The following is a 105,679-nucleotide window of genomic DNA, read 5'->3' as shown; positions in this document are numbered from 1 at the left end:
CCAATGAAATTTATCTTGATTTACATTTTACAAACAATACTAAATCAATTTTAGAAATGTCAATCTAACTTAAATTATTCCGCTTTTTTGTATATGCCATTCAACAGCCATAAACTAATAAAATCAAGTTTAGTGGTTATAAAATCATTGTGTGGTAAATTGCCATATGTTGACGTATTACTAATTATACTTAAAATCGGTTTATAGTAAATCTATAACATTACATAATTTTAAAAAATCAAACCTTTATATTATATCATCCTCTAGAGTTAATAAATGTAATTTTAAAGAATATAACATTGTCATGTCATTCCATAAGATACAATTAATAATTCCTAAGCTTTTAATCGTAATAAATCGTTCTAATTTCTAAAAATAAACATTGATAAAAAGTTAAAATTCAGCTTTTAGTAAACAGTAACATGTAATTCGTACAGACAGAGAAAACAAAAGATGTCTTTGTTTCAACGTTATGGAATTCCAGGCCCAAAACCGAACTTTTTCTTCGGAAATTTAATTGAATTCAATAAAGAGGTGAGAATTTTTTCTTTAAAATAAAGTCGCAATAGAGAATTTAAAATGTTAAATACAATTTGATATATTACATTTTCATGTAGAGAGATAGATGCATAGAAAAATGGATAAAACAATACGGAAAAATGTTTGGGTAATCAATTTGTTTCATTTAAACATTATCAAATTTAATAACGTTTAAATTTTACTTTACATAAAAAATCACAATTTTTATTTTTATAAAACTTATAAATAATTTACCTTATGTCTAGGTTTTATCTAGGAGCTAAACCGTATTTCGTATGCATTGACGTTGAATTTTTGAAACTCATTCAAATAAAGGACAGTTACAATTTTTGCAATAGAGATGTACGTATTCTGCTGTAATTTTCACTTATTACAAATCCCGAAAAGCTTAAAATTTATTTATTTTTTTATTCACTTATTTGGACGAAAGTCGCTGTTACCAGGTTGTGGATTTCCGCATGATCAATCTAAAAATATGCTTGCAGTATTAACCGATCAGAAATGGAAAAACTTAAGAAGTATTCTCACTTCTTGTTTCAGTACTGGTAGAGTTAAAATGGTAATGTGTTATAACTTGAGATTTTAAAAATATATATACCTTTTGAAGTTATATCAGTAGTTACACTTTAGATGAGTACTGTAATGTCTTCACCGATAAAAGTTTTTCTAACAAATGTGGAGAAGCATGAAGGTCAACCGTTTGACATTTCGGAGATGTGTAAAAAATTGGTGTTTGATATTGTCTGTACATCAGCATTCGGTGTATCCACAAATGTTCAAAATAATGAAACTAGCAAATTTGTTGAATCTGCTAACGCTGCATTTTCAGCTGATTCTGCTGATATTTTAGCTGCAATAACAAGTGATGTTGCATTTCATTTTTATTTAATATATTATCATGAGTTAAACCTGATATAATAATACATGATTGATTATTATTTTCCATATAATTTAGTTTGCTTTCCGGAAATAGAGCCAATATGTACGTTTCTTCGACATAAAATAGATGGTTTAAAGTACGTGCTGAAGCTACCTTCTCTGACTTTCATTTATGAAACCTGTCAAAAAATCGTCACCTCCAGAAAAAAATTACACGTGAGTTCAATGTCAATAGTTCAATATTACTATTTTAATATTTATATAATTTTATATTTCAGTCTCCTCCACCAGATTTACTGCAGACGTTGATAGATGCGGAAGATAAGACTCCTATAAAAATAAATAAACTTCCAGATAATTTTGTTATTGCAAATGCGATGTTGTTTATGGCGGCTGCGTAATAATATTTATAAGTTTACGTATGTTCCCTGTTAAATATAAAAAATTTAATGTGAGGATTTTGCACTTTTGTAGATATGAAGCAACAAGTTCTACAATAGGATTGTGTATTAAACATCTCGCTGGTAATCCTGAAATACAAGAGTTTATTCGTGAAGAAATAAGAAGCAACGTTTCTGAAGATGTAAAATTTAATTTTTCAGTTAAAATATATATATCTTAGAAAGATAAAATAATAATTTATCTGTTATTGTTAAAGAATAGAAATTCGATATATCATATAATTATTATATACTATATAAATTATTAATAATAATTAATAAAATTTAACATAACATAACGTTTATTGAAATAAACGTTAACGTAGTCTTGTTAACGTATTCTTTATATTCGAAGCCTTTACAGCAAAAGTTAATAATAACCACAAAGTCATATAACTACTTTTTTAAAGAAATTTTTCTAAAATTTCAGTTTGTAATGATTCAAAATAAATTGCAGGGAAAACAGAAATTTGAAAATTTTTCAAGAGAGATAAATTATAATTATTGCATTTTCATTAATTTTCAGGAGGACATCCGGTATTCTGACTTGACCAATTTTCAGTTGCTAGATCAAGTTATCTCTGAAACTCTTCGCTTTCTTCCAATCCCCTTAATGTAAAATTTATTACAAACTTATCAAGTTAAATATAAAATATNACAATTTAATATATATTCGTATATCTTCGTACACATACGCTAAATTTGTGTTGAATATAAATAAATAGGTGTATATCTACATTTTTGCTTTATTTTCTCTAATTAAGTCAGATAATAGTGTAAGTATAATACGCTACTCTACAATAATGAACTGGACACATGCGCGAGTATCATATGCGATTCTCGCGTTAACATATGATAGTTTTCTAACAAATGTATCGAATCTTCGCGATAATTCGTACAATGACAGAATTCCACCATCCTTAATACTTAATAACTTCCGTTTAAATTTTTTGAACTTTGCACAGGGTTTTTTATGTAGAGATTCGTGTTATTTAATATTAGAGGTAAAAGATCGAGAAGGTAAAAGAGTGAAAGGTAATGTATAATATTTGTAAGAATTTTCTCGTTATTATTATTTATATGTGTTTACTAACCTCTTATCTATCTTTGATATTATATGTTTTACCATTATATAGGGTGTAATTTTATCTTGAAGCAATTAAATAACATAATTGGATCCCATTATTTTGGAAAAATGTATAGACAAAACTTGTAGGGTGTCGAGGGGGACAATCAATTGGTGACCTCAGATGTTTCCCATTAGAAAAAGCTTATAATTTTAATCTTAAAACAATCTTGACTTTTCACCTAGACAATAGGGTCAAAAGTACATCCGGTTTTGAAAATTCCTGCTCTTTCCATTTCCGAGGTGAAAAATATGTTCCCATTAAAAAAAACAGACTTGACCTCCAAATGACCTTGAAGTCACATCTGAAATCATTAATTAATTGGCCCCTCGACACTCTACAACTTTTTTCTATACCTTTTCTTAAAATAAAGAGATTCAATTAAGTTATTTAATTGTCTCAAGAGAAAAAACATACCCTGTATAATAATTAATAATAGAATTTTTAAAATAAAATGTTGTAAGAGATGAATGACAAGCAATTTTAAATATTTATGCTGGGATATTCGGTGCTGATATCTATTGAGTTTGCATATTATCCATTCTTTCATAGTTCATTTGATCCGGACTTATTTATTTTTCTGGCATTTGCTTTTTCACTAGATATTTTTCCCTGTCCATAGTTTAGTATGTACTGCAGAGTAAATGATACAGTCGACTCCCCTATAATTACGGTCCCTATAATTACGATTTCTATAAAACTACGAAAAAATATACGTATTTTGGAAATGTTGAGTCGGATTAGTGTAGAATCGATTAATTTTATGGAAGAAAACCTTTCAATCAGCCGTAGTCCGTAAACTTGACACGTGTCGGGCTGTGATTGGAACGACTTGTAAGAAATCGGATTCCTAATAAATTGGAACGTATCTATATCTTATAGGGGGTCGACTGTACATCATATTTCTGGAACTCTGTAGTTGACTGTTTCCTTCTTGACAAAATACATGGCAGCCTTGATTTTTACATACGTCCCATTGTCTCAAAGGTGGCAGTTCTTCTCAATAAACCTGTTTTGTCACATTTACTACATAATATCATCAGCAGTTCCTGAGGGAATGCTCATGCACAGAACATCTGCAACTTTGCTTATTAATACCATCTCATAATACTCAGTTATTGTTTGAAAACTATAGAGGGGTCTTTGAAGTAAGCTCTAATTATATGTGAATAAAAAAACCAAATTATAACTTGATATTAACTTATGTTTCTATTTGTTCAATGCGTTTTGTGTTATATTACAATGCTACAGTAGCAATACTGTGGAATTTATTTATGATATTCGTGAAAATAATTGTAACAGGTTCATCAGCATAAAAAGTAAACATAATATGAAAAAGTAAACTTCATGTAAATGTAGAAAAAGCAAAAAAAAGCTGAGTTGGGTTGACACAGCATTTAGCAAGAAGCTATTATATTGTTTAACAATATATTTATATATTTTTGTTTGCGAAGATTTACGATTGAGATTATGTATATCGCTGTATGTTCTTAGTAAAATATTAAATTATTCATTATAAATGTTTAAACATCCCTACACACGAGGATAATGATATTTATATAATTTTTTAGTTATAGAAGTTGCGTTTATCACATCCATTAAGTCGTCACATTTCATTGTTTGACAGAAGCTTGGAATAGAATACGAAATAAAGGATGTATCTAAGTATAATGTTAATTGTTTATGTTTTCATCTGTATTGTTATGTTATGGATAAGGTAAGTGAAGTTACTTTCGATTGTAATGAAATTATTTACAATATTTATATTATAACTATATAATTAAGAATTAGTAATAAAAGACTAAAATTATCAATCCACAAATACATTGAATTTTTTAAAATTGGATTTTCAAGTAAGAATATTTATTTTATTTGCATTAGAAGAATAAGGACTTTTGCATTATAAATTAATTATTTTTATTATTATACGCATTCTATGCATTACACAAAATAAAGTACTGTACATAAAATTCGATTGTTTATAGTTAGCTTACGTAACGAGCTGTATTCAGTTACTTAAATTAACATTGACTTATTATATGTAAATATTTTTGTAAGTAAATTAGCATAAATGATAGTAAAACTACTTTAGTTGAACTAAGTCAACAAATGTCACAAAATAAACCATTGGTGGAATGTGCCCTATATACTCCAGGTTATTCTGTTATTCGATAACTTTTGGTAGTTTTATTTATAAATATTTCCTGTTCAGTGTGAAATCCGGATCAATTACAATATATAGAACACAATATTATTGTTTCGATACACAACTTAAAGACATTTTAGAAGTACTTCATATTGTGAAATGACCTGTACTTTATCTAAACTATATCATTGTTACTCTATTTCAATTTTGAATTATTTTCTATAATACATGTTTCAAATGTATTCTGCCTATACTTAGTATAAGAGTTTACAATTTTTCGAATTTGATTGAGTTTACAGGATAAGATAACCCATGAGATGAGCTATCTGCCAAATATAAGTGAACTTTTATAAAAACTGGCACTTATTTAGGCATCAGACACGTATGACACTACGAAAATCCCCACGTAACCAATCGTAAGAAAATAATAATGTGGTATAAATTTAAATTTTTTTATTCCTGAGTCATTTATCATCTTCTTTAGGTTCGTCTGAATATAAAAAAATAAGATGATAAAGACAATAAACATTGGGTTATTTAAACGATGGATTATTATCACTTGAAATTTATTACAATTTAATATATATTCGTATATCTTCGTACACATACGCTAAATTTGTGTTGAATATAAATAAATAGGTGTATATCTCCATTTTTGCTTTATTTTCTCTAATTAAGTCAGATAATAGTGTAAGTATAATACGCTACTCTACAATAATGAACTGGACACATGTCAAGTTCGGTGGTGGTGGTGTTCTTGTTTGGGGGTGTTTTTCATGGTATGGCCTGGGACCTTTGCATGCTGTTCCTGGTAAATTGAATACCTACGCATACATGAACGTTTTGGACAATGAGGTTCACTTCTTACGCTTTGGTAATTTTATGGAATGGATGAATGTTACTTTCAAGAAGACAATGCTTCATGTCATGTTGCAGCTTCTGTCAAGCAGTGGTATCAAGATACGGATGTCAATTATCTTCCCCGGATTGTTCAGAGACCCGATCTAAACCAATAGAACATTTTTGGGACGAGTTAGAGCAACGCTTAAGGACCAGGGAACCACGTCCAAAATCTACAACTGAGCTAGCGACATTATTGAGGAGGGAATGGACACAAATGCCCATAGCTGTTTATCAAAACCTTGTTGAAAATATTCCCAGAAGGGTTGCTAATATAATTGCAGCACGTAGGGGCCTCCATCTATTAAAGCATGTATTCTTTACCCTATGCCATCACTTTTTGCTGTCCGGTCCATTGTTGTAGAGAAGTGTATAATATCTACGAATAGTTAGAAAATCTATAACATTGCAATTAATGGGACATTACTTGCAATGTTCAATACAAATCTATAACATTGCAAGATGGTTACTGGCTAGGTTTTTATCTTGCCAATAACACTTTTTGGCTAATTAATTAATGAATACTTTCGGCAGGTTTATTTAGCAACTTTACAACCCAAACGCTCTTTACCTCTTGCAATTGGCTATGTAAGATACTGAATAACCTTTTGGAAAATCCAATGAAATTTATCTTGATTTACATTTTACAAACAATACTAAATCAATTTTAGAAATGTCAATCTAACTTAAATTATTCCGCTTTTTTGTATATGCCATTCAACAGCCATAAACTAATAAAATCAAGTTTAGTGGTTATAAAATCATTGTGTGGTAAATTGCCATATGTTGACGTATTACTAATTATACTTAAAATCGGTTTATAGTAAATCTATAACATTACATAATTTTAAAAAATCAAACCTTTATATTATATCATCCTCTAGAGTTAATAAATGTAATTTTAAAGAATATAACATTGTCATGTCATTCCATAAGATACAATTAATAATTCCTAAGCTTTTAATCGTAATAAATCGTTCTAATTTCTAAAAATAAACATTGATAAAAAGTTAAAATTCAGCTTTTAGTAAACAGTAACATGTAATTCGTACAGACAGAGAAAACAAAAGATGTCTTTGTTTCAACGTTATGGAATTCCAGGCCCAAAACCGAACTTTTTCTTCGGAAATTTAATTGAATTCAATAAAGAGGTGAGAATTTTTTCTTTAAAATAAAGTCGCAATAGAGAATTTAAAATGTTAAATACAATTTGATATATTACATTTTCATGTAGAGAGATAGATGCATAGAAAAATGGATAAAACAATACGGAAAAATGTTTGGGTAATCAATTTGTTTCATTTAAACATTATTAAATTTAATAAATATCACTTTACATAAAAAATGTTTATTTGTAATTTTATAAAACTTATAAATAATTTAACTTATGTCTAGGTTTTATCTAGGAGCTAAACCGTATTTCGTATGCATTGACGTTGAATTTTTGAAACTCATTCAAATAAAGGACTGCTACAATTTTTGCAATAGAGATGTACGTATTCTGCTGTCATTTTCACTTATCACAAATCCCGAAAAGCTTAAAATTTATTTATTTTTTTATTCACTTATTTCGACGAAAGTCGCTGTTACCAGGTTGTGGATTTCCGCACGATCAATCTAAAAATATGCTTGCAGTATTAACCGATCAGAAATGGAAAAACCTAAGACGTATTCTCACTTCTTGTTTCAGTACGGGTAGAGTTAAAATGGTAATGTGTTATAAATTGAGATTTTAAAAATATATATATTTTTTTGAAGTTATATCAGTAGTTACACTTTAGATGAGTACTGTAATGTCTTTACCGATAAAAGTCTTTCTTACAAACGTCGAGAAGCATGGAGATCAACCGTTTGATATTTCGAAGATGTGTAAAAAATTGGTGTTTGATATTGTCTGTACTTCAGCATTCGGTGTATCCACAAATGTTCAAAATAATGAAACTAGCAAATTTGTTGAATCCGCTAACGCTGCATTTTCAGCTGATTCTACTGATATTTTAGCCGCAATAACAAGTGATGTTGCAATTCATTTTCATTTAATATATTATCATGTGTTAAACCTGATATAATGGTACGTAATCGTGTTTCATTTTCTATATAATTTAGTTTGTTTCCCGGAAATAGAGCCAATATGTACGTTTATTCGACATAAAATAGATGGTTTAAAGTACATGCTGAAGCTACCTTCTATGACGTTCATTTATGAAACCTGTCAAAAAATCGTCACCTCCAGAAAGAAATTACACGTGAGTTCATTGTCAATAGTCCAATATGAAATATTTTAATATTTATATAATCTTATATTTTAGTCTCCTCCACCAGATTTACTGCAGACGTTGATAGATGCGGAAGATGGGACTCTTGTAGAAATAAATAAACTTCCAGATAGTTTTGTTATTGCAAATGCGATGTTGTTTATGGCGGCTGCGTAATAATATTTATAAGTTTTAGTATGTTCCCTATGAAATAACAAAAATTTAATTTGGGAATTTTGCCTTTTTGTAGATATGAAGCAACAAGTTATACAATAGGATTGTGTATTAAACATATCGCTGGTTATTCTGAAATACAAGAGTTTATCCGTGAAGAAATAAGAAGCAACGTTTCTGAAGATGTAAAATTTAATTTTTCAGTTAAAATATGCATATATCTTAGAAATATAAAATATTAATTTAGCTCTTATTGTTAAAGAATGGAAATTCGATATATTATATAATTATTAAATACTATATAAATTATTAATAATAATTAATAAAATTTAACATAACATAACGTTTATTGAAATAAACATTAACGCATTCTTTATATTCGTAGTCTCTACAGCAAAAGTTAATAATAACCACAAAGTCATATAACTACTTTTTTAAAGAAATTTTTCTAAAATTTCAGTTTGTAATGATTCAAAATAAATTGCAGCGAAAACAGAAATTTGAAAATTTTTCAAGAGAGATAAATTATAATTATTGCATTTTCATTAATTTTCAGGAGGACATCCGGTATTCTGACTTGACCAATTTTCAGTTGCTAGATCAAGTTATCTCTGAAACTCTTCGCTTTCTTCCAATCCCCTTAATGTAAAATTTATCACAAACTTATCAAGTTAAATATAAAATATTATAAATATATTATTTATAAATATTTTTTATACGTAGAAGTGTAAATCGCATATGCGCGGAAGATTATTGTTATAAAGACATCACTATTCCTAAAGGTAGTATTGTAACGATTCCAACACAACTTTTGCAAAATGATCCAGCTTATTGGAGTGAACCTGATAAGTTCAATCCTTACAGGTAAATAAATGATAATTATAGTTTAATTATGTTTACATCTGTTTTATTACGAAGTTTTCAAATTGCTATTATTGAAAATTATTCGTGGATTCAGGTTTTCATTTCAGGATAAGCAAAAAATTGATTCTATCACTTACCAGCCATTCGGAGTAGGGCAAAGAATATGTATCGGACAGAAGTTAGGAAAAACTATCATAAAATTAGTACTGGCAAATCTCATACGATCATTTAAATTAGAAGAATATGGAGATGATGTAAGCAATACCAACATTTCTATTGTATACTGTATATATATAGGCTATATTGCTGGAAATACCTTACATTTAAATATAACGTTTTTTTTTGTTTCATCGAATACTTTTACTTTTGTAAGTAAAAATTCGATGAAATTAAATATGTGAATGTTTTCGTGAATTATAGTTGCAATATTTTTTATTTGTATATTGTTTGCAGCAGTGACATTGATTTTATTTACAGGAAAATGAAAGAGTAATCTCCTTATATTCGAGTAATCCTAAGAATAAAATAATGGTGAAAGCAACACTATTAACTTCGTAATTGGTGACAATGCTTCATGTTTTCAATGCTAAACAAGAATAATTATTAACGTATTATATGAATTCAATTGTATTTTATTTAAACAACTGCTGGCTATTAAATTTGCTACAGCAGAAAAGAAAGAAAATAGAAGAATCGTTATTATTGTATACATACAGTGTAACAAAATGGAGACGTAATTTAATTGCCAGGTAATCTTCAGGGACAGTGCACTCAGCATGTTGTACGGGTTTAATGCAGGTTTCGCGTTTGTTGAGTACCTCCTTAATGGTGTAGCAGTTTTAATAGCAAGCAGTGTACATTGCTTAAAAAGTTATTTTTTGTTAGTGATGCTTAACTTGAACAATAAAGATTGATGTTAAGAAGAATTGAATGGTTCGTCGTGTATAAGTTGTGTTCAATTATAGATTAAGATTAGAATATTTTCAGCATACCCTTGGATTTTATAGGTGTTCTGCTGATTGCTATTGTTTAAGTCGTGCAAGCTGTTGTGTACGATGTTCTACATCTCCGGGCCTGAGTGGGAACTCTGAGAACATCTCCTGTGTATATTTTAAGTGATGCTGTTGGTATTGTAAACAAAAGTAGTCGTCCTATATTTGAGGTAGTTTTTAGTAATTATGTAAAGGATTTTTGGACACTAATTAATTTCTAATTGCCTTAATAGAGCTGGCCACCATAGGATATTGAATGCGTTTTTGAAGTTAATCGATATCATAAAGAGATGTTGTTTATTTTTACAGGATTTTCAATGTAATTAATGACTACATGTATATTGTGATAGGTTAATTTTCCGCTAGTAAAGCAAGCCGTTTTTCTTGTTTAAATGGTGGTTGATCTTAGCTATCAGTAGCCCATCAAGAACTATGCTTGGCACTGAAAGAAGGCTGATAGGTCTTAGCTGATCAGCTTTAGTAAGAATAGATACACCTGCTTTTGAAATAAATTTGATCTCAGGTTTTTTCCATTTGGTAGGAAATTTGCCTGTTTCAAGCACTTGTTGTATATGTATATTATGTATACCAGAGCGATAGGGACAGCTTTGAAGGTATGTTTTAACATTTTGGGAATAATCCCGTCTAATCCGGGAGCTTTGGTGTTTTTGAAAGATTTATTTGACTTAGAAACTTCAATGAAAGAAAATGAGTATCGTTTTTTGTTTTTGGGTTGTTACCAACCTGATTACGAATATTTTGTTGCTGTTTAGTGTAGGTGTTAGAGTCGTCTTTGGGGAAATGAATGCGTTTCCGTTAGTGATTTCAATGTATCTTCTAGGAGTTAGTATTCTCTATTTTTATTTTGAATGGTAACGGGTATTATAATTCTTTTCCTGGGTTTACCATTGATATGATAGGAATCTGTCCATGCTAACATTTTACCAATTTTTTATGCAATATTCTGTCTACTTCAAGGTCCTGGTCTTGTTAATTTCGGTCTTGTAATTATTCAGCTGCCTTACATATTGTATTATTATGATGTTTTTAATCTCTGGATCATTCTTTCTTAAATTTCTTTAGGACTGTCCTTACTTTTCTCTGTGTGATAACCAAATTTTCAGTCCACCAGGCTGCATGTTTTCTCTGTATGGTAATAGTGTTTGTGGCAAGATTATGAGCAGTTTAATGGTATTAGTTAAAATGTCTACCAGGTCATCAGGTTCCTCTTCATTATAAGGATTTGCTTGCACCCTTATTTAGCTGAATTTTTCCTCGAAAATAGTATAATCTGTAATCTTATTTTGATTGTCTGAATCGGGTTTAGTGTTTGTGTTGTTAAGCATCCAGAAAATGTACCTACGGTCACGTGTGCTAACCTGTTCTGAATTGGCGCAATAGGAAACAAGATGATGGGCATAGTTGTCGAATATGCACAGGTCAATCCACCTAACACCATGATATGTAAAGAAGGTGGTAAGTTGCAGGAGAATAAGTTATTCTTCTGTAGAAATTCGTCCATTTCATATCCTCTTGGGTCATCTAGGGGCTATGCCAAATATGATTTTTTGCGTTGAGTTCTCTGCCCACGATCCATGGAGTGTAACCTATATTCCTTTTGATGTTTTCCAATTTTCTGATAATGTTTTGTAGATTCTCATCTGGTGTACTGTATACTGAAGATCGGAGTTGATAGTTGGAGTATTGGAGATTTTAGTCGTATTTGAAACATAGTAACAGAGTTTGAATTGTATTGAGGAAGAAACTGAATATTTATTTTATCGTTGCAGATTAGAATTCCTGTTTTAATTGTCGAAGTAAACTTAGAATAAAGAAAGATTCTCCATCTCCCAAATCGGACGCTGCCATCATTAATGGCATATGGTTCTTGAATTAACAAAATGTCGGTTTGCTTATCCTCAGCAGTCTTCTGTAGAAGTGAAGATGCAGCCTAGCTTTTCTGGGCATTCAGTTGTAAGATATTTATGGAGCCAGTGTACGATTGAGTAGGTTTATCCTGAATATTGGAGTTAATAGAGTGGTTGAAAGTATGCTGGTGGTTAAATGCCATAATTTGTTTGTTCAATTGTTGGGCTTTTCAGCCACTGAGTTATGGTGCATATTTTACTGAAGGCATTGTGTCCTGATTGTACCTGCTTACTTGTTGGTTGCTGCTTGTTATATTCTTGACAATTAGTTCATATAGGCGAATTGTGTCGTGTTTTTCAATCTTTGTAGCTGTGTTGTCTGAAGAAGTGGCTGCGCTTTAGGTGTTTAGTTTACTCACAAGCATAATGTCCATATCCGCAACACTTGAAACATCTAGTGAGCAGTATGAAGTCATTTACCCTAACTTTGTGCCAGTTAAGGGAAAGGTATTTTGTTGTTATTGCTATGTTGCATATATTGGCTGAAACTGTTAATACTATGTGATTGCAGTTTTCTTTCACTTCTCTTTTTTAATTATTAAGGATTCTTTACAATATTTCATTGTCCTCTGCCAATGGGTTTTCAAATACTATTTTGTTTATATATGGCTTCGGTAATGTCTTCCTATTTAACGGAGTTTGGGGCATTAAAGATAATAATACGAGGCTTTTTATGTTCTGATATAGTTCCCTGTTAATTCTGGAATATCGCGTATTGCATTGGTAAGGATGTCTCAATTTCTCTTGTCTGCCATCTTCCACACAAACACACATTCCATTTCCTTTCACTGTTTGCATTGATTTCATATTAATTTTCAATTTATGTGGTTTTATGTTCTGGAGGATAGTACTAGCAACTTTTTTCATGTCAACAGTTGTTCTTTCCTTCATTGTCTTGGGATTAACTAAAACAGTATAACTGTCTCCATGTACCTTTATGTCAATTTGCTGATTCAAAGAATTGTTAATGGATATTGTAGTTTCGCTAGGTTTGACATTTGATTTTAAAGGTTATGAGTAAGCCATTTTTGTGTTTCATTGGGAAAATATATTGAATGTGACATTTCTTTTTTGGCTCTTACTTAACATATAATGCCTATAATTTGATTGATAAAAACAAAATGACCTACCAGTGGCCAAGCGGTCTTTATACTCTGAACACTGGGAGTATGGTTGTGGGTTCACACCTCGCTTGGACAGGCTGGTCAGGTGAAGTTTCTCAGGTTTTCTCTACATTTGAAATGCCTAAATAGGGGCCAGTTTCCCTTAAAAAGACCTCCCGGAAGCCTCCCCCTAGGCAGATTGCCCAGGTGTTGCATTGCCATAACTTAACAAACAGAACCAGATACAACCAAAAAGTTTGGTAGCTCTGTCTCTGGCTTCCATCCTATCTTATTTGTTAATTATTAATAGTAGTTTGGTAGCTCTGTCTCTGGCTTCCACCCTATCTTATTTGTTAATTATTAATAGTGAAATTGCATGACTCTGGAAGAAGATCAAGAATCTTCCGAAGATGAAGGCCAGCTTCCTGCATGATAAGATCCTCCGGGGAACCAAGAACAAAGAAAGATTGTGATAATGCATTATCCTGGGACAGAGCTAGCAGATTATCAGGAAGTGCCATAATAAACGTGAACACAGCACACTGAGAAAGCGTATCAGGAAAAAAATAACCAAACTATGGACAGGGGTAAAGTGGTGAGACAGGCTTACAACTTTCCTGTTCACTACCTCTTTAAAATAACTGTAATAAAGCCCAAAACTCTTGTAAACCGGAAGAATAAAGAGAAATAACTCAGAAATGATATAATATAAAATACCAATAATACAAATTTAATAGTTAGTTATAAATTATCCCCCTTACAATGAGAGATGATTTACAATCAGACGTTCTGCAAGTCTTGGAGAACTTGTGTCCCCCGAAATTTAATGATGGGAACCGCCATGCCTATGGTTGGGACAAATTTTCCATTCGAACCTGCTGTCATTCCTTTGGTTCCAAATTCGACTGGCACCATTTCTTTGAGATGATTAGCAACTTCATTAGACACTGACATGTCACTAAGCTTTGGATCTATGGCAAACTTGACTGGGATGTTATTAATGTAGCATAGAACTAATTGGTTACACCTTGTTCGAGTTGTCATAGTCCAAATGGCCCCTTTCCATGTCTTCTCATCATCGGAGGAGGAATCCAGCTTGTTGTTGTCTATGTGCTGGATATGCACGGGTGGCCTATTTTATTGTTGGCAAGGGTAGGAAGTCCGATGATAATCGCTTCTTCTATAAAGCTAGTCTTTTGTATAAGAGAGGACAACTTGCTTCATTATTTATCCAATGAAGTTCGAAGTTCTTCAAAAGCGGCGGTTAATGTTTTTCACTCATCAGATGACTTTTTTGTATCAGGTTTGACTTCTCTTATGGGTTCGATAGTAGTACATGAGTGTGCTGTAAGACTGTATAGTTTCTTCACTTATGGCTACTTTGACCACATTATTGAACGTTGCTGGCTCTCGTGACATAACTCGCTGTCTGATCTAAATATCAATTCCATTTAGAAATTGAGCTTTCAGGTGTTCATCTAACTCTTTTGTTTCTATATGCTTGATCATTGTGATTTTTGCTGCATCTGCTCCCTCTTGAGGAATTTTAATTTTAGTGGCAAGGGCTTGCAAGCACACAGCGTATGTTTGGACATCCTCATCTGGGCCCTGTATGCAAGCATAGAATCTATTTAATTGAATGGGGAAAAGCACTTGTTCGAATTGCTCTATCATGANTAACTTTTGGTAGTTTTATTTATAAATATTTCCTGTTCAGTGTGAAATCCGGATCAATTACGATATATAGAACACAATATTATTGTTTCGATACACAACTTAAAGACATTTTAGAAGTGCTTCATATTGTGAAATGACCTGTACTTTATCTAAACTATATCATTGTTACTCTATTTCAATTTTGAATTATTTTCTATAATACATGTTTCAAATGTATTCTGCCTATACTTAGTATAAGAGTTTACAATTTTTCGAATTTGATTGAGTTTACAGGATAAGATAACCCATGAGATGAGCTATCTGCCAAATATAAGTGAACTTTTATAAAAACTGGCACTTATTTAGGCATCAGACACGTATGACACTACGAAAATCCCCACGTAACCAATCGTAAGAAAATAATAATGTGGTATAAATTTAAATTTTTTTATTCCTGAGTCATTTATCATCTTCTTTAGGTTCGTCTGAATATAAAAAAATAAGATGATAAAGACAATAAACATTGGGTTATTTAAACGATGGATTATTATCACTTGAAATTTATTACAATTTAATATATATTCGTATATCTTCGTACACATACGCTAAATTTGTGTTGAATATAAATAAATAGGTGTATATCTCCATTTTTGCTTTATTTTCTCTAATTAAGTCAGATAATAGTGTAAGTATAATACGCTACTCTACAATAATGAACTGGACACATGTCAAGTTCGGTGGTGGTGGTGTTCTTGTTTGGGGGTGTTTTTCATGGTATGGCCTGGGACCTTTGCATGCTGTTCCTGGTAAATTGAATACCTACGCATACATGAACGTTTTGGACAATGAGGTTCACTTCTTACGCTTTGGTAATTTTATGGAATGGATGAATGTTACTTTCAAGAAGACAATGCTTCATGTCATGTTGCAGCTTCTGTCAAGCAGTGGTATCAAGATACGGATGTCAATTATCTTCCCCGGATTGTTCAGAGACCCGATCTAAACCAATAGAACATTTTTGGGACGAGTTTAGAGCAACGCTTAAGGACCAGGGAACCACGTCCAAAATCTACAACTGAGCTAGCGACATTATTGAGGAGGGAATGGACACAAATGCCCATAGCTGTTTATCAAAACCTTGTTGAAAATATTCCCAGAAGGGTTGCTAATATAATTGCAGCACGTAGGGGCCTCCATCTATTAAAGCATGTATTCTTTACCCTATGCCATCACTTTTTGCTGTCCGGTCCATTGTTGTAGAGAAGTGTATAATATCTACGAATAGTTAGAAAATCTATAACATTGCAATTAATGGGACATTACTTGCAATGTTCAATAGAAATCTGTAACATTGCAAGAGGGTTTCTGGCAAGGTTTTTATCTTGCCAATAACACTTTTTGGCTAATTAATAAATACTTTCGGNTTCTTTACTTTATGCCATCACTTTTTGCTGTCCGGTCCATTGTTGTAGAGAAGTGTATAATATCTACGAATAGTTAGAAAATCTATAACATTGCAATTAATGGGACATTACTTGCAATGTTCAATACAAATCTATAACATTGCAAGATGGTTACTGGCTAGGTTTTTATCTTGCCAATAACACTTTTTGGCTAATTAATTAATGAATACTTTCGGCAGGTTTATTTAGCAACTTTACAACCCAAACGCTCTTTACCTCTTGCAATTGGCTATGTAAGATACTGAATAACCTTTTGGAAAATCCAATGAAATTTATCTTGATTTACATTTTACAAACAATACTAAATCAATTTTAGAAATGTCAATCTAACTTAAATTATTCCGCTTTTTTGTATATGCCATTCAACAGCCATAAACTAATAAAATCAAGTTTAGTGGTTATAAAATCATTGTGTGGTAAATTGCCATATGTTGACGTATTACTAATTATACTTAAAATCGGTTTATAGTAAATCTATAACATTACATAATTTTAAAAAATCAAACCTTTATATTATATCATCCTCTAGAGTTAATAAATGTAATTTTAAAGAATATAACATTGTCATGTCATTCCATAAGATACAATTAATAATTCCTAAGCTTTTAATCGTAATAAATCGTTCTAATTTCTAAAAATAAACATTGATAAAAAGTTAAAATTCAGCTTTTAGTAAACAGTAACATGTAATTCGTACAGACAGAGAAAACAAAAGATGTCTTTGTTTCAACGTTATGGAATTCCAGGCCCAAAACCGAACTTTTTCTTCGGAAATTTAATTGAATTCAATAAAGAGGTGAGAATTTTTTCTTTAAAATAAAGTCGCAATAGAGAATTTAAAATGTTAAATACAATTTGATATATTACATTTTCATGTAGAGAGATAGATGCATAGAAAAATGGATAAAACAATACGGAAAAATGTTTGGGTAATCAATTTGTTTCATTTAAACATTATTAAATTTAATAAATATCACTTTACATAAAAAATGTTTATTTGTAATTTTATAAAACTTATAAATAATTTAACTTATGTCTAGGTTTTATCTAGGAGCTAAACCGTATTTCGTATGCATTGACGTTGAATTTTTGAAACTCATTCAAATAAAGGACTGCTACAATTTTTGCAATAGAGATGTACGTATTCTGCTGTCATTTTCACTTATCACAAATCCCGAAAAGCTTAAAATTTATTTATTTTTTTATTCACTTATTTCGACGAAAGTCGCTGTTACCAGGTTGTGGATTTCCGCACGATCAATCTAAAAATATGCTTGCAGTATTAACCGATCAGAAATGGAAAAACCTAAGACGTATTCTCACTTCTTGTTTCAGTACGGGTAGAGTTAAAATGGTAATGTGTTATAAATTGAGATTTTAAAAATATATATATTTTTTTGAAGTTATATCAGTAGTTACACTTTAGATGAGTACTGTAATGTCTTTACCGATAAAAGTCTTTCTTACAAACGTCGAGAAGCATGGAGATCAACCGTTTGATATTTCGAAGATGTGTAAAAAATTGGTGTTTGATATTGTCTGTACTTCAGCATTCGGTGTATCCACAAATGTTCAAAATAATGAAACTAGCAAATTTGTTGAATCCGCTAACGCTGCATTTTCAGCTGATTCTACTGATATTTTAGCCGCAATAACAAGTGATGTTGCAATTCATTTTCATTTAATATATTATCATGTGTTAAACCTGATATAATGGTACGTAATCGTGTTTCATTTTCTATATAATTTAGTTTGTTTCCCGGAAATAGAGCCAATATGTACGTTTATTCGACATAAAATAGATGGTTTAAAGTACATGCTGAAGCTACCTTCTATGACGTTCATTTATGAAACCTGTCAAAAAATCGTCACCTCCAGAAAGAAATTACACGTGAGTTCATTGTCAATAGTCCAATATGAAATATTTTAATATTTATATAATCTTATATTTTAGTCTCCTCCACCAGATTTACTGCAGACGTTGATAGATGCGGAAGATGGGACTCTTGTAGAAATAAATAAACTTCCAGATAGTTTTGTTATTGCAAATGCGATGTTGTTTATGGCGGCTGCGTAATAATATTTATAAGTTTTAGTATGTTCCCTATGAAATAACAAAAATTTAATTTGGGAATTTTGCCTTTTTGTAGATATGAAGCAACAAGTTATACAATAGGATTGTGTATTAAACATATCGCTGGTTATTCTGAAATACAAGAGTTTATCCGTGAAGAAATAAGAAGCAACGTTTCTGAAGATGTAAAATTTAATTTTTCAGTTAAAATATGCATATATCTTAGAAATATAAAATATTAATTTAGCTCTTATTGTTAAAGAATGGAAATTCGATATATTATATAATTATTAAATACTATATAAATTATTAATAATAATTAATAAAATTTAACATAACATAACGTTTATTGAAATAAACATTAACGCATTCTTTATATTCGTAGTCTCTACAGCAAAAGTTAATAATAACCACAAAGTCATATAACTACTTTTTTAAAGAAATTTTTCTAAAATTTCAGTTTGTAATGATTCAAAATAAATTGCAGCGAAAACAGAAATTTGAAAATTTTTCAAGAGAGATAAATTATAATTATTGCATTTTCATTAATTTTCAGGAGGACATCCGGTATTCTGACTTGACCAATTTTCAGTTGCTAGATCAAGTTATCTCTGAAACTCTTCGCTTTCTTCCAATCCCCTTAATGTAAAATTTATCACAAACTTATCAAGTTAAATATAAAATATTATAAATATATTATTTATAAATATTTTTATACGTAGAAGTGTAAATCGCATATGCGCGGAAGATTATTGTTATAAAGACATCACTATTCCTAAAGGTAGTATTGTAACGATTCCAACACAACTTTTGCAAAATGATCCAGCTTATTGGAGTGAACCTGATAAGTTCAATCCTTACAGGTAAATAAATGATAATTATAGTTTAATTATATTTACATCTGTTTTATTACGAAGTTTTCAAATTGCTATTATTGAAAATTATTCGTGGTTTCAGATTTTCATTTCAGGATAGGCAAAAAATTAATTCTATCGTTTACCAGCCATTCGGAGTAGGGCAAAGAATATGTATCGGACAGAAGTTAGGAAAAACTATCATAAAATTAGTACTGGCAAATCTCATACGATCATTTAAATTAGAAGAATATGGAGATGATGTAAGCAATACCAACATTTCTATTGTATACTGTATATATATAGGCTATATTGCTGGAAATACCTTACATTTAAATATAACGTTTTTTTTTGTTTCATCGAATACTTTTACTTTTGTAAGTAAAAATTCGATGAAATTAAATATGTGAATGTTTTCGTGAATTCTAGTTGCAATATTTTTTATTTGTATATTGTTTGCTACAGTGACTTAATTTTATTTACAGGAAAATGAAAGAGTAATCTCTCTATATTCGAGTAATCCGAAGAATGAAATAATGGTGAAAGCAACACTATTAACTTCGTAATTGGTGACAATGCTTCATGTTTTCAATGCTAAACAAGAATAATTATTAACGTATTATATGAATTCAATTGTATTTTATTTAAACAACTGCTGGCTATTAAATTTGCTACAGCAGAAAAGAAAGAAAATAGAAGAATCGTTATTATTGTATACATACAGTGTAACAAAATGGAGACGTAATTTAATTGCCAGGTAATCTTCAGGGACAGTGCACTCAGCATGTTGTACGGGTTTAATGCAGGTTTCGCGTTTGTTGAGTACCTCCTTAATGGTGTAGCAGTTTTAATAGCAAGCAGTGTACATTGCTTAAAAAGTTATTTTTTGTTAGTGATGCTTAACTTGAACAATAAAGATTGATGTTAAGAAGAATTGAATGGTTCGTCGTGTATAAGTTGTGTTCAATTATAGATTAAGATTAGAATATTTTCAGCATACCCTTGGATTTTATAGGTGTTCTGCTGATTGCTATTGTTTAAGTCGTGCAAGCTGTTGTGTACGATGTTCTACATCTCTGGGCCTGAGTGGGAACTCTGAGAACATCTCCTGTGTATATTTTAAGTGTTGCTGTTGGTATTGTAAACACAAGTAGTCGTCCTATATTTGAGGTAGTTTTTAGTAATTATGTAAGGGATTTTTGGACACTAATTAATTTCTAATTGCCTTAATAGAGCTGGCCACCAAAGGATATTGAATGCGTTTTTGAAGTTAATCGATATCATAAAGAGATGTTGTTCCTTTTTCCAGGATTTTCAATGTAATTAATGACTACATGTATATTGTGACAGGTTAATTTTCCGCTAGTAAAGCAAACCGTTTTTCTTGTTTAAAGGTGGTTGATCTTAGCTATCAGTAGCCCATCAAGAACTATGCTTGGCACTGAAAGAAGGCTGATAGGTCTTAGCTGATCAGCTTTAGTAAGAATAGATACACCTGCTTTTGAAATAAATTTGATCTCAGGTTTTTTCCATTTGGTAGGAAATTTGCCTGTTTCAAGCACTTGTTGTATATGTATATTATGTATACCAGAGCGATAGGGACAGCTTTGAAGGTATGTTTTAACATTTTGGGAATAATCCCGTCTAATCCGGGAGCTTTGGTGTTTTTGAAAGATTTATTTGACTTAGAAACTTCAATGAAAGAAAATGAGTATCGTTTTTTGTTTTTGGGTTGTTACCAACCTGATTACGAATATTTTGTTGCTGTTTAGTGTAGGTGTTAGAGTCGTCTTTGGGGAAATGAATGCGTTTCCGTTAGTGATTTCAATGTATCTTCTAGGAGTTAGTATTCTCTATTTTTATTTTGAATGGTAACGGGTATTATATTTCTTTTCCTGGGTTTACCATTGATATGATAGGAATCTGTCCATGCTAACATTTTACCAATTTTTTAATTATTAACTGGTCTTGTTAATTCCGGTCTTGTAATTATTCAGCTGCCTTACATATTGTATTATTATTATTTTTTTTAATCTCTGGATCATTCTTTCTTAAATTTCTTTAGGACTGTCCTTACTTTTCTCTGTGTGATAACCAAATTTTCAGTCCACCAGGCAGCATGTTTTCTCTGTATGGTAATAGTGTTTGTGGCAAGATTATGAGCAGTTTAATGGTATTAGTTAAAATGTCTACCAGGTCATCAGGTTCCTCTTCATTATAAGGATTTGCTTGCACCCTTATTTAGCTGAATTTTTCCTCGAAAATAGTATAATCTGTAATCTTATTTTGATTGTCTGAATCGGGTTTAGTGTTTGTGTTGTTAAGTATCCAGAAAATGTACCTATGGTCACGTGTGCTAACCTGTTCTGAATTGGCGCAATAGGAAACAAGATGATGGGCATAGTTGTCGACTATGCACAGGTCAATCCACCTAACACCATGATATGTAAAGAAGGTGGTAAGTTGCAGGAGAATAAGTTATTCTTCTGTAGAAATTCGTCCATTTCATATCCTCTTGGGTCATCTAGGGGCTATGCCAAATATGATTTTTTGCGTTGAGTTCTCTGCCCACGATCCATGGAGTGTAACCTATATTCCTTTTGATGTTTTCCAATTTTCTGATAATGTTTTGTAGATTCTCATCTGGTGTACTGTATACTGAAGATCGGAGTTGATAGTTGGAGTATTGGAGATTTTAGTCGTATTTGAAACATAGTAACAGAGTTTGAATTGTATTGAGGAAGAAACTGAATATTTATTTTATCGTTGCAGATTAGAATTCCTGTTTTAATTGTCGAAGTAAACTTAGAATAAAGAAAGATTCTCCATCTCCCAAATCGGACGCTGCCATCATTAATGGCATATGGTTCTTGAATTAACAAAATGTCGGTTTGCTTATCCTCAGCAGTCTTCTGTAGAAGTGAAGATGCAGCCTAGCTTTTCTGGGCATTCAGTTGTAAGATATTTATGGAGCCAGTGTACGATTGAGTAGGTTTATCCTGAATATTGGAGTTAATAGAGTGGTTGAAAGTATGCTGGTGGTTAAATGCCATAATTTGTTTGTTCAATTGTTGGGCTTTTCAGCCACTGAGTTATGGTGCATATTTTACTGAAGGCATTGTGTCCTGATTGTACCTGCTTACTTGTTGGTTGCTGCTTGTTATATTCTTGACAATTAGTTCATATAGGCGAATTGTGTCGTGTTTTTCAATCTTTGTAGCTGTGTTGTCTGAAGAAGTGGCTGCGCTTTAGGTGTTTAGTTTACTCACAAGCATAATGTCCATATCCGCAACACTTGAAACATCTAGTGAGCAGTATGAAGTCATTTACCCTAACTTTGTGCCAGTTAAGGGAAAGGTATTTTGTTGTTATTGCTATGTTGCATATATTGGCTGAAACTGTTAATACTATGTGATTGCAGTTTTCTTTCACTTCTCTTTTTTAATTATTAAGGATTCTTTACAATATTTCATTGTCCTCTGCCAATGGGTTTTCAAATACTATTTTGTTTATATATGGCTTCGGTAATGTCTTCCTATTTAACGGAGTTTGGGGCATTAAAGATAATAATACGAGGCTTTTTATATTCTGATATAGTTCCCTGTTAATTCTGGAATATCGCGTATTGCATTGGTAAGGATGTCTCAATTTCTCTTGTCTGCCATCTTCCACACAAACACACATTCCATTTCCTTTCACTGTTTGCATTGATTTCATATTAATTTTCAATTTATGTGGTTTTATGTTCTGGAGGATAGTACTAGCAACTTTTTTCATGTCAACAGTTGTTCTTTCCTTCATTGTCTTGGGATTAACTAAAACAGTATAACTGTCTCCATGTACCTTTATGTCAATTTGCTGATTCAAAGAATTGTTAATGGATATTGTAGTTTCGCTAGGTTTGACATTTGATTTTAAAGGTTATGAGTAAGCCATTTTTGTGTTTCATTGGGAAAATATATTGAATGTGACATTTCTTTTTTGGCTCTTACTTAACATATAATGCCTATAATTTGATTGATAAAAACAAAATGACCTACCAGTAGCCAAGCGGTCTTTATACTCTGAACACTGGGAGTATGGTTGTGGGTTCACACCTCGCTTGGACAGGCTGGTCAGGTGAAGTTTCTCAGGTTTTCTCTACATTTGAAATGCCTAAATAGGGGCCAGTTTCCCTTAAAAAGACCTCCCGGAAGCCTCCCCCTAGGCAGATTGCCCAGGTGTTGCATTGCCATAACTTAACAAACAGAACCAGATACAACCAAAAAGTTTGGTAGCTCTGTCTCTGGCTTCCATCCTATCTTATTTGTTAATTATTAATAGTAGTTTGGTAGCTCTGTCTCTGGCTTCCACCCTATCTTATTTGTTAATTATTAATAGTGAAATTGCATGACTCTGGAAGAAGATCAAGAATCTTCCGAAGATGAAGGCCAGCTTCCTGCATGATAAGATCCTCCGGGGAACCAAGAACAAAGAAAGATTGTGATAATGCATTATCCTGGGACAGAGCTAGCAGATTATCAGGAAGTGCCATAATAAACGTGAACACAGCACACTGAGAAAGCGTATCAGGAAAAAAATAACCAAACTATGGACAGGGGTAAAATGGTGAGACAGGCTTACAACTTTCCTGTTCACTACCTCTTTAAAATAACTGTAATAAAGCCCAAAACTCTTGTAAACCGGAAGAATAAAGAGAAATAACTCAGAAATGATATAATATAAAATACCAATAATACAAATTTAATAGTTAGTTATAAATTATCCCCCTTACAATGAGAGATGATTTACAATCAGACGTTCTGCAAGTCTTGGAGAACTTGTGTCCCCCGAAATTTAATGATGGGAACCGCCATGCCTATGGTTGGGACAAATTTTCCATTCGAACCTGCTGTCATTCCTTTGGTTCCAAATTCGACTGGCACCATTTCTTTGAGATGATTAGCAACTTCATTAGACACTGACATGTCACTAAGCTTTGGATCTATGGCAAACTTGACTGGGATGTTATTAATGTAGCATAGAACTAATTGGTTACACCTTGTTCGAGTTGTCATAGTCCAAATGGCCCCTTTCCATGTCTTCTCATCATCGGAGGAGGAATCCAGCTTGTTGTTGTCTATGTGCTGGATATGCACGGGTGGCCTATTTTATTGTTGGCAAGGGTAGGAAGTCCGATGATAATCGCTTCTTCTATAAAGCTAGTCTTTTGTATAAGAGAGGACAACTTGCTTCATTATTTATCCAATGAAGTTCGAAGTTCTTCAAAAGCGGCGGTTAATGTTTTTCACTCATCAGATGACTTTTTTGTATCAGGTTTGACTTCTCTTATGGGTTCGATAGTAGTACATGAGTGTGCTGTAAGACTGTATAGTTTCTTCACTTATGGCTACTTTGACCACATTATTGAACGTTGCTGGCTCTCGTGACATAACTCGCTGTCTGATCTAAATATCAATTCCATTTAGAAATTGAGCTTTCAGGTGTTCATCTAACTCTTTTGTTTCTATATGCTTGATCATTGTGATTTTTGCTGCATCTGCTCCCTCTTGAGGAATTTTAATTTTAGTGGCAAGGGCTTGCAAGCACACAGCGTATGTTTGGACATCCTCATCTGGGCCCTGTATGCAAGCATAGAATCTATTTAATTGAATGGGGAAAAGCACTTGTTCGAATTGCTCTATCAAGATTCACTTGAACTCATCATAATCTTCCACTTGCTTGATCGGCTGGTCCTTTAAAACAAATTCTCGAGCTATACTTGTAAGTTTCATCTAGGCTACCACCAATATTTGCACTTTTGCCCATGTCACAGCTTTGCTGTCTCCCAGCAAGTTGAAAAATTCGGATTTTCTAAGTCCTGCTGCATCACCAGAAAATGCAGTTAAAAGCAGATCTATGTTACCTAATACTGCCCTAGGGTTTTCTTCTTCCATGCTTATGCTAATATATGATAGAATCGCCTAAATTTGTCTCCTCAGAAAAAACCTGTCTTTGGCAGACAAACTTGTTGCTGATGGACACTGTCTATAAAGGACTAAACTGTCAAAACCATGAATGATGGCTTCCCCCAACTTGACAACAGATTGTGAGATACCATGGCCAAGAATTAATTGCTACTGACCAGTTACTCAGCAACAGTTTGCAAAGATCACCCACGTTATTTTGGATGGGTTTTTATTGCGAGGAAGATGAGGAAGTCAACATGCGTCCTTTGATAAACAGTAGACAGGTTAACCCGTCGGCACACGCCTAGTGCCGATTAGGCACTAATCGATTTTTAATTAGTTCGTGTAAAAATTCTTATTGTGTGAAAAATCTGAAAAAATTATTACCTGTCTAATTTTTCTTCAATTTTACGATGCGCAATTTAGTTTTTGCTTAAAGCGTCTCATTATTTTTATTTAATTACTGGTGCCGAATCGGCACTATGGCGCGCGTAATCTCGGATTTCAATTTTCAAATTTCCTGCCAGTCGCTGTTACTAAAAATAGCTGCAGCTACTGCGCGCGCTTCTTCGCTTATAATCGCGTTATTATAAAGCGAATAACTTCTAAAAAACTTTGACCGAAATTAATTTAATTTCTTTCATTGGTATTTTTTAATCATTTTATAAAGTTTTATGACACCATCACATTTCCCTGAGTGGAAGTAACCAATTTGTTAGCCATTTGACCCTCGGCTGACAGAGAAGGAAGTTTTTGAAAACAAAGTAANAACTTGCTTCATTATTTATCCAATGAAGTTCGAAGTTCTTCAAAAGCGGCGGTTAATGTTTTTCACTCATCAGATGAATTTTCTGTATCAGGTTTGACTTCTCTTATGGGTTCGATAGTAGTACATGGGTGTGCTGTAAGACTGTATAGTTTCTTCACTTATGGCTACTTTGACCACATTATTGAACGTTGCTGGCTCTCGTGACATAACTCGCTGTCTGATCTAAATATCAATTCCATTTAGAAATTGAGCTTTCAGGTGTTCATCTAACTCTTTTGTTTCTATATGCTTGATCATTGTGATTTTTGCTGCATCTGCTCCCTCTTGAGGAATTTTAATTTCAGTGGCAAGGGATTGCAAGCACACAGCGTATGTTTGGACATCCTCATCTGGGCCCTGTATGCAAGCATAGAATCTATTTAATTGAATGGGGAAAAGCACTTGTTCGAATTGCTCTATCATGATTCACTTGAACTCATCATAATCTTCCACTTGCTTGATCGGCTGGTCCTTTAAAACAAATTCTTGAGCTATACTTGCAAGTTTCATCTTGGCTACCACCAATATTTGCACTTTTGCCCATGCCACAGCTTTGCTGTCTCCCAGCAAGTTGAAAAATTCGGATTCTCTAAGTCCTGCTGCATCACCAGAAAATGCAGTTAAAAGCAGATCTAGTTACCTAATACTGCCCTAGAGTTTTCTTCTTCCATGCTTATGCTAATATATGATAGAATCGCCTAAATTTGTCTTTTCAGAAAGAACCTGTCTTTGGCAGACAAACTTGTTTCTGATGGACACTGTCTATAAAGGACTAAACTGTCAAAACCATGAATGATGGCTTCTCCCACTCTTGACACCAGATTGTGAGATACCATGGCCAAGAATTAATTGCTACTGACCAATTACTCAGCAACAGTTTGCAAAGATCACCCACGTTATTTTGGATGGGTTTTTATTGCGAGGAAGGTGAGGAAGTCAACATGCGTCCTTTGATAAACAGTAAACAGGTTAAACAAATAACAAATTTTAATTCTTGAAGTTAAAGATTTTTATTTCCTATTTACAAAAATAGGAAGATCCTATTTACAAAAATATATTAACATTTTCGAGTCTATCATTAAATCCTTTTACACAAACCACAGAAGACACAGTTACATTGGTTAGAAGATAAAACTTCTTTAAAAGACAAATAATAAAAGGTAAAAATTCACAATTAAAAATGATCAAACTCCAGCCTTTTATTGTAGGATCTGACGTTTTTTTAACATTAAAAACATAAGAATCTTCTCACCAACTGTCAAGTCCTTTTCCAAATTTTATAACTGGTTCATCCCTCTAGTGGTAGTTACGAGTCTATCATTTTTATTTGCATAAGTTCACAATGTTCAATGTTGACTCAGGACATTCTTCAATATTTTAATTCTTGAAGTTAGACTATTTACAAAAATATATTAACATTTTCGAGTCCNTGCCCTGAGCTTCCTGGGGGCTCGAGCTTTTATTCGTTTGTAGTGGGAAAGAAGTGACATGATTGTCAAATGTTGACAATAACTGTGCATTCTTGACACCTATGTTTTTCAACTTTTGCATATAATTGTTATCAAAAACAGTGAACCTCTGATCTAATTCTCATAAGGAGCATTTTTCTATCAGAGTTGTTTACTTTATTGTTTTTTACAACTGCGTTAAATTCTCGGATTTCACACTTTTTTGTAAATAACTATTTCTCTAAATGTAATATTCTGTAATATTTTATAAAAATTAACCTCCTCAGTCTGCAGATCTCACATTACTCCCTTATCTTCAAAAATCACATCTGAATTAAAGAAGGTGTAATTTTTTTAACCTTAAATAAATGATAAACTGAAATATGCTCAAATCAGTTGAAATAGGACAAATAGTTGATAAATGATGAATTGTTTTCTATGTTTACAATGTCACTTCTTGAATTTCCATCCATACATTGTTCATGTAGCATTCCACAAAATCCATTTTTTTCCCTAAAATTGTAAACTTATTGGCTTTGCTTCAAAAATTATTATTACATCTTTGTTTTGTTTATTTTCTCTACTTTTAAACAGTGTAAATATTTTTATATTGACACAAATGCTTTATTTGCAACAAATTTAATGTAATTTGATAATGCAATGCAAAAAAATTAAAAAAAATAAATATATCAAATTTCAACTCTCTGTAATTTATGTTGTGTTTCACCCATTGCCATTGGGTTTGTTTGTAAATGGGAAAGATATATGACACTTTCAAGTGAAATGAGTAAAATTTTTGAATTAATGGGAGGAAATTTGTCAACAGACCTTGCATTACCCCCTATGGTGAAACTCAATAACTGTTAATTGTTTTCTGACTCTATTCGAAACACTTATTTCTGAGTTGTAAATCGACTAATTGACAAAGTTTTTACTTCATTTTACTCATAAGAATTTTTTTAAAGATTTAACAGATAGCTTTTTTAGATCTGTGCAAATTAATTTTATTTTTAATTTTTTATGTGATATAGTCGTGTATTAGGCTTAAATTGATCACCTAATATAAAATTAACATCGTTCAAAATATTATAGAAACCATCAACATTTTTTGCTGATATTTCAGATATAAATGTTTTATGTGCATAAAATGAAGAAATAAAAAAATATTAGGAGGATCATAAAAAATTTGGTAATTTACCACATGATGTCAAACGTGTAATATTTTTATTTATAACTTAAAATATTTTTTTGAAATTTCATTTAAAAAATTTATTTGCAACAATATACCTAAATGAAATTGTTATGCAAGAAGCAAAAATTATACAATTAGCGCAATTAGTATTAGCATAATTCATTTTGAAAATTTTTGTCGCTGTTATTTCGCGCATGGACAAACGCAATTTCTTGCAGAGTATATAGACTTTGCTGAGTGTAATAATAAATTGCGATATCTCACTTCAAAATCGAGCTAAAATCGAATTTTTTTGAAATAAAAGAAAAATTATTGGGAGTAAAGAATTGATAGCGAAAAAGATGATCGTAATGGTAAGGACAATAGCGATTATCGCGAAAATGTTTTTTAATTCAAATTTCTCCTGCCTGAATGCTGACAAGGAGTTTGTGAGATGCCTGCACTTTTTCAATTTATTTTTGTGAGTAAACTTGGCTTGCACTAAAAACGTTTTTTATTGCATTTTTTTAGCTTGAAAAAATTATAGAAGTTAAAGTTTTTTAAATTTTTTAAAAAATCTTGAAAAGAATGCTGCTTAAAAAACTGCCACCAAGCGTCTCACACATGCCTCGTGATCAGGGAAGGGATATATGTCTATATATAGTTTCGTCTCTTTATAATAAGACATAATAATTAAACTTATTAAACTAATTAATTAATGATAATAATACATTGTGATTTCCTTACATTATTAACAAATTCGAATTATACTCGCTTCCTTAAAAATTTCAGATGAACTACAAAAACATAATCTAACGGTATACATTAATTATATAAGTAGAGCGTCGTTTATCCGAAAGTCGGTTATCCGAAACGTCAGTTATTTGAAATAATTCCAGTTGGCAAATTTAAATTTTAACTAGTGATGTGGCGCTGCAATCTTTGGCTATATCTTTGGCTACTCAAATCTTTTACGGTTTTGATACTAAATTAACTTCTGAAGTATAATTTTTTATTGTTTTTATATTTTTCAATATATTTATTTTGTTTGTAGAAAATAAAGAAATAATTTTTAACGATACAATATCCACAATTATTATTTTAAAACGTTTACTTTACGCTTAACATCGATGAAAATTCAATGCAAAGCGACATGCAACAGAGAGAAATTTCAGGATGGGATAGGTTAATATATTTTTTCGTACATAATCGGTTATCCGAAAAATAAGTTATCTGAACAACCCAGTTACCAATTGATTCAGATTAACGATGCTCTACTGTATTTTTGTTGTGATCTCTTCTAGATGAGATCACAATAAAATTGAACAAAATTATACTTAAATTTGATTAAATAATTTCAATTAATAACAAATTTTACAATAGGTAAATCAGGAAAAAATTACAATTTGTTTGTCTTCTTTCTTTTGTGCGATAAACTTCTTTATGTCTTCTAGTTGTTAACCTAATTTTTTTTTTCAATGGTGAATTTGTACAGTACATTGTATGAAAAGTTCTAAAAACACATCGATGCCTTTTCTTTTATATACACTTCAAAGATTAATATGTTAAATGGATTAAAATGTTTATATATTCTTCTTGAAAATAAATTAGATATTTCTTTTTCTCTTGACACATCAAAGTTCATATGAGGTCATTGGCATCAAGTTAGTATTACAATGTTTATAATTAAATTTAACTACTCTCTGCTTTCTTAAATTTAATCTACAATAACTAATGATAAAAATATACAAATATAAATTAGTTATAGAGAGAAATACTTGTAGTTCAAGATGGTATATTTATTCCAATAGAATATAAGCTATTTCCTATTGCTAAATTTTGTTATCTAAAGTTCTATACTAAATTAGGTTAGTTAGTTAATATATAGGAAGTATAAATGACAAGTAAAATTGCAAATACAGTAGAACCTCGATTATCCGGACTAATTGGGAATGAAGGTAGTCCGGATAAGGAAAAATCCGGATAATCGAAACAAATACTTTAATTTGTCTTGTAATAATAATACACGTTTTCTTTTCGATGACATATCGATAATATTAATAGTAAATACTGTATTTAAATCGTGTTCAAATTTTCAAGAAACAAACGTTCGTATTGAATTTGGACTACTACTGACCAACGCTGACAGACTACCTATTGTTTAAAAGGCCCTCTGGTTGCACAAGAAGACGGATTTTATAAAATAAAAAGCAGTTGAAACTGCATTTTTATGAATAAAAATTTGACAAACTATTTATCATTTTATGACGAGTAAAATTTTTTGTCGCGTTCACGGCTTTTAAGTAATGCATGAACCTTCGAGGCGCGAGGACCTTCGGACCGCGAGGCATAGGTGGTGGCCCACGTCGTCCATACCTTACGCCGCTCTTGGTCATAGAAATGATGTAAATTGAATATAAATTATTTATTAATACGTATGTCAAGTTATATTATTATTACTACGTAAAATATATTTAAGAGTTTACGACCACTGTGCTGGGTGAGACCTTGTTGAAACAAAAAAAGTTATGCATTCCATCATGTACATAAACAGTGTCGTAATTCGCCAAGTGCAAATCAGCAAATTCGTAAAATTTTTGTTTATTTTGAACAATCCGGATAATCGAAAATCCGGATAATGGAGGTTCTACTGTATATGGATTTTTCTAATATCAAACTGATTACACTTGTGAGCCCGAGGGTTTACAAGGCGTAAATTTTTGAGTTTAACATATTTTTACATTAGAGGATGAAAAAAATTTATCACACGTTATAACGGAAATAGATCGGATGGCGAATCTTACACATCGTCCGTTTGTTAATTAGTCAACGTGCGCGTGATAATTAGTCAACATAACGAGTGAACAACCGGTTGGCTCAGTGCCAACGACGATCGTATAAAAACAATCGTTACGGGAAGTTCCGAGAGATCGTCCCCTCAGTGCGACCGTCCCTCCGCGAGATAATCAGGAAGGTCTGAGTACAGTGTTTCCCGTCCCGATCCTGTCCAAGGAGAAGCCGGTAGAAGGTATAAGCCTGTGACAGACAGCTTGCTTCCATAGTCCAGGATGATCGTCACATACCATCCTCCAACATCAGGTATAATTGACCGCCAATATAACTCTCTCACTCTAGAGCCTTTGTAAACTCTCTCACGAGACATAGTGAATAGTTAGAGCAATTATAGATATATTTGTATTTCCGCATCTAGGCAATAATCAGTAACTTGTATACTCCTGTAAATTACTTTAGTTATAGAATAAACATTTATTTTGTTATTTGTTAAACCTGTCTCCTGTCTATCCGAGGAAACCTGTCGACTTATAGACGCACTCCCCACTCGATTTGCCCTCCTAGCCATCCGAACGACTCCGAGATCGGGCTTTACCAGCCTGTGCAGATTAAGTGGTCAGTACCCTGACCCACCGCGTATCTCACACACTAATACTTTAACTTTATCGATGCCTTATTCTATTCCGTTAAATTAGACTCAATAACAAAATTACAAATGCGGATTATGCACTTCAATTATTCTTAATTAAAATTATCAATTAAATTCACATACTGTAGACTCCCCTATAACACGGTAGCTACATTTTGTTTTATATGAATTCCTTGTTTTACGAGTCACTTAATTAAATACATGAGCCAATCACAGCCCGGCACGTATGCAGTTTAGGGGCTACAACTGCTTGAAAGGTTTTCTTCCATAAAATTAAACGATTCTAGAATAATTTGACTCAACATTTCCAAAACACGTATAATTTTTTGGGAATAATCCATATAAGCTATGCGATAAACAAACCGAGTGTGCACTGTTCGACGACGCCATTGCTTAAGCTTGTTTTTGTTATGGAGCGGCACATCGAACGGCAGGTGCGTGTTTCCTGATAAGTTATTTTTTTGCGAAAAGTTTGCCGAACTTTGGAAACATCATTAATATAAATATAATTTTTATGGCCATTAAATAATAAATGGTTTTTAGTAAGTCCGCTGCTCATTTAAACTCACGCTTTGTTCAATATCCGTTATTGGTGTATATTCGACCAATCCTGTCACGATACGAGTCGGCGATGACGTTTTACCGTATTACACGAATAGCGTGTTTATACGAATACGATCGCAATTTTTGCCGTCTTATACGAATCCGTATTATGGGAGTCTACTGTATATGTTTATATAACAATAATCGATCAATGCGATACAACATCGAAAATAAACCTAAATATCCTACTTTCCTTTCAAGATGATAAGTTCAATCGGCCAATCGTTGAAATTGCGTTGGACTTATCGGTTATTTGTAATTGCTAAATAAAAGTGATAAAATTCGTAGTTAAATAGATGCATACGAGTCATGATTTATTCCCTCATTAATCTATATATCTTGACACAGTTTTCTTTAGAATTTACTATAATTTCACAAATTTAGACTGTTTGTAGGCTTCAATCTAGTCAGCATATGATTGTCTACTTCCAACATATATGAGGTTGTTATACTCCGCTCAAGAGCAACTTCCTTTATGACGACTTCCTTTCAGTCTGGAAGTAAGTTCCGGTTTTATCATATAGCGTTATCTCTTATATCAATATTTCTCTTTTCTTTCAGTTAGTATTTTCTTGCATGTTTACTTTATTTATTTTATTACTACTACTTTATCAACTTCTCCTCTTCTCTATAACAGCGCATTTTGCCGATTCTCTAAGTTTGTCGGGTTTCATTATCAGATAATTTGCATGTCTCTCCTCAATAGACACAGGTATGTGACTTTGTTTTAATTCGGTACTAGATTCTATTTTCTCATGAGTGGCTTTCCCATATACCGCTTGTTAAATTGTACAAAAATAATTCTAAGGATAAACATCAGCAAACTTGTGAACTTTTAAAAATTAACTATGTTCTTAGCGCAGTTTGTTTCTAAGTTTTTTTCATTCTCAGTTCCTTCTTTTTCTATTTTATGTCTTAAGTTAGCAATGTCTATTGGGTCATCTACTTTCTGTTCTGCATAGGCTTATCGGAAAGCTTCTTTTTCTTATGTTCTTTTCCTTGTTTCATGGTGCACTTTATTTTCGTATCCTTAGCTAATTTGTCTTCTTTCTTTTTATGTGTATAACTTTTCGATTTAGTTTTTTTATCGTCTTCTATATGCACATTCTGTCTATGGCGTCTGCTGTGAGGAGACACTGGGACGCTTCTAATAATGTTTTTTTCTGAATACTGTCGGCCATTTTCTCTATTGTTTTGACTATTTCTCTTCCCTATTTTTATGTGGGACAAACAGAAATGAACTTTTTTTCAATTTGCAAGATTATCCGGTTATTTTGAGTATGTATGTATTTCTATGTTTTCTCTTTCTAATATATCTCGACCATTTATTCCCCTACAAGGGCCTGTTAATTCTGATTGTACTATCTGACAATTATTCGTGAAATTGTGCTCCCGTAGCTTAAATATCGTTGCAGCAACACCTATCGCTCGTAGAACCTATGCTGGAAAAATCCCTAATTCAGATTTTTCTCCAAATATTATGGGTGTCTTCTCCCCTAATCACTCTGATAACGCTTTTGATATGACTGTGGTTTCATCATCCCAGTCGAATTTCAACTTTGTAGGGATACTAGCAGACCCCGCTACGCCTTGTTGTGGCTCAAAATGTATCTATTATAAATGTATAACACTTCCCCCCTGGAAGAAAATTTTTCGAAAAATTTCTTCTTAGTGTACATTCTCTTGACGTACCCTATTAAAACGCAATCAAAACGCAAAAACCCGCATCTAAAATAGTATAATAGAAGCCAAGTTTTTCATAGTAAGCCTTAATCCTGTCCCTCTCCCCGCGGGGGAAATATCGAAAAATCCCTTCTTACTGTACATTCTGTTGACGTACTCTATTAAAACGCAATCAAAAACGCAAAAACCCGCATCTAAAATTTTATAATAGAAGACAAGCTTTTCAAGGTAAGCCTTAATCCTGTTCCTCTCCCCCGCAGGGGGAATATCGAAAAATCCCTTTTTAGTGTACATTCTGTTGACATACTCTATTAAAACGCAATCAAAAACGCAAAAACCCGCATCTAAAATAGTATAATAGAAGCCAAGTTTTTCACAGTAAGCCTTAATCCTGTCNAGCTCCATCTGTGGGACATAAAAGCCTTAACCTAGATTATATATTTTAATTTATATGAATGTTTAACGGAATAATATACAGCCTATGTCCACCCTGAAGTTCCATTCTAAATATTGGTGAAAGAATTTTTGAAATCGGATGAGTAGTTTTGGAGATTACTTGCTGCATACAAACTTACATACAAACATTACCTCTTTATTATATTAGTATAGATTATTCAAATAAATTAATATGTAGGGATCCTTTCTAGACTTAACGGCGGACAATTTCCCGTTCCACCAGTCACATTCTCCGATTTGATACTTCCTTGTGTCTTGGCGTGGATGGATATGTTTATCTCTACACTGATCTCGCTTCTCTTTGCCATAACGTAAGTGCGAAGTTTTATATCTATTATTTTGCTCTTTTTTTAGTATTTTCTATAGTTTCTTTTCTTTTTGAAAATTGTAGCTTTTCCTCCAATTTCTCTAATTGTTTTTGTAACTCTTGCAATTCATCTATACTTATATTCTTTCCCTGTAAGGAGTTTTTGTATTTCTCCCCTATACCTCATATTATTCCACCTCGCCCTGTAGCAAGAATTCCAACGTCTTTTTCGGATATGGTGATCTGTAAGGCCTTATCAAACGTCAGGGGTTCGCTTTTCATCACCTTCTGACTGATCCTTATATCTATACCGCTCAAGAACTGGACCTTAAGCCTCTCGTTTAATTCTTTTGCTTTCACCTGGTGAATAACAGTCACTTCTGCTTCATTGGCACCTTCATGCTCTATTTCTATCTTAGCTGCAAGAGATTGTAATCTAACCGAATAAGCTTGGACATCTTCGTCTCGGGCTTGTACACAGGCATAAAATTTTTGTACCAATAATTTAATTAAGGGGGGAACTCTCTCAAATCTTTCTATTAAATGTTCCTTAAATTCTTCGTAACTGTCAACATCTTTAATTTTTCTATCTCTCCTTGCAAATTGCCGCGCGATCCCTGTCAGCTTTAATCTAGTTATCGCTAATTGTTGTGCCTTTTTCCAGGCTGCCAGCTTCCTACACCCTCTAAGTATTCAAAAAAATCTCCAATGCTGAAGTCTTATCTCGCCTGAAAACATTGAAAGCAATGGCACTAGGCTTCCTACACTGCCTAAAACAGCCTATGGATTTTCTTTGGCCATTATTATTAAACTTATCTCTATCCTATTTTAACTTAAAATTAAAATCTAACATGAAGTATATAACTATCTAAATCAACGATCTCTATCGATACCAAAACCAAGAATCACAGATCCCTATACAATTCGAATTACAATTTCTGTGACTCAAATCCAGCCTTATCTTCTCCAGAACTAAACACCAATAGTGAGATTGGGAACTTTTCAGAAATCTAAACTTCCAATCCTGCTACACCATTTTGTGAGGCTTTGGGAGGTTGAAGTAAATCAAACCCCACTTCATAGACACCATTTGTGAGAAGCTAGCCGAGGGTAGAGAGTCTGGGTAAGTCTCTCTGCCACTAATCCGGCGACTCAATTGGCTGGACTGTCCGCAGAGTCGAAGAATGGCTTGCTAAGACTGAAAATAAAATACAGAAGTTCGAGAGAAACCCCTGAAAGTTTGTTTTTCCTGAAACTGGCCTAGATATAGCATTAGACACGCTCGTAACCTTTTTGAAAGAATATCGAGTTGGAGGGTCGCGAGTAAGTGGACTTATCTCGCGTTTTTAGTGGAGAGAGAGTTTACAATAACACTATCTTTCTACTACCTTACGGAGTGATCTTTATTGAAAGTTCAGAGAGGCGTCGAATAACTCTTTCTTCTAACGCAGTGGTTCCCAATTAATTTTTCCTGCGTTAATTTTTTTAATTTTTCAATTAATTTTTCAAGAAAGAGCTCAAACTCGCGTACCCTTTATAGCAGAAATTTATATTAATCCATACTAATATTATAAATTCGAAGGTAATTCTGTCTGTCTGTCACCTTTTTACGTCTAAACCGCTGAACAGGTTTTAATAAAATTTAGCACAGAGATAGTGTACATGTTGGAGATGGACATAGGCTACATTTTACTGCGAGAAAATATCTTACTTCCTCGAGAAAATTCATTATATAATGCGGGCAAAGCTGTGGGTAGATAGCAAGTGATAAATAAAATAAGTTGTTTTTACATTTATTACCTTTAAAATACAATTCTAATAATAATGAAAATAACATTAGGTTATTTAATTTTAATGTGACAAATGTGCACGATTTTCTTTGCACAGTTTTGTAAAATCTGGTTGGTTTTTGGTCAGCTTCAGTCTCGCGTCATCTTCGAGTTGAATTCGGTGACGATGTTTAGTTTTCGTGTTTGTCATGGCCGAAAATCCGCTCTCGCAGAGTTACGTTGTGCAAAATGGTAGAAAATATTTTATTGTTCGCTGACACGACGATAATGATAATTGTATAATTAACACAAATTGTGTTAATTATACAATTTTTGTTTCTTGCCCAAGAATTTCATTTAGGTATTGTCACAAATGCATTTTTTAAATAAATTTCGAAAATATTTTTAGTTATAAATAAACGAATTTTTGCATTCCATATCGTGTTGTAAATTACCGAATTTTTGATGGTCCACCCATTACTTTTCTATTGCTTCATCTCGTTCATTTAAATTTTAAATAGACCGATTTTAAATTACCGCGCGTACCCCTTCATGCAATTTCGCGTACTCCCAGGGATATGCGTAACAATAATTGGGAACCATTGTACTAACGTACAAGTTAAATTACTTAGTCGAGTTTTCTACATACGGCTTATTCTCTTCTGGGCCGTCGGAGATCTATGTTATGGAGTCGAATTATACTTTTGGGTTATCTGTGTCGAACTCCTTGTCTTCTATATGGAGGACCACTGTAGACCCTTTTCTATGTGGATCTGGTGGAGAACTCCTCGATCTCAGGATGTGCTTTGCAATATTAAATGTTACTCAACCAATCGAAATATTAGGTTTTCTGTTGTCAACGGGATGTTTGAAAAGGAATGAAGGGGATAAACATGCAGATGGTTGTCTAACTTTCAAATTAAGGGTTTGTCAAAAAAGTTTATTTCCTCTTTCTTCAAAAATTACTATGTTACGTTTATTTTGTGAATAATTATTTATCTAAATGTAATATTTCGTAATATTTTATAAAAAATTAAAGGTGGTGATAGAATGGCAACAATATGACGAATTCTGCCTGTAAACTATGCACGTATTCCTCGTGAGAATGTTTATATTAAGACATAAAATTCCCACGGACTCTATATTTCGATTTTGTAGGGACGGAATAAATTTGTTTTAAAAATTAACTAAATTTGGAACCTTACAACAGCAGTAGTATGCACCACACAATAGTAGTTAAAGGTTATAGTATGTTATTGAAGTAAAAGCATTATATTTTTATTTTGTTAATTTTTCAAATTTCATTTTTTTTGGACCTTTATTACTGGTGTCATCAGAGTAACACGTCAAGCACCATCTCTAGTTATGGCAGTAATTTTAAATATTTTTAAAACAGGTACCGTAACTGGTATCATCTCATGTTTATAACACATACTGGTACTTTTAATAGCATAGCAAAAAATGTGATACTTTTTCAGGTTAATGTAACATCTTGAAATGTCTTCTGGCCAATTACATGTCAGCAATTCGACACAATAATTGCAAAAAATGATTGCGAACCAAACAAAAACAGTTAAATTTTTATAAACATAAAAATTGATAACATTTTATGTAACTAGCTTAAAATATAATAGATTTTTATATATTATTTTAATATATGTTTACCAGTGATTCATACACAGAGTTGTAGTAAGTAAATCGTTTACGTACTACACAATATGTAAAACTTTAAATTGTTTATATTTAATTGACGGTAGTTATTTTCTTGTCGTAAATTAAATACAAAATCAGAAAATAAATCAAAATTGATAGGAAAGTAAAGCTGTAAATTGATTAGTTAATCGATCGAAAGCGAAGGACAAACACTCGAAGATGTTTTAGTCTACCGTAAACCAGATAAGTAATATGTTTATAACTTATTTTTCTCTTACAGATAAGTTCTAATTAATAACGTAAAATAGTTTACATAAATTTATTTTCTATTCATATTCTTTTCAAACACATTAAAAAGATTTGAAACTGTGGTAAGTGAATATTTATTTATTTATTTATTTATTTATTTATTGTAAACTCCATACATAAAATTAATTTTTAGGAGGAGGGGTAACATTAATAACTTTCGTCAATAAATTATATTTATACCATATAGACTATACTGAGTCGTTGATAGAGAATAATCCATGAATTCTGTCTTCCGGATTTTTGCAAACAACATTATTAGTACAAAAAACATTGTTAGAAAGTGTTGATAAACGCAAATATTCAAAATCCTTACAGTCAAACATGTAGTGATTTAAAGTCGCATATCCTTTCTTACAAAATGGACACCTTTCCGGTGAACGTAGATCAATACACAAGTGTTTGCATGTTAAACGAAACTTGTTTAGACGAATCTGTATTATCGTTTTTTTAACAATAAACGGTAGTTGCTGATAACAACCGGTGTTTTTTTTTTTTTGTAAAAACACCGGTTGTTGTCTAATATTTCTGGGTACCATAAATGGTACTTAGCCTTAAGAATCCTGTCCCCTTCTTCTCTCAAAAAAAGATTATCAAACTCTTGTAAAATTGTATCTGCGTAATATTTCAAAACATCTGGAGAGGAATCTATCAAAGAGAGTGAGATACCTATTCCATTAAATAGATTTTCTAGTTTAGTAAACTAACAGAATTTGAGCGATCTTTTTGATGAAAACTTCTTCAAAGTAGAAAAAGCCTCACTGTAGCTGAGAGGGGTTAGTTAAAGTTAGCGGGCTCATCTAGTGGACTTTTTTTTATGGATAACTTTTATCTATACCTCTAACCACGATTTCAGAATTCTAGCAGTGTCATAAACCCGATTAAATAACTTGGCCAAGTAAGGAACCAAACTTTCCTTAAGGTAAACAATTAAAGACAGTGAAACATTATTCACCCTGGGAGAAGAACGAATTCGCATATTTTGAAGTGCTGTATTCACCTAGGTATCAAAGATAGGAATATCTAAAATAGGATCAACAACAAAAGAAGCCATCGGTAGTGACAGAATCGGGGGTAAGTTCGATGTATTTAAAGTAAATAAATGTTGATAATAAATAAACCAGTCAGTGAAGGAAATCTCTTGGTCTGCAAGAGATTTCCTTGAACCAAACTGTTCCGGGCAAGATAAAGTTGAAAGTCCCTCCAAACCGACTCTCCTGCGGGGAGGAAAATTCAAAATAAAAAAAAAACAGGCACCTCTATTAAGCGATGGCCCGAGATAGAATACGTGAATCTCTTGTCATCTATATATAATACGTTATCTCGCAAAAAAACACGACGACCAGCTTCCCGGTATTCTTTTAAAAAAGTAACCAGGTTTTTACGGCGAACACGGGAATTAAACGACAGATCCGGTGCCAACCTCAATTTCACTGATTTTTCCCTGCCCTCTTGTCGAGTTTTCGTCCGAAATTTTTGCAATAAATAATTTCGACATTTCCAGGACGACAACTGGATGCTATAGAATTCCCGAACTTTACCTCTCAAACGGGAAACACCAAAAATATTATGCCCCGACAGATCAGTCACATCCAATTCCTTAGAAAATAAGTTAACAATATAACCCCGCAAATCTAACTCGAGGATAATACTATGATTAAACAACATTAAATTGCTTCTGTTGAAGCATTAATTTGTCTATCGTAGGCAAAGGAGTGTAAGTCACCAATGCGGTCCAAAGGTAACTGGTGTTGCTGTTCCAATTTCCTTACCGAGGACAAGGTTGACTGGTTGGCCATTTCCAAATTGGCGAGCTTATCTTCGACATCAACTGCATCATTACTGCATTTGGTTAAAGTCCAGATACGTATACCGTCATTGCGGCTCATCTCTGATTCCAGCAAATGTGGGGACGCACGTTCTAACCTAACCTAACCTAACCTATTCTAATAATTTGGTTGGTAATAATTATGGTAATTAATTACAATAGGTTAGGTTAGGTTAGAACGTGCGTCCCCACTGTTTCCTTTCTTTTGTTTGCTGGAATCAGAGATGAGTCGCAATGACGGTACACGCATCTGGACTTTAACCCTGCATTTAATGTCGTCTCAAAATATTGCCGTAACAATTCTTATCTATCCGAGTCTGGAAGAGATTTCCTCTTAAAATAATGTTCTAACTTTAGATATTTTACACCCGGATCACTCGGTAAACGATAACGTTTAGTTCTTTTCCGTTCTTCTTGGGTTTGCTTTAACACTTCTGGAGGAGTACGTGGGAACATTTCCAAAAAAAAATAATGACGCAGAATAACACAATTCAGCATAAAAACGCACCAACTTAGGTAGCAAATAAATAAAAGAATCAGTAATTTACAATAAAAAAAGTGTTACTCACCAAGAGCCCAGATCACTCAACAGCTGCCCCCTGTGGTAAGTGAATATTTATTGGCTATTTTTTAAAATTCTGTAACAGTACAACTGTAGAAGAAATTGATGAAACTTCAATTAATGCCATTAATTCTATCTTATTAAACTACTAGCAGATAAACCCGGCGTTGCTCTGGCAAAAAGTAACGAAAGCGAAGATTAAGATTATTACATTACAGCCAATTTTACCGGTTTTCACAGAATGCAAGAATTAGGTTCCCTTGTTTGTAGAATAATTAAAAAATTTTAGATGCGTCTAAAAATATGTTTGATTTTGCGCAAAAACGCATCTGCGCCTGTAAATCTTGCAGGTCGCTTTCTCTTCACATTTTCATTTTTAACACTTTTATTGTTACTTAACACATCCATTGTTTGTACAGTACTTCCATTCTTAGAATAAAAGTATATTTAAAGTTTTTAATGTAATGCTAATATTCTGCGAATAGAAATTTAAGGGTTTGTGATGTATTTAATCTTTGAGTTCATAAAGTTATAATATAGATTTTTGTGAATATTTTTTGGTTTCGTAAACTTCGAATGAAATAATGTGAAGACCTTGATCTAATTTCAACATTCGATTTATCTATATAAATTTAAAAACTTATAATGACTTTTTGACTTTAAATCATCTTTTGATCAGTTGTTTATTCGTCATAACTCAGTGCATTATCAATCGTCTTCAATTATCATTTTCGCTCATCTAACCTTGTTCGCTATACCCAGCTATTTTTACGTTCCTCGCTATATATGACAAGGGTTAGCATAACAATTTGGTATTTTTCGCCCCCGGATTCCTTCAAATGTCGAGAAATTAAAAAAAAAAGTAAAGTTTTTTCTTTTTATTGATGTTACTGTGTGTTGGATTGTATTTCGCTTAATGTCTCAGAATAGGGTGAAGATTACGTAACGAAATTTGGCACTGTGGCTGCTGTATGAGGGGCGTTGATCCTCTTAAATTTTAGTGGTGAAAAATCGAGAGAATGAGAAATAGAGAATGGTCATACATCTCGAGAGAAGTAGGAGTTAATAAAGTGTTTACTCATTGTTAACATTTATTATTCTGTTATAAAACGTATATCATCTCTGAAAAGTTACGTCCACAAGGAAATTTTGATTGTCCGTGGAGAAAATTGGACATTGATGAACTCAAGGTTACGCGAAGTATTACGAAGGAAATGACTGTTATCAATAAATAATAATGTCAAAAGGTCAATAAATAATGTTGTAAGTGCGAATGTCGTCTTTCGTGGAAAAGAGCCAACAACTTATTTCAAACAAGCAGCAACAAAACTTCATACTAATTTGTTATAAGGAAACAAGTCAAATTCTTATCTATATCTATATCTATATATATAAATGGACATGTATGTCCCTATATTTCATTTTTCCGCAAAAACTACACATCGCACGTGAATGGTGTTTGTATGTTGTGGTAGCCCCAAGTCTCCGTTCGTGCATAGGGGTGGTTGCGTCTCGATAGCTATAAGGGTGCGGGAGATATGGGCTTGAAAGTGGTTGAAAGTGGCTTTCTATTTGGAATGTTTTGTTCGAATTTGTTCGAATATTGGTTCGTTTATAGAACGATTGTAAACGTTCCAGAAACGTTGAAAATAGTTCGTTTGACTAAACGTAAAAATTCTCTAGTCTGGAAACGGGGACCTAATTCTTGCATTCTGTGAAAACGGGTAAGAATTGCTATAATGTAATTATCATAATATAATATAATAAATATCAGAATATATATATAATATATATATAATATAATCGGAGATGGGTTGATAATAATAATAAGAAGAAGAACAGTGTTCAAACGGTTAGGAATTGAAAATTGATATTTGCTACACAGTTAGTGTACACCACGAAAATGTACATCAAGAAGGGATTTTTCGAAATCGTCTCCAGCGGGAGAGGGGAGGGTTAAGTATCATCCTGAAGAACACGGCTCCTACTGTACTATTTTAAATGCGTTTTTTTTGCGTTTTGAGATAAATCAAACATAGACTCATCTAAAAATACTCTAATTAGCCTCGGAAGAAAGGGGGTGCATACTTCTTGCACCCAGTGAAAACGGGTAAGATAACGTGTGTAGTTATATAAACCAAATTCTATAATATAATAGAATAAAAGGGTGAAAATTACGAAATTATCTAATCTTAATGTTTGTTCTTATCTTTTGTCCAAGACAACGTCTGGCTTATCTGCTTGTTAATTTAAAAAATAAAATGAAACGTATTTTATCACCATTATATAGATGTTTGAATGATTTAAAAAAAAATTCATAATAGTGAGTTTCAGCATTGAAAATTGTGAGTTTAGTGGTCCGTGATGTCAAAAATATTGGCGATATCTGTCATAACAGATGGCTTCATACCCAATTTTAAATGTTTCTGCCGGAAAAGATATACAACTCGGTAATGGATTTTTGCTTATATCTATTAAATTTGCTTGCTATCCATTATTTCATCTTATCCCGATTTATTTTTCTCTTTTCAATATATTGCATAATAATAAATTTATATATTTTTATTAATTATATATTTTTTCAAACTGATTAAAATAATGTTTTATTATATTTTCTTACGAAACTATTAAATCATACATTATCAATGATTATACACTTACAAAATAGTGATGTTTTATATTGTTTTGCTTTTTATAAGTTCTTTAACGTGCATTTATCGCATTGCGTTGTTTAATACGTCAGGCTTTTTTCTTGTTTTTTACAGATACTTGGACTAGAATATTAAATAAGCATTGCACAACTACAATGAATATAAGTACAGCCATTGTTCTTTCCGTTGTCGTTTGCATCATTTTATTATAGATAAGGTGAGTGACTTATTTTTCAATGTAATAAAATTATTTATAATATTAAATTGTAACTCCACAACTGTATTATGGTTAACTGATACTGAAATGCTATTATTTCTACAATGTTATATATGCTAGAGCTTATGTAACTTGCTATAGTTAAGAGTTATCAACAGAGTTAAAAGCATGTTACACATGCTCTAGCAGAAAGTCTGTATAAACGAATATGATTCATATTGTGTACTCAAAATAGTACTCAAATCCGATCCGACCGGAGTATAAGCACTTATTCTAATAGAATAAAATAGCGAATTAAAATTTGTCTTTTTAACTGAACTGTGTTTATTGGTTAAAAAACAATTGATTATAAATAAAACTCAGGTAAACCGTTTAATAAACTGAATTCGAGTCACAAATAGGTTTCCTGTATTTGTAATATAAAGTTTGGCTTACACATTTAGTTTGTAAATCGTCGATTATATATAAAATTCTATACAGACGAAGATATTACAGAAGTTGCGGCCGAAGTTTTCATCTTTAAAACGTGAACGTCAAACGTCGAGCGCCACTATCTTGAAAGCAGCGCTGGACGTTCGACGTTCACGTTTTAAAGATGAAATCTTCGGCCGCAACCTCTCTGTTACTTATATATAATGCATGTAATTATTTTAACAAATGTTTTATAGTAATAAATAAGCATAAGAATTTAAAATTGGTCTTATAGTAAACATTACAATAATATTCTTACAGATGTAGAAAACAAAGAATGTCTTTGTTTCAAAGTTACGGAATTCCAGGCCCGAAACCAAACTTTTTCTTTGGAAATTTAATTGAGTACAATAAAGACGTAAGTATTTTCAGTTTCAGATGCAACTGCAAAGAAGAATTTACAAAATAATATACAATTTTCAACTATTCGTGCAGAGAGACAAATGCATAGAAAGATGGCTACAACAGTACGGAAAAATGTTTGGGTAATTAATTTTTTTTTATCTTTAAAACTTGATGTATATTCAATGATTGTCATTTTATTTATAAACTTATAATTCCAATTTAATATAAATTAAAAATTACATCTTATTCAAAGTATCTTCAGTTTTTATCTAGGAGGAAAGCCTTTTTTAGTATGCAGCGATGTCGAATTTTTGAAACTCTCTCTAATAAAAGAATCTTATAATTTTTACAATAGAGATGTACGTATCATGAAGTAATTATCAAAACTTATAAATTCAGTCATAAAATTTTTTGATGTAACAATTTATTTTTTCGAAAGGTGGTGCTGCCTGATGCTGGAATTCCTCACGATTCTGTTAAACATACGCTAGGAGTGCAAGCAGATGAAAAATATAAAAATCTACGAAGTATTCTCAGTACTTGTTTCAGTACAGGAAAAATTAAAATGGTATATTGATGTTACTTGATTTGAAAAATATCCCTCTTAAAATATAATAGGAAATTAAATTTTAGACGACTACTCTAATGTCTTCACCGATAAAAGTCTTTCTAAGAAATGTCAAGAAGCAAGGAGATAAACCGTTTGATATTTCAACGTTGTGTAAAAAATTGGTGTTTGATATCGTTTGTACATCAGCATTTGGTGTAACCACAAATGTTCAGAATAATGAAACCAGTAAATTTGTTGAATCGGTTGATGTCGCTTTTTCAGTTGATTCTTCCGATATTTTAGCTGCAGTAACAAGTGATGTTTCAGTTCATTATCATTTAATATTTTATTATGAGCTAAAAGTAAAGTGATAATGCATAATTTTGTATAACTTTCTATATAATTTAGTCTGCTTTCCGGAAATAGCGCCAATATATACGTTTCTTCGACATAAAATAGATACGTTAAAGTACATGCTGAATCTACCTTCTGTGACATTGATTTATGAAACCTGTCAGAAAATTGTCACCTCCAGAAGGAATTTAGATGTGAGTTCATTGTTAGTATGTCAATATGAATGAAATGCGATGTTTCATTGTTTATTTCTATTATCTTTTCTTTTAGACTGTTCCACAAGATATGCTGCAGACACTCATAGATGCAGAAGATGACTCTGTTGTAGAAATGAAGAAACTTCCAGACAATTTTGTTATTGCAAATGCGATGATGTTTATGGTTACTGCGTAATAATCTTTATAAAATTGTTTATGTTCTGTAGAAAACACAAAAATTAATTGGTTTAATATAGAATTTTTAATAACTTTCGCAGAAATGACACAACAAGTGTTACAATGAGCTGGTGTATTAAACATCTTGCTGGTAATCCTGAAATTCAAGAGAAAGTTCGTGAAGAAATAAGAAACAATGTTTCTGAAAATGTAAGTTCTCATTTTTAATTCAAAATGTGGGTATATCATAAACACACAGGACACTAATTTATCTATTATAGTTAAAGTGAACAAATCGGATATTTTATATAATTATTAATTAATGAGTAATTATTTAACGTATGAAATAACTAAACGAATTAATAAAAGTATATAACTGTTACGTGTTTTCACAAGAATTAGGAAATATAGCAAATACCTAAATGTATCATTAATTAAATTAGTAACATTTTACTGTTAAAACGGGAAATAATTAAACAGTGTGTTATTTTTAATGTTTTAATGTAACAAACATAAATTTGAACCAAATATGAATTAAAGATTATATATAATTATAACTTGTTTTGATTTTATTTAAAAATGTTCTTACGAGCGATTATTTTATTCTGGCATCTTCATAATGCCGGGCTACAATTTTTAACCATATTTTTAATGTATTACATTCAAAATTTATGCCCCACCTCAAATCAGTAGTAGCTTGTCCCTGTACATCATACGTTTCCTGTTAGCAATAAATTAGTGTCTATCATCTATCTAACTCTATTCTCAAGTCTAAGGACTGGCAGGTGGTTGACGGTCGGAATTTATAGGTTTACAATTTTTTAAATTGCAGCCCAATAACTAAGTAACACTTACTGCTAACTACATTTCATCAGGCCCTGCAGTAGAAACATGCTTTTAATGAATATTTATTACAACATTGTTTACATTTTCGCAGTATGCTATTGTTTATTACTACACAATATTTTGTAAGAAAAATTCAATTTTCATTTACTTTCGGTACTTTCAACTTTGACAGCACATCTTATAGCAATTGCATACTATAAATATTATCGAGCGTAAATACGAAGTGTTTCCCTACAGATGGTTCTTAAGATCTACTGTAAAACTAGTTTGCGATTCCACTTTTATCCCTACCTAACCAATAAAACCATCTAACTGTGTTTGCCATCACAAATCCGAATAAGATCTAGCATCTACTTTCTTCAGTTTATATTTGATACTGGAATTCACACTGTCATTTTAATGTCGATCTACTTCTGAGGGATGTTCTTCACACGTTATAAAACTCCTGTAGCCAGAGTCTAAGATAATGTAATAAAAAAACGAATTATTACTTAACTATAATTCCAGTTTGAAATGAACTGATGCAAATAATTAAGAATATGCCTTTTCCATTAATGTGTAAACAATTACAGTGAAAATACATACTGTATTTGAAATGTTTTTATAATTAATAAAATTACAATTTCAGAATTTTCATTAATTTTTAGGTGGATATACAGTACTCTGACTTGAGCAATTTTCAGTTCCTAGATCAAGTTATCTCAGAAACTCTTCGCTTCTGGCCATTTACCCCAATGTAAATTCCAGTATTAACTTATGAAGTTAAATATAAAATATAATAAATATATTTTCTGTAAATATTTTTATACGTAGAGGTGTAAATCGCATATGCTCAGAAGTTTATCGTTATAAAGACATCAACATACCAAAAGGTTGTACGATAACGATTCCAATACAGATTTTGCAAAATGATCCAGCTTATTGGAGAGAACCGGATAAGTTTAATCCCTATAGGTGATATGCTAATCATAATTAAATTATGTTTACATCTGGTTTATTAACAAGTTTTAAAAGAGTAATTATTAAAAATTTTGCATGGTTTAAGATTTTCATCTGAAGAAATGCAGAAAATTGATTCTATCATTTACCAACCATTCGGAGCAGGGCATAGAATCTGTATGGGACAGAGGTTAGCAAGAACTGTAATAAAGTTAATACTGGCAAATCTGATTCGATCGTTCAAGTTGGAAAAATATGGAGACGATGTAAGCAATAGCAATCTTTGTTTTTATATACTCGTATATTACATTAAATAAATAAATTTATATTTCATATATGTTACTGTGAAAACCGAAATTAGAAAATGTTAATATTCTCCGGTGAATGTTGACACATACGTCGGTGAAAGACCAAATATCGCTGAGAGAAGCAGCTGAAAATAATTCGAAAAATGCAGGGAAAGGCTATAATAGCTGTCATTGTAAAAAGAACTGTTCTACAAACAAATGCAGCTGTAAACAAACGGACTCTTGTGCAATTCAGTGCCATAACAGTTTAAGTTTTTGCAATAAATAAGTTTGTACAACTTTAATCACGTAATTTATGTGTAAATTTATTATTGTATGAGTTTTTATGATTTAGACTGTACTGTTTGTTTTAGGTTCAATAGCTTATTTACATGTGCTTTTACCTAAGCTTATTCCTATTTTGACATATTAAAAAGTTGCATTTTTGTCTTATATATTTTTATTCGACATTTGCCGGTGTAAGTGAGAAATAATGATATTTAGCAAATATTTCGTACATATACGAAACGACTGTGTGAATGCTGACATTCATTAGAGAATGTTGACAATCGCCAGATATCGTTCATTCACAGTAACGTATGTATTCTAACTTATGATTGAACAAAATCTCATATCTAAAAATTCGATAAAATATAATTACAGGCATACCTCGACTTACGTCGTTTCGAGTTACGTCGTTCCCGATTATACCTTTTCTTTTAGACTGTTCCACAAGATATGCTGCAGACACTCATAGATGCGGAAGATGAAACAATTGTAGAAATGAAAAAACTTCCAGACAATTTTGTTATTGCAAATGCGATGATGTTTATGGTTACTGCGTAATAATCTTTATAAAATTGTTTATGTTCTGTAGAAAACACAAAAATTAATTGGTTTAATATAGAATTTTTAATAACTTTCGCAGAAATGACACAACAAGTGTTACAATGAGCTGGTGTATTAAACATCTTGCTGGTAATCCTGAAATTCAAGAGAAAGTTCGTGAAGAAATAAGAAACAATGTTTCTGAAAATGTAAGTTCTCATTTTTAATTCAAAATGTGGGTATATCATAAACACACAGGACACTAATTTATCTATTATAGTTAAAGTGAACAAATCGGATATTTTATATAATTATTAATTAATGAGTAATTATTTAACGTATGAAATAACTAAACGAATTAATAAAAGTATATAACTGTTTTCACAAGAATTAGGAAATATAGCAAATACCTAAATGTATCATTAATTAAATTAGTAACATTTTACTGTTAAAACGGGAAATAATTAAACAGTGTGTTATTTTTAATGTTTTAATGTAACAANAGCTTAAAATAGAGTTTTATTAACCATATATTATTAAAAATGCATTAATAAATAAAATACAGAACAGGGAATAATAATTTATGGTTTAGCCTAGTGACAAGTAGATTCGGAGACAAGTAAATTCGACTTACGTCGTTTTCCTGGAACCAATTAACGACGTAAGGCGAGGTATACCTGTAGTAAATAATTTTGAGAAGATCAGTTGCAATATTTCTCTTTAATAATGTAATTTCAATTTAATTTAATTTAATATTGATTTTTATTGGTATGTTGTTTACTTCAGTGGATTGAATTTTTTTTACAGGAAAACGAGAGAGAATACCACCTATTCTACTATTTTCCTAAGAATGGTATAAACGTGAAAGCAACTCCATTATCTTCATCATTTTAAACATAAATAATCATCAATTAACACGTTTCTGAAATTAATTGCATTCGATGTAATACAATCTTTGAAAACTTATTTGTATTCATTGCTGTTTCAAATTGAATAATAAAGAATAATGTTAAAAATAACTGATGGATTCTTAAGTAAATAGTGTTCAATGATATTTCTAATTTCAAATATTTGTTATAGTAGCTGTTTATAAGTTCGTACATATAAATATCTCTTTAATCTGAAAAATCACAAGAATTCCGATAGACTGGGCGTATATCATTTTAAATTACAATTCTAAACATTTTACAGGATTCCTAAATAATGTAAAAAAATCCAGAAATGTCATATTAGTGTGGCAGAAGGATTTGTAAAAAAACTGTAAAAAACCTTCTTTATGTATACCATTGAGAAGGGTTTTTAAACTCTCTTTAGTGCTATACAAAAAGGTTTTCCACAATTTTCCACGAAAAAATAAGCCCGAAATGCATATGTAACCTGTATCTTCAATAAAGGATGTTTCTGATTTAAAGGCTGTAAGATAGTCTGCTGGAATTCTTGTGATTTTTTCGGATTAAAGAAACATATATGTATGAATATTTCTAATTGTTTCTTCGTTTTGAATTATTTAATAATGGTGAGTTTATAAAGTAAACATTTAATAGAATAATTTTAAAATTGTTGACAAAGTATCCTTTATTTGTTGAAATTATGTTTCAAATTATTTGCAAGAGCAAAATATGGAAAATCTTAAGAAATCTTTCCTTATAGCATTCTCTTTATTAGTCAGTTATGTCCCTTTATCTTTGTATGTGAAATTTTCAGTTTGACCCTAATTGAACAATTAAATTAATTAATGTTGTAAGAGTAAGATATTAGCCCCTTTTTTTCTTCATGAAATTACAAAACACTAAATGAAATATATTTATGGGCGGTTGTAATGTATATTCTCGTAATTTTTGCAATAGAATTCTTATGCGCGAAAATATTTCTTCTGTTTGAGTAGCATGCATTCCACAGTAAACTATTGCACTTAACATTGTATGTTGCATTGCAATTCAACGTTGTAAAATAGATAAGTTCTGTCTATTATTCCTTAATGAAAAATAGTTATGTAGGCGAAGAAAAATGTCTTGATAAAGTTTATAAATTCGAAAATAAGTGTATTACTCTCAGAAATTGCTTCACCTTTATCATTATTTTGTCATCATTATGTTGCTACTGAAGACAGAACAGTTGCGTAAGTTAAAGTTAATACATTCATGATGCCATTTTTATTATTGGAATTTAATTACATTGTTTCAGATTTATGACACTTCTCTCTCTTTACAAAAATATTTCTGTAATCCATGACGTTGACACATAAGATAAAAGCATAGCATCGTACTTATACATTTTACTTTATTTTAATTGTTATTTTAACTCGAATTTATTCAAATATTTATATGAAATTAACAGCCTGATAGAGTCTCTCTTACACACGAGTCTCTATTATATATGTAATAAGTTAACATTAATATGTAACTAGACGACTAACACTTCTCTACATGTCAATGACACTTCTGTAATGGCAATGTGATAAAGATCTGTAATAAAGACGATTCTGAAGTGATAGAATGGGTATTATGATAAAAATTGATGACCGCGCAATTCAGAATCAAGCTGAAAGTAAATCAAAAGTATAGTGTTTAGATGATAATACAAATTAAAAGACTAAAAAATTAATACCATTTATGCTTTTATTTAAAAAAATTGTAAAAAAAATTACACACTGATAACTTTTTAAAAACAATTTTCTGTAAAAAAAATACAAAATTTTGATTATTATGTAAATTTATACCAATAGTATAGTGAAATAAAAGATCTAGCAACAATTTGCATAACTTTCTTCGCTGTTAAAGAATTTTATTTAAAAAATAATTTTTATGTTATTAATGATACTAGTAAAAAGTAAAAATGTGTGTGGCGCCATCTGTTATAAATAGATTATATGATAAAATCTTATATTATTAATTATTATATACTGATAAAACTTTTCATTTGGAGGGTAAAAATGAGTTTTATAACAAAAAAAAAAAATGAAAATGTTAACCAACAAAAATTTTTATTAATTAAGTCCAATTTTGCTCCAGATATGAAAGATGACCACCTCTACCCCAGTCTTTCCACCGATATCCATTAAAAGTTACTAGCATTAATATCCCTTACACTCAAGCTACTATTTTAAATTTCGTTACTTAATCATAACACCATCCTGAAATATTAAACGAAATTGACGCCAAAACACATTCCACAAACACACGGAAATCTTTTCGTTTTTTGACTTTTTTGGGTTTATAAAATCTAAAAATACGGTAATTTACAAAAAACAGATCAGATTTGACAATATTCCAAAACTTCACATTGTTATGTATAGATAACATCTGAGAAAGTAAAATTTGATAAACAACAGATATACATATCACAATTTCATAGAAAATACAAATAGCTTCAGCCTATAAATCTGACACATATTTAAGTGAATGTATTGCCGAACATATAAGCAGACAATATATCTTTTTTCTGCTCCCGGGTTTGGTTGAAAAATCCCTCTTCTCCGGAGTGGTCTCTCGCGTATATATCTGGTTCTTCATCACCTGTCCATTCTATTGTGGACATAGATGGAAATTGAAACAAAGCACTTTTAGTATCAAATGGAGGAAAAGTTAAGAAAAAGAAAATCTACCCAAACGAGTCAAATAACCCCAGAAATTTTTTTCGGGAGTACACCAGACGCGTGTAACATTCACACCCTGAATAACACATAACGGGGTTTACTAAAATGTCCCTGTTAGTGCGCCTAGAGCAAATCGCAAAGAAAAAAAAATAGCACTGTATTTACTAGATAATTGGTTTCTGTGTTCATTGCTATTCAGGTTTACTTTACAAGTCTCTATTTATAATTATATTGATACAAAATAAGAAGTATATGTACAGACAAAGATAAATCGAAACTATTGCAATTTTTTCACTACAAGAACAATAACGATATACGATAGTAAACAATATATATGTTTTATTTCGGCTATGTTTAGTAACTTAACTCACAGAAAGAATTTTCATTGATATCGGCTTTATTGTTGTACTATAAACAGGTGGGGAAGGAGGATTAAAAGGAAATTCCAATAGACTTTATTTGTATTTGAAGTAATAATTGCAATTATAAAATAGTAATTGCCAGTGGTTTCAATGCCATATTTTGAAATAGTGGTTACCACATCACTCTGATATTAACATTCGTTTCAATTCATTTTTTTTTTAATGTTATCTTAAAAATTTTTAATTTCCTTTTAACCATACTTTTTTTGAGAAGTTTAACAACATTTCTAATTCTAATACAGTAGAACCTCGAAAACTCAGCCTAATGTGGACCGAAGGGTGGCCGAGTTTGTGAAAATGCCGGGTTATAGGGAATGGGGTTAAAAAAATAAGTACGAGTGTTTCCTCAGAAAATACTGTACTGTACTTGTATGTATTGTTTACTTGAGAATATAACAGAGAATAAACTGCCCAAATACCCTTAAACAAAGGAAAAGTACGTCCTTTATGAAGGCATAGAACCTTTATACATGAAAATAAAAATTAATGAATACACTGTGTACAGTAATTTACCTGATAAGTCGGACCTCAGAAAAATACTTTATGAGAGCTTTTATACTTTTATAAAGCTGTCTATAATTAAAATTAACTAAGAATTTTTTTGCCCTGCCAGGGTGTGGCCGAGTTATCCGGAATGCCGGGTTATCGAGAGCCGAGTTTTCGAGGTTCTACTGTATATGGCAATTGCTGAATTGACATAATTATATTTTATCTAGTGCAAATGTACGTTTTGTTTTAATTTTTAGTGTTCTTCCAGTCTCACACGTATGTATTGATATTTTGGTTGGTAATTGCAGGAAATTCTATTATAACGTTATTTTCTTGCATCATATCAGTTTTTGATTAATACTTTCTTTAATTTTTAACAAATTTTAATATTATTAAAAACTAGAGCATCGATAACATTGTATTGTGTTAATAACTTTTTAACTGTTTCAAAAACTACGGGTCATTTTACCATGTAATTTATTTTTCTGTGTGTTTTTTTAATTATTATTGCTTAGCCATTGTTCTATTACTTTATTTCGATAATTATTTCATTAAAAATTCTATAAATATGTTCAGTTTCCTTATTTTGCTGAAGATGACTACTTGTTTATAGAATTTTACGATAAATAACGCATATTTTTCATTTCGTAGTATGAGTGTAATATAATCAAATATTCGAAATTTTCAAGCAAACCAACGTTTGTTTTCAAAATATGATATAGCGGTGTCTAGTGTATAAGCTATGTCAAATTAATTACAGTTTTAAAAAAGTGGCTGTATCTTGTACACGGTTTGCAACCAAAAGTTGAAATTAGACAGAAATTCCTAAAACAATAAGTAAAAATGTTCAGCGACAGATATTATTCTGTTTTCCCTCGTTTGTACAAGTCTCTGGATAGCTATATTGCTGCGGTAAATAATTTTCCTTTCGATATTCCCGATAATTTTCCTATTAGTTTGCGTTACTTTATAAAGTTAACGGAGAAATATGAAAAGAAGATAAAAATTCGGTTATGTAATTGTTGATGAGAATGGAAGAATTAAAAATAATCGTGATGAAAGTCAAATAAGTTGTTTCGGGTGCCAAGCTTTTGCAGGCAAATGTAATCGTTTTTATGGATGCGTATAAAAAAGCTATAGAAAAGGAATTTGTTTATTTGTTATTGGATTTTCATCCTAAAACAAACAAGAGACTTTTAGTGAAGGATTCGTGTTTTCCGGATGAACGAGGTATTTTTTGGATACGTGAGCCGTTCACAGCCCGACACACGTATTTGTAAAATTTAAGTAACCCGTACAACATGGAATTCATATAAAACGGAATAATCAACAGTGTTATAGGGGGGACGACTGTAATTACCGATAAAATGAAGAACGTAAAGAAAAATTTTCATATGTTGGCGATTTTAGCTGAGAATACTCCGCTTCAACGAAGAGCAATATTGGAAGAAACTGCTCCCTATCAAGTTAAAAAAAAAAATTTGGTTAATCAATCTGGTGGAATTCTACTTCTACTGGCGCCGTTATTGTCTATGGCAAAAAGATTAATTAAAAAAGTAATAGGAAAAACAATCTAATGGCGAAACGACTCTGGTCGCTTACGAATTGCTATCGGCATATCAAAAACCTGAAATAAGAATTAGTAATAATATCGAAGAATTACTCGAGAACACCGATTTATCCATATTATTAAGTTTCAAAGAGTGCTTTCAGCCTTTATAACTAAGTTTTATCTGATATTGTCACGGCTGTTAATACTCTTACTGGAATTAAAATTCTAATATTATTATCGGAATTGATTAATGTATTGCCAAATAAGGAATAAATATACTTTTCTGCTGGAAACTGGTTAGATACTGGGAAGTTAAAAAACAAGATGGGTCTGATTGTGGTCTATCGCACATATGTCGGTTTCTTCAACATAAATCTGCATTATTACAGGCTTCACGAACTTGCGATGGAGGAAAAAAGGGTCTAGAAGGCAAACGAAAAAAAATTATATAAAGAAAAACCGAAAGGAAAGAACATAGAAATTCTTACGGAGAGTGGATCGTTAGGATATGCCACTTACCACACGAATAATGGGGTTTCCTAAAATGTTCTTTTAAGTGTGCCTAGATCGGACAGCAAGAGAAAAATACTACACTGTACTAAATAATTTAGTTTTATCTTCGTTGCTATTCACATTTAAATTACAAGACTGTACTTAGGATTATGTTAATATAAAATAATAAAGTTATTCAAAGACGACGATAAATTGGGACTATTGCAATATTTTTATTATAAGAAATAATATAATCTTATTGAAATATACAAATACAAGCTTAAACAAACATTTAAATCGTAAACAAATTTATAAACTTTATCTTTATTTCTTTTTTAAGCGTAAAAATAAAAGATTATAATAAATCACGAAGCTAATGGAGTTGTTTTAATCATTATTCCATTTTTAGGATGACTCAAAAATAGGGTATACACCATTTCATCCTGCAAGAATAATAAATATGTACAAGTTAACAATAGTAAACTAAACAATACAAGTTTTACTATGAATAGCAACTGAATTTCTCGAATATAAGCAATTTAATATTTCTTTATTTTTGAATAATGTGGCTAATCCTTAGAAACTGAATTTATTCTGTCTAAACGTTCGAAAAATTTCAGTTGCTTTAATAATGTAATATTTTATTACTTACATCATCTCCATATTTTTCTAATTTGAATGATCTCAGGATATTTGCCAACACTAATTTTATTACTGTTTTTGCTAGCCTCTGTCCAATACATATTCTATGCCCTGCTCCAAATGGTTGGTATATGATCGAGTCAATTTCTCTTCGTTCCTCAGACGAAAATCTGAAAACACACAATATCCAATAATTACGTTAATAACATATATGTAAACATAATTTAGTTATAATTAGTATATCACCTGTAAGGATTAAACTTCTCAGGTTCAGTCCAATAAGCTGGATCACTTTGCAGCACTTGTACTGGAACCGTTATAATACTACCTTTAGGAATGGTTATACCTTTATAAGTGTAATCTTCTGAACATATTCTATTGACTGCACTATGTAAAAAAAATATATTATCGTAAATTTATTACGTTTAACATTTAAGGTAAGTTTACACAGAAACTTACAGTAAAGAAAAAGGCCAGAAGCGTAGTGTTTCTGAAATAACCTGATCCAGCAGCTGAAAATTCGTCAAGTCAGAATATTGGATATCCATCTATAAATTAACATAAGTGCTATATTTGTAATGTATTATAATTGAATATATATATGTATGTATTTAAAACGCAATTCCATTAAACACAACTATGTTTTTTTGAAAAAACAGATGTGGAGAAACTCGAGTTTTGTAAAATGTTCATAATGTTTTTAAGTGGGTTAATCATCGTTAATATTCAGCGGTTCATGACAGAAAAATATTAATTTAGAAAAGAATATCTTCAGTGTTTGCCACACATATGATTAGAGTTTTCCCGTAAACGGCGATTCCGATACCAGTATCGATTCTTTACTTCGTTACAGACGTTGAGTTTTTCGGGTTTACTCCACATCTGTAACGCTAAAACAGAGGCCAGTTACCCTTAAAATTCCACCCAGAAGACATCCCCAAATCGCCGAAGTGTTGCGTTGCCGTATTTCATATATAGTATTATTATTCGCGGTGTCAACTAACAGGTCTGTACAACTGGGACTTCTTTTCTGTACGTATAACTTTCTACGCAAATTTTTTATATAGCGTTTATTTTTATGCGATTTTTTACAGAGATAGGTGTACCTTCTAGGCAGCAAAAACAACGGGAAAGACACATTAAGGACTGAATAACGTCATCTGGCGAGATATCTACTGTTCATATCCAATACCGATACGGGGCAATATCGATACTTTTGTGGTATGGGAATATCCCAACATCTGATAAAATATTTAAACCTAAAAAACCACGTGAAACGTAAAAACTTGCGCCAAGTATAATATTAAAACAAAGAAGTTTTTTTTTTTGTGTGTTTCTTTGGTAAAGATAATGATGGCATTCGAAGCGTCAAGCTCATCTTTACCAAAGGAAATCTTATAATAAAAAAAATTTGAATGTAATAATGTTTAACATGGCGTAATTATTTACATTTCAGATGTTTTTGTTTACATTCACATTTGAAATTAGAAATAAAATTTTACATCTTCAGAAACGTTGCTTCTTATTTCTTCACGGACTTTCTCTTGTATTTCAGGATTACTAGCGAGATGTTTAATACACCAACCTATTGTAGCACTTGTTGTGTCATATCTGCAATCATAATTAAAAATTTTACATTAAACTAATTTATTCTGTTGTTTTATATAGAACATAAACAAATTTAGAGATGTTATTACGCAGCAGCCATAAACATCATTGCATTTGCAATAACAAAGTTGTCTGGAAGTTTTTTCATTTCTACAATTGTTTCATCTTCCGCATCTATGAGTGTCTGCAGCATATCATGTGGAACAGTCTAAAATAGGAAATTATAGAAATAAATAATAAACGTTTGCATGTAATTAATATTGATGTACGAACGATAACCTCACATCTAATTTCTTCCTGGAGGTGACGATTTTTTGACAAGTTTCATAAATCAACGTCAAAGAAGGTAGATTCAACATGTACTTTAACGTATCTATTTTATGTCGAAGAAACGTACACATTGGCTCTACTTCCGGAAAGCAAACTAAATTATTTAAAAAATTTAACACAAATTATTTATTAATACTTCTGGTTTAACTCATAATAAGATATTAAATAAAAATGAATTTAAATTTTACTTGTTATTGCGGCTAAAATATCAGCAGAATCAGCTGAAAATGCAGCGTGAGCCGATTCAACAAATTTACTAGTTTCATTGTTTTGAACATTTGTAGTTACGCCAAAAACTGAAGTACAGACGATATCAAACACCAATTTTTTACACAACTTTGAAATATCAAACGGCTGATCTCCTTGCTTCTCGACGTTTGTTAGAAACACTTTTATCGGCGAAGACATTAGAGTAGTCGTCTAAATTATAAAATGTTATGTAATTCCAAGAGATAATTTAAGTAGTTATTTGTAAATGTAGTAATGTAAGTAGTAATGTTTGAAAATCTAAGTAGTAATTTATTACCATTTTAATTTTTCCGGTAGTAAAACAAGTACTAATAATACTTCTTAGTATTTTCCATTTCCTATCGGTTAGTATTCCAACTATATTTTTAGATTCATCGTGAGGAAATCCACTATCTGGCAGCACCCACTTTAATTTAAACAAAAGAAGTAAATACATAAATAAATTTTAAGCTTTTAAGAATTTATAGTTTCTGAAAATTACCTACATCTTTATTGTAAAAATTATAATTGTCCTTTATTTGACAAAGTTTTAAAAATTCGACATCGCTGCATACTAAGTAAGGTTTTGCACCTAGATAAAACCTAAACATACGTTGAATCAATTTTAAGTTATACTTTGTATTAAATTTAAATTATAATTTGTACTTAAAACATATTTATCAATTTAAATACAGTTTAAATGGAAAGAAATTCATTACCCAAACATTTTTCCATATTGCTGTAGCCATTTTTCTATGCATTTGTCCCTCTACACACGAAAAGTTGGAAATTTTATTTCACATTATAAATTCTTTACAGATTTATCTCAGACTGAAAGTACTTACCCCTTTAATGAATTCAATTAAATTTCCGTAGAAGAAATTTGGTTTTGGGCCTGGAATTCCGTAACGTTGAAACAATGTCATTCTTTGTTTTCTTCTTCTATATAAATCACATGTATAAGCTTAAATTGCATTCTTATAAGATTATTGTTTATTCTCTCTCGAAGTATAAAGAAAATATGTTAATATAATTACTTTTAAAATGAGTTCAATTATTTTTATTGTTTTTATAAAACATGTTTCCATAATATAAAAATATTATTTATGATTTTTTCTTAGTATACAAAAGAAGAAATTTTTACTATGTAACACTACATATCATTTCTCGCTTCAGATATGTGCGAGACTGAAAAGACAGGTAACACCTAAAGACATCATGTACAGATGAAATGTCTGTCATCTGTACATGTCTATCTCAAGTAACCCTGGTTATTCGATACTGAATAGATATGAACGCATTCTTTACTCAATTTCAGCCAGTTTATAAAACATTTTCCATTATGTACTTCAGTTTTTTTCTCTATGCAGTAGTCTTTACGGTTACTTTATCTTATGATATAGTTAACCAAGATTATTAGAGAAGCAATAGAAAATTTAGGTTATAAGTGAAAAGTTGTATTATACATTTGATAAATGTGCTCAATTTATGAAAGACATTTAGGTGAAAAAGGTGGTAATATTCAAGGAAATGTGTTCTTTATCAACGGTATACTATTCGCTTATAATTTATTTATATATCTAAGAAATTGGTTCTGAATTTTTTAGAGGGGTGTTCTCTAATATTAACTTACTGTACAAACAGTTTACAAGATACAACCCCCTCATTTATACTCTTTATATTGCTTATAATTACGTACTACACGTAACATAACATTCATAGAATCCTGAAAATAAATACCTGATTTTCTGTCATTTTTTCAACGTTTTCGGAACTATCGAATTATATTTTGTTTTATGGTCAAAATAGTATATTCCAGTTTGTATTATTTGTTTAAAATCTCGAGAAGACATCACTTTTGTATATTGACTTTACTAATTTTTTATATAATTTTGTCATATATGTTCATCATCATTGCTTAAATATTTTCTCCAGTTTGTGTATTTAAACGCGTTGATTATTTAGTTACATAAACTATAAAAATATCCAATTTTTGTGCGAAAAGTCATTCAAAATTTACTAAACTTTCCAAAAATAAGAACAAATACAAATAAAAAATGAAATCCTCAAAAATCATGTAACTAATTTCATTGTAAACGTCCCAACATTACGCTGTTTGCTATATGATAGAGTATTGTCTTACACTCACGTAAACTGCTCCGCAAGTGTCTAAAGTTAAATACGTTTACAAATTCTAAAAAAAGTATGGTTGACGAGCCTGCCACGATGTTGTGAATACCGTATTGAATTTCGAAGTGTTCGGTAAGTATTCTATAATAACACATCTTTTACAATGGGTATTGGTAAGCACTTTTCATCCATTCTTCATACCCAACTGCTCTATGTATCTTTCTCATCAAATACGTTTATTTGTAAAAGCTTAAATGCTGCTATGTATTACTCTGTGTCTAACACAGAGTAATACATAGCAAAGTTCCTGCCATTATAAAAGTTTCTATATTTTGTACACGATCTGCTAGCGAAAGTTGAAATTAAACAGCAATCTCCCAAACAATAAGTAAAAATGTAAAATAAAATTCTGTATTGGTACAAACAAAACGCAGGCATAAACAAACAAAATCTTGTTTTGTTAATACTAATTATATGTGTACAGAATCAAAATAGTTTCCCTGTAACATTAAAATTAAATGAATTTAATTACAATAAATTAATAATAACCTCACTCACCTTATCCATAATAAAATGATGCACACTAAAACAGAAACAAGTATCGTTGTAATTATGTACATTATACTTAAATGTATTGTTGATTTGATTTTTCCAAATTTAATATAATCCAAGCCTATATGAAAGTATGTACGAGACTGGAATCCTTACGATAAGCAATACGATGACTGTTATATCTGCAAATGTATAAAAATAGAAAAATAAATTTTAATATAACTACGGCATGTTACAATTTATATACTTATATAATATATTTAATGATTTGATAATAATTGTAATGAGAGATTTAATATTTGACAAGTAGATAAAACCCTTAAACGTTAGTCAAGAGTTCATGCCTGAAAAACAGTTTTAGATTCAATTGTATTGTTCGTGTATCAATGACCTAAATAGAGGTTGCCCGTTGGTAGATTGCTGAAGTATTGTGTTGCCTTGTTGCAGTAACAATTATGAGATGATCGTATAGAGAAATGTCTTCTCATACAAAGATTGTAGGTTTGATTTAGTGTTATTCGTACACAGCACTATGATCTGCCAAATTAAAAAGTCATCCCGGAGGTGTTTTATAGAATATTGGTCCCGGTTTATGTGTTATTAAAGTGAAGAAAACCCGGAAAACGTTACATGGCCAAGACATTGGCCTGGTCGAACCCACGATCAACTCAGTGTTCATTAGTTTTATTCAATGGGGCATGGGTAGACTACATATTATATAGAAATAAGTACATTGTAATGTATTTAACTGATCTTGTACAAAACCGGAAACACTGCATTTAAGATATAATTATATTAATGCTAATTAAGCGTAAAATCTCAAGTTATAATAATAATAATAATTTGATGTTTTATACCTGTAAGTAATTTCGATATATATTTTACGACATTAATTTGAACTTATTTAAATATTGATTTTATAAATCGTATAAATGTAAATCACTCATATGCCACAACGTGCAAGCCTAGAATTATATATTTGTTATAAAATTACACAGTATTTAACAGAGGGAACGTATAGCGATCGATCAAAAGATAACCCCAAAATTTTTACGTTTTTGGAATTGGTAGACTTTCAAACATCGAAACATGCGAAAAAAAATTATTTTTTCCTGTATGTATTGTTAGTAAGTGTGTTGGGACAAGCGAATTTATTAACCCATTTTAAAGTTTAATAATTCCTGTATTGTCGAAAACTTCTATAATTTTATAAAATACGTGTATTAGGAATTATATAGGAAGTATATAGCCAGCTTCATATATTTAATACTACTACAAATTAAATAAATATAACAGGGTGGAGGAAGTTCTTTTCACTAATAGAAACATGCAGGCATGTATTAAATACTAATCTTAATAAAAAACTAAACTGACAAGTAGATCAGCAGTTTGTCCTTCACTTACGAAACCTTTACTTTCGTTTGAATTTTGATATATTTATTCGTGTTTCCAGTTTTAAATACATTTAAATGCGCATTAGTAATACCGGCTGAAAAGTTACGTAATTGACTTAATTAAATGTATTGAAATTACACTTTAAATTTAAAAAAAACATAATTAAGTTTAATTACCATTCAGACAATGGCATAGACTCTAATAATATACACGAAGTAATTGAAGAATAATTTCGAAATTGATGTAAAATACTAATAGTGATTCAAATAAAAGCTTTATATTTCCTTTATAAGTTGTTTTTGCTTTGTAAGAAATAAGAGAAGCGGAGTCCTCATGCCTTTCATATGATTTTCCAAGTAATCAACAAGGTCAGATGAAGAATATTGCCTGAATATGCCTTTAGAAAACCTTCTAGATTTGCTAGTAGTTGTTAGCAGGATCGAACTTAGGGAAGCGCAGGGCATATCAGCACCTCTTTTAAGATTTTTCATGAATAAAGCCAAGTATTTCATATAATAAAGGTTTGTTTACACGTATTGTTTTCTTAATGCCTCCTCTAAAGACTTCTGGATACGTAACGGTTAGTAGAAGTGCAAATAAACATACTGAGGTGTTTCTTTTCTGCACTAGCTTATACAGTACATTATACACTCATTTTAATTTCAGAAATAATGTATGAAATATGACAATTTAATTTTTTTACTTGTTATATCTTTTAAATTGAAAAAATTAAATGCTGTAATTATAAGTCGTTCTACATATTTAATTCTGTAATTCTAAAATATCGGTTTACAGTAGAATGTAAAGTAACTTTATTTCTAATTGTGTTATAAAAATTTGATTATTGAACTAAAAAACTTATTTTTTTATGTTAAAACAATCACATTATATTATTATGCGTGTACAACACAGGTTAACTGCATACGTATAAGCAAATTTAACAATTAAATAACACATATACACGTACATGTTCGGTGAAAGACAAAAGCTTCTCAATATAAAAAATTAAAGTTCAGTCTATAAAATCCAACCTCGATTTTTAAAGTGAACGATCATTGCCTGTATCTGAACTTATATTTTATACAAAACTCTCTTCATGAACTTTTTTTATTGTCAGTACTTTATGTGTAAAATATTCGGTTATTATATGAGTAACAAAAACTTGTACTCACCTTTATATTAATGAATTGTTCCTCAATTTAATGCGTTGTCAAAGTGCGTGTGTTTGTCGTGCAAGCTTGTAGTTTCCCTACAAAGATAATATATATAAAAAAACCTTATTTTAAAACTAAACTTATGAATCAATAATTCTACTTGAGCAACTCTTTCTTATCAAATATATGTAGCTAACCTTTAATAAGGTCAATTCAAATAACCTGTTTACTAATTCGACAAACTAAAAAACAGGTTACGTTCTGTTAAAAATATATTTGATAAAATTGTATTAATAAAATATAGTTAATTAACTTTTTTCTATAAAAAAATCTTATTCGATATATAGTTATTATAAGTATGGTATAATATATAACCATAAGATGTGTCACTAACCTTAAGAATTACTGTTTGAACTAGTGTAAATCTTGCTTGTGACTTAGTAAATCTGCCGAAAACAACCGAAAGTTATTTATGTCGGATTACTGGATGAGAACGGCCGAATTACCGAGAATATACTTTAATTCTAGTTAAAATACTTACATTGTACTTACCTCAAATACATTCTGTATTTACTCACTTCTACACTCGCTGATTTGAAGCTAGTTACAACACTACATTCTGTCGCAATCACTTCGATTTATCTGCCGTAGCCAACGACATATCTGTTAGATATTTAATATTAGATTAAAAACCTTATGACTCGCAGATTTTTTAATCTAATATTAAACTAAATAATAAACTGATCATTACCATTGTGAGGAGCTAACTGGGGATACGGAGTAGTTTTTACTCGTGTACCACTTATTCGGCGTCTAGTTGTTAAACTAGTCTTCTGGTTGTCAAAAAGAATGACTATTCTGTCTGAAGAAATTGAGGGTGGAGGGCTTTAACTACAGGTTAATTCACAGTGGAATTACATGATCGTGTAATCACCCTCTTCCTTCTGTCAGGACTCCTGACACAAGCTAATCAGATTTATATTTAGCAGATTAACATGCGTATTCATTCGTGAAGGAGGCGGTGAAATACGTTTGATTCAGATGACGTAAGAGACATTTCTTTAACAATAAAAATAAACATTTAATAAAACAAAAATAAACAAAATTATACAAAATTGAATCTTCGTATAAAGCTATTTCGAGAGAGAAAGCTCACAATTTCGAACAAAAATCATACTACCTCAGACATTTCTATATTCGTCTTCTTGTATCTTTGGTTCTGGAGAAATGTTCTTCTCTTTATCAATTCTTCATTAGCACATTAATAAACATTTACTTCAATGTATTTACCGACTTAATAATTCATTTAGAAGACTTCGGGAATCGGTTATGGGCGTTGGCTTATGGAGATGATGTGGAATACGTCTGTCCGCTTTTGGGTCTTCTGGCGTACTCCCCGAATGATACAAAATTCTTTCTGTTTCTAACAAATTTTCACCAATCAGCATCTCGTAATTTTCCACGTGAACAGGAGAAAAGGAATTTTACTGAGGAGTTGCCAGTTTCCAAGGTAACTAAAATTTTAAAAGATAAGAGAAACCAAAAAGGATGTTCAACTTCCGTTGAAAAAAGTGACTTTTACCAGATTCCTTCGTTTTACAAAGTATAATTTTCCCACCAAAATCATAGAATAATTTTGTCTAAAATTTTACTATTTCAATTAAATTTCTAATTACAGGTTGTTCGCCTCTCACACCATAATACGGTAGCATTACAATCTGTCGTAAACGTAATCACATTGAAAATTATGGGCTTCCTTGTGGCCCCTCATTGAGTTCTGAGAAAGTCCACCAAAAATCCAAATGAGTTTTCAAGACAGCAAAATAAAAATATGTATTGATTGCGACGTCATTTACAATTACATTAGGTTAGGATTTAACCTTTTAATTTAACAAAACATTTACAATTTCGTAATGAAAATGTTTTTAGAAAGAAACCCATGACGCATAAGAAAAACAAGTTACAGTTTCGTGCTTTTGTGATAATATGTAAAGTATGAATAACACCATTATTTGTGCATCATATATGTTGAAACTGCCCATGTATAACTGAAACTTTTTTATATAATTTTGTCGGAAAATTTTAAGCTTTATGTTCATCATTATTGCTAAAATATTTTCTCCAGTTTGTGGATTAAAATACGTTGATTCCTCAGTTACATAAACTATAAAAATATCCAATTTTTGTGCGAAAAGTCATTCAAAATTTACTAAACTTTCCAAAAATAAGAACAAATACAAATAAAAAATGAAATCCTCAGAAATCATGTAACTAATTTCATTGTAAATGACCAAACATTACGCTGTTTGCTATATGATAGAGTACTGTCTTACACTCACGTAAACTGCTCCGCAAGTGTCTAAAGTTAAATACGTATACAAATTCTAAAAAAAGTATGGTTGACGAGCCTGCCACGATGTTGTGAATACTGTATCGAATTTCGAGGTGTTCGGTACGTATTCTATAATAACACATCTTTTACAATGGGTATTGGTAAGCACTTTTCGTCCAATCTTCATCTATACCCAACTGCTCTATGTATCTTTCTCATCAAATACAGTAGAACCTCCATTATCCGGATTTTCGATTATCCGGATTGTTCAAAATAAACAAAAATTTTACGAATTTGCTGATTTGCACTTGGCGAATCACGACACTGTTTATGTACGTGATGGGATGCATAACTTTTTTTGTTTCAACAACGGCTCACCCGGCACAGTGGTCGTAAACTCTTAAATATATTTTACGTAGTAATAAAAATATAACTTGACATACGTATTTATAAATAATTTATATTCAAATTACATCATTTCTATGACCAAGGGCGGCGTAAGGCATGGNTGTTTTTTTAATTATTATTGCTTAGCCATTGTTCTATTACTTTATTTCGATAATTATTTCATTAAAAATTCTATAAATATGTTCAGTTTCCTTATTTTGCTGAAGATGACTACTTGTTTATAGAATTTTACGATAAATAACGCATATTTTTCATTTCGTAGTATGAGTGTAATATAATCAAATATTCGAAATTTTCAAGCAAACCAACGTTTGTTTTCAAAATATGATATAGCGGTGTCTAGTGTATAAGCTATGTCAAATTAATTACAGTTTTAAAAAAGTGGCTGTATCTTGTACACGGTTTGCAACCAAAAGTTGAAATTAGACAGAAATTCCTAAAACAATAAGTAAAAATGTTCAGCGACAGATATTATTCTGTTTTCCCTCGTTTGTACAAGTCTCTGGATAGCTATATTGCTGCGGTAAATAATTTTCCTTTCGATATTCCCGATAATTTTCCTATTAGTTTGCGTTACTTTATAAAGTTAACGGAGAAATATGAAAAGAAGATAAAAATTCGGTTATGTAATTGTTGATGAGAATGGAAGAATTAAAAATAATCGTGATGAAAGTCAAATAAGTTGTTTCGGGTGCCAAGCTTTTGCAGGCAAATGTAATCGTTTTTATGGATGCGTATAAAAAAGCTATAGAAAAGGAATTTGTTTATTTGTTATTGGATTTTCATCCTAAAACAAACAAGAGACTTTTAGTGAAGGATTCGTGTTTTCCAAATGAACGAGGTATTTTTTGGATACGTGAGCCGTTCACAGCCCGACACACGTATTTGTAAAATTTAAGTAACCCGTACAACATGGAATTCATATAAAACGGAATAATCAACAGTGTTATAGGGGGGACGACTGTAATTACCGATAAAATGAAGAACGTAAAGAAAAATTTTCATATGTTGGCGATTTTAGCTGAGAATACTCCGCTTCAACGAAGAGCAATATTAGAAGAAACTGCTCCCTATCAAGTTAAAAAAAAAATTTGGTTAATCAATCTGGTGGAATTCTACTTCTACTGGCGCCGTTATTGTCTATGGCAAAAAGATTAATTAAAAAAGTAATAGGAAAAACAATCTAATGGCGAAACGACTCTGGTCGCTTACGAATTGCTATCGGCATATCAAAAACCTGAAATAAGAATTAGTAATAATATCGAAGAATTACTCGAGAACACCGATTTATCCATATTATTAAGTTTCAAAGAGTGCTTTCAGCCTTTATAACTAAGTTTTATCTGATATTGTCACGGCTGTTAATACTCTTACTGGAATTAAAATTCTAATATTATTATCGGAATTGATTAATGTATTGCCAAATAAGGAATAAATATACTTTTCTGCTGGAAACTGGTTAGATACTGGGAAGTTAAAAAACGAGATGGGTCTGATTGTGGTCTATCGCACATATGTCGGTTTCTTCAACATAAATCTGCATTATTACAGGCTTCACGAACTTGCGATGGAGGAAAAAAGGGTCTAGAAGGCAAACGAAAAAAAATTATATAAAGAAAAACCGAAAGGAAAGAACATAGAAATTCTTACGGAGAGTGGATCGTTAGGATATGCCACTTACCACACGAATAATGGGGTTTCCTAAAATGTTCTTTTAAGTGTGCCTAGATCGGACAGCAAGAGAAAAATACTACACTGTACTAAATAATTTAGTTTTATCTTCGTTGCTATTCACATTTAAATTACAAGACTGTACTTAGGATTATGTTAATATAAAATAATAAAGTTATTCAAAGACGACGATAAATTGGGACTATTGCAATATTTTTATTATAAGAAATAATATAATCTTATTGAAATATACAAATACAAGCTTAAACAAACATTTAAATCGTAAACAAATTTATAAACTTTATCTTTATTTCTTTTTTAAGCGTAAAAATAAAAGATTATAATAAATCACGAAGCTAATGGAGTTGTTTTAATCATTATTCCATTTTTAGGATGACTCAAAAATAGGGTATACACCATTTCATCCTGCAAGAATAATAAATATGTACAAGTTAACAATAGTAAACTAAACAATACAAGTTTTACTATGAATAGCAACTGAATTTCTCGAATATAAGCAATTTAATATTTCTTTATTATTGAATAATGTGGCTAATCCTTAGAAACTGAATTTATTCTGTCTAAACGTTCGAAAAATTTCAGTTGCTTTAATAATGTAATATTTTATTACTTACATCATCTCCATATTTTTCTAATTTGAATGATCTCAGGATATTTGCCAACACTAATTTTATTACTGTTTTTGCTAGCCTCTGTCCAATACATATTCTATGCCCTGCTCCAAATGGTTGGTATATGATCGAGTCAATTTCTCTTCGTTCCTCAGACGAAAATCTGATAGTTATTATAAGTAAGATATAATATATAACCATAAGATGTGTCACTAACCTTAAGAATTACCGTTTGAACTAGTGTAAATCTTGCCTGTGACTTAGCAAACGTGCCGAAAATACCCAAAAGTGACTTGTGTTGGTTTACTGGATGCGAACGGCCGAACTACCGAGACTATACTTTAATTCTAGTTAATATACTTCTATTCTACTTACCTTTGACCACATTCTATCTTAACTCACTTCTACACTCGCTGATGATTGGTCAGTCACTGCACTACATTCTGTCGCAATCATTTCGATTTATGTCATAGCCTACTACATACCGTGTTTCCCCCGAAAATAAGACATCCTTTGAAAATAAGACTTAGCAGAGGTTTTGCTCAATTGCTAAATATAAGGCCTCCCCCGAAAGTAAGACCTAGCAAAGTGCTTTTTACTCGTAACGGTATGTTCAACTTCCGTTGAAAAAAGTGACTTTTACCAGATTCCTTCGTTTTACAAAATATAATTTTCCCACCAAAATCATAGAATATTTTTGTCTAAAATTTTACTATTTCAATTAAATTTCTAATTACAGGTTGTTCGCCTCTCACACCATAATACGGTAGCATTACAATCTGTCGTAAACGTAATCACATTGAAAATTATGGGCTTCCTTGTGGCCCCTCATTGAGTTCTGAGAACGTCCACCAAAAATCCAAATGAATTTTCAAGACAGCAAAATAAAAATATGTATTGATTGCGACGTCATTTACAATTACATTAGGTTAGGATTTAACCTTTTAATTTAACAAAACATTTACAATTTCGTAATGAAAATGTTTTTAGAAAGAAACCCATGACGCATAAGAAAAACAAGTTACAGTTTCGTGCTTTTGTGATAATATGTAAAGTATGAATAACACCATTATTTGTGCATCATATATGTTGAAACTGCCCATGTATAACTGAAACTTTTTTATATAATTTTGTCGGAAAATTTTAAGCTTTATGTTCATCATTATTGCTAAAATATTTTCTCCAGTTTGTGGATTAAAATACGTTGATTCCTCAGTTACATAAACTATAAAAATATCCAATTTTTGTGCGAAAAGTCATTCAAAATTTACTAAACTTTCCAAAAATAAGAACAAATACAAATAAAAAATGAAATCCTCAGAAATCATGTAACTAATTTCATTGTAAATGACCAAACATTACGCTGTTTGCTATATGATAGAGTACTGTCTTACACTCACGTAAACTGCTCCGCAAGTGTCTAAAGTTAAATACGTATACAAATTCTAAAAAAAGTATGGTTGACGAGCCTGCCACGATGTTGTGAATACTGTATCGAATTTCGAGGTGTTCGGTACGTATTCTATAATAACACATCTTTTACAATGGGTATTGGTAAGCACTTTTCGTCCAATCTTCATCTATACCCAACTGCTCTATGTATCTTTCTCATCAAATACAGTAGAACCTCCATTATCCGGATTTTCGATTATCCGGATTGTTCAAAATAAACAAAAATTTTACGAATTTGCTGATTTGCACTTGGCGAATCACGACACTGTTTATGTACGTGATGGGATGCATAACTTTTTTTGTTTCAACAACGGCTCACCCGGCACAGTGGTCGTAAACTCTTAAATATATTTTACGTAGTAATAAAAATATAACTTGACATACGTATTTATAAATAATTTATATTCAAATTACATCATTTCTATGACCAAGGATGGCGTAAGGCATGGACGACGTGGGCCACCGCCTATGCCTCGAGGTCCGAAGGGCCTCGCGCCTCGAAGGTTTATGCATTACTTAAAAGCCGTGAACGCGACGAAAAAATTTTACCATTCATAAAACGATAAATAGTTTGTCAAATTTTTATTCATAAAAATGCAGTTTCAACTACTTTTTATTTTATAAAATCCGTCTTCTTGTGCCACCAGAGGGTCTTTTAAACAATAGGTAGTCTATTAGCGTTGGTCAGTAGTAGTCCAAATTCAATACGAACGTTTGTTTCTTGAAAATTTGATCACGATTTAAATACAGTATTTACTTTTAATATTACCGATATGTCATCGTAAAGAAAACGTGTTGTATTATCATTAAAAGACAAATTAAAGTATTTGTTTCGATTATCCGGATTTTTCCTTATCCGGACTACCTTCATCCCCAATTAGTCCGGATAATCGAGGTTCTACTGTACTTTTATTTGTAAAAGCCTACATGCTATTATGTATTACTCTGTCTTAGAGATAGAGTAAAATCTATTTGATAAAATCGTATTGGTAAAATATAGTTAATTAACTTTTTTCTATAAAAAAAAACAAAACAAAAACTTCCGTATATAACTTATTTGTTATATAGTTATTATAAGTAAGATATAATATATAACCATAAGATGTGTCACTAACCTTAAGAATTACCGTTTGAACTAGTGTAAATCTTGCCTGTGACTTAGCAAACGTGCCGAAAATACCCAAAAGTGACTTGTGTTGGTTTACTGGATGCGAACGGCCGAACTACCGAGACTATACTTTAATTCTAGTTAATATACTTCTATTCTACTTACCTTTGACCACATTCTATCTTAACTCACTTCTACACTCGCTGATGATTGGTCAGTCACTGCACTACATTCTGTCGCAATCATTTCGATTTATGTCATAGCCTACTACATACCGTGTTTCCCCCGAAAATAAGACATCCTTTGAAAATAAGACTTAGCAGAGGTTTTGCTCAATTGCTAAATATAAGGCCTCCCCCGAAAGTAAGACCTAGCAAAGTGCTTTTTACTCGTAACGGTCATTGACAGACGGTTGAAAGTAGCCGTTGGCTTTTTGAAAGTACAGCCACTGATTGGCCAGCAGACAATCACTCCACACGGCATAATTTGCATAAGACTATGGCTTGGGAGTCATAGATTTGCATAACGTTACGGCTGGTGATGGGTAATTGGACGGCCGGAAATCACGCCACATCACATTTCCATAGTGCGACGGTTCAGTAAGCACTAATTCTTCATCGAGCCGGATGTCGACGTTATGAAAAGGTTAAGTTGAAGCGAGAGTGGGAAGTCCACTCCAGCACGGAAACGTAGTAAGTTGACTTCGGTTTTATTTTAGTTCTGTTCGACACAACCGGATATACGTCACTCTCGTGTAAGTTCGAGTTGGGGATTTTTTTGTTCAATAATAAATGTGAAATCTTCTTTATGGAAAAATAAGACCTAGCGCATCTTTGAGAGCAAAAATTAATATAAGACACTGTCTTATTTTCGGGGAAACACGGTATCTATTGTCTATTTAATATTAGATTAAAAAATCAATGAGTCGTAGATATTTTAATCTAATATTAAATGGACAATAAAATAATCACGATTTTTATACAATAGCATAACATTCTGTCGTGTTAATCATATCGGTTTATTGTTTAATATTAAATTATAAGTTTATACGATCTATACAAATAATTGTTAGTAATTATTTTAAGTTTGTTTGTATTTGCTGAGGTGAGTTTCTCAAGAAGAGACTTTCTTTGAGAAACTGCTTTCAATTCATGTGTTATGTTTACGTGAGGAAAATCCGAAAAACACTACGTAACCAGTTAGAGAAGAGCGAACCCGTGACTGGTGTTCATTGGTTTATGGTTTAATATAAAGTATGTAGTTTCAATATCTGGAGAAAGTGTCATTTAAACCTCATATTGGAGCAGAAGAAAACTTTAAATCAATATTAGATGACATTTGCTAATCTTTTCCACTATGCTATAGAAACAGTTAGAAAGCTGACGATTGTTTGAAAAAAATAGCGATAATTGAAACACTTCAAAGGTACCCTAGAACATATTTCCCGTACATTTCTATACCCTCGTTATTTACAAGTAAATGAAATGTAGCTATGCACTAAAAATTTGCTATACGTCTTGCAGTGATAATTCAATTTTTATGAAAGTCAGGTGTTTCTGTACTTTTTTCAATGGTATCTTATAATTGCCGTATTGTTTGTGATATGGGCAATGACTAAGAGAGCATGCGCGCAAAGTAACAAAAAGATGACGGGCTGTTTAAGAGTGAGCGTAAATTGCTGCACGCTATGAAGTTTATAAATTAGTGTTTGCTATGCAGGGATGTTGAGCCTAAGGAAAAGGGAGGTAATGACATAATCCTTTCCGGAACAATGTAGAATTATTATTCTAAGCTAATAACGCAGTTTCGAATGCGGAATCTCATGTAAAAGGTGATCTACTTACGTTGCGAACCCCGATAGTTCGAGGAAATTCGGTGCTAGCAACGGTACCTGCAATACATTTTAAGATATGCATCCGGATTAACAATTAACAAGGCATAGGTTTTATAATTTTTATTGTTTTTCTAACAAGAGCGTATTGAAAATTATAACCGGTGTAGTTATATAGAAATTATTGAGATTCCTCTATTCTTAGTTACATTCCAACTCCATATCACCAAATTTCGGACTTATTGAATGCAATATTAAAAGGACAATCACTCAGACAATCTCGTTACTCCGAACTCCCGAATTTTTTTAAAATTAACGTTCCGGATCTATGCATATATTTCATTAAAAACGCGAAAATCCCTACAAAACACTAATTAAACCGATATTAATTAGTGATAAGCTTTGAGTGTTTGAATCTTTCAGTTTTTGAGGAATAAAGAGTTTATCTAAAATTAAAATTAAACAGTATGTTGCGTATAACTTATATCTATTTTGTATAAGTTCAGTTCCTGCTTACTGTATCTATATTGTAAAAAATTATACATTTGAAAACTTCTCTGCTCGAGCCTGAACAAGACACAATCCTTCAATTTATTTTACTACATGTTTTTATATTATTTAAAAAATAATTCATATCAAACCAATGTTACTCCTTTTATTCGATAATTTCTAAAATTTGGTAGAGTTTGTTCACAAGTCAGAAAATTGTTTACGTTGGTAATTACAAGTTTAAGAACAGAGCCGGAATTCTCACATTTTTTTAATGTCGCGATTCCTCTGCGCTTCCCCCAATCTAACTTTTATAATTTGTAAATACTGTACTATAAGGGATAAGTTATTTTAATACTCTTATCCTCGACTCTTTTCATACGAAATATAATATCTAAACCTTCTTTACATGTAATGAGAAACACAAAAATTAATACCTCCTGTAATACATTATATATGTATTACGTATACAACACCGACACTAAATACTACTATCATCTTATTGATATATATAGATAGAAGTCTACTCAAACACTTAAAATTGTGAACAAATCTATACAATTTGTTTATTACTGTTTTGTATCGTAAACATTAAACACTATAAAAAGTTACGTAGTTAATGAGGTTGTTTTAATCATTATTCCATTTTTAGGAAGACTCATAAATATGGTATACACCATTTCGTCCTGCAAGAAAAACAAATATGTACAAGTTAACAATAGTAAACTAAACAATACAAGTTTTACTACAAATTGCAGCTGAATTTCTCGAATATAAGCAATTTAATATCTCTTTATTTTTGAATAATGTGGCTAATCCTTAGAAACTGAATTTATTCTGTCTAAACGTTCGAAAAATTTTAGTTGCTTTAATAATGAAATATTTTATCACTTACATTATCATCTCCATACTTTTCTAATTTGAATGATCTCAGGAGATTTGCCAACACTAATTTTATTATTGTTTTTGCTAGCCTCTGTCCAATACATATTCTATGCCCTGCTCCGAAAGGTTGGTATATGATCGAGTCAATTTCTCTTCGTTCCTCAGACGAAAATCTGAAAACACACAATATCCAATAATTCCGCTAATAACATAGATGTAAACGTAATTTAGTTATTACTAGCATATCACCTGTAAGGATTAAACTTGTCAGGTTCACTCCAATAAGCTGGATCACTTTGCAGCACTTGTACTGGAACCGTTATAATACTTCCTTTAGGAATGGTTATACCTTTATAAGAGTAATCTTCTGAACATATTCTATTGACTGCTCTATGTAAAAAAATATATTATCATAAACTTATTACGTTTAACATTTAAGGTAAGCTTACACAGAAACTTACAGTAAAGAGAAAGGCCAGAAGCGTAGTGTTTCTGAGATAACGTGATCGAGCAGCTGAAAATTGGACAAGTCAGAATACTGGATATCCATCTGTAAATTAACATAACTACTATATTTGTTGTGTATTATAATTTAATATATATACGTGTGTTTTAAAAAATCATTTCAGATGTTTTTGTTTCAACTAAATATATCTATGTTTTAAATGAAAAGTAAAATTTTACATCTTCAGAAACGTTGCTTTTTATTTCTTCACGGACTTTCTCTTGTATTTCAAGATTACTAGCAAGATGATTAATACACCATCCTATTGTAGCACTTGTTGAATCATTTCTGCCAAAATTATCATACATTTTATTTCATCATAAATAATTTTTTTTTATTTTATGTAAAATATAAACAAATCTGTTGAAGTTCTTACGCAGCAGCCATGAACATTATTGCATTTGCAATCACAAATCTATCTGGAAGTTTTTTCATTTCTATAATAGTTTCATCTTTTGCATCTATCATTGTCTGCAGCAGATCTGGTGGAGGAGACTAAAATAAAAATTATACTCTCAATTATGTTGCAATTTATTCGTATTTACATACTGACAAGCTCCTCACATCTAATTTCTTTCTGGAATTCACGATTTTTTCACACATTTCATAAATGTATGTCAAAGAAGGTAGATTCAGCATATACTTTAAACTATCTATTTTGTATCGAAGAAACGTACATACTGGCTCTATTTCCGGAAAGCAAACTGAATTACATAGAAAACGAAACATAATCAGGCATTATTACATTATGTTTTAGCCATAATAATAAATTAAATGAAAATAAATTGCAAAATCACTTGTTATTGCAGCTAAAATATCAGCAGAATCAGCTGAAAATGCAGCGTGAGCCGATTCAACAAATTTACTTGTTTCATTATTTTGAACATTTGTAGTTACACCAAAAGCTGATGTACAGACGATATCAAACACCAATTTTTTACACAACTTTGAAATATCAAACGGTTGGTTTTTTTGCTTCTCTACGTTTGTTAGAAAGACTTTTATCGGTGAAGACATTAGAGTACTCATCTAAAATATAAAATGTTATGTAATTCCAAAAGATATATGTTTAAAAATCTCAAGTAATAATTTAACACCATTTTAATTTTCCCTGTAGTAAAACAAGTACTAAAAATAGTTCTCAGATTTTTCCATTTTTGATCAAGTAATATTCCAAGCATATATTTTGATGCATCGTGAGGAATTCCAGCATCAGGCAGCACCCACTTTAGCAGAAAAAAATAAATACATAAATAAATTTTAGGCTTCTCAGAATTTAAGCTACTTATCATTAGTGCGTAACACCTACATCTTTGTTGTAAAAATTGTAACTGTCCTTTATAAGGGAGAGTTTCAAAAATTCGACGTCGCTGCATACTAAGTAAGGTTTTGCACCTAGATAAAAACTAAACATACTTTCATACTTTGAATCAATTGTTTAAGTTATAATTTATATTATGTTCAAATTAGGTAAACAATCTATTACTTATTGAATTTATTACAGTTTACAAATGGAAACAAATTTATTACCCAAACATTTTTCCATATTGCCGTATCCATTTTTCTATGCATTTGTCCCTCTATTCACGAACAGATGAGAATTAATTTATAAATTCTTTTTTATTAGTTTATCTCAGACTGAATGTACTTACCCCTTTATTGAATTCAATTAAATTTCCGTAGAAGAAATTTGGTTTTGGGCCTGGAATCCCGTAACGTCTAAACAAAGTCATCCTTTGTTTTCTACATTTGAATAAATTACGTTTTAGATTAGTTTAATTTTAGAATATATTTTTATGGATTTCTTCTCTAATATTAAAAATAAAATTTAAGAAATTTTCCATTTCAGTGATTACTTATTGAATTTTCAAAATACAGTGGTGCCTCGTACAACGTACTTAATCCGTTCCAGGTGCACGTCCGTTAAGTGAAACGTCCGTTATACGAAACGCATTTTCCCATAGAAATACATGTTGAAACATATAATTCGTTTCGCAGCATAACCGTACTGTACCATAAAAAATGAAAATGGAGCAGACACCAATTATGCCGGGTAGTCAGATGTGAGGAGGAGGTGAAAAAACACTTTCTTTACACATTCATACAGATACAGACTTTTTACACATTGCAGCGGGTCTTTTTTATTGTTTTTTTAATCGGAGTCAGATTCAGGAGAGGCTACCAGAACTTGCAGGGTCAACTTCTTTTGTTCCAGCCTTTGTTTTTTGCCCGCTGGCTTCTTGAATAACATGTCCAAGGTGGTCTGTTTCTCTTTCTTCTTTAACACCTGTCGGAAATGACGGGCAAGGGTGTCATTGTAGAGATCATTGATCCTGTTGGCCTCAGCTCTGTTTGGATAATGAGTGTTGGTAAACTCCTGAACCTCAGCCCATTCGACAAAAAAGATTTTGTCAACTTTCACTCTTGATGATTTTTTTGCTTTGTTTCAATTGAAATCACTTTTCTGTTTTTTTAGAAGCCATGATGCATTATAAATGACTTAACTTGCCAGATTATATGATACGAATAATTCTTTATTAATTAAGATCACTAAACACTTCTACGAGCTACTCTCGCTCCGTTTGTTTTTTACAACCTCTTTTCGTCCCGCCACCTCGGCATCTACACAATTACATTTCGTTTATTTGAATCGTCAACATATACTGTATTACATTACATTTAATGTTTATTTAAATCATCAACATATATTACATTACATTTCTACTTCAGATATACTAATAATACATTCTAATAATACTAATATATCCTAAAAATAGCAGGTTGTCATTGGCAACGGCAAAAGAGTAGAAACATCATTCGCACTTGTTCGAAGAAAGTCCATTGTTCGTCTCACGTAACTGCCGAACGGAAAGTCCGTTATTCGCAGCGTCCGTTATTCGAGGCGCAAGTTATACAAAGCACCACTGTATTTTAACGAGTTGCTTAACTTTCCCAGCTAAATGTAAAACTTCGCGTAATAGTTTTATTTAAAGAAATTATTATACTATTTATTATTATAAAATGTAAATAACTTCATTTTGAGGATAAGAATAGGTTTTACAAATAAATCGTAAATGTGAAAAACGATTAAATTCTGTGGCGTAATATACAGTAGTATTGTGTTTTATTCCAAAGACACATGGCAAATTTTCCATCAAATTCCTTTATTAGTTGAGTGGATACGGTACATTGTTTTGTATTCGTTTCGGGCTTTGGCCCTCTTCAGTCAACTAAAATACAATATATATATTTTAACTTATTACAGTAGGGAATTTACATAAAACAATGAGTACATAAACGATATATAGAAGTACCTTTTGGTTACATTTGTATAATTTAAAAACATATAAAATCTGCTGTAATCTTTTGTAAATAAACTAGTATATATTACAAATTAAAAGATTAAAATCTTCTAAAATCTTTTCTTTTAGGCATATTTTGATACAACACAACTGTAAAAACTTTTAAGCTGTTTCCGCCCCCACCCTTTTACCTTCCACCCCCTTTTTCTTTTTCTTATGCGCTAGTATCTCAAGTGTTACCTAGTGTGACGTTCGCCACCTTGTGGTTTGATTTTTACCAAAATCTGTCTTGGAAAAATTATTTCTAGGAGAAATTGCTTTTCACAGGGGAGAAAAAATTATTTTTAAAATATGAATCCAGTTTTCGTTAATTTTAAGACTTAAGTTTTTATTTATACTGTCTTTACTTAAAATCCTCATTAAATAAGTTTCCACTGGAGTAACACATACATACAATTTTGGGTGATTATTTTTCTTCTTTAACCATACTTTCTCTATGTTATATATAACAGATACAAAAGTAATAAACTAATTTAATAATTTATTAATTTGTATCACTAATAATATTATACGAGTACGAAAGAAACAGCGTTTATCCTCATTAGCAATATAGTATTATACATACTGAACACGTAAATTTCAATTCAAAACACAGAATGCAATAGATATTTTAACACTATTACTACCAACGAAATCTGTTTTATAGTAATGTATATCTCTGCTTATCAAAAAGAAAATTTCATTTCTATAGGTTTTAACTTATCCTATTAACTTTACAAAGACCGAGTCCTGTATGATTTAATTTTGTTTAGAATTGTCTGCGTAAAATTTTCCTGTAATAATTTTGTATTTGTAGGATTTTATCTGAACATATTCCGTGTAAAATATATTAAAAATACAGTGTATATATTAATACGTAATGCATAGCTTTCTTGCATAGTATAACTGTAATAAAATAAAAAATATTTGAAATTTCCAAGCAAACCAACGTTCGTGAGCAAAATTAGTTCATATCTACGTTATATGACTGTGTGAAGTTGTTTTAATTTTGAAAATTTTTTATATCTGATTGCAAAACAAGATATTAGAGAGAATCCCCAAAATAATAAGTACAAAAGTACGGTACTAATTTTTTATCGGTACAAAAAAAGGCAGGCGAAAGATATGAAGTAACGAAAACGTTTCTGTTAATATTAATTACAGGCGTGTACTGGATTGAAACATTTTCCTTTAATAATGAAATTAAATAATTTTAATTAAAAATAGTTATTAATAACCTAACTCACCTTATCCATAATAAAATGATGAACACTAAAACAGAAACGAGTATCGTTGTAATTATGTACATTATACTTAAATGTATTGTTGATTTTATTCTTCCAAATTTAATACAATCCAAGCCTGTATGAAAGTATGTACAAGTCTGAAATCCTTACGATAAGCAATACGATGACTGTTGCATCTGTAAATGTATAAAAATAGAAAAATAAATTTCTATATTGCCTTATTCTAAAGATTTCTGGATCCACTATTAGTTGGAGGTCGTAACGGTTGGTGAAAGTGTAAATAGGCATATTGACGGGCTTCTTGTCTGCAATAGCTGTACACTATACCGCAATTATAATATTTTTCACTTATAATAAATAATGTATAAAATACAACAATTTCTTTTTTCCTTTATTTCTCCTATCATATGAATTAATTATAAAATAAAAATTTTCAAATTGAAATTTTCTTCTACATGTTTAATTGTGTAATTCTAAAATATCCAGCAACGAATCGCTTAATTTTCTCGACAATTTTTGATGTCCCCGTCTGATATCATATCTTTTTTAAAAAACATTTTATATTTTTGCTTATTATAGAATGACAGAAAGCTTAATTTTTAGAATAAATATAAATATTATTAAAAAAATTTTAAGTGTTAATAATGAGTGAAATCTTCATTAAGACAATACACTAAATAAACACAGTCTTTTTTATCTCTCCANACTAATTTTATTACTGTTTTTGCTAGCCTCTGTCCAATACATATTCTATGCCCTGCTCCAAATGGTTGGTATATGATCGAGTCAATTTCTCTTCGTTCCTCAGACGAAAATCTGAAAACACACAATATCCACTAATTCCGTTAATAACATAGATGTAAACGTAATTTAGTTATTACTAGCATATCACCTGTAAGGAATAAACTTGTCAGGTTCACTCCAATAAGCTGGATCGTTTTGCAGCACTTGTACTGGAACCATTATAACACTACCTTTATAGAATGACAGAAAGCTTAATTTTTAGAATAAATATAAATATTATTAAAAAAATTTTAAGTGTTAATAATGAGTGAAATCTTCATTAAGACAATACACTAAATAAACACAGTCTTTTTTATCTCTCCAACCCGTCGATTTTTAAACACCAAAATTTAACAGAAACAATCTTCTTAACATACAAACTTTCCTGCAAAATATCAGAAATTTTCGACAAAAGGCAGAGAAGTAAATTAACACGTATACTTTGCTTGTTAAAGGACAAAAGTTTTTCAATATATAAAAAAACATAAGTTCAGTCCATAAAATTGACTTCGACTTTTAAAAATAAAGATTATTCCCTGCCAATTCTCTTTATAAACTTATTTTTTTTGTTAGCAGTTTATGTGTACATCATTCTCACGTTTCAAGATTAGTAACAAAATCTTATACACACCTTCTATTTAATAAATTGTTTCTCACTTGTATTCATTGTTAAAAAGCGCATGTTTCATGATAGCGTCTAATGTAATAATGAAATAAACTTATATTGAAAATAAACATATCTATCTATAATTTAGATGTTCAATCCTTCCTGATCAAGTATATGTACTTGACCTTTAGTAAGGTGAATCAACTAATCTGTTTACTAATTCCATCTACTAGAAAACACAATAAATTTTGTTAAAAATGATTGTTCATCTTTTACTTTAGTAATGAAAACCTTTATATATAACTTATTTTTAATACTGTTATTATATGTAAGGAATAATATGTAACCATAAGATGTGTAATTAAGATATGTTACTAACATAAAAAATTACGGTTTGAACTAGTAAAAATCTTGCCTGTGACTTGGCAAATCTGCCGAAAACAACCGAAAGTTATTTGTGTCGGATTACTGGATGCGAACGGCCGAATTACCGAGAATATACTTTAATTCTAGTTAAAATACTTACATTGTACTTACCTCAACTACATTCTGTATTCTCTCACTTCTATACTCGCTGATTTGAAGCTTGTTACAACACTACATTCTGTCGCAATCACTTCGATTTATCTGTCGTAGCCGACGACATATCTGTTAGATATTTAATATTAGATTAAAAACCTTATGACTCGCAGATTTTTTAATCTAATATTAAACTAAATAATAAACTGATCATTACCAGCATACGTTAGCATTACAATCTGTCGTAAACGTAATCACATTTAAAATTATGCGGCTTCCTCGTGGCCCCTTAATCACCTCTTTGAGTTCTGAGCTATTTTGTTATTACAAGTTGTGGATCTTCGTTTGTGTATTTGTATTTTTATTTATTTGTTTTTAATCTGTATGAAAAGTAGTTAATATGTAAATTTTAAATATTTATGTAGATAAAGACCAACTTTTCAAATTGTTTACATTTGCCACAGCTATCTTACGATAGTAAATATGGCTATACTCACTAGTATTGACATTATAATATTATGTTTCGTTTGTCTTTTGCCTCGTTTTATGAAATTAAATTGAGATAATATATCAGAGTTTTGTCAATATTTCAAATATAATATCAATTTGCAGATTAATTTCATCGCTTCATTGCTTCAAAGGCAATCATAAATTCAATTTTTATTTTCAGAACTATGAAAACCTCTTAGGGTATTTCAAGTTTCACTTTAAACATTCTGCTTATATTTATTGTGGAACTTAATAGATTGTAGATAAGTAGCTAACTATTTCAATGTGCTAGTAAGACTCATTAGAATGTCATACAAAGACTCAAAAACTGAAGACCTTCAAGAAGAACACGTAGAATCATATTGCAAACGTGTATGAACATAGAATATGCAGCAAAGCAAGTTTTCTGTGAATGCCATTAATTCGAAACTTTTAGGACACTTCGTATTATAGAATTTAATCCTTCATTTATTATAAATAATTATGCAAATCACGAAATCTATTTATTCAAATTAAATGTCAGGGTATTCCAATAACATTTCAGACTTTAAATTATTTTGCAGTTGAAAATAAAATAATTTCTATGTACAGATATTTCAATTTCATACAATTGTCTACAATTATAATTTTATTTATGATTCTCATTACATTAATAGAAAGCTAGAATTGATCAAACTTGTAATGGAGTTGCCTTGATGATAGTTCCACCCTTAGGAGAATTTATGAAAAATGAAGACACTATTTCGACTTCCTGTAAGAAATGAATACAGTTAGAAAATACAACTTAGATAATCTGTTACAAATAATTTTCTCGAATGTATTTATAATTTTACATAATAATTTATGGATACATTTATTGAATCTGGATTCATTGGTAAACCAGCAACGATACTATAGAAAAGATTTCAGTTGTTTTGCCTACATTATAATTACATAAAAGGAAACGATATGTATAACTTACTTTATCTTTATATATCTCTAACTTGAATGATCGAAGAAGGTTTGCCAGCACCAATCTTAGTATTGTTATTGCTAACCTTTGACCTATACATATTCTGTGCCCTGCACCGAATGGTTGGTAAATGATGGAATCAATTTTTTGCCGTNCCCATTGGCACGTACAGTACGGTGTATTATAGCGGGTTTAGGGTGTCGATGATTATTATTACGTAAGATTAATCTTTAGTCACTAAGGCAGTGAGTGAAACGGCGTAAGGAGTCTGTTTACCAGCCGATTAGTGGCGGTAGAGCTTAGTTAGTAGTATTGTTATTGCTAATTTTTGACCTATACATATTCTGTGTCCAGCACCGAATGGTTGGTAAATGATGGAATCAGTTTTTTTTTAATATACTTGTAAGCGTAATTAATCTGTAACCTGTAGGGATTGAATTTATTAGGTTCACTCCAATAAGCTGGATCGTTTTGCAGCATTTGTACTGGAACCATTATAACACTACCTTTAGGAATGGTGATGTCTTTATAAAAATAATTGTCTGAGCATAATCTATTCACTACGCTGTTATAAGTAAATTGTATGCATAACATTTAATGTTTAATTCAGTAAAGTTGTATAAAAAGTAAGAAGACAACTTACACTGAAGTCAATGGGTGAAGGCGAAGTGTTTCTGAGATAACTTGATTTAATAACTGAAAACTGCCTAAGTCCGTATACTGCACATCTACCTAATTAAGTTTAAGAAGACTGACATTAAATTTATTACAAATTTTAGATTTTTCAGTAAATATATTTATGAAAAATGTTTTTATAGTTTAAATTTATAAGAAAAATTAATATTTTTTATCGGCGTTAAAGCAAGATTACAGATCTGGTGCATCTGAATACTTGAAGATATTGATAATGCTTTGGATTTTCGGGATTTATAAAATGTAAAATATATCTAACGCCTTAATGGGGGCCTGTAGAATACAGTGTTTCCCAGAAAAGTCTTACCAGAAGGCAAAACCTTGAAAAATTTTTGCCTTCTTCTATATATTCATTTTTGAATTTTGCGGCCTGTCTGCACTAAGTAAGTGTTTTTTCATATCGTGATGGATTCGGCAGCCCATAAAAATGCGATTAAAATCCTTTTGGATAGACTCCAAATATATGGGAAAGATCTCCCATGAAAAAGTCTTCAGGATTTTAGACTTTTGTCATACGATCCCAAAAACCCAAGAGCAGTAGAATTGTTAATTGGAATTAATGATTGCAGTTTACATCATCTGAAACGTTAGATTTAATTTCTTCATTGACTTTTCGTTGTATTTCAGGATTACAAGCGAGATGATAAATACACCATCGTAAAGTAGAACTTGTCGTGTCATATCTGCAAATATCATTAAAATTTCACATTAACAATAATTCTCTGGTACCACACTTACAACTTAAGTAACTTTTAATACCCAGCTGCCATAAACATCATTGCATTTGCAATTACAATATGGTCTGAAAGTTTCTTTATTTCTCCATTACTCTCATCTTCTGCATCTATGATTCTCTGCAGCAGATCTTGTGGACGTTGCTAAAATAATAATATATCTATCAAATTTTATAAAGTTTTCAAATTAATTTACTGTAAATAATCTCACATTTAATTTTTTCCTGGCATCGATCACTTTTTGAGATGTCTCATAAACCGTGGTCCAAGATGGTAGATTCAGAAAATGCTTCAAGTTCTCAATTTTATATCGAAGGAAACTGCATATTGGTTCCACTTCCGGAAAACAAACTGAATGACGTAAAAATTTATTACTTAATTAATTAGTATCTTATTAAACAATAAGGTACACTGTTAAAGATAATTGAAACATCACTTGATATTCCAACTAAAGCATCAGAAGTATCAGTTGAAAACGCAGCGTGAGCAGACTCGATAAAGGTATTAGTTTCATTATTTTGCACATCTGTGATTATACCGAAAACTGATGTGCAGATTATATCAAACACTAATCTTTTACACATATTTTCAATATCGAACCGCTGATCACCTTGCTTCTCTATATTTTTTAAGAAGATTTTAATCGGACGAGACATCAGGGAACCCATCTGAAATATAAAAAACTTACCGCACTCTTAAAGAACTGTATACTGAAATTTCGAATAAAGATTGTATTTACCATTTTAATCTTTCCTGTACTGAAACAACTGGTTAGTGTATTTCTTAAATTCTTCCATTTCTGATCAGCTATTGTAGAAAGCATATTTCTAGAAGAATTGTGAGGAAATCCAGCATCAGGAAGGATCCACTGGCAAAAATATTCAAACAAATTATTCAAAACTAGTGAAACTTTGTAATTTATATCAATTTCTGTTAGATACGTACATATTTATTGTAAAATTTCTGGTTGTCTTTTATTTGGATGAGTTTTAAAAACTCAACATCAGTGCAATTCCTTATGTAGTCATAAGGAATTGCACCTAGATAACAGCTAAGGTGGGAACGTTATAAATATTTTTATTAATGAATTAAAATTATATTAATAAAATGTATGAAATTAGAAATTACCCGATTATTTTTCCGTATTGTTGCAACCATTTTTCAATTTGTTTCACTCTCTGTACGAGTATGACAGAACAATGTTTTACTTTTTCTGTGTTTTGATCTCCAAGTGACAGTACTTACTCCATTGTTAAATTCATTTAAATTTCCGACGAAAAATTCGGTTTCGGTCCTGGTATACCGTAACGTTGAAATAAAGTCATTCTCCGTTTTCTCCATCTATATAAATGAAATTAGAAGTTTAAATGTAAATATTTTTGGCAATAGTAGAAGGTTCATGTTGGCCAACCAGTGGCGAATTCGGTTGTGGGTTTGCTCCTCTCCAGGGAGGGTTGGCCACGTTGAGTTTATCCACGTCTGTAACGCCTGAATAGGGGCCAGTTACCTTTAAAAAGACCATTGGGAAGTCATTCTTTTAGGCAGATCGCCCAAGTGTTGAGTGTGACACAAATGAAAAGTGAAAAGAGTATCGCTGTACTTAGATACATCTTAATTCTGTGTACTGTTGATTTGATAATCTACACTAAAAGCTTCAATTTGCTAAATTTCTCGTATATGAATCTATATAATGACAGATATAATAATGAATATACTTCATAATAATAAAATATATAGTATACTACTATTTAACAACTTAATTCCTAGCTTAATCTACTTAAAATTATTCACAGGTCACGACGAATCTCCTCCTACATTTCCACCTTTTTAATAGTTTTATTTATTAGTTCACAAGATAAATAAATTATATCTATTTATTTTACGCGAATTCCTTTTACTAATAATATATTACTCTCTTTACCATTTATTAAAACGATATTTTATACATGCGTAATATACCTAGTTATTTCATATATGACTTTTGCCCCTTCCATGCTATCTGATTTTTGATATATATAATCTAATTTCCTATTCTTTTCTTACATTTTTGCTATTTTATATTATAATTTACAGATTTCGTTTTCATTCAGTTGAACCTTCTAAATAACTGTTTTCAGATTGAGAAAACCTCCTGAGCTTCCTCATTCCATTACCACGATTCTTCCTACTCGCAATAGTAAGTTAAGATTACTTTCCAAGAATTTATCCTGAATACAATACTATTAATTAGGAAACACAAAATTACTCACCTTTATTAATTCATTAAATTACTTTTCAATACAATATCAAGGGAATTCGAATTGTTCCTTTCATTGCCATAAGAAACTAATTTAATCGAACTGTACTTAATAAAATAATCTTATTTATAATGTAAAAGTAGGTAATGCTACTTGCATTTTCGCAACGCGTGCAGAAAATAAGTACATTTATCTGTGATATGATAAGGTTACTTGACAGCAACCAATTTAATAACACGAGAAATCAACGTCGTACGTTCTGCAATAGATAAAAATCTATTTGATAGTATTATGTTTTAATACTTCTACTTTAACTAATATTTTTACAGGAAGTTAGGTAAAGAATTCTTAGTGAAATTACACAAAAATACAGTTGACACTAATATTTTTTAGTTTAAAACTTTTCAGATATTCATAATTATCTGCCAATTTTTTATCTCTCATGCGATATAAAGCTAAAAAAAACTTAAGATAACGCTTATTCTGTGTACTAGAATCTGTTTTTTTATTTTTATAATGTAACAATAGTAGAATAAAATCACAAATTTGGTTGTTATAATCAATATATTAATGGTCATAAGTACTTAATTATTTTGTGAGTAAACTTGTTTTTTCTCATGGAACTAGGTGGAAGATATCAGGTAATACGTATGACATGAAAACTGGGGTAAGATTACAGGTTTTATAATACTCGTGTATTTTTTACATTGTGTTGGAAAGTAAGTATAAAGTACAGTAGACCCCCCCTATAGCACTGTAGATAATTCCGTGTTATATAAATTTCATGTTGTACGAGTCACTTAGATTTCACAAATATGTAAGCCGTTCACAGCCCAGCACACGTATTTGTAATCTCTAAGTGACTCGTGCAACATGAAATTCATATGAAACGGAATTATCTACAGTGTTATAGAGGGGTCTGCTATAGTGTGCTGCAGGTAGGTAGTTTTGATTAACACTTAAACAGAGACCCCGACAGTCCTCCCAAGTGTTAAATAAAGATATTTATTTAAGCCTTTAGAAACGTGTAAATTTAATTATATGAGGGTCCGGATTTAAGAAGGCTGAGGTTAGAATATTTTTATTCATTTTCATCTACCGTTTTCGTTTCGAAACCAAAATGCTTTTATAAATGTTAGGGTTAACTCGAAAAGAGAAAAACAACCGACAAAATTTTCTGATAAAAATCGCTCATAAAACTCCGTTCCCACGAAAATAATTCATTGTAAAAGATGCGTTAACTGTTGTGTCATAATTTTGTCACTTCGCCCACCATTGGTCAAAGAAGATCATCACCTGTGACGTACATGGGGAAATCTCAAGAAGAGATCCCCACATAAAAGGGAAGTGCGATGACGACACAGGGGGGAAAGTTATTTTCTGTACTGTGTGTGTGTGTGGATTACCTGCCTCTCGTCGCCACCATCTTCGATAGACTTTACAATTCTGACTTTGATTACGACTTTGACTACGACTTCGAACTGAATTTCGAAGCTGGGAAGTACGAGAATTTGGATCAACTAGACATCAACGTTTATAACTAGAGGTATTTATCCTACTGTACCCGCGATGACATGTAAGCTCTCTCGAGTATTTCCAAATCATGGTTAGGGTCGCGACTAATATATACAGGGTGGATTAAAAAGAATGTACGTATTTCAAACTGATATATTTATTAAACTATCGATAGTAGCGGTGTGTTGCGGGTATCGGAGGAACGAGTGCATTGTCTAGTTTGTCCCCAGATGTCAGTTCTGCTTGGTAACAATGACGTATTCACAGTTGTTGTAAAATGGTTACGCCACAGCACAAAACCTTTTTATTCTTGAGCTTGCGAAGTGTAATTCCGTGATTACAGTGCATAAACGTTTCCGGTTGAGGTAAGAAATTGATCCTCCGAATGGATGGAACATTCGCAGATGGTACCGTCAGTTTGTTGACACAGGTTGTGTATGTAAAGGAAAGAGTCCTGGCCGACCTCGTGTATCTGAAAAAAATGTCGCACGGATTCAAGCTGCTTACCAACGTAGCCCTTCAAAATCAACACGTCGTGCCAGTCGGGAATTGCAGCTGCCTAAAACAACAGTTTGGCGTGTTTTGAGACGCAGGTTAGTTATGAAGCTTGGACCGAACTCCCGCCCAGACCCCGGTTCCCGGAAACCCAGACGGAACTCCCGCACGGACCGTTCGTGTCGCTGGTGGAGGACATATTGAACACCTGTAATCTAAACTAGAGAGTTTCATAAATATGTGTCCCAAGTTCCATAGTTGTATGTCTTACAGTTTATTAAATATATCAGTTTGAAATACGTATATTGTTTTTGGTCCAACCTGTATTTTGTCCGCTATCAACCCGAAATCTATGAATTATACGGACTGAAAGTCCCGAGAAGGATCTGTAACCTCGATTCCTTAATTAATCATCTATGTAAAAATGTTCAACAATAAACGGGTATAATGTTAATGAATTTTGATTGGTGTGCGTTTCTTCCGACATTATCACCTCCATACTGAACACGAAGTCCTCCACGAGATCACTCGTGATAATTTGTCCTTAATCTAACTCGTATCTATCCGCTAAGAAATTGATAGATTGGTGTCAGATTCTGACGGGAGAAAGGATTTCGCGATCCTCAACTCTTTAACGCTATTACAGGTTAGAACATAGTAATACATTTACTTAATTACGAAAAATCTTACCACAAGTAATATAACGAAAATTTATTATTAATATAAACATAACAGTATCGTTACTCTTCTCCTTCTAGGTATTTACGTCCATAGCAAAAAAGATTAAAAATAATGTCTATAATTACTTACTGCTTTCTTTGAAAATATTTACGTCAAACCATGGAGATGACACAATTTCAAGTAAGCAGAATTCTGTTTGTTGAATATAGAAAAATTAATAATAAACTAAACTTTGAATTAAATTACTTAAATATATTCATTTTTTACAATATTATAAGAAATAACTATGATTTTTAAAAGATATAATTTGTACATACAAATATGACTTAAACCAATTTTCTTACTTTTATACATTAGGATGTCTGGATACTAATACCGGTATAGATACTTTAGTATCGCATCTTGTACGGTTACATTTTCATAACAGGGAAAGTCTGACAAAACTAAATTTGGTAGCCGAATTAGAAGCCGAAATGGAATTTTACATTATCTTCAGCTACGATAAACTTATATAAATTTATTAATAACCAAAAATTAATTTATTACTTGAAATTTCATTTCCAGAACCAAAAGATAAACAACTTGTATCTACTCATTTTGCTTATTTAGGTCTTGAATTTCTTCTTCCACCTTTAGTGATAGTTTCAAGGACGGTGGTAAGAATGAACTATGATATTTCATTGCATTGAGAAATTTAATGGTAATTGATAATATCAAATTATCGATTCGAGTGTTTTTAAAATGCAATTTATTGATAATATATGCCATGATACATCGATTAATTAACAGTGACATAGGTAATACAACTTATTTACAATATTATACTTTGTTCAGCAAGCTTCTTGTTGTTTAGCATCTATTTTAAGTGAACATTTTTCACTACAATAGCATTAAAATTTGTCAACCTCTTAGGATCATTTTCTCCACTTTTCTTTTGTACCACAATTAATTTTTATCTAATCTAGGTAGTTTCTAGACTAGATGAAATGATAGTTGTCATCAAATTTCAATTATTAATTAAAATTAAGATGAATTATTCAGGAAATAGAGAATAATTTCAATTATACTGATGAGAGTGTAAAACACAATGTGTTCTCTTTTCAGCGAAGTCACGGTTGAATATTGTGCTTTTTTGTCAAAAAAAGACTATTTCGGTTATGCGTTTTACTGAACACTTGTAGAGGAAGCTGAAACAGAGAGAAACTTGTTTTAAATTTACAACATGACTGTACAGTGGAGCCTCGATTATCCGACTCCCGATTAACCGACACCTCGGTTAACCGACCGTCCTAGTCGGCAAATTTCAAATGTCTGCTAGTGATGTGGCGCTACAATATTTGGCTATGTCTTGGCTATTTTAATAGTACTTTTACGTGTTTTAGCTGTCAACACTGGCTCGACCATGAAAGGGAGCCAGTATTTAAACGAGGCTTAATTTTTCTAATTTTTAACAATACAATAGCGACGATTATTATTTTTAATAAAAATTTTGATAGGCTTAACATGGAGGAAAATTCAACGCGAAGTAGGTTAATAGCGATATAATAATATACTAATTACATGGGATATAATAATATACTACACTAATAATGGATTTTTTCATACTTTTCGGATATCCGACTTTTCAATTATCCGACCGACCCCAGTCCCCAATTGAGTCGGATAATCAAGGCTCTACTGTATATTTAATTTTTTTTATTTAAATTCTTTCTTTGCAATTATACGTACAGTGAACGTCAATAAAGGGTATTTTCTTTTTCCCTATTATGCACTCAACGAACAGACAAGAAATAGAAAGAACGTAACCCAGAAAAAGAAGATAAAAGGCACCAAACAAATGTTCAATACTTAATGTGTAAACTTCAGATTTATTACCAACATCACCATTTGAATAATCATCATATCTAGTAATTCCAGCTTCTAGTAATCGTACGAGTCTAGAAATTTATGTTAAAAAAATGTTTTGTTAAAAATATTTTTTTAAATTATTAAAACGATAATTATTAAATAAATTTACTGTTTTATTTACATTTTGCTGATATTTCTTCTATATTGAAAGTCTTTCCTCATTAAATAAGCTGTAGGTAATGTAAGAAAAGAATCTTTTGAAATTAAGAAGTTTGCTGGGCCATGTTCATCTACAAATTTGGAAAGAATGTAATCTTTAGAAATGAAAACAAAATTATCATTTAAAACTCTGTTGAATGCTTTTTCAAGAGTGTATATGTTATTATTCTCCTTCACGTTATTTGCTAAAATTTTAGCATCTCCTGACTGTGAACCCTGTGAAAATAAATAAATAATACAACTTTTATTATAATTTCCAATAATGACATTTATATTTTAAATTTGTTTTCATGTATTTATTAATTTAATAAAATTTACTGTGTTCCAAGAAACCAATTTATTCTAGTTTACTCATTGATGTATAATTAGTGTTTTTACCCATAATTTATTCATTAGTATATAAATTCATGTAGCAAGAGCTCAAATTTCATTATTTTTTATATATAAAAGACATTTTTCACATTTATTTAATGTCAAATGAGTTTAGTGTAAATATCATCAATAAGAAACAGAGTTAGATCAGATTCTGCAATCATCACTCCTTCAGAATAAGAATGAATTACGAGTTGCCATGTAGACTATTGTAATCCTCTGTCTGGCGTAATATTGATACATAAAATTAAATTTTTAACTCACCAAAACAAGTTTTGTTACTGCACTCGCGTATTCTGTGCCACAAGAATACGCTCCATTAGTAACATCAGAAGCCAATTCGTGTACCGTGCTTGGTACAGAAAGTACTGTTGGTCTAGTCAAAAATGATATGAGAGTTCCTCCATAGCTGGATGCAATAGTCAGAACAGAAAGTAACCAAATTGATACTAATAATCTGGAACGACTTTTTTTAATAGTACGAAATCTTCCTCCTAAATTATACAAAAATAATATAAAAATTAAAATTAACAAGATTAATATTAATTAATCAATTCTTTTACTATTTACTAAAATAATTTACCTTGACTTGTGAAACTACCGAACATGAACCAAAATACTTTACTCTTTGTCCAAGTGTAAATCATTCTGTTCAATCTAGATTCATTTTGTACCATTTTATTAAGGGTAAATCCGAAGAGGATAAAGGTAATGAATATCGTAATCCAGATCTAATAACAATAACATAAAATTACTTATTTTTTATATTTTATTAAGTTAAGATTTACTTATAAAAATAACCTTACTTGTATTGAAAATGGTTTAGTAAGTGTATTCACACTATGCTTCGCTGTTTGGGTACGAATTACAAATTTGATCTCAGACACTGTTGTACTAGTTGAATAGATAAGATTTTCGGCTCGATCTTTTGTAACAAGTAGAGGAAAAAAAGTAATATCCGCTTCCTATAATTATAAAATCATACTATCTAACAGCTATTTGAATAGTTTTCTGTTATTTCATTGCTAAAATAATATTACATTCGAAATGCCGTGGCCCGTTACATAGTGATTCCTATATCTAATATCATTGACAAACATTTCTAATTGTTAAATCTTTTATCCAAATTTAAAACAAAATGCAATTATTTTTCTTTACAAATTATTTACTTTCTAAATCGTTACAAAAGAAAAACCTATTTAACTTTACACCCTGTGCCTTCAAGTTTGCACAAAATGCCTCTCAAAATAATACCGAGTGTTAAGGTTCTTTGTTCTTTTTCAATAATCAGGATTTCTAGCTAGGTTTATTGACTTTGAGTGTCTTCATGTAATATGGGTTTTGTGGAAACTTGGAATCGTTGGTAACCGATTAGGTGTTTGAACCAGAAGAGTTCTTTTATTGTTTTAATTATAATTACGAGTTTAGTTCAATTTTTTTGATCGAAGACCACTGTCTTCGATCAAAAAAAATTGAAGACAGTAGCAGTATAGTCGCAGTAGCTTATTTATGGCTGCCTCAAACCACTGTATTTCCTCGCATTTTAATCATTGATTCAGTAGTATATAGTGATTACAGGTAGTTTCGATCATGAATATTTTCTCATGATCAGATTTACTGAATACTTCAAGTATTTAACTTTTTTTCCAACAACACCAATCCGTGATCCAGAATTACCTTTAGAATTCTGGTGAGATTGGCAAAAAATAAGAACCCCCGTGTAACTACAAAACAATGTATCAAAAATTCGTGAAATCGGAACTATGTGTAATTTTCGAAATCGCCTCAGTCTAAGGAACAAACTTTTAGTGGTCTTCCAATATTCACACGGAATAATTTTTTAATTTCCTATCTACTTTATGTTTATTGAATGGTGACCTATGAACTTTCTCCTTTATCCTTACATTCATCAGTTACATAATTTTCCATTCGTTTCAATACATCATTTACGTTACTTTTATACTGATATGCCAATTTCTCATGCAGAAATTGTAAAAGAATTGATGGCATTTATCATATGTACTTCTCTGTTTTTTCGATTACTATACTCATAAGTATGTGGTGCAGTCTTTCATTCTTCACTCTTAAACAGTCTGATCATTTTGAAATGAAAATAAATTTATATTATTAATTACCAAAAGAGGCTTAATTTTGAAAGAAGAGATTACTTATTAAAATAGTTGTATATGCTAATTATGAGTAAAATTTATATTAATTCCGACCCCACTCGAGCAACGATACATCACCCCCTTTAACTCCTCAAATCTGTAAGCTTGAAAGTTCAAAATTTTTAATCGCCAGTGATCCTTCTTTATAAAAAAGTAAACAAAACTTTTTGACAAGGTAAATAAATAAAATAAATAATAAATTACATTTAACAAAATGTATATCTTCTCCTTACATCATTTAGGAGTTGACCAATTATTCCTCTTTTTCCTGAAATTTGTCTTGCAATTGGTTTAGCAACTCTATAGCTANTTCTTCTGAGTATGTTTAGTTATAAAGTAGAGACTCACTAACAGACTTCAGATTTAACAAACAAAAAAAAATCTGTCCTGTAGAAAATATTTAAAACTATTTTTATTCACGAATAGAGCATGATAAAAGGTCGGATCAACATGTTAATCAGTATAAATTACTCAACGTACATTATATTATTATTTTATTCATACTTATATTTTTAGCAATAGCATACTTCTCTTCATCCAATTAGTCTGTTAAATCAATAATCTACTATAATAATTAATAATGTAATTAAATATTAAAACATATACTGTAACAATAATGTCATTACATTAGTTTTATCAAATCTGATCCATTTGAATTGGTGGCAAACTCAAATATTTATACCGATAAGATAAAAATAAATTCACACTAGTTATCTTAACCATACAACAGACATAATTCTTATAATAAAAGTCAAATAGAATCTAATTTATCTGCTTTTACATTATAAATATTGTACATATAACTAAAGAAAATAAGTCCTTCATTTTCCTACTATAAAAAATGGCTTAGTTTATTTGCTATAATTTTGTGGCACTAAAATTAAGTCTGAATGTAGATGTAGCATTCTTAAATATATCATTTTATTCCAAAATGTAGAAAATAATTTTACAGTTAAAACAGTTAATACTTGAATATTCTTCCAAAAAAACTACAGCAGAACCTGGTTGACTCAAATCAGTCAGGGAATAAATTTGAGTTATCCAGGTATGAGTTAACCAGGTTCCATTGTATTACTAAACAGAAATCTTAAATTCTGTTACACAAGTATTAGCTTAAGTTTACTTCATTGTAAATGGCTTTACACATACATAGATATATATTTATAACAATATAAAATGATAACAATTTTATAACTTCTAAATACTCAACAATACAAATAGTAAATAATTTTCTAGAATCTGATTTAAAATCATAGACTTTCCCCTTGAATAGCATTAACATGAAATTAGTTAATGACGACAACTTGCAAGTTATTTGAAAAATATCTTTGTTACTTTATGCAACTGGCCATTGAAATTGTGTCTGGCATAAAGTGAAAGTTACATTCGTTATGAAAGGCAACTATGTTTAGAAAAAGCATAGTCATATTATACGAATAAAATGTTTTAGAATGTCAATTTCTCTTATACAGTTTTCTAAAAATAATAATATTTACAGATAATTTCAATAATATAATACATTATGACACATAAAATTATAGTAAAATAATTTTAAATGTTTTATATTTAATAAAATTAATTTCTCAAAAACAATCCATTAAAATATTAAATTTTTATATAAATTATAGCCAAATGAAAATAATCATAAGATTCCAATGGAACGAAAATTATATATACACATATAATTATGAATTTACTTTTTAGAACACTTATTTTAATTGAATTTGTAGAAATGTTTATCAAAAAATTTTAAGAAATTATGCCAGTTCTTTTAATATGTATATATGTATGTAAATATATATATATACAGTATATAATATATAATATAGCATTAGTTTTTTAATGATGTAATTATAAAATACTTTTATTTATTTAAGTTTTCATTTCTCATTGCCTTTTTCCTTTGCATCTGGCTAATTATTTTTACTATGCAAAATTTCAGCACGACATGTAACAACTACAAGATCAGGTTTTTAATTAGATTTACTAGACTCGTATCAGGAGCTCAGAAATTCAAAATAATAGTAATGTATTTAAATAATAAAACGTATTTTTACGTAGAAACCCTGACAAACAGCCGGAAAACGACACTAGATAGCAATTCGGTCAAAGGGGAGCAAATGACGAGTAATTTGAACTTACTACACGAATCAAGTATCTACTTACTTGTATTTCCACTTGCCTTTTTTATGTGAAAATGAATTACTAAAAATAAGCACAATGTAAAACATTTCATTATTTTTCGAAACGAAGTGAAAAATTCACCTTTGTTCTACAGTTGTACCAAATAAAATGGATTTTATTTGCATGCAATATTCCTATGTATTGTGTCACGAAATCAACTGTTACAGTTTTGCAATTATTGTTATAAAACGTGCTCAAAAACATTAATTTAACTATATAAACAGTTCGATAATTATATAACGTAACTTAAATAAATGTAATATCGGTGTATATTTCTGTACAGTTAGTTTTAATATATACATGACAATATACATTATTTTATACATTGAATCTTTTAATTAAGACACGAAATATAATTTGATTTTTGGATTTCATAAATGGGATAAAGCCATACAACTGGGTCATCTAACAAGTGGTACAATTAAAAAAAGTATATAAAAACAATAACTTGTTATAAATGGCTTCTTTGATTAAAGCGAAAGATCAATACATCGATCGTTTGAAAATGTTCGAAGTTTTGTTTCTGCACACGTATTCCGTGACTAAACTGTTAAAATATTCTATAATAAAAGGAAATTTCAAGTAAAAATTGTAGTAAAGCTTCAAATTAAATTAATTACCAACATCAAATTCGTTACTTTTAATTCGAATTTATATATTTAAAAATATTACCTTTGTATAATCAGTTATTCACTGCAATATTATAAGAAAGGAATAAACCTTTGTATAATTTTATTGAATAATTGAATAAATAATTAATTTTTCTATATTTAAGGGAAGAATTTTATTTGGTTGAAACTGTGTCATCTCCATGGTTTCATGTAAATATTTATAAACTCAACTATTGTTTATTGTGAACATTATTTTGGATTTCTTGTTATGTAAAAGTGTGCAAGAAGATAAATTACAATATTCTTATATGGACTTAATCAAAGTATTTTCGTATATGAGAATGTTATAAGGAAAGATTACTTAAAATTTTCCATGTTTTGCTCTTACAAATAATTAGAAAGATAATTTCAACAAATAAAAGATACTTTGTCAACAATTCCAAAATTATCCTATTAAACGTTTACTTTCCAAACTCACCATTATTAAATAAATCAAAAGGAAGAAACAAGTAAAAATATTCATACGTATATATGTCTGTTTAATCCGAACAAATCACAATTTAAAGGCTGTAGACTATCTTACAGCCTTTAAATTAAATTAGAAACATCCTTTGTTGAAGATAGAGGTTACATATGCTTTTCGGGCTTACCTTATCGTGAAAAATCGTGGAAAACCTTCTTTTTGTATGGCACTGAAGAGGTTTTAAAAGCCCTACTTAGTGCTTTACAAAAAGAAGGTTTTCCACGATTTTTCAAGATATACATATATATATATACGAATGAATAAACAGCTACTATAACAAATATTTGAAATTAGAAGTATCATTGAACAATATTTACTTAAGAATCCATCAATTATTTTTAACATTATTTTTTATTATTCAATTTGAAACAGCAATGAATACAAATAAGTTTTCAAAGATTGTATTACCTCGAATAGAATTGATTTCAATAACATGTGTTAATTAAGTATTATTTGTTTAAATGATGAAGGTAATAGAGTTGCTTTCACGTTTATACCATTTTTAGGATAATAGTAGAATAGCTGGTATTCTCTCTCATTTTCCTGTAAAAAAATTCAATCCACAACATACAAATAAAAATCAATATAAAATTAAATTAAATTGAAATTACAGTATTAAATAGAAATGTTGCAACTGATCTTAGGGGTTTATAATTGAAATTTGGTACAGATTTAGGGTACGTCACGAGAATGTACACCAAGAAGCGCTTTCTCGAAATTCCTCTCGCTGGGGAGAAGTTGGAAGATTTAGAAGTGTTAAGTAAGAATGGAAGTGTTAAGAGAAAGCGACNATGCAAAACACACAGTTAAAGCAATAAACACATATGTCATCCCAGTACTCACATACTCTTTTGGAGTTATACATTGGACTCACACAGATCTTGAGCAACTCCAAAGGAAAACAAGAACAACGCTTACTAAGCATAAACATCATCATTCTAAATCAGCCACAGCAAGATTAACCCTTCCACGTAAAGATGGCGGACGTGGCCTGATTGACATAGTTAACCTTCACTACAAACAAATACAGTCACTGCGACAGTTTTTTTACAGGAAACAAGAAACATCACAATTACATATAGCAGTAACTCTAGCAGACTCAAATAGCATACCATTAAACTTACACTCACAACATACAGACATGACACAACATATAAAAAGCATAGACACCATCAAGCAATCACTCCATGGCAGGCATCCTTATGACCTGGCCCAGGATTTTGTTGACAAAACTGCGTCAAACAGCTGGTTAGATCTGGGATGCCTCTTTAGGGAGACGGAAGGATTCATGATTGCCAGGTCATAAATACTAAAAACTACAGAAAACGTATACTCAAAAATACAACACTCACAAATGACACATGCAGAAAATGTCACATCATGCCAGAAACTATACAACACATCACTTCTGGGTGCAAGCTCTTGGCACAGACAGATTATTTGCACAGACATAATCAAGTAGCAAATATAATACACCAAGAGCTTGCAAAGAAACACAAATTGGCAGACATCCACGAACCATACTACAAGTATATTCCACAGAGAGTATTGGAAAACAACACGCACAAAATGTACTACGACAGAGCCATAATCACAGATAAAACAAATTATCACAACAGACCAGACATCGCACTTGTTGACAAACACAATAAAATCACATACATTATAGACATAGCCATTCCAAACACTCACAATGTACAAAACACATGCACTGAAAAAATTAGAAAGTATACAGAACTCGCCCAGGAAATGAGGCATCTGTGGAGGATGGAAAGGGTGCTTATTGTACCTGTTTTTCTTTCCTGTAAAGGTGTGATACCACACACACTACACAAAAGCCTGGGAACATTACAATTGAGTAGAAATACATACATCACAATACAGCAGGCCACTATATTGAATACATGCCACATTGTTAGGAAATTTCTGAATACAGACACACATACTGACACACTAAATAAGTGTGTCAGTATGTGTGTCTGTATTCAGAAATTTTATATTCAAATATTCAAATATTTTAGTTTTATTTTGGTTGCTATGCCTTGACTTTGGTCCGGCATAGTACACATCCACCGGTGTGAACCAAGTATAACTCACAAAACCCAACATAATAATAAAGAAATGTATAAAGATGAATTTAATCATTTACAAAAATCACAAATATAATGTTCCTATAGTGTTATTGTAGTGGAGCTTCGATTATCCGACTGAATTGGGGACTCGGGTTGGTCGGATAACTGAAAAACTCGGATAACAGAAAAGAATGAAAAAATTCATTATTAGTATAGTATATTAGTATATCCCATGTATTTAGTATATTAGTATATGGCTCTTAACCTACTTCGCATTGAATTTTCATCGATGTTAAGCATAACAAAATTTTTTAAAAATAATAATCGTCACTATTGTATCGTTAACAATTATTTTTAAATTATTTTATTGCTCACAAAACAAACAACCACTCATAATTAGAAAATTAAATCTCCTTTAAATACTGGCCTCCCTTTCATGGTCGAGCCATTGTTGCCAGCTAAAACACACAAAAATTTAACAAAATTAATATTAAAGTAGCCAAGACATATCCAAATATTGTAGCGCAACATCACTAGCGGACATTTGAAATAGAACGGTCGGTTAATCGATTCCTACACTGTACGACACGCAAATTCTAGGTTGTGCTAAAAAGTAATAGCATACAGCTTAAGGTTACAATAAAAAATTTTAACCCAAATTTGTGTGCATTCAATCCCTTCATTATAAGAAATTTTTGTTTTAAACAGTTTAAGTAGACAAGTTACATACACTCGACATATAAGATAAAGGAATAGAGACACGTACCATAACAATAAATTTATATGAAAAAATTAAAATTGTTCAATTTTTTAAAGCCTATTTGCCCTACGATACTTCGCCTTATAAATATATTATACTAACAAACATATATATAATACATTAACTTATTATATCATTGCACTATTATTATAATAAAAAAATTAATAAACAGTGGCATTATACTCAGGGATGCACCATATATTCGTATTATATAGCCGAACAGTATAAACTAGTTGTTATTTTTTACTCTTTCTGGGTAGTTTTGCACGGTATCATGGGTCTAACCGACACATTAATAAAGTGTCTGATGTCTAACAAGTCATAATAACAATCATATGATTACATTGTTGTTCAAAGAAACAGAAGAATAAAACATGCTTTTCACAGTATAACGTCTTTTAAATGTGTTTGAAAAGAAAATGAATACAAAATGAATTTATGTAAACTATTTTACATTATTAATTAGAACTTATCTGAAGAAGAAAAATAAGTTAAAACATATTACTTATCTGGTTTACAACTTCGAGTGTTTGTCCTTCGCTGTCGATCGATTAACTAATCAATTTACAGCTTTATTTTTGTATGAATTTTGATTTATTTTCTGATGTTGTATTTAATTTACGACCAGAAAATAACTGATATCAAATAAATATCAACAATTAAAATTTTTTCATATTGTGTTGTACGTGTACGAATTACTTACTACAAGCCAGTGTACGAATTACTGATAAACATATCTTAAAATAATATATAAAAAACAATTATATTATAAGATAGTTACATAAAAAGTTAAATTATTATAAACAAAAATATTGATAACATTTTATATTTTGTTCAGAACCATTTTCTGCAATTATTGTTTCCAATTGCTGACATATAATTGCCCAGAGGTCATTTCGGGATGTTACATTAACCTGAAAAAAATATCACAACATTCTTTGCAATGCTATTAAATGTACCAGTATGTGTAATAAACATGAGATGATACTAATTACAGTATCTGTTTAAAAAATATTGAAAATTACTGCCAGAAATACAGATGGCATTTGACCTGTTACTCTGATGACACCAGTAATAAAAGTAAAAAAAAGAATGGAATATGAAAAATTAACGAAATAAAAATACAGTAGAGCCTCGATTATCCGAAGCAATTGGGGACTCGGGTTGGTCGGATAATTGAAAAGTCGGATAACCGAAAAGTATGAAAAAATCCATTATTAGCGTAGTATATTATTATATCCCATGTAATTAGTATATTAGTATATCGCTATTAACCTACTTCGCGTTGAATTTTTATCGATGTTAAGCCTAACAAAAATTTTTAAAAATAATATTGGTCGCTATTGTTTCGTTAAAAATTAGAAAATTAAGTTTCGTTCAAATACTGGCTCCCTTTTCATGGTCGAATGAGTATTGCCAGCTAAAACACGTAAAAATACTATTAAAGTAGCCAAGACATAGCCAAATATTGTAGCGCCACATCACTAGCGAACATTTGAAATTTGCCGACTAGGACGGTCGGTTAACCGAGGTGCCGGTTAATCGGTGGTCGGATAATCCAGCTTCTACTGTATAATATATTATTGAAGTGAAAGCATTATAAGTTTTAACTACTTTTTGTGTTGCATACTACTGGTACGTGTTAATGTTACAAGCATCCGAAACACTTTACAAGTCGGCCTTGATGTGATAAGCCCTGCAAATTGTTATACCCTATTTATTGGGTTATCTAATTCTGTCTAACACTTCATAGTGTCGATATGCCTGATTTCCTAGCTTTTATATGTGTCTATCGTAGGAGAATTCTAGACAAATAGTATATATTTTCCACATAAATTTTGCAAAAAGTGAATTATACATTTTTAAAAACTCAGCAGTGACCGACGACTATAGTCGTCAAGTGCGATCGTGTGACGGTGGTGAGCGACGGCTATAGTAGCAAAATAATTGTTTCCTCAAACAAAATTCGAATATTTCAATTAATCCTGTAAATATTTAATGCGCCATTATATTATATCAAGCCTAAATTTTACATAATTTGTAACTGTGATTAACAATATGATTTAAAAATATTTTTGATATAAACACTAGGCCGATATAAACACTATACAATTTTTCTAACATTTTCTGATAGAGTAATACATGATACTTTTTGTTATATTAGTCTAGCCATTTTCTACGTATACTTTCTATATTCACATCCATTTAGTTTCATTTAAAATCTACAAACAAATTAATTTCATAATAAAGAGACTACTTGCTAATTGAACTTTGCATTCTTTCACGTTGTTTTACATAATAGCACTAAATCAGTAGAGATTGTAACTTACAGACTTATAAACAATATAAAAAAAACATAAATGTTTCGAAGTTAGGACTATTTAATTATATGCACAAATAAATTAGTAAGCCTATAATATATACTTTCACTTATATCCAAGTATTATATCCAAAGATCAGTTCTCGCTAATTGTCGAAAATAAATTATTTTTCAACTTCTCTTTCTGTAGCATATTCTGAAACAAGTTTTAAATTCACAGTAAAATTTCTGCCTTATATCCATTAAAAACAGTGCATAATGTATCCATCCACGAAATAAAAATTTATCGCAGTGAACTTCGAAAAAAAAAAACGAGAAACACCAAGGAAATACTAAACCGAACTCTACGAAATCTGGCGCCAACTGATGCATATGGGATAGACTGAAAATACTCCACACGTGACAAAAGGTTACATTTTTCTGAATAAACGCTAAAAGTTTTGAAAAATTCTTCCATAAAACCCGATGAATTTAATTAATACGCAATAACTAAATCTGTTTAATAAAGATTAAAAATTTACCATTATAATTATGCAAATTACATATAAAAAAAGATCACTGCGCAAAATCTCCCGCGAATCATGTGATGACTGTAACGTCATGTGGCATTGAAACTTTCCTGCTAAACACTAAGAATTTAATATAATTATTTTATTAATCCGGACAAATTTAAATAATAAAAAATGTCTAGATTTGTTTAATAAAGATTAGTAATGAACTATAACAAATATGCAAATTACATATGAAACAGATCACTGCTGAAAATCTCCTGCCAACACCAAGAAATATAAAAAAATATGTTTGAAATTTAATGTTTCTGTAGAAATTAGTAAATTGTAACAAATTTCATCAATGACAAAAGAATAAATTTCAGCTTACATACACTGTACAATAAATGATTATTTCTTCGGAAGAGTCGTTATACACTAATAAATAATAATTATTTAATAATGCTTTATCCATTTTAAGTGAATACACGTATTGTAAAAATTAAGCTATTTAATTTGGCTTTTATTATTTAGAGTTTCCGAACATTTTACTATAAAATTCATTTTATTCCACAGAAACAAAAATAAGCTATTAAATATAAACAGGACAATACAATTATTTTCACGTAAATTGAGTGTAAATACAGAAAAAAAAAACGAATTTTAACAAAATTGGAACGAATGAGCTGACTTCCCTCTAACAGAGCTTAGAATTTATAGTCATTTTTTCTTGGTTGCTATTTCGACTGTTTTTTGTTGGTAAAAAGTTAATGTTTTAGGTACATATTCTTAAGGAAAGAAGATGAAAGTTTCGAAATATAATATTCAAACGTAAAAATATTCTTATTGTCGATGTTAGAAATGTATATATTCTTTCGATATTTGAAATAATATCGTGACAAAAACATTAGATATATGAAACACGGGCCATAAACAACTTCTTTCTGTCAAATAAATTATGGATTAAACAGGTTTATTTAGAAAAATCTAATTGCGAATAACTGACGTTAAATATACAGAGGGTACAGTATACTTTTTATCTGACAGTATATGCATTTACAAAATAACAGAATTTTCAGTTTTATACACAATACTAGTGTGGGTAGCCTGAGGTAGGACGAGGTCGTACCTCTTTTTGATAGGCAACAGTTCGGTGAGAACTGCCCACTGGTCAGTGGATGGCTTAGAAAATGCTTTTTCTATCCCGGAAAGTCGGGACTCTTTTGTCAGGTCGAGTGGAGGAGGTGAGAGGGGTCGTCGGTAAAGTGTGAGCGGTACTCGAAATAAATACGACTTTTAACAACCAAACAACATTTATTGAGACGATAACATAACTAACATAAATACATTGAGCTTATCTCGAGCGGACAGTGGAGGGAAACGCGCCGAGAGAGAGTTTACATTAATGGGTATCATACCTCTACGATGTGGGATCGGACGGTCAAACGTTTTCTAACCGGATCGGACAAGTTGTCTTGAGGAACGGACGGCGGCGATGAGGATCGGCACGGGTTTCGGCGATCCCGAACGGTAATGACGGATTGTGTTCACGGACGGCGACGACGGACCCCCTTTTATCGTCGTCTCCCCTCTTTTATCCCTCTCGTCACGTTACTGGGTTTCACCAATCAGCGATTTTTAGGATAAGTTCCTCATGAATCATTTTTCGGTTTCCCGAGAGATAGGAAACGACTCCGTGGGAAGGAAATGTATATATCCTTTTTCGTAAAATTTTGAAAAATGAAGTTTTCTTTGTTTAACTTCAATAAAGATATTTAATTTAATTGGAGCTCCTTTATTTAATTTTATTTTATTCTGTTCGACCCTCACACTAGCTTACCCGTCGCGCATTGCTGCAATCTCAGAAGAAAGGAAATTCAAGCAAACTCGTTATGATAAAATTCAATTTACATTTTATTATACTTATTGAAACTTATTATTATTATTCATTTTCATCGGGAAACATTTCAAAGTGTCGTTTCAATTCTATTTATTTATTGGAGTGTTTGTGGATACACGATATTTTTTGTTTTTCCGTCTGGTGCGTACACGAATAAATCGGAAAGTTTTTCGACGCGTGAGCCGCAACATACAGTTGTCCATGCGAGAAGCATGGATTCTCCAAATTTAGCCCACACACTCGCTGCGATTGTCAGAAGTGCGATATTCCCCATTTATATACAGTATATATTTTTAAATGCTTTATAATTTTAATTATTTAATTGCTCCTTCCTCTCTTCCTTGGCATGTTGTGAAATTTCTAATAGTTCGATAATAAACCGTTTTATTGTAATTTGTCTTTTCAAATTATTAGATGATATGAAAATTTGGAAAAGGAGATCCCTAGATCAGTAAAATAGACGAATTTCCTTCTACAACTTCGGTTGTTGTTGTTCGAAATACAGTTAAAGTTTTAACAAAGTTCGAGCGTAATTAGCAAAAAAAAAGTTGAAATAAAGTGATTAAACAAACATTATTACGAATATCGTAAATAACAAATGTGTGAGGGACGAACAGACCCACAATAAAGTGTTATTTTAAATTTTAATTATTGGATACAAGTATCTATCAAATTTGCCCCAATAGGACGTGCCCCATAATATTTGCGCAGCACCTAAGAAAGGACAGCGACATAAGAAGTAGGCAATATTTTATAATGCCCACATAGAAGTTGCGCT

At 31.0% G+C, this 105,679-nt stretch overlaps 5 protein-coding genes across 13 annotated transcripts; 1 reads left to right on the top strand and 4 right to left on the bottom strand.

Annotated features, from left to right (window-relative positions):
- The first annotated feature begins 33,421 nt into the window (after window positions 1-33,421).
- On the top strand, window positions 33,422-50,216 carry LOC111624716 (cytochrome P450 3A24-like). Of its 3 annotated transcripts, none has more exons than XM_023367626.1 (14): window positions 33,422-33,527; window positions 44,145-44,247; window positions 44,980-45,076; window positions 45,154-45,203; window positions 45,326-45,422; window positions 45,503-45,631; window positions 45,697-45,928; window positions 46,022-46,161; window positions 46,238-46,356; window positions 46,443-46,551; window positions 47,835-47,923; window positions 48,001-48,141; window positions 48,233-48,392; window positions 50,049-50,216. In XM_023367626.1, exons 3-14 carry the CDS (start codon window positions 44,996-44,998, stop codon window positions 50,133-50,135), a joined length of 1,434 nt encoding a protein of 477 aa, XP_023223394.1. In that variant the 5' UTR covers window positions 33,422-33,527; window positions 44,145-44,247; window positions 44,980-44,995; the 3' UTR covers window positions 50,136-50,216. The 3 variants fall into 3 exon arrangements, with proteins under 3 accessions (XP_023223394.1, XP_023223396.1, XP_023223395.1); XM_023367628.1 differs by lacking the exon at window positions 33,422-33,527 and adding an exon at window positions 38,867-38,930; XM_023367627.1 differs by lacking the exon at window positions 33,422-33,527 and adding an exon at window positions 38,942-39,054.
- A 5,887-nt stretch (window positions 50,217-56,103) lies between these two features.
- LOC111624714 (cytochrome P450 3A21-like) lies at window positions 56,104-81,677 on the bottom strand. Of its 5 annotated transcripts, XM_023367624.1 has the most exons (18): window positions 64,582-64,845; window positions 64,383-64,493; window positions 64,225-64,276; window positions 63,849-63,925; window positions 61,355-61,463; window positions 61,288-61,312; window positions 59,445-59,541; window positions 59,319-59,368; window positions 59,106-59,202; window positions 58,898-59,026; window positions 58,560-58,791; window positions 58,326-58,465; window positions 58,131-58,249; window positions 57,936-58,044; window positions 56,893-56,981; window positions 56,680-56,820; window positions 56,444-56,603; window positions 56,104-56,234 (listed from the first exon to the last, which is right to left on the bottom strand). In XM_023367624.1, coding segments are annotated over exons 5-18 (1,467 nt in total). In that variant the 5' UTR covers window positions 61,356-61,463; window positions 63,849-63,925; window positions 64,225-64,276; window positions 64,383-64,493; window positions 64,582-64,845; the 3' UTR covers window positions 56,104-56,156. The 5 variants fall into 5 exon arrangements, with proteins under 5 accessions (XP_023223392.1, XP_023223387.1, XP_023223389.1 ...); XM_023367619.1 differs by having other exon boundaries at window positions 61,288-61,463; XM_023367621.1 differs by lacking the exons at window positions 64,383-64,493; window positions 64,582-64,845 and adding an exon at window positions 81,659-81,677 and having other exon boundaries at window positions 61,288-61,463.
- Window positions 73,903-76,603, bottom strand: LOC111624715 (cytochrome P450 3A21-like). Its single transcript, XM_023367625.1, has 10 exons — window positions 76,453-76,603; window positions 76,241-76,369; window positions 75,941-76,172; window positions 75,708-75,847; window positions 75,520-75,638; window positions 75,323-75,431; window positions 75,100-75,188; window positions 74,888-75,028; window positions 74,649-74,811; window positions 73,903-74,439 (listed from the first exon to the last, which is right to left on the bottom strand). The coding sequence occupies exons 1-10, from the start codon at window positions 76,555-76,557 to the stop codon at window positions 74,362-74,364; spliced, it is 1,305 nt and encodes a 434-aa protein (XP_023223393.1). The 5' UTR covers window positions 76,558-76,603; the 3' UTR covers window positions 73,903-74,361.
- A 1,568-nt stretch (window positions 81,678-83,245) lies between the features above and the next one.
- On the bottom strand, window positions 83,246-86,863 carry LOC111624723 (cytochrome P450 3A21-like). 3 transcript variants are annotated; one of them, XM_023367638.1, is made up of 9 exons: window positions 86,758-86,863; window positions 85,637-86,191; window positions 85,248-85,376; window positions 84,945-85,176; window positions 84,720-84,859; window positions 84,534-84,652; window positions 84,349-84,457; window positions 83,725-83,813; window positions 83,246-83,646 (listed from the first exon to the last, which is right to left on the bottom strand). In XM_023367638.1, the coding sequence occupies exons 2-9, from the start codon at window positions 85,664-85,666 to the stop codon at window positions 83,415-83,417; spliced, it is 1,080 nt and encodes a 359-aa protein (XP_023223406.1). In that variant the 5' UTR covers window positions 85,667-86,191; window positions 86,758-86,863; the 3' UTR covers window positions 83,246-83,414. The 3 variants fall into 3 exon arrangements, with proteins under 3 accessions (XP_023223406.1, XP_023223407.1, XP_023223408.1); XM_023367639.1 differs by having other exon boundaries at window positions 85,637-85,849; window positions 86,758-86,857; XM_023367640.1 differs by lacking the exons at window positions 85,637-86,191; window positions 86,758-86,863 and adding an exon at window positions 85,454-85,625.
- A 3,331-nt stretch (window positions 86,864-90,194) lies between these two features.
- Window positions 90,195-94,342, bottom strand: LOC111624703 (glutamate receptor ionotropic, delta-2-like). Its single transcript, XM_023367612.1, has 7 exons — window positions 94,277-94,342; window positions 92,682-92,840; window positions 92,459-92,606; window positions 92,140-92,369; window positions 91,466-91,719; window positions 91,165-91,373; window positions 90,195-90,623 (listed from the first exon to the last, which is right to left on the bottom strand). Exons 3-7 carry the CDS (start codon window positions 92,550-92,552, stop codon window positions 90,601-90,603), a joined length of 810 nt encoding a protein of 269 aa, XP_023223380.1. The 5' UTR covers window positions 92,553-92,606; window positions 92,682-92,840; window positions 94,277-94,342; the 3' UTR covers window positions 90,195-90,600.
- Window positions 94,343-105,679: the final 11,337 nt, after the last annotated feature.

This window comes from Centruroides sculpturatus, unplaced genomic scaffold (genome assembly GCF_000671375.1).
Source record: "Centruroides sculpturatus isolate CEXI.00-Female unplaced genomic scaffold, Cexi_2.0 scaffold375, whole genome shotgun sequence".
Classification (NCBI taxonomy): Eukaryota; Metazoa; Arthropoda; class Arachnida; order Scorpiones; family Buthidae; genus Centruroides; species Centruroides sculpturatus.
The sequence above is the reverse complement of the archived record's forward strand: the minus strand, read 5'-3'. Positions and strand labels throughout refer to the sequence as shown.

What these genes read in the sequence shown, in the direction of transcription:
- LOC111624714 (XM_023367621.1), bottom strand. Translation starts at nt 61,349, where the DNA reads ATGTACATAATTACAACGATACTTGTTTCTGTTTTAGTGTGCATCATT. An exon ending in CAATATGGAAAAATGTTTGG is followed by an intron (nt 59,203 to 59,318) that starts GTAATGAATTTC and finishes ACGTATGTTTAG; the next exon opens with GTTTTATCTAGGTGCAAAAC. An exon ending in ATGATGTTTATGGCTGCTGC is followed by an intron (nt 58,045 to 58,130) that starts GTAATAACATCT and finishes TTATGATTGCAG; the next exon opens with ATATGACACAACAAGTGCTA.
- LOC111624703 (XM_023367612.1), bottom strand. Translation starts at nt 92,552, where the DNA reads ATGGTACAAAATGAATCTAGATTGAACAGAATGATTTACACTTGGACA. An exon ending in CGGTAGTTTCACAAGTCAAG is followed by an intron (nt 92,370 to 92,458) that starts GTAAATTATTTT and finishes TGTATAATTTAG; the next exon opens with GAGGAAGATTTCGTACTATT. An exon ending in CAGTAACAAAACTTGTTTTG is followed by an intron (nt 91,720 to 92,139) that starts GTGAGTTAAAAA and finishes TTATTTTCACAG; the next exon opens with GGTTCACAGTCAGGAGATGC.
- LOC111624715 (XM_023367625.1), bottom strand. Translation starts at nt 76,557, where the DNA reads ATGTTTAGTTTTTATCTAGGTGCAAAACCTTACTTAGTATGCAGCGAC. An exon ending in ACAATTTTTACAACAAAGAT is followed by an intron (nt 76,370 to 76,452) that starts GTAGGTGTTACG and finishes TTTCTGCTAAAG; the next exon opens with TGGGTGCTGCCTGATGCTGG. An exon ending in ATTCCAGAAAGAAATTAGAT is followed by an intron (nt 75,639 to 75,707) that starts GTGAGGAGCTTG and finishes TTTTTATTTTAG; the next exon opens with TCTCCTCCACCAGATCTGCT.
- LOC111624716 (XM_023367626.1), top strand. Translation starts at nt 44,996, where the DNA reads ATGTCTTTGTTTCAAAGTTACGGAATTCCAGGCCCGAAACCAAACTTT. An exon ending in TAATTGAGTACAATAAAGAC is followed by an intron (nt 45,077 to 45,153) that starts GTAAGTATTTTC and finishes CTATTCGTGCAG; the next exon opens with AGAGACAAATGCATAGAAAG. An exon ending in GTACAGGAAAAATTAAAATG is followed by an intron (nt 45,632 to 45,696) that starts GTATATTGATGT and finishes ATTAAATTTTAG; the next exon opens with ACGACTACTCTAATGTCTTC.
- LOC111624723 (XM_023367638.1), bottom strand. Translation starts at nt 85,666, where the DNA reads ATGGTTGCAACAATACGGAAAAATAATCGG. An exon ending in ATGCCAGGAAAAAATTAAAT is followed by an intron (nt 84,653 to 84,719) that starts GTGAGATTATTT and finishes TTATTATTTTAG; the next exon opens with CAACGTCCACAAGATCTGCT. An exon ending in ATGATGTTTATGGCAGCTGG is followed by an intron (nt 84,458 to 84,533) that starts GTATTAAAAGTT and finishes TGATATTTGCAG; the next exon opens with ATATGACACGACAAGTTCTA.